Below are 108,774 nucleotides of genomic sequence, written 5' to 3' on the forward strand. Positions count from 1 at the left end.
CGGCTGTCAAGGAGCGACGGAGAGAAGAAGGATGCTACAGCAGCATCATGATCGCGTATGAAAAGATCAATTTGCCTTAGCAATTGCAGAGAATGGTAGAGTTCGGCTTGACAGGGATACACGTAGGTGTGCACACACACGCGCAAGATGCGAAGACTCCCTTTGCGCATGCGCTCCATTTGCCGCACAAAGATTCAAGAAACGGTTCCGCAACTTTGCCGGCTACGCTATGCAGGTGAGTCCGTTCGGGAATGAACAAGTGGTTGGGTTTCATGTCGCAAAGTCGTCGTCCTTTACCACCTTGCGATAAGTTTTTGGTCAGCAGTGTTTTCCTTCGCTTCTTTTACCCGAGTGAGCCCGAATACGTTGTACAAATTTTGTTATACTCTTACAATCAAGCATACTCGCCATTTTTTACAGTGCCAATTATATCAAGCCTGGTAATTACAGTACAGTATCTGGAGTACTGATTAGCACGGTACAACGAGTATTTTCTAATCATCAAATACCGACTGTTCGTTCGTTGAGTGTAATAGAACCGAGGAAGTAAATCTGTGTACTAGTTAAGTTTTCTGTGGGTTTATGTGTGTCGGTTTTTGTCTTTATTCTAATACGCGCGTCGCGTTGAAGTGATTTTCATATTCAAATGGTGAGTAATACATGTTTTAACACACAGGGTTCGTGTCACGTGTAACGTGTAACGAATAACTGATGCAAATTCTATTATCGAGGGCTACAATTATTTCTCCGCGGACGTTGCACTTTTGTGACAGTGTGAAACTCTACGCGTAGAGTCAAGTGTCTGATTTAAAAACGCAACTGCACATGACGGTATTCGGTATAACGATTTTAAGCCAGAAAAACAGGCTGTGAATACGTAAGTTGATATTTTTACCGAAACCAATTAAATCAAGTTGGTTAAAAATATTTTTGTCAGAATAAATTTGTTTTGTACTATTTTTCACGGACGTTGAGTTGATCGATAAATTTATTACCACCAGCTACTGCGTTTTCGAAATGTATAGAGAAAATATTATACAGTGCAGTGAATGACGGAATTGAAATTGCATGGCTTGTAGCAAAGAGATTGAAGAATCAGTGCCAATTCACACGGAAATTGCATCCGCTTTCAAATCCATTCAATGGTTCATTTCGAACGGCCAAACGGCTACAATTGGCAAAAGAGCCTACAGCGAAGTAATTATCAATCATGATATACTTTCACGCAATCATTTTTCACTACACGCGAATTGACCAATAGTTTCAAACATATCATCTCACGATGTACTATGAAATCGTACGTACCGTTTTACTTCTACCATAACTTGATTCTCTGTGAGAAATCGATTGCAATGTCGATTTTCGTCTGTTTTATTACTCGAATACAAATCAAAAGTCACTATTAGACCATCATTCGTCATCACAAGTCAGAAATCCACGAAATGCGGTATCTCTTTTCACTTTATCCTGTACCGAAGTGAAAGGCAGTCCATAAAGAAATATGTAATGTAAATTAGCGAGTGATCATCTGTATGTACTGCAGAGACATGCGGCCGCAGTTTTTTTTTTTTTTTGAACCTCCCAAATACGTTGAATTCTCACGTCATTGTTATCGCTTACTTGCACATTGAACACGAGTGACGTAAAATTTAATGAGGTTATTTTTCTAATCGAAGAGACTATAATTGTGGTTTATTTTTAGCGTTCAAGTCTCTGACGGTTTTACGAAATAAAGACACAAAAACAAAACTTTGGACAAAGAGCAAACTACGTAGGTATAGACCAATCAATATAGAAAATAATAGACACTTTCGTGGCTCAAAATCCCATCTGAAAACTAAGTGTGCCACAATATGAAGTACGGCTTATAGATTAAAACGTACGTGTTAGTAATTCTGAGTTGAGAGAAGGATTTTAATTTTTTTTTTTATTGATCTTTAAAAGCGAAAAATCCGTTTTATTCGCAGTTTTTCCGCTTCTACGATGAAGACTAATAAAGAAATCCTTTTACTCTAATCAGAAAAGTTGCAGAGAATTGTAATACCTTTCTCGTTTTAAATTGTACGGATGACCGAATGCATCAATGCATGCGTTTTTCTTTTTTGTTCAACGTTTCCGCTTGCTAGCTCATCTTGCTTTGGACTATTAAATGATAACTGTATCTCAATTTCTTGCATTATTCCATTCCTAATTAAGATCTTTGAATATCATCTCGTCCCCAGTCAATTGGCACAGCCATTCCCTTCCATAAGATAAACGTTACAGTATTGTTTCAGAGTTGGGATAATGGCATAAAATTTTTTAGACAAAATCAAATATAGTGAGAGTCAGACGTTGGATGGCTTCGCATGGAATTCCCCACGTGTAGTATAAGTGATAAAAAAAAAGAATGTATCAGAAAACCGCGAGCATACATCTACTTTTCATTTTTGAATAACAGAACTTGTAAAGTTCAAGGCTTCGTACACACAGTATATATACATTTATTGCTCTATGAATCGTTACGCGTAACAATTGCGGCACTCTGTACGTGTGGAAGCTGACAGCCTAGAGTAAAATCGAGAAAAGTAATACGATGGAGTTGTAGAATGTGCAGAAACAGAGAGGAAGATCGATATAAAGAGAGAAAGTGGAGAAGAAAGCTGATAAAGCAGCTCTTTCGATTTCGGATAAAAAGAGTAATGGAAAAATGAACCGACAACGCGACGAACACGAAACAATTACGGGCGAGACTTGCGCTGGTACGTTATATTGTTTTTTTTTTTTTATTAATTTTCTCGGAAAACGGTAATGCTTGTACATACAATCAGGGTGTTGGACATAGATCGAGTTAAGAAAGTCCTCTCTCTGTCTCTCTCTCTGTCTGTTGCGTAGAGAAAGAAATACGATGTCACTCCTTTATCGAACGAAAATAACGAAGCTTGAGAAAAGCTTTGAATGATTATAAGTTGTTTTCGAAGAAATTGTTTGCGACGCGAGGTGTGAGGCGTGCCATAGCGATACCATGCACGCGTAGTTGGAATGTAAATGTTATAACGCGCAACGTGTATGGCTCATCGCACGCTCATTGCCAATCGCGATGGTCGAGGTAGTACATGGGCTTTACCTCTTGTTAAAAAACGTTCGACAGAATTATTACGACGAGATCAGCATATTACACGCACCGAACTGTGTGTTGTCTCGCTTGGTACTCAATCATTAAAGCAATGATGAAAATCGCATCAGCTTTACAAAAATAGTCAGTGAAATGCAATAGTGCGGTGTTCTCACTCAAAAGGGCAAAAATTGTAAGATCTGGGTATATGGAACTAGCTGACAAACCAAATTTTCAATTAAAAGGAAAATGACTACGTGACTTGCTATTTTGGTGTGTTAAACTATCCACCTGATTGAGAAAAACATTCTGCTTCGTAATCACCGGACAGTTTTTTTTAAATATCTTTTTTATTGTGCAATTCACGTAGCGAATCTATCCGCGGCACAGATCTTTGATCTCCGATTAATCACCATGTTATTACGTACCGTAATACAATGGGCCTTGAAGCACTTTTTTAGCTTACAATACTAATGGCCTGGAGTCAGTGCTCCTCTCATTGGTATTTCTGCAGCATTTTAGATTAGAAAGAATTTACTATTTTACTAGTGATTATTGGAGTCGAGTCTCATCCTCAGGGGGAACAAGTTTAGTCGGTATGGATGTAAAACACACCGAACAATATTAGATGCAACGGTGAATTAGGACAGATAATACAATCGTCGGATTAAGGACGAAAAAATTGAGTGATTAATAATAACGTCCTGACCACAATCGTGGATTGATTGCGAGTCAGCCGGAGTAAATAATGCTTCGTATGTAACGAATCTTAATGAACCTTTGAATATCGGTCAAACTTATCTGACACATGTAAAATTTAATGCAAAGTCACGGAATCACGCAATTAGTATGAAAAAAAAGAAAACAAAAAAAAAACAAGACATACAAAAACTTCGTTACACTTTTCCTGGGTGCGATTCTATAATCAGGTTGCTTCGAGCGTGAAACGCGACTAGGAACTGGGTCTTTTGTACCCATTGATATGTCAAAAATAAAAAAAATAAAAAAAAAATCAAGACACGCCAAGGTTGAAAGACTATAGAGTATGTATGTACTTACAAAATGAACTAATGATTATGAATTTTTTTTCTTTTTCTCCCCGTAACAGAAAATGGTAAAGATAAACTTTTTGGAGTTGGCAAAGCGAAGATTGCCGATAACGGTGTGGCTCCCGGTTTACACATCTGGTGATGCCCTCAGTGACCTTGTGGCCGGCATCACAGTCGGTCTCACTCTGATTCCTCAGGTGAGAAAAACCAGCGTAATTTATTGAATGAGTTGCAATAATCCTCAATTGCCGTTAAGTCAATATCGTCGGAACGTCGCGTGACGTGAAACATGATCAACCATTCAAGTCACGTCTTTTCTCTTTCTTTTTTACCCGTCAAATTACCAAGTTGCGCTTTTTGAGACCAAGACTAACTTAATCTACTCCTAATCTACACTAATTTTTAAGTTTATCTAATTTATTCTATAGTCTTCTTTCTACGCACTCTTTACATTGCTGCCATGGCTACTACCTATCCCACTCATGTATTGTATACGCCTCCTGCAATTCTTATGGGGTCTTCATCCCAGAGCCTAATAAACACTATCTATCTATTACGCACATGCTCTGGATAAGAAAATATTTGTTGTCTGAAACAGGCAATCGCCTACGCGGCTCTGGCAGGTCTCGGACCGCAGTTTGGACTGTACAGCGCGTTTGCCGGAAGCTTGGTTTACATCGTTCTTGGTACGTGTAAAGAAGTAAACATCGGACCAACAGCTCTGATATCGTTGCTCACCTTCACATACGCAAAGTAAGCGATAAGCAAATTGATAATTTATACGTTTACCCTTCGATCCGTGCTCGCGTGACAGTAATGCCTCAGTTTCATATGTTTGTATACAAAGTTATGTGTTGAACATTGACGCATGTAAACCGACTGCTGATTACGAGCTCGTCATAACACCTACATAATATTATAAAATGAACATGACTAAACGATAAATAATTCATTTCTGGTATTCGAGTGTAAACGAGTTTCTTCTTCACAATCATACTTTGCAGCAAAATATTTTTCGGAACGATTTCCAAAAGAAATAAACCAGGCTACGGTCTACCAATCGGTGAAACAATCATCATACTTACAGAATCAATTCGTGTTTTGCTAGTTACTTCTTTCGATTTACAGAGGATACCCTGAACTCGCCGTTCTCCTCTGCTTTCTCTCGGGATGCGTGACCTTGCTTCTCGGCATTCTGCGGCTCGGCTTCCTGGTGGAGCTTGTCTCGGCGCCGGTAGTATCCGGTTTCACGTCGGCGGCCAGTCTGATAATCGCCTGCAGCCAGATCAAGGGTCTCCTGGGGGTGTCTGCCCACGGAGAGGGTTTTGTAGAGATTTGGAAGGGACTCTACGAGTCGATTCACACGGTGCGAATCCCCGATCTGATCCTTTCCTGCTGCTGCATCACCGTGCTGCTGGTACTCAAGGTGAGCACGCCTTGAAGTCAGTCGAACCCAAGACGCAAGAATCTGCGAACATACCTTTCAAACTTTCGTCTTGGTGAATCTATTCCAGCGAATCAAAGAATGCAAGTGTACCAATCAACACGTTACCAAGTGCCTTTGGTTCATTGGAACGGCGAGGAACGCTTTGGTTGTAGTTTCATGCGCTGTGGCTGGATACCTGTTCGAGATATACTCGGTTGTACCCTTCAAATTGACGGGCCACATACGGGCTGGTCTGCCCGCGGTTAGTCCACCACAGTTTTCCATGGTTTCCGGAAATCACACGGTCAGCTTCCTCGAGATGTGCCAAACCCTGAGGACCGGGATCATCGTAGTCCCGCTGGTGTCGGTGATCGGAAACGTGGCCATCGCTAAAGCCTTCTGTACGTTAGGTGTATTTGTGACATTACAGTGGCAAAAAATAAACCTCACTATTTTCACGGCTGATTGTAGTATCTTGATACCTCTGATCAACAGCTCATGGCAAGGTCTTGGATGCGACGCAAGAACTGTTTACTTTGGGGGTTTGCAACGTCGTCGGTTCTTTCTTCAGCTCGATACCGGTCACTGGATCCTTTTCACGAAGTGCTGTGAACAACGCTTCAGGCGTCAGGAGTCCGTTGGGTGGATTGTACTCAGGTGAGTCACGACTTCGCATTATCTTGCATCAACTTACGAACCTTATTAAAAACATTCTATATGGACCAGCTACGGCGCAATATACATTTTTAGGTACGACTTTTCGTAAATGAAATATCTTATCCCTTTTCCTTTGCAAGAACATCGGATCGAGAAGAAAATTCTAAAAACGTGCATTGACAACATGTTTTGTGATTTAAAACATCGATTTCAAGTTAAATTTGGACAGAACAAATGGTCACGTCATTTAGACGATGATAACTTTGTCAGACCCTTTCCACATCTGTTTACAAAAAAGCGTTGCTTTTTGTTCAAATCGTTTGTTACGTAAGAGAAGGACCCTTCTAAAATTCGGTAAATAATTATCCGATTACGATTGTATCGAATTTTCAAGGGTACTCGACTCCAATGTAATGTCGTAATCAGCATCAAGGGTCACCGGTGTACCGATAGCTGATTTAATTGCTTAACATCAGAGTGGTAATTAGATTATGAGGAAGTGTATATACGATACTTTCAGTCTCTGGATTCATCTCGCGTTGGTCATAATTGTTAATTGCGATTCAAAGTCGTTATTACGTTGCACGGTTACTTGAGTGTGAATTATTTCTTTGAAAAGTCACGCAAACCAAGGATTACATTCAATGACATACAACATAATAATTCCGTGTGATTTCGTACTTTCTGCGATCATATTTTTCAGGTGTTTTGGTTATTCTGGCGTTAAGTCTGCTGACACCGTACTTCTATTACATTCCGAAAGCGACGTTGAGTTCGGTGGTGATTTGCGCGGTGATATTCATGGTCGACATTAGTATAATACAACCGATCTGGAAATGCAGCAGTGAGTATGCCTACCCTCGAAAACTTTTATTTTCACAACAAACCCCGTTCTTGACGATTCTCTTTCGCCTACAGCATATTAAATTAGACGTTTCGTTAATCCTATCACAGGAAAGGACTTGATCCCGGCACTGGGCACGTTTCTCGCATGCTTATTCGTTGGTGTCGAGTTAGGAATTCTCATCGGAGTTGCGATCGATGTCGTTATTCTAATTTACTTCAACGCCAGACCGCACATCGCTGTGGAGCAGAAAAATGTGAGTGAACGATAAACGTAGCGATCAAGAGTCCTGATAATCAAAAATTAATAAAAATTTGACGCGTGCTTAATTGTGATCTAGCAGTCTGAGCCGGCTTATGTTACCATACAACCTAGTGGAGCTCTTTTCTTTCCGGCCATCGACCACTTGAGAGAAAAATTAACGAAGAACTTATCTCAGGATGACAATAGCATGAAACCCTCAAAACGACCTACTAACATTGTCCTAGACTGCAAACACGTAGACAGGATAGACTTCACGGCGGTTCAGGTATTCAATGATTTGTACTTCGAGAAAAATTGAACTACACTTCGGTGTAATGAGTATATGTATAATGGATGACGGATAGGCAAATATAAATTAATTTTTTTTTTTTTATAGGGATTAAATTCGGTCCTGTCAGACCTATCGAAACAGGGTTGTCACTTGATAATGCTGAATCCAAAACCGGAAGTTTTGGCCAGTATACAATCGATTTCAAAGAATCCGATTTTATGGGCAAATTCGGAAAGTGAGTTAATTTCGATCCTCAGGCAAGTCGAAAGCACAAATTCGCTTGGAAGTGAAACGAGATTGGAAATGAATCACATGACAAATTCAACGACAAAAGCGAGATCAACAGATATCGACACAGCTAGCACGAATTTGTGATAAGACTAGACACGAAATTTTACGAATGAGAGAATTGCAATTCAGTTTTATGAAATACAAAAAAAAAAATAATTTCCCCTGTGAATATGTGTACAGTGGACAGCTTACGTTCGAGTAACTGTATAATGTGATTATCAATATTTGTTTACGTGCCGTTCAAATCTTCCAAAGCAAGCATTTGTGTGAAAAATGTTTATATACTATACTTAAGAAAAAAATAAAACCCAGTGTGCTGAGTACAGAGAGTAATATTTGAACACTAATTATAAGACGCGATTTGCCAAGTTCCTGATACGTGTGAAATACGTAAATAATTTTTGTTTGTGTAAAGTTCTGCAAGCGTACTAAATGGTATACATATATCAGTAGATGTTTTATTACAAAAATGAACTTTTATAATGGTTATTTTAATCACTAGTGTTTTTTTCATACAACGTAATACTAATTTGTAAACGATAAGAATATTGGTGATAAATGTAAATAATGTAATAACAGGTGGTTAAATAAAATAAAAATAAGAGAGAAAAACAAAACATGATACTAACTGAGGCCTTTTTTTGTGAGGTACTTGCACTAACAACAAGATCAGTCAATATTTTGCCGGAAAAGGCTTGTTTTGTTAGAAATCAACGTAGTACTTTTGTGTGATACTATAAAATAGTAAATGTGTAAGACATGTTTCACAAAAACGGTCAAATAAGTATTAGGAACGATATCACTAGGTGGTTGAAAATCGGATTAGATTATTAATGTCTTGATAAAATGTTTAGAAACTACTGTGAGAAAGAATTGAAATTTAAAAAGAAAAGTATGAATAGATCAATCTAACTCTAAGAATGTAATGCTATGTTGTTGCAAGAAAAAAAAAAAACAATTAACTGGATTTACTTTACGATTAATACAAATATATATTTTCGATATATTTTTATCACGACTTAGTCAAATACTGAACAATTATAACTTTGGCGGTAGAATCATTGGGTAGGTAACAAGAATAAACAATTAAAAACGAATGATAAAAATATTAAAAAAAAACTTTATAGTCAGCAGTCGCTTGACCTAGACAATATTTTAAGGAAACAAAAAACAATGGCAACATTGGTGTAAAACTACACTGAATAGAAATAGCTATAGGAACTTGAAAATTGACAGTTTTGTACAGATTAGAATATCTTTTTTCGTTCATGTCAGGGCTTTTTTTTTCTCAACTAAATGCAATTTTGCGAACGTAACGTAGGTGCAACAAAAAAAAAAAAAAAATTTGTTTCTCCTCTTAAAAAGAACGTCTGTGCTTACGCTATTTCAAGTCTACTGTGACTCTCTCTTTGTGAATCTTCCACGACCCCTGCCTATGGCGTGCACGAAATGATTTGACAATGGTCTCTGAATTTCTTGCGAGTCTTGACATTGCATCATTTCAACAGTACGATAAGCATTAGTTGGTGACGCGACATTGCTTTGCTGCAAGTTTTGTATGTTATGACATGTATTGGCGTTCATATTAGGCGGCAACATGGAAGTCAAAGGTGTTGTGTTACCCGAGTTTATCATGTTAGATTGAAACTGAGGAAAATCAACGTCAGAAGAACCAGGACTTGCATCTTGCATTATCTGGATACTTGGGTCCAAATTTACTGGCAGGTGGTTAGGGTTCGTCATGTTAACCTTGTGGTGCCCGTTGATAACATTGTTGAAACCCGGAAGGTGGTATGATTCTGATATTGGGCTTTGTTCATCTTGGACACGATAATTATTTTTATAAATGGATGGAATCATACTTTCGATCAGATTTTGTATGCTTATCGATTCATCAGTCCAGCGTGATTCTAAATTTCCATTGAGTTTTAATCTTTCAAGTTCAATGTCAACGTCACTTATCTTACCCTGCGGTTCTTGACGGTGCAAAGATGCTCCTAAAATTGGATGAGGTATTGGTAGGCTTGTTGGGCGCTTTGCTGCTCCTTGATTTTGAAATCTGGTCGGCAATTTATGAGTTTGTTGCTTTGCACAGGGGCTAAAACTATGCGCTCGTGTATCATAATAATCAGGATTGTTTTGAGTATACTGACTCGGCAGATTTTCTGCACAATAATTTTCATTACGTGGTCTAATAGATTTTGGTTTTTGAACCTCTTCTCTATTATTTTCGCTCATATTTACTGCCAATGAGTTTATAATCAATTGATTGTTTTCTTCATCATTTTTTCTGATAGCTCTATGCTTCGCAAAGCCTGGTGGAAGTTTGTCGTTTTTAATCCAACGATGTGTACTTTTTTCAGATCGAATTTTTTCTTGGTAGGTTTGTGGGTCAAAAGGCGGTAATATTTTGTTATTCATGAACAGTGACTCATTGTCAATAGGCGTACTTGAAAACACATTTTTGTCATCTTGCACGTAATCGAATGGACCATAGGGAGAGTTTATCATGGGGCAAACATTTTGGTAAGGTAAATATTGCGTACCACTTGGATTCACTGAATGAGCACAATCTCCTTGCTGGCATTGCATTTCCTTTTCCACATTTGAATGATCAGGTAAAGGGTAAGCGTTGTAATTCGTTAATTGATGTATAAGACCATTCTCATGAAGTGCAAACTGATTGTACAGAGCTAACAAATCCTGGTTTTGCGTATCGTCGAAATTTATGTTCAGAGCGAGCGAGTTTTGACGGTCAAGATTACTTTCCACACCTGTTATGCATCGTGGGTGTGAATTTTGAGAAGGCACCGGACTCGGTGATTTTTGGTTTTCAATGACAAAAACTGAATCTGTGTATTGCAAATTTGTTGCAGGAATATTTGCCATGCAAGGATTTTCCCTCATCATAACCCATACCCCGTAATTAGCTTCGGAATCAAATTTATTCCCTTGAAGTGTTGACTCAGTCACATTGTCAGCTGAATAACAAATTTTGGACTCTAACTTCTGATCTTTACGTTCTTCTTGCAGATTTTGCATGTAGGTTGACTTTTTCCTTGGAACGTTTGATTCGGTTCCATTTTCCGACACTTCAGAAAAACTTGTCTGAGTACTCGATGATATGAATTGAACTCGGTGAATATTTTCCGGCTCTGTGCTTTTCGATACTTTATTGATAGCGTTAAAATTTCTGTCGCAAATTTTGTCAGTACCATTTACCTCTTTTAAGGCGTATATTTTACTTTCCGTTCTCTTGGACGTTTCTGCCCCTGACTTTGGAGGGGCTGAACAGTTGTTAATGGATTCCGTGGAACTACCAATAGCACACGAACTTTGATCCGAGAGTCGGTCTGCTGATGAATTATTGCTAGATGACTCTAGGATCGAATGATTCGATTCTTCAACAATGCTAGACTTTGTATCTTTCGCGAATAATGGTTTTTTAAGTGTTTGGTCAGATGTTCCTACACTTCTCACATCAATGATATTTTCTTCACCAGATTTGGATTTTCCAACGTTGTCAGTTTGCGTAACTTTTGCTGATGACGTATTATTCGGTACTGAATCTCGAGACCTTACGTTTCCCACGCCTAGGCTACATATATTTTGTATATACTGTTGTTCCTTCATTCTAGCACCTTTTCCCATAAAAAGTCGACGCTCAGAATACCTGTCAAGTCTTCCATATTTATCAATATTTGGTGGTTCACTGTCATTGATACGAAAAGTTGCGACCGATTTTTTTTGATGGTATTCAGATCTTTCACAGTCTTCGCCTGAATCGCTTGAGGCAATTTTTACATCAATCGATTCATTGAATGCAACTACTCTTGGAGATCGAATTTCTTTAATATCCTCGTTGGGCATACTGCTTCTTTTTTTGAAACAGAAGTCCAAATTCTCTGATCTGTTGGTGCAACTGTTTACTTTGCAATTTCGCAGTATACCGGACTTTGGACAAGTATTGTTGTTCTTATTTTTGTTATTATTGTTATTAAAACTTTTTCTTTGACACGATATGTTATTTATTGCCTTTTCAATCGGGGATGGCATATTTCTTTGCACGTTGTCCCTACATTTGAAAAGAAAAAATACCTGTGTACTTAGTTCATTGCCTCAGATATAAATATTGATTAGCTCTTTTATAAAACATGAGATAACATAATTGCTATTGTCAATTAATTTTTTTTTTTTTTGATAACTGAACTAAAATACATTGTTCATACCAAATGGTAACACATTTTACTAATTCAATTGTCTTTAATCTTACCAGCCGGCATCGTCGTCGTCGTGGTCTCCGTAAAGAGCGTCCCATCGATTTTCTTTTTTCGGTGACAATCTTTTAAATTGCTCTAATTGCGCGGTAGCGATACTTTCGGCCAGAGCTTGGCTCAGCATTTCTTCTTCTGTCAATGTGTCAATCCTTACAGAATGAACGTTTGCAAATAACTTGTTGGCAACATTAGTGTCTGATGACCAAACACTTTTGTCAACGAACACATCAGCAGCAGAGTTTGAAGGTATTTTCATAATCTCTGTTCGTTTCTTTTCGAGAAAATTTTGCTGAAGCTTTGATCCCTCCATCGATTGTTCTGTCTCCTCTTTCCTTTTCCTTTTTTTTTTTTCTTTTCGCGTCCCGCAAAAATAATCCTCATCTGTTTTTTTGAGAGATATTACCCTCTGGTCGTTAGCTAATCTTCGCGTATTCCTGTATGCATCACAATACTCGCAATGTAGTTAAACGAAAGATGTTAAGCTCGGATAATTATTGCATTAGAAAGTATAGTTAGTCAACATTTAAAAACGCCGTTCAACGAACAGTTTTAATATCAAACTTCACTCAAATCACGATTGTGGTAATCTGATTTTAGTTTTCTACACCCTAATATTATCATCCATTTGCATATTTCGCTTTTTAAGATCAGTTTGAATTTTTGAAGCATTTATATTCGACATTTCTATATGACGGAATTTTCATTATTCTTAATTACGAATTTTCTATTAAATAGTTTATACTAATAGTCATAAAAAAAAAGAAATTTCGAGGTCAAGTTTAATTACTCTGAAATTGAGATTGAGATTCAGAAAGAGCAACTGAATTTATATGACTTTAATTTTATTACACTATTATCCCTTCGACAGTCAACATTTTTCAACCTACAAATTGAAAGAAAAGTCTTCCTATCAACAATGTTGGAGAGATCTCTTAGTGTCGGGAGTTTATTTTTTTACTACAAGCATATCCTCAACCCTGTTAAAATACATTGGAGCATTTTGTGCATAAATTGATTCTTTCTGGATCCTCTTGTATAAATTTTTTACAATTATCAATTCTGATTTGACTTACTGATAAACGGAATGACGTATGTATGTATATTTATGAAAGAAAATTTGTAAAGAATTCGGTTATAAATAAGAAGGTATGATTTGACAGAATTGTACACATGAGGGATTTGGGGTGGTAAAAAATAGCACAAAATTATGACCCTTGTGATTTGCGTTTTGTAGTTGAAATTTGTGATATTGATGCTAGTAAAATTCATGTAAAAAATATACGAGTAAACGATGTAGTCACTGTAGCTAAATTATGTTCAAGTAGTAATTTACTCATTTCAGGAACCATACGTAAGCCTTCAATAGTTGAAAAGAAAACTGCTTCTCATGTTTATATTTAGTTGTGTTGAGGACACAAAATTCAAGCTCACTAAAATTGTAGCAGCTTGATTTTTTAACCCTTATTTTAAGCAAACTCAAAATAATTAATTTCAACTGCACCTTCTGAAATGTCATTTTGTAAAAATGTATAGTTAGATATGTAACATGATCAGACTGCATAATTTATAAATTCTCAAATTCTGCAAACCAAGCTATAAACTCACGAGACATATTTCGTAGAGATCGGATGGATATAATAGAAACGTTCACTCAAATATCATATCATCGATCATAAAAAATTGTACCGGGTGATACGAACAAAAAAATATATGTATAAAAATAGAGCATACTGTTTCTGCATTGAAGAAGTTTGCTTTAGCCAAGTCATTTTGTGGATTCTATTGACAATATTTGCTCTCACTGCTCTTTCCCAGGATGCATCAAGATTTACTGATGACTTATCTACAAGGATAAAAAAAAAAAAAAACACATTGTCAGGAATAAAATCAAAGACTAGAAGCCCTGCAGTCGAGCTACAAGTCACAAAAATAACCAAAAATTCTATTAATGATCTGCGAAGTAGAATCCATAAAACGTAAAAATTGTCAATTACTGAATGTAGATGAACACTGAATGCCGATTGATTACTTTTGTGATTACAGCCGGTAAATGACCTCTCACTGTTTGCTATACGTATCATATTAAGATATAAATTACAGTCCGTATAGGTTTTGCGTCGTAAGTAATCACTTTTTTTTTTGCACGAATAATAAAGACTGTAAATAGACGGAGATTCAGATACCCTGTGAGGTAAACTGTCACGAGCGACGCGAAGCGTGTCTTTGTTTACTACGTAACTATGTTGCAATTCGCAATGGCACGGTTAGTTCGGTTAATTGCTTTGAAATTGTGATTACGCGTAAACAATCTGACAAATACATACCTCTTTGCATGGTAACTAAGAGTTCAATGATAAAACTTGGTGACATAAACTGCCGAATGACTTCAGCGTGGAGAAACGTCGATTAAATGTGCAGCGGGGAGGAGCGACAAGAAATTATAGAATAAAGTAACGAAACACTCAACCTCGCTCCTTCAGCGTTTATGGCTTTGCACTAGAGAACGGTACATGCGACCCGGCGAATTCAAGGCACATAAATCTGAGCTTCGACGAATCACAATGGCGGGTACAATTAAACATCCAATCTGCTGAACGAGATTTGAATTGTACAGTTTGATTAAGTAAGTTACAAAAGTCAATTGAAACCACGCTCCGTTGGTAAAAACGTACTCCTAAGACACCGGAGCACGGGCTCGTGCTCTACTAATCATTTGGGCGTGCGTCAGATGGCGTAACAAGAAAAAGTGAACGTCGATCACAGATTATATTGTTGTAAGAAGCACAAAATCTAGTTTGAAACGCGACTAGAAATTAAGTATTGTTTTACGACGCTAGGGAAACTACGGATAGCATTTTTTAACCACTGTGAAACGTGTTGACGGTACTTAGGTGATATTCGAAGATCCAAGGCAATTCACTATGTATTATCAAACGTTCATTTAAACGTAAATTTGAGCCGTCAACCCTATCCCATCGTTGAGAAACATCTTAAACTATTGCAAAATCGTTTGAAGTAAATAACATTGTGATCTCTCGAATCCTACTTCAAGTTCCAAGAAGTAGGGAATTTGTTATATAAAAACGTGACTGATACCAACAACGAAATGGATTCTGCGACAGCTAATTTTCCTCCCTAGTCAGCTACGTTGGCAATAAATTACATTTGGATAATTTCAAAACTTCAAAACTTAGCTGTCGTAAAATCAATTTCTATATATGTATGTATGTATGTACGTACATGCATAACCTGTACCGCCGCAAGTGTAAATAGAAGACAGGCCAGTGTAACTAGAATGACCGCAGTGAAAAAGCCAATTACGTCAACTTTCAATTCAATATTTTATCATACCAAATCGAATCAATTTACTGAAACTTGGAGTGACACGCTTCCAGAATTTTATTATTAATCGCATACGACTTACTCATCATCGTTCCGTCGCACTCGTAGCCACATATGTACCGGGTTGAAGGTACAAATGAAGTCATCTCGATGCAGAAGTGACTTAGAAACAGCTGATACGTTTTTCACCAGTTCACTGTTTCGTAAACATCAACAATAAGACCGATCATCGTGTATATCCGAATGTTGTTTTTAAAACTTCACTCACATGGGCTTTACACGTATAATTTAGAGTAGGCTATAAACAGATTTTGTAAAAACATACTTGCAAAAAGAGTTGTAATTTAATTTTACACGTGCATGATAATCGACACCATAAATTCCGACTCCACAATCACTTCGAATTACCGAATTCGGACTACCGCAGACTAAACCCCGCCGGAGCGCGAAAAGAACACGTCGCGAGTCGAAAGTCTTCTGTTACGAGCGCGTTCGTCGCTCGCAGAATGGCCGATGCCTCGGCTACGTCCGGAGGAATTCGAGAATCGTCGCGCGCTCGTTTCACGCGCTTGACGCATTCGAGTTCAAACATGGTTCAAACATCCATCTTCTAACGTTCCACTGGAGCGAAAAATCGAACGGTTTTCAAACAGTGTGCAATCGCACGATACAGAGCTTCGAAAAACGGCAAAGAAGACCTGCATGATATCTCTCACTACACATCAGACGTATTTCTATTTTTCGTTTTATCCGATCAGGTACTTTGGTCTTATTTGTCCCCGTTGAATTTTGTCCGGACGATCGACCAAGCTTCGTATTATCGCCTTGCGTTAGGCAGCCCGCCGTACAGCAGCATGCTGTTCTTGCCTATGTGTAGGTGACCGAGATAGTGACGTCATAGGCGGTGGGGGTAGCGAGTCGGAAGTACAGCTAGCGTGGTTCAGCCGTGGTGGAGGCTGCCGCGGTGCTTAGTCGCTCTTCGACGGTGAAAAAAAAATGTGTGACGTTATAGTGAGAGCGAGCTAACATTAGCCGAAGACATACTAACTTAGGTAAGATTTTACGGGTGTACATAAGCGCGGAACGCGAAAGTGTGTTTCGATTATTTAAAACGCCGCATAACAATTGTAGCGAATAAGTGAAGAAATCAATATTTTATATACACGGTGTGCACATTTATTCGCGTTACAGAACGTGAACGCATTACACACATTCATAAAGCGCTTGTGGTCAAAACTATTCGTATGTTTGTGCGATTAACGTGCGACTCACACAAGCAATTCACATAAGAATATTCAGGTTCGAAAAGAAAGCGAGAAAGGCATCGCGAGTAACGTAATAAAATTTCAAATTCGGCGTATAATGTATGTCAGTATAAGAATCTTTATTGGTACCCATATTATACGCTGATAATTAATAATTTGATAATTTAACTTTATCGTGCGGTTTCAAATTATTGCAGGAAAATTGAACAATTGTTCAACTGTTGCAGCGCAACCTCCTTAATTTTTTTTTTTTAACCACAAATACGTGTTTATCTGATGTGTACGTTGAACATTTTCGGGTTCATTGATTACTCCGTGCAGTATCTATACGAAACACGCTCTGCAGAAGAAATAGACTAATTCAACCTTTACGTTCAAAACGTGCGCTACACGCAATTTCGTAATATAATATATTAAATATGTCGTTCAGATCATTCTGTGCCGCAATTTAATATCGTAAAAACAATTAAAGTCGAAGGTCGCGGTTTGACAAATGCGACTGTACGCGATTCGTTTTTATACCGAACAATTCCCTAGCGAGTTTACAATAATCTTCCTCTCGACTACACGTGTTGACAGTAATAAATAGCTGAACTTCCGTTTAATTCGTAGTTCAATTTCTTTCCTTGCACTTCGATCTTGATTCATCATACGAAACTGTGAAATACAACCCTAAGGACCTGTTTCGATAAGTCAATGTAATACAAGATCGTTTCAAGCTTGTTACATTCGTGCATGTCACAATCAACACAATGCACACGCACTTTTTTAAACTTCGGAATGAGCCCCCGTGTTTCAAATAATCGCAACCCAGTACGCAGCTTGATGTGTAAACAGGCTGAAATATGCGAGCTCATTGTATTAAATATGTATTTAAATTGAGAACAAATAATATACATGTTATACAGGTATAAAATACACGTGAATTATTATTCTCATCTGGAACAATATGAACGCACGTGCAGCTCGTTACGTCGCGTTGACCAGGCTAGTATTAATTGTTTCAATTAGACCGAGTCGATTTCACAATTCATAATTTCCAATGGACTTGGATAGATCCGCGTCCATGAATTCTTCTTGTTTTATGACGCGGAACGTATCGATTCGCGTTCTTAATTATCGCTACTTGCGAAATATGCTATTGAGGAAAAAAAATTCTTTTCACGGTCAAGTACTTATCACGTTTCATCTTTAATTGTTTAATTGAAAGTTGGACGCTTTTGACGGCATATTTTTAATTTAATCGGAATTTTATCATACAGTTTTATTATTAACAATAATAAACCTCTTACATAAATCTGAAATTCCATGTTTATATTATAATGTACGTATACTCAACAGTTGATTAAGTATAACGTCTATAATTCAATTCGTAATCGTAACGAATATGATTTAAATTTCACTAACGACAACAATAATAATAATAATATGCAATGAGACTGTCACATTTAATGCGATATGTAACCTCTACAATCGTCTGCGAATAATTATGACTCTTACGATGGTTAAACTTTTTCCGCAGTTCTCTGAGAAAAAAAAAATCGAATAACATTATACGTTAAAAATGCAGGTGAGATAATTTCACATATCTCAATATATTTTCTTCGCAATCGTTTTTAGCGGCAAAACTTTATCCGGGATGAAGTGACACGTAAACTATACATAATACAGATAACGGCTCAGTACTTTTTACACCCTAAGTATAAATTTGGCAACATGCCTGCTACGTGCATGCATAAAATACTTTATACGTTCTAATTTCCACCTACAACTTGGTGATCGGTGATTGCCGCCCGTCGGTATAACGAGGATGCAAAAAGCACGAAGGTTGTTTTCGCGATTATACCTCCCGGCTTCGACCAGCGCTGAGATCCGATTCGTCGGTTGATCTTACTTTCTGTCGATTACTGCACGGTCTTGAATATCGTGCAACGTGGTTACCTACGATTCACGGTGAAGCTGCAGGTATCCAATATAAGTACCGGTGCCAAATGACACCGTGGTTCAGTGCACGGAATGGAGCGGACAACTTACACAAGCGAAATAGATTCAAGAACTGTCAGCTTAGGTCGTAGAACAATTATTAGAGTGAGATCGCGTATCCCGCTTAAGCCAAGTGTGCATATAATATATACGTATGTATATGAATACACTTTTTCCCCTCTGCGAATTTTTAAAATTCGAATTAACATTTAAGCTAATTCTAAACTATACAACGCGTCGAGCTATATTTACACACCAACTTCTGCATACCTTTTGGGCGTTTAGTAACTCGATAGCTGACAATTTTCGTGACACATAATCATTTTACTGAGAATGAGCAGAAATTCCCTTGATCTATTATTTCTACAAATATATACAGGCTCGTGTAGTATGAGATTTAAATGTACCATCTGCTTTGCAGCGAAATATTAGCACAGAGAAAGTAAAGATCACAGCTGAACAAAGTGTTATACGTATAGAGGAAGTAAAATTTCAAATGAAAAATTGAAATAACTATTTTCTTAGATTATTAGAGAAATTTTATGAACTTGTAGAAATATAATCGCTGCGAATTGTGCGATGCAAATTTTTTTAAACTTTACTCAATCCTTGTGGAAATTATTGGATAAAAATTTTTTTGAAAAGTATTTCACCGTGCCACCGAAAGTTTTGCTTCATTTTCCTTGTGCAACAATTGGTTAAATCGAAATACTATCTATCTAAAGGTAAATGATTGAATGGCTGCGCTATTAGCGAATTGCGGTAAAAGTAAACGTAGAATAACTGTAGTGTATAATTGGAAACCAGTTTTGACCCCTCTGTTATCCATATCTTTTCATCTCGCCAGCTGGGAAATCGTCTATTTTCTGTAATTACCGCTAACTCGTGTTTTCGCGTCTTATTAGTTTCTGCCACTACACGCTGCCGGGTCTTCATTGATTAATTGTTTAACACGTCAGTTTAAATTGGCGATAAATGATTGCGCAAAGAGTTCAACTTCGGCTTTTATTATAGACACGTAGCATTGAATTACACACACATATGTACAGGGTATTCCACGACATCTCGATCAAGACTCTACTTCGGTGTCTCATATTGCCGTGATAATTTTTTCTATGAAAGTAAATGACGAAATACGCAATTGCAATTTTTATCAGAATTTTTGGACCCAGCTTGTCTGAATTATAATTTAAAAACTTGTAAAAATGAAACACTTTCTACAATATTGTAAAGTGTAACAAATTTTTGACACCTATAAAAAGATGGAGATTTCATAACTTGGAAACATAAATAAGAAAGATAAGCAATAAACGACAAAAAAAAAATAAAAAATAAAAATAGAAATGATCATTATTGGATTGAATTTTTGACGTAAGAATGAACACAAAAGCTCATTACAACATCTCTCTGAATAGACATTTTTCTGCCGATCTTATAACGAGCTTTTGTGTTCATTCGTATATAAAATATGCAATCCAATAATAATATTATTTTTGTTTTCACTTCGCTTATTTATTTTTTCAAGTTATGAAATCTTCATCTTCTGATAGGTGTCGAAAACTTTGTTATATTTTATAAGATTTTTCACAGTTTTTTCATATTTTAAAGAGTGGCGTTTTTTTTTTTATTCAACTTTTTAAACACACTTCAGATACGCTGGGTCGAAAAATTCGCAAAAAAATTCTGATGGCGTTTTTTGTCATGTATTTTGAATTTTGATCGAGATGTCGTGGAATGCCCCATTTATACTCGATTCGATCGGGCAGCCTCCGGCTCTCCGCATCTGGAGATCACATCCAATACCTATAATACCTATCCAATTAATACGGTTCGGCGCATTGCAGGGCTGTTGTGCCTGCACAGCGAAGAAAGAAATGATTGTCACTTCATTATTTGATTAGGATCAATCGTAGGCAATAAATACGTGTATCTGTCTATCCGTTGATCCGCGCCGCAATGCTTACCCCTAAACTTTCTATCCTTCAATTATGACACATGATCACCGCGTTGGGGTCAACGTCTGGATAATTCATAGAATAAAAAAAAAAAAAACCGGGTAACGTATTTAGGTATGCTGTACATAATCTTGCTGACAATCGATCAGCATTCCATTCCGGAAACTTAATATCAAAGAGTTCAGTTGGTATCTTACACAATACTAGCTGGGAACAAGCATGCAACCTATCGAATAGCAATTATTTCTGTGTCACAGTTTTTCGGAATTTATAAATGGAATGTAAATAAAGTTATAAAAATCGTCACGATAATGCGAGCGAAGTGTAGACGTTATCGGTGAAGTTATTAGCGGCAAAAAATTCATACACTTTTATTTTTCTCTCTGACTTTATACCAACGATATATCAACGTGAACAGTCGTCGTGTAAGTTAAAAACGAAAATCGGTTAAGAATAAACTAGAGAGGAAAAAGAAAAAGAAATCGTCAAGGTTTGTATAAATTAACATTGCACTTTATCGCATGGTTTTGGTTTTTACATGCGTATATCGAGCACTTTGATAATTGGTGATGTAATAGCGACGAGTCGATACGTTTCAAGGGCAAAATATTTCCGGCTATTAACGAGTGATAAAATTTTGATTTTATCGACGACGAGAGCTATACGTGTGACAAGGCGCGCCTGTGGTTTATTTTTATTATTTTTTTACCCGACCACAGATGAAAGTTAATTTAATACATAGATCGGTTAAACGATGTTGCTCACGGCGAATAATTATAATCGTCGTTCAACTTTGCGGTCGTTAACACACATTCGGAATTTCGCTTATTTGAATAATTTCGCGTCTTAGCGTGGGTACATAAAATTCACTCGTTAAGTATTTATCCTTCGGCAAAGTCTAGAATGGTGGTGTAAAAGTTACGAGTGAATGGATCGAACTTCTACGTCACGGTGCTCGTTTTACTCCTGTTCGTTTTACGATTTCAAATTCCGATCAATAATAATTGTACAGCACTTGCGGCGTCGCGGTCGTGAACAAACGTGATGTTTACTGTTGTACTGAAAATTTTTAAACACGATCTAGGTATGTACGGAGATACGTGTATTTAACAAGTGAAGAAACGTCGACCTTGATTCACGTGCGAATATATATACAACTTGTACGTTCTACCCTGTATAAGAAAAACTTGCGCCTTTCCGCACGAATTATTTATTATAGACTTGAACCGGGTTAACAATAGCTGCTAACTTACTGTTACATCATCGAAAACCTTGAATGTATCATGCACATCGTGTAATCAAATTCTCGATTATTACAATACAACTTACGACTAATATTTTTACTTTTAAATTGCTTCTACCGCGGTACAAGTTTTTGTTTGTACGCCTGTTTGTCATATTTTCAGCCTAAATTGATCATTTTTAATTGCATATCCAATTAGGTATCTATAACATGATATTACCGGTTGACACGGATTTTGAGTCTGCGTCCTAGATGTCAAATTTCAATTTCTTCCACGTGATTTAATCCATGAAAATCACGAAATCCGTAGATGTCAAAAAATCTGGACACCTTTCTTCCGGAGCTGGAACCAATTTTCATAAGGATTCTACCGGGTCCTTTTGGCCTGACATGATTTTCTTCAATTTATTTATCATTTTTTTAAATGTCTTTCTCGCAAGCAAACCAAATTAGCATCGAATGATGTGTACATATAATATATATATATATAAGTATTTAGAATTTGATAACGGTGTAGTGTATTTTCGTTTCTTTACCGATTATTTAACATTTAGAAATGATCCAATCACCACTGATTACCTTACACCTGATTGATTAGCCACAAATGCGATACACTTCCGTGTTCGAACTACAGATTAAGTGTATAGATAAATATGAGTGATAAAAATGATTCACGCTACTTGTGTATTACACGTATCCCGAGTTACGCGAGTATCGTAACCAATGCGCTTATAAATAATGATCCATAGCAATAATAGATCCAAATGAATTGATAGACCTTTAGGGTTCAACCCCTCACCGCTCCAAAAAGCACCAAACAAAAAATTTCCTACAATTTGAAATAATAGTCTTAATAACTAATTGATTGACTTATTGACGCAGGTGAAAGGCAAATATTAAAAATGGCGGTAAAACAAGAGGATCGATGGCGAAATCGCAAGGGTGCGGGATGCCTGATGAAAATGGCGAAGAAGAGGGCGCCGATATTGTCATGGCTGCCGAAATACAATTCGGAAAAATTGTTAAGCGACTGCATCGCCGGTGTGACGGTGGGCCTGACGGTTATACCGCAGGGTCTGGCCTACGCCACATTGGCGGGTCTCGAGCCTCAGGTAAAACGAGATCAGTATTTACAGTGCCCGGTTTCACTTATCGCCAACTGTTATCGAGTCGCGTCGAATGCCCGGTGTATGATTGCATTAATTCGACCCGATCGAACAGTTTGATATACCGAAAACGTTGTTTTCCCGCCAATCTAGCGCACCGATGAAAATTTATTATATTGGGTGTCGTTACTTTTAAACATCTTCAATTGTTCTCAGGTTGCAAAATAGTGATTTTTACTTTAAATGTCTGATTATACGTTAACGTTACTGACTTCAGCCTCATCAAAATCTATCCACTTTCTTCAGCTGTCTCATGCTCGTACATACTCATGTAGAAGACCTCCTTGAGGAACTCCGTTCAACGGTAATCATAATTAGAAATTTTTTTTGGAGTAGTACGGACTCTACTCCGCTTTCATAGGGGCGATGGTCTACGTCGTTTTCGGCTCCTGTAAGGACATCACCATCGGCCCGACCGCCCTGATGGCCCTCATGACCAACCAATACGTCAAAGGCAGGAGTGTCGATTTTGCGGTCCTTCTGGCCTTCCTATCCGGATGCTTGCAGCTCCTGATGGCCTGTCTGCGTCTCGGTGAGTCAGCAAACAGTCTCCGTAATTAGGACAGACGCGTTTTTTTTTTTTTTGGCTAGCCTATAGTACCGTATAACGTGGCCACCGATTCATCCATTCAAAGTGAGGATGTTGACGCAAATGGTACAAAACTATTTGATCAGCTACAGCAATTGTAACACTGGTTCTTGGACAGTTGAGTGTCGAACGAAAAAGTTTCGTTTGATATCATCTGTAAAGTATGTTTTTGATATTAATTCAATAATTGGTCGGTCTTATTGTTCTGGAAACGTTTACAAAACATTTTACCAGCGATGTACTCGGGCAAAGATGGTGCATTGAGCCCAACTGCACGACAGATTGGTTGACTTGTGCTTTCGACATCCTGAACAGGTGTCCTTGTCGACTTCATCTCGGTTCCGGTAACCGTGGGTTTCACTTCGGCAACATCGGTGATAATCGCAGCCTCGCAATTGCCGAGTCTCCTGGGACTGAAACTCCGTTCATCCGGATTTCTGGACACTTGTACGAAAGTCTTCTGGAACATCGGTCAGACGCGGCCCTGGGACGCCGGGATGAGTATATCCTGCATAGCGGTTCTCCTCCTCTTGAGGGTAAGACCGCGTTTCTCAATCACGTTCAGTTGAAGTTTGCGGTACTTGTTTCGTGACGTACGTACTACTTCCAGAAATTAAAAGACATAAGACTGACGAGTGGCGGCGAGAAGCCAACTAAACGGCAGGAGGTTCTCGCAAGGATAATGTGGCTCGTTTCGACGTCGCGAAACGCCATCGTGGTCATAGTGTGTTCGGTGATAGCGTACAAAATGGAAACCTCGGGTTCCGGTTCACCGTTCCGACTTACCGGTCCCGTTCGTTCCGGTCTGCCGGAATTTTCCCTGCCGCCGTTCTCGACCCAAGTTGGCAACCGGACCCTATCCTTCCTCGAAATGTGTTCGGAACTCGGTTCCGGGATCGTCCTCGTACCCATAATCGCCGTCCTTGGTAACGTTGCGATAGCCAAGGCTTTCGCAAGTGGCGACAACATCGACGCTACCCAGGAACTGTTCACCCTTGGACTCTGTAACGTCTTTGGGTCCTTCGCCAGCTCCATGCCGGTGACAGGGTCCTTCAGCAGATCAGCGGTGAATCACGCGAGCGGGGTGAAGACTCCGATGGGTGGAATTTATACCGGGGTCTTGATCCTGTCGGCGCTGAGTCTGCTCACGCCGTATTTTTACTTCATACCGAAAGGTGATTAGAGGACGAAGAATTGAAAGGTTGCAGGATTCGTTCGTTCGATGAATTGTTTCTAACACCGTTATAACTTCTTTCAGCTTCTTTAGCTGCGGTCATTATTTGCGCTGTGATATTCATGATTGAGTACGAAGTTGTGAAACCGATGTGGAAGTCCAGCAAGAAGGATCTCGTACCAACGTTCGTCACTTTCTTGGTATGCCTCGTTGTCGGAGTCGAGTACGGCATTCTTGTCGGCGTTGGAATCAATCTGATGTTCCTTCTCTATCCCTCGGCTCGGCCCACCATAATCGTCGAAAAGTGTGTCGTAAGTATACCTACAAGCGATTATTCATAGAGAAGAAAGTCTTACTCATTTATATAAGACGTCGCTCGGGCGTTGGCGGTTTGTTTGATTGTTCTAGAATTTTCAAATACATCGATTTGTGTATCATCGCTTTCGCTTTCTTTTTCAAATATTTTCGACATGGCTTTCTCGACGTTATGGTTTATCGATTTTTCTTCCCAACATTCTAAAAACCATAGAAAACAGTCTAGTTTTTAAATAAAAAAAACCGCGGGCAAAACAGTCCGGCATCCTTTTTCAAGCCTTGCGATAACTTTGCGCACTTAATTTTCAGACGGATTCTGGTGCGGAATATCTTCTGGTAACACCGGGTAACAGTTTGTACTTTCCCGCGGTCGACTTTATCAGACAATCGGTTGGTCGTGCCGCAAGACGAGAAGGTTGCAGTCAGTTGCCGGTTGTCATCGACTGTCGGTTCGTCCTCGGAGCCGATTTCACCGCAGCAAAGGTATAAAAAGCCCGTTAAAAAGTGACAAACTATAGGACTTGAAATGGGAAGTAAGAATTATTTTTCAATTACGAAGTAGCTTGGATAAAATTTGAACTATAAAATTACCTTCAATCGGAGAGTAATTCTTACTTCTCATTCCTATTCCCATTTTTTTTTTTTTTTTCATTATGTATTATTTTTTTTACCTCGCTGTGTGTGGGGTCAACAAATATGTTGTTCTCTCTAATTAATTATTGACTTTGCAATATGCAAATTACCTGCATTAGACCGTAGTGACAAAAAAACGGTAACGCAAACAGCAGACAGTATTACTAATGAAAACATGTGTCACCATCAGGGAATAGCTGCGTTGATAAATGAGCTCAACAACCGTAAACAAGGATTATATTTCTACAATCCAAGAGCTGATGTTGTTGCCGTTTTGAGAGGCGCCTGCGGCGAAGACTTTCAGCACGTTTCTACCCAGGAGGAACTTGCCTATCTCCTATACTCTAATCCAGGTAAGAAATCAGCGAGATTTTCATCTACCTCAAGATTCACAAATTGTGATTTTACTCGTGATTCAAACAACGGTTCGTCAATTGGGCTAGCAATCAAGCTTACTGATGTTCCAAAGATCGCGAAACTTAAGGTATATTATACGAATACCAAGAGACAGAAAACGCCGAGCAGGCTGTGAGACTTTCATTCGAATAGTCTAACGCGCATGCGTTAAAATACTAGAGCAATAGCGGTCGTTTTGTCAGGATGACCAACATTTTTGAGGTTAGATACATTGCGGCGACCTGCCGTCTGAACTTATAACGGTTGGTCAACCTGACAAAACAACTGTTTTTACTCTAGAATTTTAGCGCATGCGCGTTAGACTACGCGACTGTTAGCTACTCACTTTGTATAAAGTGAAATGCCCGATAAAAACAAGTTTCACATAATATAACTAAATGCGAGTCAAATGGAATAGTGAATTTTTGTTGCCAGATGGCGTCTTCTGATGCTTTGAATTTCGGTGCTTGACTCGAGACTCTACCGAGATTCCTTGACAAGCAAATTTCCGCATATAAATTTCTGGTTATTCATTATCTTGTAGACAAATCAAGACAGCTCTTGGAAGTAAAGAATGAAGAATCTCAACCACTGACAGGGCTAAATTCGGGACTTGTACGCAGGAGTCAATCGTCCCATGAACTGAACGAGGTGACTAGTACACTGCTCAACGCAAGCGTGGCTTGAGACATAACCAGAAACGGTTCTAATCCGTGTTTATTATTTGATTAAGAATGTTTGTCACTCTGGGAGAAAAAAAAAAGAAAAAAAAAACCACGTAGATGTTATGATTTCAGCGACAAATACAAAGTACAGTTTAAAACAAAACCTCGCTGTGTTTAATATCTCTTTAGTGTTTTTACCTAGTAATTTAGTAATTGTAATTGCATGGAATACGTGTAAGTGATTCTGATTTGTTTGACAAAACTTTTTGCATTTTCTTTCGTACAAGATGAGAGTCAAGACTGGAATAACACAAAACACAGATGTATCCAAAGGATATATATGTACGCCTTGAAACTGTAACATTTGAAGCTGATATTATTTCATCTATATCATACAATAATATCAATTTTAGTACCAGATGGCAAAATTTCCTCTCTGTGCGATATAGCGGATCGTGGATTTACTTGCGTCTTTGGCATGTAGGCATAGAAATAAAATGTGCAGGGGAAAGCGGGACAAGTTGACGATTTCACACATTCGATGGTTTTTTTTTCCCCTCTGAGACCCCAGCTGGAAATAGAAAAATTGAATTTCAGTAACTAAAGGATTGAGGGGTACCTAATTTCACAAATTTGCGCGATGTGCAAATTTATGCACGATGAGAAAAAAAACGAAGAAAGAAATGGCAGATTTACCTCGTCATCTTGCCCTGCAGTTCTACTCGAGCCTAGATCTTAACGTATAAAATTGTGACAGAATTCACCGATTAATGAATTCTCGAAGTGTTTTTGATATCGCAAATTTTTAACGAGTATTTTATCTTACGCGTTGTAAAACAAGGGTATTTACTTAAATTTGACATTTACCGTAGAATCTTAAGAGAAATTTTTCTTACCTGTATAAATGATATAACTTTCGCCGTATCTTATACCTACAAGTATTTTTACACTGTAAGTAATTATAACTAATGGATAAAAGTATAGCTGATTATAATAATAATACGTTCTTTTCAAGAATTAACAAATCGGATTAAATACTTGCGTGGACTTTGTTGAAAATTTTGTAGAAAACTATATAATCAGGCATCCCTAATTTTTTTTCTCTTTCAAATCGTGTCTCCTTTTGGATAGCCAATCGTTATGTAAGAAAACTTCAACCACATACTTACACATGTAGGTGAAAAGAATCACCCACGATTGTTATTGTATAACGGAATGATACATACCCTACATAAAACGAATTTTCTTGTTTCTTTTTACGCACTTTTCCTCGTTCCAGCTGTCTTTAAATAGGTACATACATACATCAGCCAAAAGAAAAAAAAGATCGTGTTTGATAGTAATAATAAAACCCTTCGGCGAGAGTCGCTGCGACATAATGTTTTATGTTGAAATTTGTTTTTTTTTATTTATACAAACAAATATGAATATTGTGTATATAATACACGGTATATGATATTAACTAAAAAGACTGCGCAGTGATTTGAATCAGAAAAAAACACTATCGTGACACCGTTTAAACCTAGTTGTGGTATAGTTTATATTTTACTTGAATATCGTAGAAGATACATTAAATTATACTAATAAATTAGAACTTAAAAGTAGACCGGAAATTGGCGCGGAACAATCTGTTCCATAAAACCGTTATCTGCAGCTCTATCTATCTAGAGTTGCTGAAACTGATTCACCGTATTTGTGATATAAAAAAAGAAGTCACGGCATTTTTTTCTTCTCTTCTTTCATCAACCCTTCGAAGCAGTCCGTTTTAATCCTACGATTGCATCGAACAGCCCAAAATCTGGACCGTAAGCAAAAAGATGTTTGATTTGTTTTCTTCTTTTTTCTTGCTTTTTTGTAATCCTGGCGCTGAGAGGTTCGATAATCGGATAGAAGTTTAACGAATTCGAAAGGTAAAAGTTCAAAAAAGAAAAAAGAGACGCAGTTTTTTCTTTTATACTTTTGAAACATTCTGGGATGTATCCCGCAATATTCTTTTGCAATCAAACAATCTCAATCAATCTCAAACATTTTTCAAAAACGAAGTAACGCTAAACTTCTGAATACTTTTCATTACCTCAAACTTGTATATTCGATGTGACAAGTTATTTTTTTCACGCTTTGAATTGAGAAAGATCTACTAATCACGAGGAATATAAATTCGCAGAAAATAAGACAACGGTGTTAAATTTTTATCGTTGCTCCTTTTATACGTAGAATTGAAAATAATCAGTGGGAATGAGTCAGTGGGTAAACAAAGCGAGATAATCGTTACCCTCTAGCGAAGAATAAAAAGATAAAACGTAAATAAAATAGAAATAAAAGGCGAAAACAGCTCACGCACTTCTGTTTGTAACGTATTCGAAGCACGCGGAAAGGTTGACATTTTTACAAGCTGTAAAAACGTGACTCAAGCATCGCGTCGAATGCTCGTACTCGTATAAGAATAACGTTTAGTATTCGTAACATGTTTTCCTGCAGATATATACTCGTCACAGTCGTGCTGTCGCATGATATCGGTACTGAACGAAAGTAAAACACAATACATAATGCATGCATTCATCAGTCGGTTGGGTTTGCAAGACAATCATTGTAATAAACATCCGGAGATAAGGAGAGTGGAGAAATAAAGGAATTTGTTTTTTAATTCCTTCTCTCCGGATTTCCCGCTTTTCTGTTTTGCTTCCGCAATGCTTTTTCACAGATTAATGTAAATCGATGTTTTTCGTTGTAACTAATCGATCGCAGCGTCTTCGTATTATTTAGTACTTCACGAATTACGGGATAAAACCGCAACTCATTTACGGTTCTATACGATCCGAGAAATATATAACGTGTAAGTTATACACCCATGTAATATTATTAAAATCAAAATATTGCACACACTTTATCGTTAGTCATAAGGTACGATTTTCTTATAGTAAATCTACAATATATTATACTATCCATACTGCGTTAATAAACTACAATTACGATCATGTTAAAATCTGGACAGGGGGAACCAAGGTAAAATTTGGAGAGGTTATTAATTTTTCTAACAAGAAAAACAAAAAAAAAAAAACAAATTTGCAATCGGAATTAGCGGAAGTTCAGAAACATGTATGTTTTTAAAAAATCGCGGATAAAAATCGACTCCGGCGAAACTGTCCCTTTTATAAATTTAATTTCTAACCGGTTCCCCAATATATGTTACCTAAAATTAAAGCTTATCTGAAAAGAGGTCAAGACCCGGTATCAATAGAGACCGGAAATGACGTCGGTGACCTTGCCGTGTTTGTTATTACCGGCGTTCGTTTGCAGAACGATTGAATTTCTGCAGGGGTTGACACCATCTCTAGCGGGTGTCAATTTGGCCTGGTGCAGGTTGTTCCCGGAATACTTTCCGGCGTTGAACCTATTCTTGGACAGGCCAAAGGCGTCGTAGGACCTCCCGGGAAGGTAGATACCCGACTCGTTCGAGCCCTTCGAGAACTTGCTGCCGACGCTCTTATCGACGGAGAAAGAATCGGGCCGACTCGAACCGGAAACGGACAAAACGGCGCGGTTGCAGGTCTGCGATCCGGACTTTCTCGAGTTGTTGAGCTCGGTCTGATAGCTCCACTGGAGGTTGTTACCAGCGGGGGTAGATTTGTCGGTGTACAGCTCGTCGCTGCGTAGGTGTTTGGATCCAAGCTTGCAAAAGCTCGCGTAAAACTCGTCGTTTCTTATCTGTTGTCGGTTGTCGCGAGTCGCGCTCTTGGCTCGTTTATCGGGCCTTAACCGGGCCCCGTTTTCGCCCCACTCTTTATCCTCGGTGAGAACGATATCGACCATGGAATCGAGGCCCTCGTCAATACGGTCAAGGGACTTGGTCAGCAGGCTGGAATTCTTCGGACAGGCCTGCGGTTCGCCCCTGCGCGCCATCTGCGTGACGACCGGTTCTAGGTCGAAATTCGTAACGTAAAAAAGTCCCGCGTCACTTCCGCCGCGCGAGGAAGAAGCCGGGGATTCCTTGGCGCCTAGAGACACCTGATGGAATGACTCGGAGCGACGCATCCCCGTGCCGCTATCCGCGCTCAGATTATCGACCGAGTTGAGACTCTCGAACTTCCTTATCCGGCCCTCAACCCCACTCTCCGACCGCTTCACCCGCTGTCCGCGACCCCTGGCGTCAAGGCAGTCCTGACTCGAGGTCCTGCGCAAGGTCTTCCTCCTTCCTTCCTGCGCGCTGCCCTGACTGTGGGCTCTATGGCTAACGAATCCGGCACGCCGCGCCATCCCTCCGTCGTAGTTGCGGATGGTCTTGTTGGACACAGTCTTGTCGGCGGGAAAAGGTGGAGCGGGCTCTTCGGCGGGATATTTAAGCCTTGAGGCACTGAGGAGCGAATCGCTGCCGTCACCGAGGGTCTCCTCTTCGATCTCCTCACCCGGTGAAACGTAGGGCTCTTCGTTACCGGCGAAGCCGCATCCGCGTCCGGCCAATATGGCGGAGATGCAGGGGGCGCTGCGCTTCGGGGGTTGCGGGTGGATGATGGCGGGCACAATAGCCTCCTCGATGTCGGGTCCCTTAACGAGAATTTTGAGGCTCCCACCCGCGGAGGATTTGCTCACAGTCGATCGGCCCGAGCTGAGTTTCCGCGTCGCCGTGGAGCCGGAGCAGCTTAAATCCTCCGAGTCGGCGGGTCTCCGCCCCCCGAAATACGTCACCGGGTTCGGCTCGCTTCGTTGGGTCTTAGGGCCCCCCGGATTGTTCGGCCTCGAGCTCACCGAGGAGCAGGACTCTGGCGGTCGACGCTGCCCGTGCTTCACTCCTCCGGTCTTGTCCTCGTACTCCTCCTCCGCGTCCTTCACGATGATCCGGAGCTCCTCGATCACGTCGTCGATCGTCGTCTCCTGGTCGTTGTCCGGCAGCCCCGAGGCCTTAGGCCCGCCGTCGAGATCCTCCCGCTTCAGGAGCTCCTCCGGAGTGCTCGAACGCTCCGAGGAACTTATCCCCTCGTCCTCGGCGTTGAGCGAGGCGTTGTTCTCACCCGGCTTCGAGGCCAACTTCGAGGCGTTGTATCCGTTCATGTTCGCCACCTGGAGAGTCTCGATCTGTCGCTGAAGCGACAGGATCTTCTTCCCCAACATCCGGCACGTTTCCTCCGCTCGCGATGCCCGCTTCTGCAAAGCCTCGACGTCCACGCAGTTCCGGGACCATCGATGCACCTCCTTACGTAACAATTCCGTCATCGACTCCTCGACGCTCGAGTCCAGATCCGTCAACCATTCTTGAAGCACCTTTGGCTCCAGACCGGCTTCGCAGGCCTCCGCCTGTATGGGTTGTCACGAATTTTATAATCATTTTTCGTTGGGTGACTGATATCAGTCATGCTTGGATGAAAAGTGTTCTACGACATTGATGGGCGCTGGTCAATGTTCCGAATGTTCAAAGTTCAGGCAGACAGCTGTTACACCGAGTAGACAAAATTCTGGATTGTTAAACACCGAATGGTCAGAATGGTCTGTCTGGACTTTGACTGTTTGGAACTTTGACCCGTACTGGACATTTGTTGGGATCGTCTCGAATATTGTTAGGATTGTCGTTGAAGCATTGAAAAAATCATTCCAATGACTCCAATTGAGTGTGTTTCGGAAGAAAATCAACGAAACCATAAATAGTGCATGCTGAACGACAATTCAGCCGGGGGAGTGGGGCTATTGATTTGAGGGAGTCGTAAATTTAACAGCTGGGAATCAAATTGCAGTAACTGAACGGACCTTGTATCACCGAATTAAGTATTTGTCTAAGTAACTGGGAATCAAACCATATAATTGAAATCATTGCAAGTAATCGAAATCTTAAAAATTCTTGCAAGTCAGGCATTGTGATCGTCAAATGGTTTCAATTCATTATCATTCTGTTCATTAACATATCTCAACATTTGCTTTCACCGATGTTCTGTTTATCTAGTGATTTTTATTCATTTCCATTTATTTCCCAGGGCTTTGAATGATTCCTACTGGTTTGCATTGTTTCATTGTGATTTTCTGTTATTCTATCCGATCCGGAAATTTCTGAAAATCACCCAAAACGAATCACTGAAGCTCAGGAGTAACCTTGGAAATCAACAAAACCCACATGTCAATGTAGAAATCAATATAAGTAATTCTAAACCAATGTCAATGATTTGAAATCATTCATTGAATTTCACAGTAGACGGTCTCCCGATTTCAGCAAAAATATAATGTCATTTTTCGCGAAGGATTCACTTTTTCGAGATAATGTGTAGTCGGAAATGGTGTAGAAAGAAGCATCCGAAATCGAAATATACCTGTAAAAAAAATCCCAGAAAAACGCACCAGCATCATAAAAATTGAGACTCTTGAAAGCGAATGATTGTAGAATTTATCCCGGTACATTTGAATGTTAGAATATTTTATGCAGCAGGTACCAAAATTATAACACAGTATACCATAAATTCTAAACATAGTTACAAGACATTTCGTTCTTCGATAAAGAATAGAAAAAAAAAAGATTCAAACAAACGTTGTGAAAAAAAAGTAAAAGAAAACTAACCGAAAAAACTCGACACGTAAATGAAAACAAGATAAACTGATTCGAAAATTAACATATCGTATAATACAGACTACCGGCACAAAGCGATTAAGGTGAAGTATAAGAAAAAAAAAAAAATAAAATAAAAAAGCAAATAAATGCAAAAACGATAAATCGCTTCTTCGACCTCGCGTCGTCGCTTACCTGAATATAAAGTTTCGTTTGCGCCCGAGGAGCGGACTTGATGAAGGCGTTCAAGAAGGATATTCCGGCGACGCGAAGAACAATGGCTGCGCTAGGAGCGAGCAGAGCTCCGGCCAAAAACCTGAACCTTCCGCCTTCTCCGTACCTCAATCTCAAAGTCGAAACGGCCTCGGAGACAGCGGCATGACCGCCAGGTGCTTGACAGACTCTCGTTAGTAGCTGTAAATTTAATGAATTTGCGGCATAAATGTTACGCCGAGTACACCGTACGCGTCTACGTACACGTATGTTATATTAGTCTAGCAAAATTCACCGTACATTCACCATGAGCATCCGTCATCGTGTCGCTTGTCGAGCCACGAGTAGAAATTTATTTACACGGAATGAAAGAAAAAAAAAAAAAAAAATAGCGATAAAAAGAGTGAATAATAAAAAGAAAATGAATTAACAAACTAACGAACTTCTCCGTGCAAAGATTTAACGATTAGTATCTTACCGCAGAAGCTCGCTTATGTTTGCTCGTGCGAAATATTGTACGCAAATATCGTAGATAAAAAAGCTTGAATTTAGCAAAAGGCAAACAGAACCTGCCAGGCAATATAAATACGGATCAAATTATACGGATTTCACGACTAATTAATTATACAGAATGTTGAGATTTATGGTTTAAATATTAAATATAAAAGTAGGGTTTTTGTTTATTGCACGGTTGGCCGGCCTGCACGGTCAAAGTTCGGGGTTTGGCGAACGCGCGAATTATATGAGACTGAAGTTAGTACCGATTGCGTAACGACACGTTGGAGGAAAAAAATCACTATTTTGTAATTTTGTAGTAACTTAGAAGTGGCTAAGTTTGGAAAATATTAATCACTTTTGCCCTATTATAATTTACTGTATTTCGGAGATTCCTAAAATTACTAAATAACGAGTATTTCCTAAACATGGCGTTAGCCACGCCGTAACATGTACAAGTTTGAGTCGTTGTAACAAAATTGTAGTAATCATTTAATATAAATACCAAAGACTCGCATTATCTAAAACACAGAATACGTGACAAAAGTTAGATACATCAAATGATGCATATTTTATAGAAGCGCCGAAATAATTTCTATAACCGATGCACCGTGAACTCTGAAATATTTATTGTTGAATCAGAATTTCCTTCAGACCATCGGAGTAGAAAGAAATAAAGAAAAAAACACGCTTGAAAAATGTGTTTGTTGAGGGGTAAAAAATGTCTCCTCGTCGGTGAAGAAATTAATTCAGCAATTTACCTGCAAGGCCAGAACTCTGGAACGATTTAGGCTGCTCGTGAGGCAAACGGCTAGAGCCAAAAGCCCCGGCTGAGCCTCGATAAGGAGTCTCGGAGCGTCGGCGCATCGTTCGCCACAAGCAGCGAGACACTCGACGCATCCCAATTCGTCCAGAGCTGCTCTTCGCGTACCGATTCTCGGACCAGTTTGACCGGAGGGTGGAGAATTCTGAGCGAGTTGGACACCCCTCAGGGTCTCCAGGAGCAGAGTTATCCCGTCTGCCGGTGCCGAGGCGAACTCCTGGACGAAACTGAAACGAGGAAAATCACGTTCCATTCAATTTTGAGTAATTCGAACGGTCCGGAACGGTCGCAACAGATTTCGTTACATCGATTTGTCTCTTTTCGTCAAGCGTACAGACGTAAGAAAAAGTTGTCGTATTTATCAAGTGCGAAGATTAAATATGCGGGGAGGGAGGTTAAAATTTGGAAGGATCAATATTTCGAATGACCGATATATTGAAAATTCAAACATGCGAAAATAAAATAACGAAAGCTGAATTTCGATATATCGGCCGATCGAAATATTGATCCTTCCAAGGTTTTTGGCCCCCACCCGGAATGTTTTGTTAATTCTGATAAATGTGAGCTCGCTTGACGACAGAAATTATTGTTCTGATACCGTTATTTTATTGAAAAATTTGACACTTCGGTAACCGTAACTAAAAATTTCTCTCAATGTGTATCTCTGCATTTTATAATTTTCTTCTTCGCACAACGACAGGGCTTCAAGATCCTAGTCGAGACGAGATCGAGGCCTGATAAGTATTGCTGAGGAATTTCTCTTCTCGAGCAAACGACGAAGCGGATGGTGATACGGTGCTTCGGAGGATGAATTAGAGTAGGTATAACGTGGACTGGATTACAGGTAGCGATAGTTACGACGACGGTCGGGTTTAAACACCGCGGCAATAAACCGAGATGCTGTGATTTTATTATCGCATATATTTTAAGCTCGCTTCAGCGCGCAGCCGAGTTAGACTCTTCGGAATCTCTCATTAGCCCTGAAAATAATTACCCGCGCTCGAGCAACGTTAATCAGAGCTATTATAGTTCCGCACACTGTCAGAAAAAAAAAGTCACCGAATCGACTAAACGAATGGTCACGGGCGGCGAAGTAAATATTTCTTTGTCTCGATTCAAGATCTGTTTGTTTTAAAAAAATATCTAGTTTTTTTATTCATTCATTTATTTTTTTTAACAAAACGTCATTTTCGTAATACATACGTGACGGGAAAAAATGAAAACCAGACACATTTCTTATCTATATAATATGTTTATTTGAAGAATAATTTCGTCGAAGACCAGTGTAATTCGATTAATTGGAAAAACGACTAAACTATTGATCGCGCAGCACCGGGTTCGTATTCGAAACTCGAGTCCAGCGTCTCTTTGGCAATGCAGCCAGGATACAAAAGTGTAACAAGTAAGCACGAATAGTCCTGGCGTGCATAAACATACACGTAACGTCGGTATGCCTGCGCTGCGCATGCGCAAGAGTTGCGGTAGGTAGGCAATATTTTATGCCGATCGTGAGTAAACGCGGAGGCTGCATAAGGCTGCATTGTTCCGTACGTACTACACGGTGTGCGGGTATTTATACGTATGTATATTGTTTGGAGAAAAATGTGTCAAGCGAATGCTGAATTAATTGGAACCCCGCAGGACAGCCTCTTGTTTCCAACTTCTTCTACCTCTCTGCACGCTCAAGTGAATGAATACAATACCTACAGATATGTACGCAATACCGAATATGTTATACATCGTGTGTACAACGTACGTAAAGGGCATTCCACTACGACCAACGGATTTTTTTCAGATATTTAAAAATGGCGGGTGGTATTTAGACTACAAAAAAAAAAAGGGTAAACGAAAAATCAGAACTCGGAAAGTGTTTGGAAACGAAATCTTGGGAAAAAAACATCGCGAATGTGTTTCGCGACTAGAGAAACAATTTTAAGAAATTAGAAATCAAATTGGAGATACGGTATGTACGTTGAGAATGCACGGGAATTGGTAAAACCGATCAAAGAAATATGAAAAATGATACGTAAAATATAAATAAACGTTCTTAAAATGGCAGCTTTTTTTTTTTTTTTTTCATGGTCCAAAAAAATCAATTCGGTAATTCGTGAAATGAGTTTAAAAATTCATACAGGGTAAAGATGAGAGATTAAAAGTATGCGCAAATCGTATTGGAAGATTTTCCGGGGTCGTAACGCGATAGGAAAAATCTTTGATGAAATTGAATAATGTAACGATCAACGTTTTACCGACAATGAGTTGGCGTGGAACGCCCCATATGTATACATGATGTGTATATATATATATATACACAAGGGCCGAATTATGGCCGAAAACCGAATCTCTCAGCATGTCCGCTTCTCCTGACAGCTCACCTTGATTTATAGATTCTTTTCCTGCGGCGCAGCTGCCGTGTTCGCCAAACGTTCGCAACTCTTCTTTCATCTCGCAACAAAATGTAAGTATAATTGCGCAACCTACTCCGGGATATTCGCGTCTTGCAATTCAAGTGCCTCGATCTTGGATTTCTCATCGCGAAAAGTTTGGCTTTCAAATCGAGTTGAGAGAGATAGAAAATAATAATAGAATTTTTTTTTTTTATTTAAGTAGATAAAAATTAACAATTCTCTCATTTACGAATATTTGTAGGCGGAAAATTCATACCTTTTAGATATTCAACTATCATTTCAGTTATATTCTTAGGGTAATAAAGTTAGTAAAAGGAATATCCACTTTTGTTCAACCACGATCTTATTCTTAAACAGTTCGAAAGGGTGTCGGTGGATTTTATCACCACTCTCCCGTACTGTAATCTTCACTTGAATATAATTTTCAATATTTACAATCGTCTGTAGGATTAATTAATTTTAATTAATTAATTAATCAATTAATTTCAGAAGGCAAAGAAAGAAAAAAACAGAAATAGAAAAAACTTTACGCAGTGCGAATTCAATGATTTCCGCAGTTGTCCCGTCGTTGCCCGATTTTTGAAAAGCTGACAAATCCCCTTCGAAAAATAATTTGCCAACATCGATCGAACGTGCATAGGTATTTAAATAACTGCGAGGAAATGTTCAAATTTATACCAGCTCCGATGTTCGAGTGTAAATCACCACAGAGGCGTTTGTCCGTAACAGTACTTCAGCGGGCTGAGATTTCGCAATGGCACAGACAGATCATTGTGTACCGAATCCTTCCCTAGTTCGCGCGTAATCTATTTCTAAAATCTGAACTCGAGGAGACGATAATACAGGTATGTAATCTTGAATTTACGCGTTTCAGCGAGTACATTTGTAGTAAAGACATGCAACGCGTGCAAACTGCAACCGGTATGCTATGCAAGGTCTTGAATTAGGTACGCGAGGTATAAGATTCCCGTATCGAAAGGCTAATGATCTTGAGATTTCTTCGATCTTGCCTCCTGCGTAGTACGTATAGCGCATTCAGCGTGTACGATGATGCAGGCAAAAGGATGTGCCGCTAGAGATTGGTCAGCTGTTGGCTCTCGCAAGCTCACGTCACTCCTCAATTTCCGCATTAAAGTTGCAGAGTAAAACCGGTGTGTAAAAGGATGTAAAGAGAAGAAAAAAAAAAGAGAGAAAAAAAAAAACGTTGCTACTTTTACGTCGTCCGAAGCGGTACTTTCAAAGCTCTGTATAAAAAGCAAATATACATATGTGTGTGTATGTGAAACGTATAAATAAATTTTTTTCTACCCGTACCTGTAATTCCCAATTAATCATTTCGTGCACAGAAGTTTTAATTTCAAGTTTTGATTCAGTCGTAATTATGCAGATAATACCAGGAACATGACGAGTTGCAAACTGCAACTTATTGCCTGCAAGATGATCGAATCTCACATTCGGAATGATCGCGGCGGCCATTTTGCCAACGAACTGATTCAATTGCTGATACCGTTACTCGATCTTATTCCATTCGAGATTTCACCCAGGTTTGCGGATAAAAGATGAAACAACGGGTATATAAACGACGCTTTCCTGCAGTACTTACATCTGCAGGAGTTGATCAGTCTGAGCTTTGGATCAAACTTAATCGGTAAAAAATAGGGGCGCGGTTAAGCGATATGGCGGCGATAACTGGACTGTCGGAAAATTGTCATGTATTTGATCAATTACGCGAATACGAAAGTAGAGAAAACTCAGTGCAAGCTGTGAAGCTTTAGTTATTTCGCAGGGAATCGATTTATCGAAAAAAATACGATAAAACAAGTCTTTTAAAATTAAATATGGCTCATTCGGAGTAACGCATTATTTTCCCACCAGATGTCACAGCGACATATTTTCGTTCCCAAAACTCGGTCCAACCTTTTATAGTAATTGTCGCATATCTGCGGATATTACGTAAGATTGAAATGCATTAATTGTAAATTATATGTTGGAAAAAAGTGGCATATCGACCAATGAAAGAAAAAAAAAAAGTGAATTTCTACATAATTTCAACTTTAACCTTGAATAACTTTTGAAAGAGTTTGGTTGTCAAAAAATGATAAGAAACATTTTTCGTAGGTCATTAAATTCCCCACGAAAATATGTATCGGAAATTTATGTAGATTGGCTCGTTACTGATCTACAAAATTCGGAAGTAACCGATATTATTTCCTCATGTTAATCGAATAGAAAATGTAAAATTGCGTTCAGGAACCACTAAATATTAATATTAAGAACCCGAATACAGGAGGCGTCTTATTTCCTCTTCCTACGACCATTGAACATGTGACATTAACAAAAAAAGGTAATTTTTTTTTTCAACCAGTCCAGTCTATATGTATACACGGTATAATAAATGCCGCAGAGCTCCGTCAGGTCTGGAGGATGCAGGCTTGCGGTACTCGCAAGAAATTGGAATGCATTCTCCGACCGAGAGCCGGTATGTGCAAGAGTTGACGAAAAACGTCGGTGTCTCTCCACGAATGGATGTATAAATGAAAATTTAAAACCCCACGAGTCATACGAAGTGAAGCATTTTAGTTATGGGCTTGGGAAAAGTGAGCGTGTTATATTCCTGTTGTTATTATACTCGGCTCATACCATATTAATGACTGCACCGTATATATATATGTATATATACCTATGTATTATGCAGCGGAGAGCTCTATGCACTATTCATAAATATACACGCCTGCATGAATATGAATCGCCCCCTCACGAATTATCAAACAGTTCTTCAATCGTCGGACTCACTCACTCTCTCTCTCTCTCTTTCTCGTCTTTTGAGTCGAGCATTCAGAGATCGGAGATAAGAAAAGAAAGGGGGATAGAGGGACAGGGGGCGGGGAAAGGTTCGGCCTGACGAAAATGACTAGGGTCTCTGGAATGTCGAGCGATAATTCGTCCTTTGCTACGGAACACCGAATGAATGAAACATGAAAAGTTGTCTACGTACGTAGGTATACGTATATATTTACAGTGAAAGTCTCAATTTCTAACAAACGAAGAAGATTTATAGCTTGGATAATTATTTTTCAATAGGTCGGATTTATTGATTGATGAATAAATTCTGTCACGATTTTATATTGATTATTTTCGCGTTGAAAGGATTAAAAATAACGACGAATACCTTTGAGTTAGAGAATAATATCGAAAGATATTTAACTTCTGCGATTTGTTTGAAAATCATAATTGGATATTTACCGTATATGTTCGTCGAGCAAAAAATTTTTCGCCGCTGGAATCGAGGCATCGGCATTCAAATTATTTTTTTTTTTCATCACATCCGTATTTTTAATGCCCGCATTTTTTCACGTTATCTTCGCGAAGCTTGCGAATGTAACGACATTCAAATAAAAATACTTATAAATTGCTTGTTGGATTAAAGAGTGCCTATAAAAATGAAGGGAAAACCAAAAGCAACGAAAATATCGCAGTTTTAACGATTTAAAATGCAGCGTTACACAGCTACGTACATATTATACACTGCAAGTTCATACGTTGCAAATATTTATGCTGATTGCAAAATGTGTTTCCAGTTATACGACGTGCAATGTGATGAAATGAAGCGCGATGCTTAAGATAACGTGACACGGAATCAGGTATACATACGTGCATGTGCTCTCCACCCTGGTTAATTACATGGTAACCTAATTAACCGGCGATAATTAATAACTATATGTATACGCGATACCTGTATTAATACGTAATATATACGATCTCATGACGTACGTATAACGTCTGTTGCGTGCCTAGTGTAATAAAAAAAAAATGTCGAACTTGAATTTTGAAAAATCGTAGAAAATTATTTGATTCAATCAAGTGGTCGTTGAAATTTATTCAAATCTCGCGGAAGGATCGCGTTTGAAAACATTTGAGAGCGAAGAAAATTTTACATAAATTCTGAAGGATGTTCGCAAACCTTTGCAAAGTAACGCGTTGAAAAAAAAAAACAAAAAAAAAAATAACAAAAGATACATGTAAACATTAACGTCGACTGAAATCGTACAAAGAATTGGTATCAAGTTTCATAGATTCGTTAAAAAATGTTTAAACATCGTTTTAAAGGTGACGTGCGAAATTTTTTCACCGAGATACATCAGGTAGGGGATACAATCTAAGTGTTTTGCGTATCTTTCTACAAACCTATCCATAAAATAGATAAACACGATGACCCGAATGTGAATCGATGTAAAACGACTGATCATCGATTTACGGACGAATTCTTTGGTGGCGCGATGCGCAGTTATAGATGAAATAACGTATTTCTAGTCGGTTGCATAAATTCGACGCATCATTGTCCACGATGATATTATGGTACACCTACCTATAATATTTACAACGCATACGTATGCATAAATATAGGCGAAACGTATTTGTGTACGTACGTAACGGTTGCCGAGAGTTTATAACTCGCTCGCTTGCATTGTGAGCCACGGTTCAGTTATTCGGATACACCTCTTATATTTATACGAGTATATTACAGGCATCTGGACGCGGGCATGCGTTTTACCCCTTTATATCTACGACAAAATCTGCACAATTTCTGCTCGTTAACTGCAAACATTATATTTATAATACCTGGAATTTATACGGATCGTGATACCGCGGTATGATACCATACGTCGGCTTTATCGTGTAACGTTATATAGGATAGAAATATATATGGGGAGTTCCGTGCGAATCGGACCCTCGCCGTTCCTGATTTTGTTTAAAATTATTTCAGTAATTGTCCCAGCTCTGAAACAGTACCCTGAATTTTTTCAGACTTTTTTATTAAACTGCTCAATTGTTTATAGATATTTAAAGTAATTTTCGAAAAGGATCTTACTTAAAATTCTCAAAAATTTCTAAGAAATAGAAGTTTTCAGAATTTTTTGGGAATTTTCAAACCGTTTAAACAATGTTTCAGTCTGTCAAAAAAATGGGCCCATCATAGGGCCCGGTCTTGAAATGATTAGAGTGGAAAATACAGTTCTTGAAAGTTTTAAAAAAGATCATTTTCAAATTCTAAAAAAAATCCGACAAAATTCAAGACACTGTTTCAGAATCGAGACGATTGCAGAAAAAATGTTGAACAAAGTCAAAAATGGCGAGGGTCAGACGTTGGTCGGTTCGCATGGAATTCCTCATACATACATATACATATATGATATTCTTACGTGGTGTAAGCGATAAACGAGCGATTACAAACAACGTGCCATATGGCCTTTCGACTTATCAAAATTTCCCGTACACATTTAGCTCATTCGTCGGAAAGTTGAAGCAGGAAATGAAAAATAGGATGTTTGAAAAAACTAAGAAAACGAGAAAGAAACATTAATGGATAGATCGATGGATTAAATTACGCCACGTGTGCTATGTTACAATTTATAATGCCCTCTCTGAAGAATTCGTGCAAAAATAACTGATTCGTAGCCAACGTTCGCGATAATTTAATGTTGGGATGACTGAAAAAAAAAAAAAAATAATAAAAAAATAAAAGAAAGAGAACGGCAAAAAATTAATTACAGTCAAGTATGTGTCAATGCATGAATATGAATACGTAAATTTACGGATTTTACATTATATATTTATTGTTCGCGTAGCGGTGTGTCAATCATATTTACGTACACGTCTATATGTATGGATTGTATGAGGTATGCGTGTGAAAAGATGTGAATAAATTATACGTCAGCTTTTGACACTCGATCGGAATACTTTCAACGACGAGTGGCTGTTCAGAAAAATGACGTATACGAGTTTCGTTGTGATTATTAATATTATACAGTTTCTCGATCCTAGATCTTGAACAGCGCAAAATAAATAAACAAACAACTCGATGAAAATGTGCCAACCGGGTTGATTTAGGTGTAATTTATAATAGCCGGTATAAACGAGCTGACAGAATAAGAATATTATACGCGGTATAGATTCGGAGAGAGAAATCGAACGAAGGTATGAAAGTATATTAACCAGTTTTGCCTAATTGTTGAAAAAAATATATATATTTATACATGTATGCACGTTTCGGTGTTACAAAAAGAAAATAAGAAAAAAAAAAACAATTTTTTTCTTCAAACGCGCTATAAAATTTCGCTTGAGTATCTGAAATAGAATATCACAGCCAAATATGAGGTCTTAATATCGATATTCAGACGTGCCTATTTTATTTTTTCCATATTCTTGTAGGAAATTTTACGCTTTGTAAAAAAGTACCGAGAGATATAATTTTCCCAACTCTAACCGATTAAGAGATATTCGTGTATCGATAAACATTCGAGTCAGCTTAAATATCTCTTAATCGATTGGAGTTAGGAAAATTGGATTTTATTCACGTTTCTAGTCGGTTCAATATTTTTGGCCCACCTTGTACGTATATATATTTATACACGCGTGTGAAAAATAAAAACGAAGATGCGATGCTCCGGCGTCTAATTAGAGATGCGTTCGTTAGACAAAATATAAACGAGGTGTCGATATAACGAAATGTAGACGTGAATTGTGAGGCGAAGAGATATTAATCCCACAGCATCATTACGAATACATACATTTACACACGGAAGGACATTAAGGCATAGACATAATGGGTGAATTATGCATTCGTATAATACGCGTTATACAGTTATTTTCTACCTGTTAAATTTCACATTATTATACTTTAAATATATACGCCTGTATCACACGATAATAAAAATTCCGGTATATATGCCTATAACACACATACCTACATATGTACCGTGTTCCATACGAGAATCTTACGTGCATATAACGACGAGACCGAATCTTCAAATTTTTCCAACAACATACGTGAAATTTGAATAACTTGGAAATAAAAGTTTTTCAAACAATTATTTTCCTGTTTACAACGATGACATTTGCTTCGGTATCGCGTGAAATATCGTCACGTTCTTCGAAACACCGACAAAAATTTTTTTAAACAACTTCGTAGCGGCGACAAAAATTGTTACATTAATTTTTGAACATCGGATCACGTCACTTGTATGAGCAGTTGACAATGAACGGATAAATATGTAATTAAAAAAAGGTTTTATCTTTAAATACACTTTAATTACAGAAATAACATTGTTTAAAAAGCCAAGTACATAATACTCGATCAGATTCTCGGTTTAAAAATTATCCGACGAACGAAGTAACGGTTGGAGAGGTAAAAAAGAAAAAAAAAAAGAAAAGAAAAGAGAAAAAATATACATCTGAACAAACTGCGATCGCTTTTTAGAGCTAGTTTTAACGACGACGTGAAAATGTTGGAAGTTTGTCGGTCGTACATGGAATGCCCCGTACAAACACGAAGCGTGTAAATAAAATACGTTACAAAGAAGAAAAAGAAAAAAAAAATAGACAAAAAAGAAGACCCGCAGGAGGAGGAATAGCTAAACAGCTGATCACATAAATCCCGTCCGATGGGTGCTGCCGATAATCGACGGAAGCCCATATGGACCGTCAATTTATAAGCGTAAGGTTTGAAGAGTAAAAAAAAAAAAAAAAAAACGTAAAAGTTGGTTGGAATTTATCATCCTCTGGCTCATTAATAAAACATCTAATAATAAGCAATACATTATTGCACGCTCTTCTGTAACGACGTAATGCTTGTACGGTATAATTAATGGGAAAAACCATAAAAAGGAAAGAAAAAAAAAAAAAAATGCAATGTCGAATGAATTAGTGACGAGGATCGCTAAGTAAGAATTTAATTACAATATCATATGTGAAATTTAATAGCCTGACATCTTAATCAGTTGAAAGTTGTGTGGAAAACTTGTAAAACTTAACGTATAATCTTGTTGCAGGAAAATTATTGACCAATAACAAATGTGTGGATTTAAAAAGTTGATCTTTCTGTACGAATTATGAAAGCTGATACAAGTGATACAGAATTATTTGAATTTCGATAAGATTATACGATTTTGGAAAATTCTCTACAGTTTCTAGTTGTGACTTTTGATTATGATTAATAAGGTTGTATTAAACGTGACTAAAACGTTACGAAACAAACTATCGCTAACACTAATATAGTCACAGTATCTAATTATGACAGGACGAAGGACAAAAATTTTGAAACATGCCCGATTACGTTGACTTGATTTTTTTGACAGGGAAATTTTTACGCTTCACTTGAGGGCTGAACCTTTTTTGTAAAATCGTATAATACTTGTACAAGGCATCATTCAAAATCTACCTCCTTTCACTTTGTGCGAGAAGTGATCACTCAGTATAAAATTGCAAATACAGAGAATTAGGAAGTTTTTGAAAAATGAATATAAAATGATATCTAACCCAATATAATATTCCTCAAACTTTATAAACATCATTTAGACATTAATCGAATGCTTAGAATATTTCTCGCGAAGAATAATAATAGCGTAGGTTAATAAAATTGGACGAATTCAAGTTTTCGAAAGAATTTCATCATTGCCATTTAATACGATGTTCTGTAAGAGATAAAACGTTCTTGAATTTGTAAAATAAAGCCCGTCGTCACGCACGTCGTTATTCTTATTCGCTTAGCCTAAGCTAGCCTTTAGTATTATACCTATTCCTATATATATATATACATTATGCATAAATAATTGTATACCGAGTACTCGGGCGGTGGAATCTCGGTGGCATAGAACACTGGAGGGTTTCTTGTGCCGGCGATCGTTAGGAAGAATTTTTTCTCATAAACCAGCAGCCGCTGAGAGGTGTGGCTGACAATGAGTCTACTGTCCGGCATTAATGTAACGGCTAGATCAGTTTTACGAGTTCAAAAAGCGCGCTCGAGACAATCGGCGGCTATCGCGTAACGCTCGATGCGTAATATATTGTATTATACAATAAAAATTTTCTGCACGTATTACTATCGCGGTAGATCTCCTTTTCTGTAAAAATCATCGCGGATAACTCGTCTTGTTGGATGAAATTACAGTCGAAATTGAAAATATGGCGAGAGATCCGTTCGAAAGGTGTTACCAAAATCGATCGGGCAGAATTCGATCGAAACGTCACGTCGACGTTGACGTTGAAACGAATTTTAAACTCACGAACATCGGCTGTGAATAAACGACGATTGATAATTTCAGACAAATGACGTGGCTGCGATTAACCCGAGTGTCAGACTTAGATCAATGGTTCGTCGTTGGTGTAAAAAGCGCCTGTTTAATTCGCCCCGAAATCGTTTGCGGAGAGATTTATATGCCGTGCGTGTGAAATAATTACCGCGAGTATAACGAATAACAGAGCGTAAAAAAGTGTCACTGTACAATCATATCCTAGCATGTTTGCCGTTTAATTAAATCGCCGTCGCGGCACAAAAGTTGTAGGTATTTTATATATATATATATACTCGAAGGTAAACGGTCTTTGTGCACGGAATCGTGCTTGCGAAGCGATAAATTCGAGTGAAAAAAGCTTCTCCTCCATTTAAACGAACATGCGTTCACGTTTCACGAACGAATGTTAGATCCTCAATTTTACGCCTTTGTAAAAATGTATAACTCGAGTCTCAAACAATTTTTAACGATCAGCCGATGCTCGTATTCAAATGTTGTCAATTGATGATCAATCGCTCGATCCGAACCGAGTGTCGAAAAAGTTGTAAAATTTATCGGAAAAAAATAAGGACGAACGAGTCGAGGTTGCATTTAAGTCTGTTTCATTAGTCAAAGTCCATGGTTATTTGATATTTGAATAAAATCCACCGTTAGGTACCTTTAATGTCAAAAAACATACAGGTATATATTCGAAAAGACCTTACCTCGGAAAGGCGAGCCTAAGATCAGTCCTAAGTTTGTTCAGTAGTTCGCTGACGGAAGTAAACTGGCGCAGAGTCATCTCTCCGCAACCGGAAGCGTATCCGGAACTGGAACTGGTCGTGGATGGTAAAGTTCCATTCTGAGTTTCCGGTGCGGGTGATGGAATCGGACGTCTTCCCCATCTCCGAAGGGCGACGGCGTAATCCTCGGCGTTGTAAGTCGGAGGCCTGAGGCGTTCTTGTTGCTGTGGCGAAGAAAACGAAATAAATAAATGTAAGAATGAGAAGGAAGGAAAAAATAAAAAAAAATAGAAAAAACAACGAGCGTATATCACGTACGTATACGCGTGCGTACAAATCCGGGAAAAAAAAATAGGAATACGCAATAAGTCGAAATTAAACTCGTAGCTGCGATAAGATCGTCGGGTTTTTATTTATTTATTTTATTTCTCTTCTCTCCCTTCTATCCGCAATCCGAATTCTCATTCCACAGTATCGGCACGCTATGCGTGCGGTGATCGAGTACAATGTTATAATAACATTGTTCTCGCCTCTATCGTGTCGACGGAATTAAAACTATTCCTATAACCCTTCCTTTTTTGGCTTCTCGAGACGTCGCCGTCCGAACGCGCGGCGATCCGATCGATCTATCTGTCCGTCCATCGATCGATCGATCCAAGTTTCGGAGGTTCAATGGACTGATTTTGACCGTTCGACCGCCGCTGCTGGATGTCGGAGTTGGGCAATACGGACAGCATATATCGGCTATGATTTGGAACGGGTTGAGATACGTGGCGTAATTGCCTCCTCGGGAATCTTACACGGCCAGAGCCAGAGCTAGCAATTATAATACCATTAAAATAGCCGCGAAGATCGGCGCGCTGCGCCAATCAAGAAATCGTCTCTGGAGATGTAAGAAAAAAAAAAAAAAAAAAAATCCATCAATTTTAATCGAAATGAAAAACGGATGAAAATAGAAAGGAACAAAATATCATCGTACGACGAGTTCAAAAATCGATAAAGTCGAGATCGAATTCCATTGCAGACGTACAAATACGTTTGTTAATGTATAATTATACGCTAAGACCGGACGCATCAAAATTCGTTCGCATATGTTAAACGGTTCACGGTTCTTTTTCTTTATTTCTTTTGCTTCCTATTTTTGTCAAGTTCACCCCGAAGCCGTATGCCGGGAAATTTTACTCACGCGCCGCGGAATCTATACGCCTATGTCGTTATTTATATAAGCGCAGCCTGGATACGGACGGTAATTAGTACGTGTATTATACATACACGGTTTGAACTTCCGCCAAACGCGATATCTCACGATCGCACATTACTATGTCGGTTAAAAACATTTACGAGCGGTTCTCTGTATTGCTGTGAAAAAATCAGAGGCGAAAGAGGCGGGGTTGAAGTTATTAATTTGAGATGTTCCGAAAGCGCCTGATTCCGATTTATTTCGTGGCGAAACTTGAAGCAACGAAATCAAACTTTGAACAAGCAACAAAGTTCAAACAAAGTTAGAAAAGAAACGACAAATAGCAAGATTCCAAAAATTCAAGTTAGGATAAAGCAAAGTTTAGAAAATTAAAGTTCCGATAGAGTAAACTTCCGAAAATTAAAATACACTCGCGGAGCGTAGTTTACTCGAAGAGTGGGTGTGAAAAATCAGAAATACCGAAAATCGGAATGATCAGAATTTCGAGCCTAAAAATATCGCAAATCGAAAACAAAGAAAGATCGAATTCGTGAAATTTCAGCATGCCAGAAATTCACGGAACTGAAAATCTTCGATCGTTCGGAATTTCGAAGGTTTCAGATTTTTTCATTTTTTCATTTTCGCACTTTCGATACTTTGAGTTCTCGGCATTACGTCCTTTCGGAATTTTGTCTTTTCCAAACTTTGAGCATCGGGTTTTTTCGATGTCTCGTCAAAGTTTGATTTCTTTACTTCAAGTTTCGCCACCAAAAAATTCGGAATTTGTCGCTTCCGGCAGTCTTCAAGTTCGAAATTTTAACCTCAGTCAAAAAATTAGAAAAAAAAAAAGAAAAACAAATAGATAAACTAAATTTTCTAACGTTGCAGGATGAAAAGTGCGGAGAAGTATGTAAGGTACTGTAATCTTAGCACAAGAGTTGCGATGCGTTAATGGTGGATGATGCAATGTATTATTGCCCAAAGCTTTGCCAAGCTAATACATCCCGATTATCAGTTCAATTCCCACGCTCGATGCTTCAATTTACAAGTAGAAGATAAAAAAAAAAAAAGAACAACACACACAATAAATAATTCAGGCTTGGCAATAAATGCAGTGCAATTAAATTAATATTTCGAGCGATTTTACTGCTGCTTTTAGTCATAGTCTGAAACTTGCCTGGCGAAAAAAAGGATGAAAGATAATTAAGAAAAAAAAAAAATAAATAATACTCCACTATAAGTTTTTATTCATATATTAAACATAAACGTCTTTAGAAGAGATTTTATTTTGAACCTATATTTCTCTGACGATTCTTTAATACCAACTATATACAGTCAGTATAATATATACGTATATTAATAATTCTGAAACAAGTTGATTGTTCCAAAAACGCGAGTTGATTTTTCAACGTCGTGTTACAATATATGTCTATAAAGATAAAGAAAAAAAAAAACAAACTATTTTACGTAGAATCTCCTCTATATAAATGTACAATACGTGTATGCACAGACGTACAACGTGTCGTATATTCGAATACGAGCTCTTACGACTTACGTCGTTTAAAGTTATCGTACCGCAGGATGCCCACAATTAGCATATCTTTGTACCCACTTCGAGTCGACAATCTCAAGGATTTCAAGCGTTGCCCACCGGCGTTACAGGATATTAGCGGTATCTGCACAGGCAGAAACCCAGGATTGGTCAACGTCCGAGTCGTGAGATCGGCAACAAGGTGTTTCAAATTAAAAAAATCGTCGTGTGGGCCGAAAGCGGACGCGTTTCAAACTCTCTTTTAAATAACTATTCATAAACGCACACACGCGCTTGTAACAATGTTACAACAAGTCAGTCAGTCATTGTCATGCGTTCTTTACGCGTAACTTTATACATTTATACATTACGATTTTACACGTAAGGACCTTGTGTGTTTTTTTTTTGCAATTTTTTTTTTTATTTTTTTTTTTTTTCTAACCACCATATCGCTTTTATTTTCAAACCACTCTTTATTTCTTGCAATTACTCATACGTATATCCGTCACCGCCTACATTATTGTACGCATTCGTTTATCCGCTGTACAACCCACGCATCTCGGGTTTTTTGTTCAGAGCATCAAAGACAAAGAACTTTGTTATATAATACGCCAGAGTTTAGGCTGCTTTAAATTAAGGCCGTGATATCTTTTTTTTTTTTTTTTACATCGGACAAGGTCTATGCGATAATTTTTGTTTGACTAGCGCGAATCCAGGTATTGGCAAAATCGACGCGACGAACCGAAACCGATCTTGCTACACGATTATTATTATCATGGGAAAGCGAATAGAAGTATAAGTATAAATGTTTTTTTTTCTCATCTTCTCATTTCTTTCTTTTACAGAATCTATGTTCATTTCAAGTTTCAATTCTGTAACTTGACGTTAATAGACTCGAGACTCTACGCGATGATTTCATGGCTAATTAATACGTCGTTATTATTATTTTAGGATTTATATTTATTCCTCCTGCATACATTTACACGAGCTTTTGCACATCGCGTGCGAATACAACGATAAAGGTATGGTTTATTGTCGATTCAATTAAACAGGTGTTTAATAAAAAGATTAATTCTCGTTTTCGCTGCGATTGAAACTTTTTATCGTCGGATTGAGAAAAAAATTTTTACAACCAGCCGTCTTTGCGTATTTCGCGATATGGATAACATTTTTATCGCGTGACAACGGTTTTAAACAACTGCCAACAATCCGTATGTTTTTGACATACGGAAAGTATAACGTACGACGATATTATCACGCAGAAACGTGCGGTTGGAGCCAATTACAAGAAAATTTTGAATCTGTGAAATCTGGTCAATATTTGTACGTATACTCGCAGTGTGAGCGAATTTAATCTGCGAACTTGAGGCTTTTGCGGATGAATGAAGAAAAACGAAGGGAGAAAAATAAATAAATAAACGAATAAACGGCGCAGAGATCTAGTTTTCTAAACCGCAACTCGTCGCAGTTTTTCACGACATTATGGTAGGTATACCTGTTATTATCAGGCAGCCGTGTGCAAAATGCATGAATTACACACCTCGAATATGACCCTTCCGCGTTTCGCACTAGACGATACGCACTGTAACAGGGTACGGTTGCGATTCCGTAACCGCAAATTAGAAAATATCCTGCGCCTTGACCACTGAATATAATCAAATCCGGTTTTCACTCTTTATTTTTAAAGAAAGATCGTGTAAATTACGTACAAGTACGAGGTGTGCGGAAAGTCGTGGAAAAATGACGAGATGCGTGACAAAGAAACGGTTGAATTATAGAAACCAAGAATGTGTGAAACGATAAAAGGGCGAAGTGGAAGTCGGAGTTTCTTTTTCTTCCTTCACTCTTGCCGTCGTTTCTTCCAACACTCTTTGTTCCCTCTCTTCTTTTCTCGGTTTTATCTTCTGCGTAATAATATACGAACGGTTAGAAAAGACACGTCGCGCGTCCAAGTTGTAAAACGTCGTGTCTACAAGCTTCTCATTCCTAAATTTTTATTATTCATTCTTATTGTTTCCCTTCTGCTCGGTGCCATACACACCGCAGTCCTACATATTTCTTTCGAACGTCGTTAAGTTTCACACGGTGTGATTTTTCTTCTATCTTTTTCTCCCTTTGTTACACACTCGTTAAAATTTCTAGCATCCATTGTCTCGACGCTGCCTGCGGCAAGCGGTTGCTTGAAACTTCTTATTTAAGCCTAAGGGCCGGGTGAAATGCAAGTATTCTGTGTTATTTACTCCGTAATGAATATGTTGTCGTTACAGGAAAAAATTTGTATGCCCGAATTGAATTTTTTTTCTTCAAACAAAATTTCGAGTTTCTGCATTCAAGGCAAAAGTTCCCGGAATACCTAAATACGATACCGTATCGAAAATGTATGTTCGAATAAATTATGGTTTCAATCCTGTCCTTTTCCACGAATCCAAAGGACATTTTTCAAACCAAATTAAAGTATAAGAGTGAGCCGTTTTCATCTTCACGCCTTTCCTTTTATGCCTTTTATCACGTCTGCAGACACGAAGAGGTATGCGTTTATCGAATTTCATCCGGGTTTTTATTAATAAATAAAAGGTCCATGTACCTTGTCGGGATGTGACGCCCATGGCTTGACGGCTAGCAGTTCCTCCTCTGCATTCGGAGCCATTTCCGACTCGCTGAAACAGGACCAAGAACAAAGAAATCAGTTTAATTCATCTGGTGTCGTTTAAAAGTATAGAATCTTACACGCGTGGTGTAGCTGCAATTCGTGAAATATATACACGCAGATGCAATAAGTGTAAACGTATTTTATTCATTTGCACGCGTGTAAAAAATCTATTGTCGAAGGAAAAAAATATACGGCCGGCCTTTAATATAGAAATTTTTCTATAACAATAGCCATGCGACACCGACAGATAGGCAGCATTTTTCAGTATATATGAAGCTACATTTTGTATTGCTACAAATTATAAATTTGGCGTAGATTACCTATCCGTTGGGAAAAAAACTACGTAAAAATTACAATTTTGCAGACAGCTAAACTGAAACTTCATTGTCCAAAGAAGCTACATCTTGAATTGGTACATACGAAAAAATTTACTCCCGGTTGTCTATCCGCTGGTTAAAAAACAACAAAAAAAAAAAAAAAATTACAATATTCCAGAAAGCTACGCGAAAATTACATCCTCACAAAAAGCTACATCTCACATCGCTACCTATTCGAAGTTTGTCCTCAGTCGCCTATCTGCTGGCCATAAACTAAGATTCCGCAGAAAGCTACAGAGAAACTACAATTTCGCAAAGAGCTACGCGAAAACTACATTTTCGCAAAAAAGCCACATCTTGCATTTCTACGTATTCGAAGTACGGCTTCGGTTGCCCATCCCCCGGATGGCAAACTACACGGAAACTACACTCCTCCAACAATTCACACGGAAACTAATCTTCCACAGAAAGCTACATTCTGCGTTGCTGTACAGAATTTGAAACGTGTAGCTTAGGCGGCTTATCTTCAACCGTTAAACGCCAAGTTTCACGGAATCCTCGCCGTTGTGTGTCTGAACTTTGTTCATTTCAGTGCATTTTCAGTGATGATTACGTGACATCGCCGCCCTGAATTTCAACCTTTCCTAACATCCATTTTTCTCTCCCCCCCCCAATTTTCTCGTCGTCTAATCGCCGTCGCGTACAAGGACCGCACTCGCGCAGACGTCCAGGCGTGTAACAACGCACTCGCAAGTAGCTTCGGCGCTCCGCGCACCAACCTTATAATACACGGCGCATGCACGGGCCTCGAGGACATGGAAGCCGTTGACCCGGGCGGGTATTATACGCATTCGTTCGGTCGCACGCAGGTAACACGCAGTGCAGGCATTCGAACTGACGTCGTCGTCCCTCCAGGACCGCCATTTTTCAAGACACGCTCTGCCTCTTCGGGTCTTCGAGAGGCTCGCGTGAACGCGCGATAGGTTTTCCTTCGCGTTCACCGCTTGGCTCAATTCTTTCGTCCGTGAACCTTTACGTACGTAATAAAATTTACACCTCGTGCGACGGGTGTTTGATGTTCGGTATTCTGGACTTGAACGATCAATTTTTTCCATCAATTTAAGGGCCCGGATTCTTGCGACCGGATATATTGAACGTGTCATTTTCGAATGCTTTGTTTTCGCGCGAAAGAGAGAGAAAGATATATGCAGTTTGCGTTGTCACGAGTCCTGTAAGAACTGGAGAAAAAACGAATGAGAATCCTCTGGTTGTTTTATAGAAATTCATCCGAACAATACGCATATTGTCAAAGCCGGCTTCTTCGAGTTTCCTATGAAATTCTAACGGCTTTGTTTTAAACACTTGGCAAAATTAGCTTCGAATGATTTCAGCACGGATAATTTTTCGGAAGAATAATAAATCTACAAGTAGCGAAATAATAATTAATTTATGTACAATATCAGATTATAAGTAACGAAGATGAATTGGCCCGGATCCGTTTAAGCATTTCTTTAAAATCCCTGCGAACGTGTGTATCTAGAACCGAAAAAAAATATTCGTAAAAATTTGTCGATTAGATATTAATTATCCTTCTCAATTCTTCCGAATCATAAGATTCTAAAGTACAGGTCTAAAAGTGTTCAGCATGAAACTGTTTACTCATAAACATACACACATAAGAAGCATACCGAAATCCTGAGGCTCGCAGCCGAATCCCCAACAAATTTGCTATAAATTTTTATCCCCCAAGGAATTTCGGTCGGAACAAAGAATCACCGGCAGTAACATATATTTTCTCTGAAAAGGCTGCGAGATTTTTTTTTAAATAAATATCATCAGTCAAGGATCCGACATCGTCGGTGCGTACATGCGTGTAATAAATCCCTGATTAAGGATGTCGTAAATAATTGCTCGTGAACTGTTTGGATACAGAGGCGCGTGTATACCTGTAACGTACAAACGCGTCGCGACGTTGGCGAAGCGTAGGCGCCGTGACGGCCAAGGTAAAAGAGCAGCATTGCTGCAGCGCACGTTGCTCTTAAGAATCGCCCGAGGTGATCTTGCGAAAGGCACGGCACGGCGACGGCGATGCGATTGCCCCGAGTCAAACATCAAAGTCCACGTATTTCAAACGCGAAAAAGGGCTCAACAGCCTCGTTCCATGCACGGTTTTGAAGGAAAGGATTCCGAGAAATTTTCATTTGATGCGGAAATAAAGAAATGACACGGATTCTACGAAATGGTAATAGTAAATTCGTAGAATACGTGCCATTTCTTTATTTCGCATTAAATGAATTTTTTTTTCTTTTTTTTTTCATTTTGTTTAGAATTGTGTATAGAACGAGATTGTCAACCCTTCGAGTCGCACGTTACTGTGCCGAGTCAACTTCTGTAACAAGATAAGTATTACATGGTTTTTCGAATCATTGATTACGAATCTGAAATCAAATTTAAAAAAATTCAAGTTGACGGATCCAATATGGAGGGTTTATTGAGGTCGCTGATTGGATTCGCTGTACTGAATTTTCAGAATCTGGTTTCAGATTCGTAATCAGCGACCCCAAAAACCCAAGAGCAGTGTTTGTTCGCCAGATTCGATCGAATTTGAAATTTTCGTCCGCAATATTGGATCGGCCATTTTGAATTACTGATATCCAATTTCAGATTCGTAATCAGCGACCCGAAAAACTTGTAATATATGTAAAACATTTATACATGTGGAGGGGTAACTTTTTCGGAAATGAATGAATCCTTCAATTTTTACGATTTTTTTTCAATCAATTTGTTTCTAACAATAGCAATTTACATCGTATCGCAATAATTACTCTCGAATATTGAAAACCTATAGGTATACTATCAGAAACGGCAAAAAAATCGCAAACAAATGTGTTGAAAAGTTCTTTAAATTACTTTCCAATTTATTAGAGAATGCACACGTTCCGAAACTGTGAATAATTGTAATGTAAAAGAAAGTGGAAGAGATCGTAAGATTTCATAGAAGTTTATTTTGAAAAATGTTTCTGGCGGAGAACCTTTGATACTTGCAGAATTCGAATATTTGGAAAAGCTTGTAGATTAGTTTTGAATTTCAAAGTTCAAGAAAACTCTTTAAGAAAAAAAAAAAACTTGTACATTTTTGAATAGGCTTAAAATTTTCAACTGATGTAAAAAGTTAATAAAGTTTAGAGATTTTGCAGATCTAACTTTGCATATATATTTTAAGTCTAATACTGTGAATAACATTACAACACGTTACATACACACAGACACGTATTTGTACCGCGACGAATTAATTATTGTACGGGTAAAAAAAAAAAAAAGGCAAAAACAAGAAAATTCAAAGTACAGCAGCTCGGTTGTACGGTTAAGTATGATATATATACCTGTGTTCCGACGCTTTTTCAATGATGATTTAACGTTTCAATTCAACTTCTTACCCTACCAAAGACCATTCAAGAGACACGCGTTGATATAACGGCATCAATAAAAACGTGACGATTTTTTTGTTCATTTTTTGCCCACCAATTTTATCGTTTATGAACTTTTCGTAGCAGTTCATATAATAATAAAATGACAATCACATTATTACTAATAATTTAGAAACAAGCCGAGTAAATTAACACGCTCGCCGAAAAAGTTGTTTCTCAGAAAATAAAACGTATTGAAGATAGAAAAGAATCTAAATTTTGGAAAATCTCACAAATATTGATATATATGGTATATTCCTTTGTGCACATAATTCTTTTCGTTCGAACGTACGAGTTTTTCGATATTCGTTCGATTTCGAAGTTAATTAACGTTGAAAATATCGAAGTGGAAAAAAGTGTGTCGATCAACCGTCAACCGTGTATTTAAATGAGAAAACAATAATCAACAGATCGAAAAATCTCAGGAGATTCTTCATAAAAACTGGCACAATTTCTAGTGCCAGTATAGGATTATACGGATGAAAAATTGCTCAACGTTCTTTTTATCTGTAAAATTGTGGAAGACATACTTTAAAGAAATATTGCTGGCGACTGATCAATTAAAGAAGGAGAGTTAAAAAATTTCGGGTATGCGATTTTTTTTCAAGCAAATTTTTTTTCAGAAACTATACATATATATATATATATATATATATATATATACTAGCAGCCCATCCCGGCTTCGCACGGGCATATAATAATATTAAGTAATAATATAAATGTTATTTTTCTAGAAACTCACTGTAAACATTGTGTATTTTCTTTTATTATATTATTATATGCCCGTGCGAAGCCGGGATGGGTTGCTAGTTATGCTGTTAAAATGTAGCTTATATGACACGTTAGTAGATTTACCATAGCAGCGCCATCTATTGATTACTTACTCAACCCAGTCGAAAGGTATCGACATCTGTTAGAATCATTCGGAGTTAACAGATAATTGTGACTGTCGAATAATAACAGACAAATAATTAGCAATAAATTAAAATTGCGACTATAATTTGAGATTTAAACTATCCTATCTCTCAAGTTGGATCGAACTGCACATGGTGTGCGTATTTTATTATAATCGGTTAAGTGGTTTAGGAGTCCATTGAGGACAAACATCGTGACACGAGATTTACATATATTATATATATATATTATATAAGATAAGATAAGATATATATATATATATATATATATGTATATAAAATATATAGTTTCTAATAATAAATAATTTCTAATAAAATATACCCGTGTGGCTGGGTTAATCATTTTTAAACCGAAAAATGTGTTCGAAACAAATCACACTTACAACCTTTTCTAATTCTTCTCTTAAATTGCTGCAGAACCGTGAGACGTGACAAATTGGCAACGCTCGTGTCACGCGACTATTTCTAATTGCGCGACGGTCGAGGGTTTGAGAAAATTTCCCTATATATTTACCTCTCGGTGCATTCTAAATTGTCTCATACCCACGTTGAATTCTGTCGAACCGTAATAATTACAACAAAGTGTTGTACCGACAACTGAAGTACAATTGGCAATGAAAAAATAAATGAAAAAAATAAAACAAATCGCGATTACACTCTTTCTCTGGAATCCGTGCGCAAACCGAGCGTGATAATTGAAATAATTGTACGTACAGACATACACAAAAACGTCCATCTGGAAATGATTGGACGTGATTCTCTGAACTAGAAAACGTGAAAATCTAGCGAAAACGCAACTTTTCATTTCCGGAATGATTCCAATAACTTCCTTTTTTCTCTGTAAACAGAGGAACGGGAAATTAAAAAAATTTCCGCAGTTGCATACATTATTATAAATTTTTATCCTTTCCACGATTTATATGTATAATTAACGCATACCCGCGAACGTCACACACAAATTAGCCCAGATACCAAGGTACGAGATATCTTCAGCTGCGCGTCGTTTAATATCGGGAATAAATTACACCTTCGCCTCGATTCACCTACTTGTCGTTATTCATTTTTCAAACTAGAAACGTAGGCGCTGCAAGTACCGTATGGGTGCAAGGAAGAGATAAAAAAGTAAACGGCACGGATGCACACAGACAGGTAGAATACATATACATTCGCATTCGTAAATGATGGACTGCACCGCGATTTGTTATTTAGAATATCGTTCAGCCATGCGTGCAGAATCCTGCGCGTAATGTTAGCAAAGAAAAATCCGCACACGGGCCAAGCCGGAAATTGCCTCGTCGCTCCGTAACGGCAAACATCAAGGAATTCAAATTATCTACCCTCCTCCTGACGTTGTCCCACATTTATCGGATCATCCTCGTTTTGCGAGGAAATTGTAACGAGTGGATCGACGCGTTCAAGCGAAACCAGACCGCCGTTTTAAACTGTCGCACGGATCTACCGTAAGATAAATAAATAAACGATAAAAATGCACCTGCATTGAGAATGTTTATACACAAGTCATTTCCCCCCCCCCCCCCCCCCCCACTAATATTTTAAGTTTCATCAATTTTTTCTCTCTACCCTTTCTTTTTGCAAAAGTATAAAATACGTAAAATAACTTCTCGTTATAGTCGTGAATTATTCTCAAATTTCGTGGCATTCCTTGACATTTAACAACCGGTACAATCATTCATAAAAAATGAATGATATATTCAAAATCTCATGTAATATGTAGTTGAAGAATTGGAACGTGGATAGTAAATTTGGCGTAGATGTTTTTAAAAATTTGCTCCGAAGACGTGACGAAAGATCGTTCTACGAGGCAAGTTCGAAAATAATTATTTTGCTCCTATAATATTAAATATTTGTCATTATTATCGAATGATTATTTATTGCCAAACTACCGTATCCGATTTCTCTAATATAACGATGATTCTTTCATTGATAACGTATTCATTCAAGTAGGATATTCGAAAAGAGAAAGGAAAGAAAAAGTACAACACAATTTACCTTGAATAGAGAAATTTCTAAAGCGCAGGTCAGGAGCCAAAAATTATGTGCAAAAACAAGAAAAGGAATTAAAAAAAAAGCCACAATAAATTTCGTTGTATCTACAGTTCCAGATTTTATTTACATCCTCAATTGACGTATAAAAAAATATCATCCACATTTTACGTAGGACGAAATCAAAGCGACGATCGATAAAATATTACCGCAAATTCGGCCGCTCAGTTTTCTGCCCAAAAAATTTCCTTTCGATATTTCGTAGCACTGTTTCGTAAAAATTGCGTATTCCTCTGATATCTCTATTGAAAGGGAGACGGAGTGTAAAAAAAAAAAAAAAAAATTTGTTGGCGTTACAGCGTAAAATATTTGAAACAATGAAGAATCCATGAGTGTTAAATTTGCATTTTTAATACATGCAACAGAGCGAAAGAAAAATAGGGTGTGGATAATAAATCTTCCTTCATGGGCGTGGCGGTCATTTCTTCTTTTTTTTTTTTTTTCTTTTCGTTGCGCAAATATTTCCGCGGTGTGAATATTCTCACATTTGCGAAACCGCGACACACACACACACACACCCCAGTGCCTTTTCTTCAACTACATTACACGTTGTACGAAGACAATAGCCGGTGTTGTTCGCCGGGTGAAATATATCGAGGCAAATGAAGCCAGAGATCGGTATAAATAATCACGAGGCGAACTGACGTTTACCGCAAGAGTAAAACCGTCGATTATCAGCTTAAACACCTACTTTGTCGGATCCGTATTGCGGCTGGGGGTTTCACTGCAATTTCCGGGCAAATCTGCGGCAGGCTTGCCTGACTTTAATACGCGTCTGCATAGGCACTTTAAGCGCATGACCGAGCGAGCGCACGCGAGTCAGGAAACCGGTATTTAAGAAACCGGAAATTAATGTGCCGCGGTTTGACGCGCGTGTATCTCGATACATGCTCGCACTCGCATGCACGCGTGTTCGGAGAACAACGGTAACGCAGCCACGCGTGCGACTTACAAACGCTTTGTACGTTACGGGACAAGATGTTGAAAATACGGATCCGCGCAATTTAAGAGCAGGCAATTCCCTTCGGTTTCATTTCGTTCCAACTGATTTTGCTTGCACGGTTTCCTCGGCTTTGATTTTGAACGATAACGAACCCGTCGGTTTTACCCGATTTCTTCGATCTCGTTTGATTTCTTATGTTTTCACGCGGGTTCGTTAGACTTGGTTTTGAGACAAGCGCTGCGATAGTTCAACTCGAAATATTGAGTCGATTGGATTCGGCAAGGTTAGGCTACGCTTCTTTTTCACTTCAAATGATTTATCTCTACGCTTGATTTGGTTCGCCTCGGTTTAAGTTTGATTTCATTTGATATGACTTAATTTGATGCAACTTGATTTGACTGGATTTCGTTGCGTTCCGTTTTTTTTTTTTTTTAATTTGAAGTATGATCTCTATGCTGGATTTGGTTCGATCCAGTTTAGGTTTGATTTGATTCGACATGACTTGGTTCGATTCGGTTTAGATTTGATTCGATTTTATGCAACTTGATTTGACTTGATTTGGTTGGGATCAGTTTTTTTCAATGGAATTTTAATAGCTTGATTTGGTTCGATTCAGTTTAGGTTCGATCTGACATGACTTGACATATTTCCGTTTAATTTGATTTGATCGCGTTTCGTTTCTTTCGTTTTATTTCGAATCTTCTGATTTTTTTCTCCGATTTGATTCGAATAAATTCAGTTTAATTTGACTTCTTCCGACTTGGATTTCTTTTGAATTCGTCCAATTTATCAATTTGTCGAATTCAGTTTGCCCCAAAAGCAAAAGCAAACGGTAAGAAAGTATAAGCTGCCTGCAGTTCAATTCCACACGTGTCCTCACATTCGATAATATAATATTGTGCAGAATTGACAGACCGAAGAATTGAAAATTCCCAGAACATCCGAAAACCGTGTGAAATTGAATTATTTCAAACTATACTAGCAAATTGCAAAGTAAGAACCTAGTGAGATAATTATTCCAATTCACACTCCAAATTTCGGTTTCCGATCGTATTTTGCGTCCGATATTATTTTTGCTGAAAAACTTGGGACGTCGGAATCGTGGGAATAATCGTGAGTTAAAAAATCTGCAACGACGAAGTACAATGCAATCCTGAATTACCGCAGTCGCATACTCGGCGGGATGCCGATGCGTTCCCTTCTTGGCGTCGTCGTATAAAATCAAGAATTCAAGCGACGTCCAGCGTCGATCAGCGTCATTAGCATACGAAATGCGTTACATCTGTTTCCACCCACTTAAATGCAAACCCTCGTATTCGCGGTGGTCCGTGTAAATTTATCGTCCTTTAGACTTTTACTTTCATTCAAGCAGGTGGGTATATATAATTTACAACGATATATTGTGTAAGAGAATCTCGTTGCGACCCGCGACCGAGAATCGTGTAGGTTCCATTATAATAAATTATTATGTATATGAAAAAAAAAAAAAAAACAAATATGCACACAGATAATATGATCGATAAATATCTTACAATGTTTATCGCAAATCTCTAATGTTTCTTCCTTTTTTTTTTATCCATCATTTGAAACGAACAGGTTTTCGTACAGATATATTTACCTGATATAATCGTTTCGATAATATTCATTGACCAGATCCATTCGATGCTTACAAGCTATAATTGCGCAATAACAATTACTTATACTCAGATTACAGTAATCCATGACTTTTATCGTAGACATCTGTTGAATCTGTTGAAAAAAAAATTTCCACACAAATGTAAAAAAATTTGACAGAAATTTTAAGCGATTATTAACAGCTGAATTCTTAAAAAAAAAAAATAAATAAACTCACCGTAAACGCGAAAGAAATTTACAACTTTCGCACTGTTTTCTTTACATTTATATCAATCTGTCGACGCGTTACGTGCAATAATTACCGTGGTAAAATTTTAATTTTTCTATTATACAAACTGTGTAACGATACGCAATTAGTTGATAGAAGAAAATCACGACGCAAAACGTAAGATCCGCTTCCAAACCATATATTGCGTCTGTTATAATTTCAGAACAGAAGATCGGAGTAAATGAAAAATTTCAAATTCGGTCAAGTACCTATGAATAATTCCAGCGTTGATAGAAAAAGAAAAAGAAAAAAAAAAAAGAAGAAATATTCACTGATACCGCGGCTAGAACGAACAGAAGAAAACCGTAACCTAAGCGTGATAATATATACATTGTACATTGATTATGTGTGCGAGTGTGCGTATAATTAAATCGCATTATACCTGTATGTTTAGTCGATAAATCATTTCGTGTCGTAAATCGAGTGGTAATTTTTTTTCTTTTTTTTAATCCATTTTCTTTTTTACTTCCACTCAATTTGCTACCTCGATTTTTTTTTCCACCGGCCGTTTATAGCTAAGCAAAACTTTCCGACTCGTTGCGGATGAACGACTCCCTCGCTTCTACGCACGCTTATAAGATACCCTGCATCGGATCTGTAGCCTCGTATGAATACACTCGCTCTCGCAAAGAAAGAAAGAAATTTCTACACACGCGCATCTATGCCGTAGATAATCGCGAGCTATCAAATTTACACCGGTTGCAAGTTACGGCGTGCTGCTGATGCGGCTTCTTCACGCGATGACGTATATTAATAACCATTCGACAATTCATATTACCTTTTAAACGTTTTCTTAGAGAGCATAATATCATGTATCTCGTTTTCCGTGCATTCGCCACCGGCTTGTGTAAAATATATCTATTATATTATTGTTCAATCGTATAATGTTATAGGTATATGCCACTGAGAAAAATCTCATTTATTACGGTAACTAGAAAAATTCGGTGAAACAGGTATCGTTAAAAAACTGTTTGAATGTTTTTGGAATTACGAAAAACGAGGCACGCGTTACCATTTTGCACTATCGTCGATCCTTTTTTGGTTGTTGAAACGCTGAATCAGTTTATGAGGTTTACTCTACTTTTTTAGTTAAACAAGGCTTTAACGTCAATTTATTGTTGCACAATACAGCAACAGTGATCGTAATGAGAAAGAATAGTAACGGACACTAGACTTTCCGGCAACAGCTGGAAAACTAATTTTTACTTTCTACCTAGAACTATATTTTTCGATTGTGGTAAAAAATGAAAATAGTCAAGGACTGAGCGGTAATTGAAACTAAAAATTCCTCTCAGTGCGATGTACGTAATGACGTCTCAAAAACAAGATCGAAACCGGTATATAGCATGTATCCTTATAAGCACGCTGTAATTAGTCTAGTATTTTTAGTCTTTCTCTTCCACACATTCGTTATTTCCTTCTTTTTTTTTTTTTCCTTCGCGGAAGAAAAATCGACTCGCATTTATTACGAGTGTAATTGCTCTGCATTTTTCGTTACGTGTAATATCATTAATATCATGGATGTATGAGATTTTTTGTTGTTGTTTATAATCCACAGCAAATAATGAATCTAGAATTGGAAAATTAGACGATATTTAAATTATTATATATAATTATGTATGAAAAAAAAATGTGGTAAATGAATTTTTTTGAAACCTATAATACCGGGCGAGCTACTTTCTTCAATGAGATATGATCGATTTGTCGTGTTCTCTCGTATGCGAGAATTCTCACTTAAATTGCAGCCATTCAATAAAAATTTTCGCCATCACTGCTTTCTCGCAATTATTGTAGCAACAAGAATTTCAGTTTTTTTCAACATCTCTCGGAGAGATTCTCTAAGTCAAGTTTTAGAAAAATATTCCACAAAAGTTTCGAGAAAACGTTTAGAAGTGAATGCAATATGTTGAAAATTTCCCTCGAGTATGATAAAATACTCGGTTTGTAAAATTATTGAAAATTCTACCCTCTCAGAGTTTCGATTCAAAATTTGCACAATATACAAAGATTGATGAGAATTTTTTTTTTTTTCTCACAACCTGTCAATTTATAAATCATTCATTCGCTCATTCATAAAATGACTTTTCCTGTCTGAAACAATTGTGAAACAATTTTTCTTTCCCCTCTTGCTTTATAGCTACACATTCTTGAATGCTGTTTTTGTATAAACTCGAATCGCTGTTCGTTGCGTGAAGACGATCGCGTGCGAGTTAAAAATTTAAATATAGATGGATTTAATAATTACACTTGGACACATGGTCATTACGTACTAGACACGCACGTTAACTGACCTAGGATTGCAATTTCGTGCAATATGCACGACGGTATAATTCAAGAGGAAGAAACGAGAGAATCTGAGGATCTCAAAAAGAGCCACTGCGTTCGATACGTGGAATGGAACGAAATGGAATGCCGTCTATCTAAGGATGCACCAGACCTACAGTCAGGTTGAAAATGAATTAAAAAAACAGAAACAATACTGACCGTATTTACCAAATAGAAAAACTCCCCCTGGAAAGTGGAAAAGAAACTTTTAAGAGACTAAATTTCGACTTGTTATTTCGTGCATTGTTTTATTGCCTCTTCACCGAAAATCGAATATACTTCGTCCGATTGCAACGAAAAATATCCTAACAATAATTTATCAATTAATATATCCTACGAATCGTCCGGAGGAAATATTCTCCTTCATCTCATCGGTTGGTGAAAAATATTCAAAATTTCGAATCGTTGAATTTTACAAACAATGAAATTGAAATGCATCATCACAATGGAACATCTATCTCAGATGATTTTGTGATTTACGAATAATCGAGATATTGTTCATCGAAATAGGACAAGCGATATTGATTTTTGTACGAAAAATTGCTAGAATAATGCGATTCGTATGTTTACAGTTGAAATTCAGGGTTTTCAAATATTTTCTCAACCACGATGACATTTTTAGATAAAAGTACCATTCTCTCGATCCCATGTCTCATCGCATTTTTGACCCGACTGTACGCCTCAAGTAGGTACAATATCCTTAACACACGAGTACATATACGGCCATCATCCGCAGCTTCGGCATGAAACGAACGAGCGCTTAGTTCATGGAAAGTGAACGTGTTCGTTTAAATGGAGAAGAAGCTTTTTTCACTGGAATTTATCGCTTCGCAAGCACGATTCCGTGCACAAAGACCGTTTACCTTCGAGTATATATATATATATAAAATACCTACAACTTTTGTGCCGCGACGGCGATTTAATTAAACGGCAAACATGCTAGGATATGATTGTACAGTGACACTTTTTTACGCTCTGTTATTCGTTATACTCGCGGTAATTATTTCACACGCACGGCATATAAATCTCTCCGCAAACGATTTCGGGGCGAATTAAACAGGCGCTTTTTACACCAACGACGAACCATTGATCTAAGTCTGACACTCGGGTTAATCGCAGCCACGTCATTTGTCTGAAATTATCAATCGTCGTTTATTCACAGCCGATGTTCGTGAGTTTAAAATTCGTTTCAACGTCAACGTCGACGTGACGTTTCGATCGAATTCTGCCCGATCGATTTTGGTAACACCTTTCGAACGGATCTCTCGCCATATTTTCAATTTCGACTGTAATTTCATCCAACAAGACGAGTTATCCGCGATGATTTTTGACAGGAAGAAAATCTGGATCACGTTAAAACATTCATATTTATTCTTTTGTAAACTCCATTTCAACAAGAATTTATATTTATTCTAAAGCTGTACCACGGGGAACAAGGGTAATAAATTTTATAAGCCTGCGGTATTCTTGAATATGAATATTTCAATCTTTCGACAAACGTGAAAATAATTTTTACAACTTTGCGGAATGTGTTAATTGATAAAACACCATTTTATTTTTCTAGAAAGCATGGAACTCGTTCCGAGTGCTTGTTCGGAGAAGTGATCAGTCGCTGTTTCGGAATATCGAACTCCTTTTCATATGCAAAACACGTCGTGCGTCGAGATGTTCCGTTTTTTATTTCTTTTTTTTTTTTTTTTCTTCTTCTACGCTCATTTTTTCGAGAACGAGAACGGTGTGATCAAAATATCAAAGTGAAACCATAAGCTAACTCTCTGTAAATCCACGTTTCTTCTTCCACCGCGGTGGAGTAAAAATTTCTCAGTAAAACAAGCAAGAAATAAAAATAAATTAATCCAACCACAGATGATAAGTAGCTTGTAATGAATAATAAATAACCGAAAAAAGGGTGTTAATTTTCTCCGAAAAATGACTGTTCAATTATACAGTACTTGGAGTAATTTAAAATGTTTTAGGAAAATTTAGGCAACCTGTTTCAAAATAATAAAACTTCAAAATTACTCTAGCTTCAAATTCGACGGGGGAAAAAAAAAGTCTTTCTCATTTGACTTAGAATCAAAACAAGCGATCAGCTTGTCCCTAATATCGGAGTGAACGAACATATTCTGCATTTCTTTTTACTTGAATATCGGCGAGAAATCCTCATGAAACGAAACGAAACGAAGTCCTTGCTTGTAAAACATCGTCATAACTCTCTTCTCGCGAAATCGGTATCAGATACGAATAATTCGTTGCAAACATTAAGTGCACGAACTTTTTGTATCGTATTGTCTTGTAGCCTGATAAATTCTTGAACCTATTGATTTTAGCCACGTTGCCTGTAAGCTATATTTTACCTTTCTTTCCATATTTTCTATTTTATTTGTACTCCTTCTCCTATCATTTTCTGTACACGTAAATTTATTCACTTATTAACACTGTAAACGTATTCTATTCTATTCTATTTTTCAAAACACGAACACGTGTCTCACAATTAATTTTTCTTTTCCGGTAACAGCTGTAAAACTAATTTTCATTTTCTACCTGGAACTATACATATTTTGTCGATTGTGGTAAAAAATGAAAATAGTCAAGGACCGAGCGGTAATTGGAACTAAAAATTTCTCTCAGTTTTCACCGAGGTATCGCAACGTTACAATATCAACTACGCATTGTGCCGATGATGAAACGGACGCCGTTACGAATCTTTGGTTACACAAAACGGGTCCTTGACGCTGGTTTACACGCACTATCGTCTCGAAAGAGGATAACTGTATATTTTTTCACGCAGGTACTACATAAATACATACATACGTACATACAAAACGGGACGTAAAAACGCTCGGCACTTACAGAAATTACATAGATATACAACACGCGCGTTTCATAGGCACAAACGCACCAGTTTAACCGCGTATATCACACATGTATATTATAATAATACGTATGTTTCGTTATATACATGGTGTCCGAAAACAAAGTGGGCAAACTGATAGAGGCGGTCGTAAGGCTGAGTAAATTGTGAGGTAAGAATGACCAAAACTAATCAATTATTTTTCATCGCAGTCAGTTTTTGTTTTTCTGCTCTCATTAACGACGCAATGCGACATCAATTTATGTGTCCGACTGAAGTATAAATTATTGACATTGTTTTACTTACCAAGCACCTATTTGATTATAATTAGCGAAAGATAAGTGAATATTTTCTCCTGATATTGACAAAATATTTTGCACGAAACTGTAAATCATCGGCAAAAATTCAACACGTCAAGAGGTAAGTATTTTCGTTTGAAATTCGTATAAATTTGAAAGCTTTATATTTCGCATCGGTAGTCGAGCACGCTTGCAAACAAGACGAATGAAATGAAATTTAAAAATTTCAACCGAAAGCATTTCCAACGTCAAATCGTATCCCAAAAACCAGTCGTTACATAACCATTTTTTTTTTTTTAACCACTCGTATCTCGCGAACGCGACTTTGTAGACCACATTTTCTTCGGGTTAATTTACTCGGCTCGACCCCCTCTATTACCCCTATCAGTCTGGAGTCACTTAGCTCCGGGACACCCTGTATAACACAATAATTCACTCACACTCGAGGTAGAAAAGCCGCAGACTCATTCCGCCGATGATTACAGACTTCGGTATACGTAGAAATCGTTCGTTCGTAATATAAGCCGGCTGTCGTCGCCGTTTCTTCGCACTTTTTTTCGTCGACGACTGGCCGGTGCAAAGACGATCGCAATTATATTTTTTCAATCATTTTTCTTATTCCGTTTTTCCTAACATTTATCGTTACACGTTTACACCGGTACAACATACGTTATTGTCGAATCCTTTGATTCAGGGTGCCGATTTTTTTGCGATTTTAGAAACGATCGTAATTTTCACGATGTATTCGTGATCGATTCAGATCCTATGATGATAATGATGTAAATTATTCCGATCGATTTGTGCAAAACAAGAATATACGTATGTATGTATATTTTTGGACGATTTCACGGCGCAAACGAAACTTCTCAAGGAAAATGACAACAGTTTTTATTTCTTACAAAATGACGTAGAGAAATTCCTTAGCGAGGTTCCGTTTTTAACGTGAATTTATGAATAAAACTTTCTAATTTTATTCGAATTACGTTTAATTGGGATTTCAAACGCTTTTAAAGCAATTAATCAGTCTTAATTTTAAACCAGTAATGTCATTCAATCGCCTTCATGCAAATTCGAATTTTAATATCGAACGCGGCCTCTTCATCGGAACGGTTTAGTTCAAGTACCGTTAGTTTCGCACATTTTAGCAAATCGAGACACTAGATTTTCCTCAAAGTATGCAGTATATTTGTAGGTACTAAAGGATTTATTTCGGTTTTAGGAATCTTCCAAGCCTAAATTCTACGGGTTTAATTTTCCTGGTAGTATAATAATTGTGACGCACATAATATATGCTTATATATGAATGTACATAATGGGGCATTCCATCCCAATGCAACCTAAGTCTAACGCTTTGATTTTATTTATTTATAAGCAGAATACGTGTAGAGCGCACAAAAAAAATTAGCATTGATTTGATATTTACCGTTCCTCAAAATACAAAGTACCAATTTCCAAATAAATAACTCTAATCGAACGGTTTTCAATCATCCTCGTGAATTCTTTGTTAAAAAAAGAAAATCGTGCGACTCAGATGTGTTTAAACTTTCACATTTAATATTTCACATTTTTTTTTCTCTCACTTTTCGATTACTTCTTTTGCCTGTAGCTTCTAAATCGAAAGCACAAAAGCTAGAAAAACCGAATTAAATATGAATTTGTAAGCTTTAAATTTATATCAAATTCGATTTTACGAACTTTTGAATTACTTGTTTCTCCTGAAGCTTCTAACCTGAGACTTGCCCTTAAGATTTTCATTTTTCAACCAATAATTCACGAGAAGAATTTACAATCAATCGATTGGGACTATTCGTTTGAAAATTAAGTTTTCATATTTTTGGGAGGAGTAAAAATGAAAGCCGTGATCCAAAAAATCTAAAACCCGGTGAAAAATAGCCGATGATGAGGGCCACGTGTTCGTTGCTTTGGTTTGGAACGCCTCATATATACCTAACGAAATGATTCCTGTAGAAAATGAGAACTCCATAGCGATTGGTAATTCGCAGAATACGTTGTATATATATATATATATATATGTATGTATATTTGCGACAAGAAACTTGTCAACAACTTTGACGCTGGGCTACGTCTTGCCGTTTGATTGGTCGATCAAACATAAATCGATTTATAGTCCCAGTATATTAAACCCGAAATGAAATTTCGACCAAACCATCATTCGAAAAGTAGATTTAAATACGTCTATCGTGGCGTGTAGGTATAATTTATACCTACGTACCTGCTCACGCGCCTCGATATTCGTTTCGCTAATTTTATGTCTTTATTGAAGGAAAGAGAATAACAAAAAAAAAAAATAATAAGTAAATAAAAATCGAAGAAAGAGAGAGACGAGAATAACACGGTCCACGACCATACAGCTACTAGGCAAATTTGCCAAAATATTCCGTCGCGTTCCCGTTTTTTCTTTCCGCGTTTCCATACGCACGCAAAATATTATACAGATATACATATGTATACATACATAGGTGTGAAAGAAGAAAGAGAAAAAAATTCAAATAATTTAAAATGAAAAAAATCTCCGACTAATCGAAGCCAACGGTAATTTAGGTGTATCCTAAACATGCAAATTTCGAAAAGGTATCGAGCATGCCCGAACGCGGTAGATCGCGAGTGTTATTCAGACACGCCTTGAGTCGTCTCACACCTAGGTGCGAATTCAAAAAGAATTAATAAACAGTCAGCAATACCGTTCAGGTACTGTAAAACGCAGCAATGCAGGACACGGTCGTGCATACCTCGATGTAATATCGCTGCGTTATCTCCGCTTGGCAAATTACTATCATACTTAAGCGTAGCAGCTGCTCTATACGGCAAAGCTAAACTGCGTCTAAACGGTTCTCGAGCTTGCCGCAAAAGAGATCGAACCCGCTTTAATCTTTCGCCGCTAATGTAACCGTACACCGCATGGTTCCGTGACGTATCCTTTGCGGGTATAAAATCTTTCGTATCACCCTGTACGCAACATTGTTCCAAATTCCCACCACCGACGCGATTACACGGAGAGAAAAAATTCTTCGAGTCGAGTGACGTTTGCTCGATTCAACTAAACGCGGCCGATTACTCGTTTAATTCGACAAAATACTTTTTTCTTAATTTAATATAGAATTAAATCAAGCCTTTGAACGATCAATTTATTCCACACAACACGCCCTGAGTTTCTTGAGATAATGTGAATTTTGTGCATCAAGAAAATGTGTGATTCAAATGACAAAACAATTTCATTGAACGCACCTCGATCGTTATACATGTTATAAAAATATGAAATTCTCGTATCAAAAAATTCATGTTTCGTCGATTCAAGAGTTAAACGGTTATATTTGTTGTTACAAAAATCTTTTGCAGCGACTGAACATTCGAAGGTATTCAAGGGTACAAAACGTATTCTTCGAACGATATCATTTCACTCGGAAGCATGTAGGATTTAATCGACATTTAATTTAAATCTATTTTGTTGTTTAAAGAGTTCCTTCACCACGTGTAGGTACTACCATCAACTTTTCGAAGTAACGATGTACATTCGTGAAAACTGAAAAATTGATGAGAAAATAGAGGAGTGGATTGTGTAATTATAATGATCTGATTGCGGAGCGAATTCCAATTGAAAAACATAGAATAAAAAATGCAAACAAATTGTTTATTGGCGGAGCGGTGACTCGTGAAGACGTTGAATGGACTGGTTAAAAATAAGATTTCCGAAGAAAATTGGCACGGAGAATTATTTCCCATTTGTAGAAAGTTGGGAAATTTCATCTAATTCGTGAAAGAGCGTAAATACATGAGGCGATATGCACACGCGGTTATAACCTTGCTTTAAGGTAGCCTGCAGTTATGAGGTATGTTGCACACCTATACAAGGACTTGGCTTAAGTGCGTGGAAAAATTAAAGACACGGTTATAACAACATCTACCACCAGCGTATAACGAGTATAAACAAATCGCGTTTCAGAAAGCGTGCAGTACCTACACAGTTAATTATCGTTATGAGAGGCGCAGCAACAACGTGTTGGTTACACAGATATTCTAATAACTGACCATGAACCAGTTCAACGACAAAACGACGCTGCTTTTACGGCTTGACGGAAAAACATCGCAATTTTAGAAGAAAGTCTCTAATGTGACCGGACAACATTGCTGGTAACATATAAATCCGTTTCCATTATCATCCGCTGCTGCTTTCTTTCAACGCATTTTGAAACCGATCCTCTGATTTAAAGATCCTCTGATTCAAGTATTGGCTAACGCTAAAACAGAGGTACACCATTCGGAGAAACGTTATCAAATTTTTACGAAGCGCGTGCTCAAAGGCAAAACGAGGCGTTAATAATTTATGAATAGCCAAATAATAATATCTTAGCAAATGTAATGTTTATTACATGCATTTAAGAAGAAATACAATATATAATGTATTTAATACCCAATGAATAACGAATTCACGTTTTACTTAACACGTTGACGTGTATTGATAATTAATATATAATAAAGTAGGAACAAATTTATCAGGATGTGGTTACAAATGGCGTTTCTGCCATTATCAGGTAACGAATCGATTCGCCGATAAACTTTTGAAAAAGCGTTGGCCGACGTTAAAAAACATTAGCGTGCGAAACAATCAACCGTTACCAATCGTTATCACTAGAGATGGGATAGAAAAATTTGCAAAAAATACGTTACAACTTTAATACTCGAATTAATTTTTGTTTCTCTTTTCGAACTCGTTTCGTCAACGGCGTTGAAGCCGAGGCTCATTGTCAGACCTTGTTCCATGAAGAAAAAGAACACATCGCTCCGATCCGTAAGAATCGAATGTGGGAAACGAAGGATCTTGATATTTATAATACCAACAGGACGTCGCAATTATCCAAGACCCGCGGCATTGTTTCGCTTGCGCAAGAATCCGACGTTTGACGAGTTGTTTTTTCGCTCACGTTACGCCATCGTAGAACGTACAAGACATTCCGGGTACCTTTGGACAGCGTTATTAATCTTGCCAAATTTTCGCCCACGCGAGTTGCATAAAATGATCGTCGAGAATTCTTTTACAATACATTTTTTACTCCGATGATGAATTATACAGCGGATTCGAACGAAGGTCTGCTGTATTCGAGCGTCCTCGATGACGATTCAACGCTCTCTCAATTCTCAGGATCGTTTTAACGGTGTGGTACGAAAAATCGGCAGGGTTGAAAATTAAAGTCCCGTCAAACTGAAGGGCTGGTTTTTTCTTACTCTGAGAGAAATTTTTAGTTCCGGTTACAGCTCAGTTCTTAATTATTTTCATTTTTTACCACAATCGACAAAATATAGTTCCAGGTAGAAAATGAAAATTACTTTTGTATCTGTTACCGGAAAGTCTGGTATCCGTTGCTATTCTTTCTCATTACGATCGCTGTTGCTAGATTTTCTTGCAACTGTTGCGAAAATTTAACGCTCGTGCAACGATAAATCGACGTTAAAGCCTTGTTTGACTAAAAAAAATGGGTGCGTGTACTTATGTACGCGCGTGAGAAGTTATACTTCTTTGGCATCATTAAAAAATACACAACATGTCAAAATCTTCTGTCACACAATGATAAAGAAAAGAAGTATGTAATAAAAAACAATAAAACAAATAACGGATGTCTTGCATTATATTTAAATAATCTATTAAATTTTTGTCACGAACTTTTTATTAAATGTTCTATTAAATTTATTTCTTTATTTTGTAAATATTAAAAAACCAATAATAAATATTCAACATTGACAATTTAATAATATTTAGTATTAATTATATTAAATAATGATATTTTAATTTATATCAATAAATAATACATACGGATAACTAACCTCAATTATATTGGAGCACTTGAAAAAGTATTTTAGCACAATTTTTTCACTAATATTCACAAATTTTTCGAGACTTAATGAATTCGGTTGAGTGGGCAACTTCATCCTGTTAATTTTGTGTTACAGTGATGCGCGCGCATCTTGAAATTTCACTCTCATCAGTTTTTCATAACGCGCCTAAAGAAGTATAACTTCAAAAAGTATAGTAAACCTCATAAACCGATTTTGCGTTGCAATAGCCAAAAAAGGATCGACGTACCTCGTTTTTCGAAATTCCAACAATATTCAAACAGTTTTTTTCAACGATACCTGTTTTACTCATTTTTTCCAGTTACTGGAAGAAACGAAACTTTTTCTCATTGTACCCTGTACTACATTCAAACAAGAGTGATCGCCGCGTATATCGAATCGGTTACTCACCCGCGTGTAATTCGGATCCACGAAGTGTATAAGTACCGTTTTCGACGTACAAAAGCGACTCGGCTTATCTCGATCTTTTCCGATGCCGGTTGATTGTGATTGAAATAATTACACGTCCATCTAGCCTAACGGTATACCCTGCACATCCATGCGCCGCCATTTCTGATCAACAATTTCATCCCGTTCTTCCTCTACGGCAACCCGAGGGCTTCGAGCGATTATGGGACAGTCACTCCTTCCTTGTTTCAATCGCATACGTAATATACGTGTGGAATTCCATGCGGATCCGCCAATCGTATGAGCCTCACGATTTCTGCTTTTGTTTAAAACAATTTCCGCTATTCTCCCAGATCTGAAACAGTACCCTGAATTTTACCCTGATTTTTAGCCCGGTTCTATTGCAGAGATTTTGGTGTAGTTTTTTTTTTTTTTTCTGCACATTCCACTTTTTTTCATCAACCTCATAATGAAACTGGTCTAGAAATGTTACGACCGAAGAATACAAGTTTTGAGAATTTTTTAGGAATTTTTCAGATCGTTTAAACAATAATTTAGTTGATAAAAAAAATTGAAAGTGGTAAAAAACATTTTTTAAAAAATCCGTCCATCATGGATCCGGTCTTGAAATATTTGGCAAACTACAGTTTTAGACAATATGAATTTAAAAAAAGGTTCAAAATCCGTCTCAATAATAAACCAGTCGAATGAAATTTTTTTGTTTTTTCTTCAAATCAGAGTACTGTTTCAGAGCTGGTAAAAAACGGGGAAAAATTTTTGAACAAAATCAAAACGCGGTGAGGATCACACGTTGGTTGTTTTCGCATGGAATCACCGATGTATAATAAAACCCGCACGCAGCGAATTAATCCGGAAAAGGAATAGAATTCCGCACGATTCCATCGATCAGTGAAGAAGACCGACATTATTGTTAAGAAAATGGCTGCTTTAGACGGTTTATTGCAGTGAATTTGCTCCCGGTATTATAAATTGCCGGGTACAAAAGCACGCGGGAAAACCGGTGACTGGCATCCTCTTTTTTCTTCAGGTTATATACATTAACGCGTAAATCTTCCGAGGCCAATAATCCCGGCGGCTGGTTTATAACGCGAGCTGGTAGGTTTTACACGCATACATATATATATATATATGTGTGTATATATACATATATATATATATAGAGTGAGAGAGAGAGAGAGGGTAACCTACAGGTTTCCGACTCCTTTCCGCAGCTCATCATTCTCGGAATAGAAATATCCTTTTGAAAATATACACTCTGTACATAATTACATTGTTCATGGAAATATTTAATTACAACACAAGAAAGAGGAATTCATGAGATCAATTTAAGTGTATCAAAACTTTCGACAGGTATAATTATATACTTCTTTTTTTTTTTACTTGTATTTCAATTATTGTTAAAAAACCTAAAATCAGATCGGGCAAATTTTTACACAGTTTTTCATTTTCACGAAGAACAAAGAATATTCATGAAATTTCGGCAGAGTTTAAATCGCATTCGCTAATTACATTGCAGTTGATAATTATCTTAAGCCTTAATCAAAGGCTCACGGTTTTCGTATAGTATTATACGAAGCCTAATCCGACTAGCGGATCATTAGACTTAGAATACTTGTATCACAACGCATAATTTATTTTACACTTGTATTTATCACGTGTAAATAAGAATTTTTTCCTCATTTTCTCACAGTCGAAAAATCCATCGTGCGGAATGTATTATAAACGATGATCGGAGCTTTTTTTTACCTCCTTACAGAGGATGAATTAAAAAAAAAAAAATAACAGTGGCAGTATAATAATATAATAATACATCCTATCTAATGTACGAAGGTTTGATGTACGCACTCAACAAGCTTATAAATACACGCATTCTCTACACACAAACGTCCGGAATGCGTCAAATCGCGTGCCGACAAACGTCGATTTTCTCACACTCCGGCTCATAACGAGGAAGACAAGTACAATATGAAAATTGGATACAATAAGAGACGTATGTTATATACCAAAGGTATTTAACTATTTATTGTATGGTATTTTCTCAGTCTCGTTTGTCTTGCATATATCGCCAGTTGTAACCGTGTATTACAATTAGAGGGATAATTTACTTGATTGTTGCAAATTGTTAAGGCACAATTGTTATCCGATTCCCGGAATCACACGCGACTTCTCAAGGAGACGACGTTATCGTACAGGTACAATATTTCAACGATCGTTGTTGCTTTCATTGAATTTCACAAATTATCATTCAATAATATTGATAATAATTTTATGCCTCGAGATGAAGAAAAAAAAAAAAAAAAAAAGAAAGGAAAAAAATAACGTATTACCGTTACTCAACTTTCATATCGAATTAATATCACGATACGTACGACGTACAAAAATTGGACCACCGATGCACGCGATTTCGGAATTTAAAAAAAGTTTGAACAATGTTCTTTCCTTTTCTTTTTTCATCAATTTCTTGATAATTTCTTATATCTAGCATAGAATAGAGACCCGTCAAACGATATTCAAATCAATCTCAATTTTTCATGAAACGATTTTTCTTTTTTTTTTTTCGATACATCAGATTTTTTCCGAACTTACAGTCTGAAATGAACCTTGTATAAAGAATAAGAATATTAAAAATTTAAAACGTCGAAACGAGACGAGTCGTCGATACTCTACTTAGATCAAAGTTTTCGTCCCTGGATCCTTGTCGTAATTCAGTTGAGCGTGGACTCGATAATGTATGGAAAACAGGTAAGCGTGTCGAGATGAAAAAAATTATTACCTGTTATTTTTGCTGGTCACGCCCGGCTTAAACTGGCCCATCCATGCCACAAATCACATGCACGTAAATGTGAAAAACAAAATTGCAAAACAAAAAAATAAAAAACAAAAAGAAACGGTCCTCACCGCGAACGTTTATTCTCAATCCTCACGCAGGTACGTATACAACGTACGAAGGGAAACGTTCGATGAACGGGGATAATAATTCAACGCGCGGGTATATAAAGCACAAAACGGCGCGCGAAGAAAAAAAATTAAAAAAAAAAAATTAAAAAAAAAAAAAGAACCACACACAAGCATCTACCGCATCTGCTTTCTTCGATCAGATGATGAGAAAAAAAAAAATAAAAATTTGCGAAAACGAACACGAGAGCGGCGACATCGTCGTCGATCGACGCGTGACCCAAACTCCCGAATCTCGGGCTGCTATTCGCGAGCGAATCGCGCTAATCGTTGATCGAAACGGTGATTCGGCTCGTCCTCAGCCGCGGCACAAGAGACGCGCCTGTTCTCGTGACAGACGCCGTTTCACTGATAGAACGTGGGGCTTGAGCATGGGGATTGGGGCGGCACCTGCAACCGCATCGTCGTTCTATCCCCGTCTCGAGTCGAGTCGAGTCGAGAAGCCTGGATGGAGGAGGGGGAATGCCAGGGTTCGCCTCTATCCGTATCAGCTCGATCATCCCACGTATCAAGTTCACCTGCGAGCCTCGATCTCTTCCAATTAGGCATCTTGCGGCTCTGCGAGGTTCGGACCGGGGATTTTTTAAAGTCGACGATGAACGGGTCGTTTGAACGCCGGCTAAACCCAAAGTTTTGGCATCTCTGTTTTTTTATTTATTTATTTATTTTTTTTTATTTTGGAAATCGGATAACGAGCCGTTCTAATTTGCGCGCCTAATTTGAAAAATTGAACGGTCTTTTGGAAATAAAAAAATAAAAAAAAAAAAAAAACTCGCCCTTTTATAAGAACCGCCTTTTCACTGTGATTCGGAAAGGGAAACGTCGTGGAATTTCGAAGAAAATTCCATAAGAAAAGGGCTGAAAAAATGTGATACCCGAGTTAATCTACTTCGTTCAAGATTGTAGAGTAAGTGAACAAAACGATAATTTTGAAATTTTTGCGCTGAGAAAACAATATTCGTTTATACCGTGCTAATGTTTCACGCTACGAAATAATTGAAATTTGGTTTGACTTGAAAAAAATCAATTTCTTCCCCGTGAGAAAGTTTGTCATTTTCAACTTCTACAAAGGAGTAAATAATTTTTGTGCAATTAGGTACCGTATCCAATCGAGTTTCGAATCTGTACATAACAACGTCATTCGTTTTAAATTCATTGAGAAGAGTTTATTTATTGTTAAAAAACGCGTATACGGATATGACGGAATAAATGTTATGTTGTTATTGTGAAATTTTAGTTAAACCAAATAATGATCGATACAGAAATTTCTTAGTAGTTAAGAAATCATATCCGGTTCACCTAAAATTTCATAATAATAACAAAACATTCATTTTGCCATATCCAAATATACGTTTGTTAAAATTACAGAAAGTCTTTTCTCAGTGTTACGGTACTTTGTATCGATAAATTTACAAACATTAGTTTCGACATCTACCAGGAATGTATTACGTACAGAAATTGAACGAGACTTTACGGAGACAATTTAATGAATCGTTGTCAGGATAAATAATTCTATCACTGACACACCGTCAAATTTTCGTCTAAACCATAGTGAAAAATCCATTATGAGGCTGAAATTGATGACACAGGGAATACAGGCGGACCGCGATGTTTCCAAACGGTAAATTATAATTTTAGCGTCGCTGCAGCCAAACTTTCGAATAACAAACGAGTCTTGTGCCGAATTGACAAATCATCATCGCGACTTGAATTCCGGGTTCGGAAGTGATTCGCGATCAAGCTGGAATAGTTTTTCAGATCTGATATAATTACGAGGTGATCTTCAAATAACTGTGATCAACTTTCTATCTCGAACCGAGAGTCGTTTGGAGATGAAAGTATAATATTATTGTATATTCGTCGTGAAAAATACAAGCTAACCATTCGAGCCTGACTAGGAGTAAAAAATTCTTCAATTTGCAGGACATGTGTTATGTAATGAATGAAAATTTATTAATACAGTACCGAATACATTTGTCGTTAGAATTTTAGTTATTCAATATTTAGCTACGCTTTGATGCAGTAGAGTAGAATTTTTTATTTTTTTTTTATTCTCTTATCGAATCTCCCAATTTTTAATTATACCTTTTCAAATCACGCGTCATAATTATTAAGCAAGTGGTAACGATAAATAAAAACGATGTCGATATACTCAAGGCTACCTGTATATTAGCTACAGTTTACCGGATGAATATTCAAACGAACCCATCCATCTTAAGTGCTGCTATTTCAAGTGAATATTGTACAGCCAATTCATCATCGAAGATGGCACTTTTATTAAAATAAGCATCGTTGAAAAAGATGAAGCATCTCGCTATTAACAGGTGATTTTTTATCCTCGGTTGAAAAGTACCAATGGAGAAAAAGAGAGATAGAGAGAGAGAGAGGGAAAAAAAGGGAAACAAAAATGAAGATATACTTATTGTGAGACAAGCCGGGCTGTAAAAAATTTGACAAATATTTGCCATCCGCACGCAATATTATTAATTTACGTACAACCCGTAAAGAATTTCAATCGCGTATTTTCAAATATTCCGATTTACCGGGAGTATCGTAAACCGAAAATTGACTATAATAAATTCCTGCCGTATATTATTTCCTTATTTTATTATCTTATAGCCGACGCAAACGCGTTTTTTATAACCCATAAGTAATACTAACGCTAGAAGCACGTAATACTTCAACAATTACACCGAACTGTAACGCGTTATAAAATTTACGCTGTGCTTATACAATGTATTACGATGCGGCTGAAAATATTTATTACGTTAAAAAATAATATCCTCCGCTTGTTGATTTTTCGTGTTTTTTGTTTCTTTTTTTTCTATTAATTTATTTTCTCCTCGACGGGTAAACAATGTTATTTCTGTTTAATATTAAATTTCGAACTAATCGCAAGAATTCGTTGACAAGTTGTAGTCGTATTTCATATTTCTGTGCAGAAGAAGAAAGAAAAAAAAAAAACCGAGTACGCATTTTACACGGCAAACAAACTGTCATAACTGCGATGAACGATTTTGTATCCGCGTGACGAAGAAGTTTAAAACTGATTGTCTCGCGTTGCATTGCAAAAGAATGCAGCGGCGTTTTTTTATCATGACTAGTTGCACGTACGTCGGATATATGCACGTGTACTTTTTAATATATTCGGCTGATTCAAATTCATACAGCTTGCAGTAACCTGAGTCGTAACAAGCCGCAAGCCGGCAGGTGCAAGTGACTGTCTTCACATCGTGTATCTTAATTAAGGGGAGAAACATGATACAAGAATGTATTGTCGATATATCTTATACAAAATAATATTATTCTAATATAAATGTACATAATATACGTATACACAAAAGACGTTAGTTAAATTCGAATTTATTTTTGATTCCCGTTCAAACATTCGGTACCGTGGAAGTTGAAACATGTAAAATGAATGTGAACGTTGATTATTTTAATATGTTTATTCAAAACAAACAGAAGTTAATGCGTTTTCATAACGTATACGTTTTCAAACGACCGAAGCATGAAAGAAAAAAGACAATCATGTAGCTTATACAGTTAGATTCTCACTCAAGAACAAGGAATCGAGACTGTCGAACGCGTTTTCACGCGACAAATTATATCATATATATTCAATGAGAAAGTTCCGATAGAAAATTAGTCTTGGATGTGCAAAAAAAAAAAAAAAAAAAAAAAAAAAGAGAGAATAAAGATTAAGAAACGAATATGAGACCGAATGAAATACAAAATTAACAAGTTAATCTACACCGTACACGTGTGGTTTGTAAAAAAAAAAAAAAAGTAATCAAACGAAAGTGATGGTATGCAGCTATTTGCCACTGTGATTATAATTATTCTTATTTATTTTTGACTTACTTTATTTTTATCGAACGACGAATGTAATAATATTGTACCATTGTATAATGCGAATGGTAAAATCGTTGATCGCTGTCTTTCTTATCGAAAGAACGAACCCCGCGACGCTTAAGTGTGCGCGCGTGTGTGAAAGAAAGTAGAAAAAGAAAAACTAAAAATTCAAATAAAATTCGCCTTTGGCAAAGAATTAATTACTTCGCGCGATAAGCAAATCTTTGTTACGCTATACGCGTATGCATAACGCGACGTAAGTTGTATCGTGACATCGTAATAACAATAAGTGGATAGCTCACGCACGAATTTCAATAGTGATTACATAATATTATTCGATAATCATTCGACCGTTCGTGATGTTTTACGTGTGACAGCTGCTGCAGGAACAATCGTATTAGGTTACACGTTCGTTCGTCAGAAAAAAAATCCTTCAATTCGAGCATATTATTAAAGTCGAAGTATCAGAACCCCTGCAACTGTTGCAAGATAAATATATTGTGCATCGATAAATTTCTACTGAACGGAAACACGCGAACTGTATAAACGGTGCAAAAAAAAAATGTTCGGCATTCGGCTAAATTAAAGTTCTGCGTTATACGAATGATTACTTTTTAAAGTGAGCAAAGATTCTCTGTAGATTCTAATATTATACATTACAAGCAAGAAGATACTGAAACTTCTTCGCACGACAAACGGATAACGAGCGTAAGTGAATACGAGAAGCAGAAACGGCAGGGTCGATAAAACAGAACGATTATCATTCGGGATCTATTTTACCGAACGAAGGTAACGCCCTGCCTTACCAACGCTAGATAGGGCAGATTTTTCTTAGTTACCTGTCGAACGAGAAACTGTCCTGCCGGTAACAGCAGTCGGCGCAGCCGCTGCATCTCGAATTTAAATCGGTTTCGCGATCGGTGTCTTCGTATCGCTCCTCCTTGCCGGCACTTCGGTGTTCGACGACGATGCTCCAGGTTCGATGAATCAGGTAGAACAGGTAGAGCGGCCTCCGAGGTCGAGACGGTTGCGATTTGGCATTTCCCATGATGAAAAATTGCACTCACTTGTTAATTCATTCGCACACCGTTTATCCGACGATCGGAGATTGTTAAACGAAAAATTAGAAATACTCCCGAAAAAATAGGTTTACTAATTGTTCACCGATTATCTCTCGTTATTATTGAAACTGACCTTACTCACAACTCGGCTCGTTGCAGCGTTCCCGTTTTCTCCGATGCACAGCTTTTACAATTTGTTACATCTCATCGCGGTATGACCGACAGGTCACTCGCGACCCGCGACTTTCTGGACCACAATTTCCGCATACTGGTAAGTCGAAGCAACGGGTATACCTGACACGGCTATGCGAACGCCGGGTCGAAGAGATTAAATAGAATTTAATAACCCGTCTATACATGCGGGTATAACTGTTAACGAACTTAATTTTTGGACCACGATTTATATCGTCGACAAGTAAATCACTTCGCGTCCACGGACCAACTACAACAGTTTTTGATTGAGAATTTGAAAAGATCAACGTTTGCGCCGCAGATTTTGCAAGTTAACGAATTAGACGAATTAATACGGTTCCACTTACCATATCGTGAGTACCTATTTATACATATATGCATATATGTGTAATTTATACGTCAATAACGATATATTTTTAGCCGCGCTATATAAACGATCCGCGAATAGAAATCGGTAAAGTTTAAACGATCACGGCACAATACGGTTTGCGCAATATCCTGACGCAACGACAAGAGTTTATAATGAGATTAAAAATCGATTCCGAACCTGCTTGCAGACGATTATTATTGGAAATCGGAAATTTGCACGTCGAACACACGCGTCGCATTGTTCACTTGATTTTCGTTCAAATTTACCGGCTACACTTTTCTAATCCACGTAATATTTTCCAACGTTCTTATCGCAGATGCGCAGTTTTATCCATGCGATTGATAAATATTTGAACGCTGCATAATACATATATTACAACACATCGTCAACGAGTGTGAAACTCCAAGATATATGCGTATCGTTTATATTACAAAGAAGAAATCTGACTGGAATACAGACATGGTTGAAAAATTAATTAAAACTACGTTATTCAACTGTAACTGTATTGGTCAATTGCAACACTTCGCACTTCGTTCGCATAAAAGTCAACGATAAAATTAAGAATACAGAATTTCCGAACGCAAACCGTTATTTATATAATCGTCCGATCGAGCGGAAACAATATATTGAAAAAACTGCACCACTAGCATTGATATTATTATTTCAACTATTATTATCGTCCATTTTATTATTCATCCGTGACGGGTCGCCCTCGTTATTAGGTGTACACTTCGTAGAAAAATTAATCCGCCAGTGCGGAAAAATTGCGCGAACAGCGATCCGTAGTATTTAAAAATTGCGGAATAGAGAGATAGACGGAAACGTGTTTAACCGGCGATCCGACTCTGCTGGATTGATTCTATTTTTACTGTTACTTTATTCGAGCGAACCTTTTAACAGGAGCTGCTGGAGGCTCTCGGAATCAGGTTTTCTGGCGTCAATTTGTTAAATTTGTCGCTCGAATGCCCGCGCGCGATTCGCTGGCCCGATTGGATCCATGATCCATGCACGCATGGAGGCTAAAAGCAACAGCTGTGATTTCGATTCGAAATCGTTACACCGCCGCTGCTGGCCGGCTGCAGCTTAGCCGAGGATTCGAAACGAACTGCTAGTGAATGCTACCGCAGCTTTAGGAGGGTATTGGGTCTGCCTTTTCAAGTACAACTTGACGTCGGAGTTGCACCGCTCACCTGAGTAGGTACAGCGAGCACCATTATTACGGCACGCCGCTGATTCCTTCGTCCTGATCACCGGACTCTGGGTCAACTCGCGACCTGCCGCAACCCGGCCTTTTGCCTCGGAGGTCAAGCCGAAGGCGCAAATCGGCCAATTCGCCGGAGGAAGGATCCGGAGGAGCGTTGCTGGAGGATCGATCCGTCTGTTCGTCGTATTTCCGGAAACTGGTACCAAGTGCCAAACGAGGACTTTGGAACCGAGAGTTAACGAGGAGGGGAGGACGTACCGATCAAAAAATCCAAGGACGAATCAAACGACAGGGTTTCATCAGTTTCAACGCGTTTTCATTACAATACTTTTTTAAAAAGACCGAACGAATCTACGGTTTCGGTTTTGGTCTCGGTAAAAAATTAATTTTGTACCTACACTGCGTTCCGTAAATTAAGTGATTTAGTAACAAATTGAAGTGTTTCGTTTAATCGAATCGAATAATCAGTTACAAAGCTAGGAAACACTAGATTTCACGGTATAATGGAAATTTAATTAAATTTCAACTTACAACTGCGCAAGTTTTGGTTTAAAATCGTATTTCAGTCGGACGCTAACTTTTTATCAAATTCTCGATGTATCGATTTATACTCGTGTTATTCAAATTTTCAACAAATAATTTTCGTCGCATATATTTAAGGGGTGTTATTTTATTTACCTTCACATGATATAACGCTGCGCTCTTTGCGATATAATATGTATTATGTTTTTTCTCAGATATTTTCTGATTATGTCAGGTTAGTCATAATGTTTAAATTTGTATTACACTCGTTATTTTTTATACATACGATTGATCACCCGATGTACGTTTTGAAAATTCTCTACACGATGAAGATTGAGAAGCGTTTCAATTTTGATTACAGAATCTGAAAATGACGAGTGTTTTCAAAATTGCAATTTATTTCCTTCACACGTACGCGAATTTTAAGCTTTGATATTTCGCAAAATTTTTTTTCATTCATTCGAAATACCAGCGATTAAAGAAAAACAGTCTGAATCGTACATTCGGTATTTCGAATACGAATTTGACGCTAACGCGCAACATTTTTCACTTCCCTGGAAAAAGCAATTTGTCCAGCCCTGAATGGCACCGCAGAGTATAAATTTTCCGCATCGTTATAACGTCGGATGCCAATGAATGGGTTGTTTGGTATATCACAAGCGTACCTAATACTCGTCAGCGGCATCTCCATAATGTGCAAGAGTTGTACGTACCTTTTGTACATATACCACTGTCGACTCGGTGACGCAATAATAGGTGCGCCAATTTTACATTATAGGTACAATGTGTGTACATTATGAACCGGTGTGTATTTTGTTGAAGATTTTATCGCAGCGCACTTCGAGATATAATCACAGAACTAATCGGGTAAAAGTTCAGTTTAATGTACAGTAATTTCTAATAATTTCATGCTTTCTACAAGGAACGAGAGAAGAAAGAAAAATTATGAAAGAGATTATTTGTACATGGGAAATTCCATGCGAACCCGACCAACGTTTGATCCTCACCATTTCTGATTTTGTTTCAATTTTTTTCTGCAATTGTCCCAACTCTGCAAGGGTAACTTCAATTTTTTCATATTTTTATTCTACTGCTCAATTATTTATAAGCGTTTAAGGTTATTTTGAAGAAGAAGGTTTTTTAAAATCCTCAACAAATTCTTTGAAACTATATTATATATTCCAAACATTTTAAAATCGGGCCCATGTTGGGCCCATTTTTTTAGCTCTTTCATTTTCGTCGTTCGACTGAAACATTGTTTAAACGGTCTAAAAATTCCCGCGAAATTCTCAGACTTCTGTTTTTAACTTAAAAGATTTCTAGATCGGTTTCATTATGGGGCGATAAATGTCAATTTTTTTGATAAATTAAACTTTTTATCAACAACTTCATAATGAAACCGATCTCGAAATATTCCAAGTGAAGAATAGAAGTTTTGAGAATTTTTTGGGAATTTTCAGACTGTTTAAACAACGTTTCAATTGATCAAAAAATTTGAGAGTGCATCATGGGTCCGGTCTTGTAATGTATGGAATAGAAAATATCGTTTTCGAAAATTTTAAAAAAGGTTCGTTTGAAAATCACTTTCAATATTTATAAATAATTAATTAGTTGAATAATAAATCTAAAAACATTCCGTGTGCTGTTTCAGAGTTGGAAGAATTACAGCAAAAATTTTGAACAAAGTCAAAACCGGTGAAGGTGAGACGTTGTTTGGCTTCGCATGGAATTCCCCATATAGATATAAATATATACCGCGTGAATTTCTTACGACTGCATGGTCCGTCGTCTGCTAAAACTTAACGCGCACGCGCTGCAATCCGAGAGCGACTATTCACCAGGGCGACCAACCGTCAGAAATTTAGACGACAATTCATCGTGTTGTATGCAACCTCTAAATTTTTGAGGTTACATTTATGACGGTTGGTTGCCCTGGCGAATAGCTGCTCTCGGATTGTAGCGCGTGCGCGTTAAATTTTAGCAGACATCGGATCATGCGGTCGTCAGGAAATCACTCTTTATATTTATACAGATATATTCGGCAAGGAAAGAGAGACGCGCTTCGGTTACTTTTGAATATATTGTATATAATTTTTCCCATCGAGTTCACCGATCGTGGTCAGAACTGGGATAATAAATAATACGCACGTTTATGTAAAAATATTTTTGTATTATGGTTTCACTTTCTCTCATTTATGCATTCTAAGATCCATACAACCATGAAAGCGTGTCTTATATCTTTTACAACAGTTTAGTCACCGTTTTACGGGACACTGAGAATAAGTGTCTTGATAAGATTTGCCTTGCGTAACTTACGCGCCGATTGCAACCGCGGTAACGACAAATCATGCAATCAGAGACACGATACCGAAAATCGTTATAAACAAAAAAAAAAAAAAAAATTAAAAATAATCCGTCGTATCCAAAATAATTTTTTTCGAACGAACTTGCACAAATTTCGATAAAAAATCAACACAGTGTCTATGAAAATATTAGCTTTAATTAAAACAGTCAATGTGTGTCTGAATTACTATATGTATTGCTATTATATAAATTTCGTTAATTTGTCTGTTTTATTATCGTCAACTCCTTGCTTTCGGAAAGTGAAAAAAAGTTTAAGCAGATAAAAAGAAGAAATCTGCATATAATTTATACTCGTTCAACGTAGCGGTACATTTATATTATAATTAGGTAGAATAGTTATCAGGTAATGATCGAGCAATGGCAATGAAACGTTGATTTGTAGTACGAGGTAAAAAGGAAAAAAAAAATAAATAAAACATCATTTGCATAAGCTCCAGTCCGAGTGTCTTTAATTCTCTGAATGTGACTGACGTTGATGTCCGATTAACGATGTGGGAATTAAATGTACAATATGTAACATAACATGTCCTCGTGTACTGCAATGCGGAGAATGAGAACGGCGCCACCCTTGCGAGATGAGGTTGAAGGAAATGTTCTTCGTGCAAGTAATATGCACATCTATACCTATATAGTTACATAATACGGGTACAGGTATACCTACATTTCACTCATACACATCTGTGAATAACGTAACGGTAATACCGTGCGAAAGAAGTTACAAGGAGAGCGTATTTGCGGATTAAATTTCATCGTTTATTATGATATATACGCACGTACGTATAGATGATATATCTGTATGCACGTATGTATATGTATGTAATGTACGTACATTAGTCTGTATAAAAAAATTGACAATTTTTTCGATTAAAATTCAAATTGAAAATGTTGTTCCAAGTGACGATAAAAAAAAAAAAAAAAAAAAAATGATGCCGTCCAAGTTTCAGCTCTCAACATTACTATTTAGAGGTGCATCGTCGCGATTTTTTATTTCTCATTCGTATAACGTGGGAAAGAATTTGTTTGAAACTTCGAAACTTTGTAACTCGTCAACGCATTGATATACCGATAAGACCACAACGTGTTTTTGTAGAAAATTGATGGCTCTACGAAGAAAGGTCTACTTATCATTTTATGATAAATCTACTTTTTTAAAAGTTAGTCGAGGTCGAAATGTAACGAAGGACTTTAAACAACATTTTCGAAGCGTAAATTTATCATAAAACGATAATAGACCTTTCTCCGTAAACCTCTCAGTTCCCTAAAAAAAACTACGTTCCGGTTTTATCGGTACACTAATTCGTGAACGAGTTACGAAATCACAAAGTTTAAAACAAACTTTCTCTCACGTTAGTTAAACGGTGAAATAAAAAATCGCAACGACGCACCTGGAAGTATCAACACAAGGAGCTGAAACTTGGACAGCATCTGTTTCATCCATCATTTGGAACAATAATTTCGACTTGAAATTATAAGAAAAATTAAAAAAAAAAAAAAGAAAAAGAACGCTCGATCGTTTTTTCATAAAGTCTAACGCGCTGCACGTTTACCGCAGTGGTTGGCCGAAGTTGCATCGCGATGCAACGCGAGGAGAGGATCGCAGCCTGGCAGCCTCGCGAGTCGACCGCATGTGTACTGACACGCGTTTTTTGACCGCTCGTTTCTTACCCGCGTTGTACAATATGTGTTACACCTCTATGTATTATTACACGTAACAGCGTGCACCAGCACGCGAACGCATGCTGGTGTTTCATTGCGCTCGTACTGTTATACCTATCCTCTGCGGTTGTTAAAAGTATGTACGTACCTATACTTGCCGCAAGAGACGGGCTGACCGAGATGGTGTTAGATGTCGGCTAGGCCAGGCTAGGCCATGCTAGGCCATGCTAGGCCAGCTCTATCCGGTCGGCCACAGCGCCTGGAAGAAGCTTTTATATTCGAATTGCGCTCGCGTTACGGAAAGCACTTGGAGAATTCCCGCTTCTTGGACAAAACTGTAATACTTGGTGAACTTTTTACCCTCTTTTGTTTCACAGCGTTGCATTCGATGTTACGCCAAGTCTGGACCGAATGGACGCACATTTCGACGCCCCTAATAAAATTCACTCAACTTCGGAAATGTTGATTATAAAAGACTCAAGTTTGGCGTGACGATTGTCTTGTACGCTTATATTATACAAGAGTTAAACGTTTTATCGTCGGGGTCCGAAAAGTTACTTGGATTATGATCGTGACGCCAGTTATTATACTTGAGTGATTTTTATCAAGGGACATCGATTTGAAATTCATATTTTTCGGTACCATTGGTGTCTATTTCTCGTCGTTTGAAGCGGGGTTTTATTCTAATTTGAATCTAGGAATTCGTAGCTTTGCAGTAGCTTTGGTCGACATCTTGAACTTATTGGGGATTTTTTATTTTGTTTTCTAGTAAATAACTCACTCATTTTCAACTATTTACCATAAATGGTCGTAACTAAACTTGTGGAGAATTTAATCCTCTACAAATTTAATCCTGACAATTTATTGTCTACGATCGATATTTTCCGACATAGAACCATAAATTCAAGATGTCGGTCGAAGCTACTGCGGAATCTGGTCGAAATTCTGGATTTAGACTACGAACGATTGGAAAAAGAAAATAGTGGTATTGAGAAATTGCAACATGCGACTGGGCTGTGTGTAAATCACCTGATATAATGAAACGAATATCGAAATTTAAATTCAATCAAAACTGATATTGGTATATGCACGATGTGTACACAACGAGAATATTCTGGGAAGAATCGAGAACTCGAATATTTCAAATGTTACGCAAGTGCAGCCTTGTTAGTTTAATATTTAAACTGAGTTAATAAGAGAAGCAAAGCTGCCGATACCGCGTGAGGAATTAAATTTGCACATCACGCGGATATTCTTGTTTATAGAAATAATCTACGAGTACGTTTAATTATAAGCTATTTTCGGTAGTCATTAGAAACGGTCAAAAATCTTTGTTCCTTGTCAAATTCTAAATTTCCTTGTAATTTCCAATATTGGAAAATAACTGTACCTAAAACGAAATTTCTGAGAATGCTTGTAAGAGTTTACAAGAGTAGATTTGGTAAATAGTAATTCTAACGGGTTTGGAATGAAAAAACAACTACTCGTATAAAAAAGTATTTTATATACTGTAGTCAAGATTGTATATTTACTGAGCAGTTTCGTGCTAATTATTCCATTCTTTCACCGATAAAAATAGCCCCAACTAACTAACGGCACTCTAATTTTAAAAATAATTGTAACTAGCTGAAAATTATAGTTTTACAGTAAATTGTTATTTTTCCACTCTGTGGAATCCTACCGAATATTTATGGATTTCTGTACTCAACAATTGGTCGAACCAAAAAATTCATGTCAAGATGTACATTATGGAAAAAAACGATCGAATATGCTAATTCCAAGTAAATAAAGCATATTAAATAAAATGGTACAATTTTTTCTTGGGACTAAACAATTAAATGCGGTATATTATTGAGCAAATTGTAGATCCAGATTTCTTTTTGTATAATATTCTGGGTACGTGATTTAATGTTATATTCGATCGATTTTCAACAAAGTTTGTCCAAATTGGTTGAGAACAGCAGAAAAGAAAAAATATTGACGAAGCAAACGCGGGTTCTCTGAGCTTGTGAAAAAATGTGCAAAGTAATAAAACAAGCTGCGTTTAGCTGCAGCTCACAATCAGCATGACGGAGTGCAGTAATGCACGCAGGGTAGGCCGTGTTACTTCCTTGCATATTAGGCACCAAGAAGCGTGTCCGCGTGCAGCGTGCGAGACTTGAAAACCGAGTTTATCGGCCTCTGTTCCTAGGACTGTAAGAACGACTAATCCTGCACGTTTCCATGTGACTTACGCTTATTCGTCTCTGCAGTAGTATGAATAATGATGTCCCAGCTAGACGGCGATTTTTAAATTTCATCGGGATCTCGGGGCGAGGTTGTAGTTCCGAATTTGAGATTTATTATTTGATGAGAATTATTTGGTGACAAAACTTGAAGTAATGATGTCAAATTTTTACGAAAGAACCAAGTTTTTAATGTTCCGAAATGAAAATTCGGAAAATTAAAATATACTCACACAGAGTAGTTTACTCAACGACTGGGTGTAAAAAGTCAGAAACCCCGACAACCAGAGTGACTAGGATTCGAAAATATCGCAAATATCGAAAATCCAAAACAAAGAAAGATCAAAGTGGTGAAATTTCACCTAGCCAAAAATTCACGGAGCTGAAAATCTTCGGTCAGTCAGGATTTCGATGTATCAGATTTTTTAATTTGGGAAGCTTCAGCGTCGGATTTCGGTCCGTTTGAAACTTGGATGTTTCGTCAAAATTTCATTTCACTACGTCAAGTTTCGCCACAAAAAAGTTAGGAACTCGACGCTTTCGAATCTATTCAAATTCGGAATTTCAACCGGTCCGGAATCCCGATTATTTCTGATATTGATCGCAAATGTATACGAACGTGTGGGATATAATCTTTGATAAAAATCTCGAATCGTGTATTTTATACACGCTCTGTGGTAGAATTACACACCAGTAACCCTGCGTGCTTGAGTGTATACGAAATTTGAGAAAGTGACTGTAATAATATTCGCGGAAAGTTTTACGACCTGTAAAATTATTACGTCCGCCGGCATCGTTGAGGGAATATAGATACTGTATATATACACTATATACCTATACATATATGCAATGTACACGGATATACCCGTGTTACTCATGTTTTACATTACTGTTTTACAACAAGTTACATGTATTTAAACAACTCCCGATCACGCACAACTTTTGATAAAAATTACAGGCAATTATAATTACATAATTAACTGCGTATTAAAATTGTTATTTTTCTCTTTTTCTTTTCATTACATTTATATTCATGGTGTCGATAAACACGAACATAATGTTTGAAATACAGAACTGTCAGAATATATCGATAACATTTTTTTTCTCTTCGTTCTCTGCAAATGCGGTAAACTGAGTTAAACAGTAGTTGAGCAGAAACTTGTAGTCCTTTAAATTTTATAACCCGGTAGAAGTCAGTCACCTCTCACACTTGAATATATATATGATATACGTCGAGTCAAAGTAAAAGCAGTGGTCGTAAGAAATCAGATTAAGTACCGTTAAAATCGTGAAATTCTTGCAATTAACTGCAGTAGTTACCGAATATTGCGAGTCGAAGAGTCTGTGATTAAACATCTTGAAATTATATGCAAGGATCATATAATGATTGAGAATTTCAATTGCATCTTTTCGTCAAGGAAAAAAAATAAATATACTGATATACGTTAACACGCGTTTTGCCGTCATTTCGAATCAAATATCACGATATCGATCACAGGTCAAAACGAAATTTCCAAACAATGTAAGTAACGTTGACTGAAAAAATATGCTGACGACCTAGTTGCAAAAAAGAACGTCACGGAATTATAGTTCGAAAATACATATCAATTCCGTGCTATAAGTGGCAATGTATAATTTCATAAATCTTGCAGTATAGACAAGTGCAACAGTGGAAATACACGTTATTGCGGAATATTTAAATATTTAAATAATATAGCAGTTAATTGCTGAAACCTTTTAAGAATTTCTCATTTTGATTAAGGAAAAAATAAAGTCGAAAAATTCTCACATAGTGAATATATTCCCGATCAGTGACATGTATTTTCAAATGCTAAATTTTTATAACGGTTTTACTCGAAGAAATCATTGTTATTCCATTACCCTTGTGTGGATAATTTACGAATTTCAAGAAACTTCTTTCCGTTTTACGCGATCAGAACTGTTCGATTTCGAATCGAGTTTTTTTTTCACGAATACATAACCGGCATAATAACTGTCTAATGGTGTATTTGACAGTGGTATAAATGGGAATTCAATAAAAGGAATATCCCGAAAGCCAATTTCAAATAGGAAAGTTATTCTGCGTGGTGCACAGTTGCGTTAACATTATGATCGAAGCCTTGGGATCAATTTTGAAACGTTCTCGATAACGGAGAAAACAGCTTTTTAAATGAATTTTAAACGTTGAGGCACCGAATGAATTTTTTTCTATCGCGCTCAACGGTTTATCGAGAATAACGTAATTTATGGTTGTTAGAATGACTGGAATAAAAATTTGCCATTCGCCAAATACCAAGAATTTACAGTCTTTCGAATGAAACACTCTCCTTAATTTGTCACGAATCTAGCAATCCGCATGTGTTTATAATGTAATAATTCAATTTCGTAACGTAAGTTTAATAAAATTATTATCTCGACCCCAATTCAAATACAAAGATGAACATTCAAGGATTTTGTAAGAAAAAATCTATTATTCAAGAACAACCATACAAATTTAAACAAAATGAGCTATAACACCACAGCTACTCCACGGGGAAGACATTTTTAGTATAAACGAGCTCTTCCGCTTCCGAAAGGTCGCAAATCAACATCTGAAACACTTTTTATACTGCATTGTCATAGTTTAAATTACCATCGCGATTCCGGACGCACTTTGTCAGCCTTACCGATGACGAGTTCCGAGTATCAGTGTTTTCCGCTTCGCAAGTGATTTTACCGATCAGTTAAATACTGTTTTCTCCTTCGTGGCGTTTACAAAAAATGCCGTTTAATCGGCTGGATTTAATGCAGATGGTACTTGTTGTTACTTGTCGTCCGGCGAATATCTGATCACCCTAAATGAGGTTTCGTTTTACCGGATTGCTCGTAAGCGGCTCCGTCGGTAAAGAAGATAGACCACGCTTACCCGCCGAGTACTGATCACAAAAATTTACCCAGAGACAACCGTCTTCTCAAGGTCATTCGTCAACGCCACTGCTTTGGTGATACACATGCATTTACTATCCAGGCAGCGGGAAACTTGGTTCTAAAAACGAATTTCGTAACAGAGGGCGCTAAAAAATGGGAGACGTGAAAAACACGAGCGTGGGCTCCTCTACGACTGATCGCTGCGGCTGTTCGCTGGCAGCTGTTGACTTCAGCGGTCGTTGAATCGTCCGTATGTTGCATCGAGGAAATAGAAAAATATAATAAACCAGATCGACGTACGTACATGCAGATTCGCACGCGTATTACGGATGCGGAAATCGCGAAAATCGCGCTAGATCGAGAAACGAGCGGAATAACCGAGGTCGGCGAATGCTGGTAAGCAAGGAGCGGCGAGTATCGGCGCATAACAAAAGTGTTGTCGGCGAGACGATGGCGTCGACGGAGCAAGTTGGTCTAAACAAGACGTGGGAGCTGTCGCTCTACGAATTACACCGAACGCCGCAGGACGCGATAACCGATAACACGGAGATAGCGGTGAGCCCGCGAAGTTTGCACAGCGAATTGATGTGTCCGATATGCCTTGACATGCTGAAAAAAACAATGACAACCAAAGAGTGTCTGCATCGTTTTTGCTCCGACTGTATCATCACAGCGCTTAGGAGCGGCAACAAGGTAAGATTATCTCACTGTACACACGGCATCGATGTGATCGGTTTGCTCTCCGCTCTGGTTGTCGTTACGTTTGTTTTGGTTTTTTTTTGCAGGAATGTCCGACGTGCCGGAAGAAGCTGGTGTCCAAGCGGTCGCTTCGCCCCGATCCCAACTTCGATCTTCTCATTTCCAAGATTTATCCGAGTCGTGACGAGTACGAGGCCCATCAAGAGCGCGTCCTGGCAAAGCTAAACAAGTCTCATTCTCAAGCGGCACTGGTTAATTCCATCACTGAAGGGATCAAGCTGCAGAGTCAGAACAGGCCACAGAGATCTAGAAAGAATGCCAACGAGCCGGAGAATCCCAACGGTACAACGCTGAATAACACCGGGGCAAATACTAGCGGAAGAACAACACCCGTCACTCCGATGAATCCTGCAAATCAAAGCGACTCGTCGCAGGGACCCATTGGAAATATCAATAACAGTAATGGCCTGGGAAATGTTATTTCTAATCCGAATCAACAAAATTCTAACAACACCGTATCTCAACCAGCTAGTAGTCCTGCCGTTTCAGGTATTAAAATGACCGATGGGCGTACTCCTGTTTCTTAATTTTTTCACTTGGAAATCGAGACCTTTCTCTACGGTGTTTGGTGGTTTTTCTTTTTTATATTTTTCACAGTAAACCCACGAATTCGAGTTACCGTACTGAAATAAAAAATTTTGGGACGAGTCGAGAGTTTCGAGCAAATTGTTCATACTGATTTGTAGAAAATCTCTCTACTCTTGATATAAAATAATTCATCGACAAATCTTTGTCGCGTGCTAAAATCAATTTATTCATGGATCTGAATTTTGATTGTTTCATTTTATGTTGAACGGCAATTTTAATTTATTAATTAAATTTTTCTATTATCCACCATCAGTTGCTGCATGAAAGAAAAAGAAGTGTATAAAGAATAGTTTTCCCCTTCATTAATGCATCTCAATTTATTTTCCATCTCTCAAACTGTGCGAAACGAACTTTATTGGGTATTACTTATCATTTTGAATTTATTGAAATCTGACAGGGACAACGTCGAGAAATTCAACAACGCCATCTCCAAACCCATCAAATCAAATTCCAAAGCCAGCAAAACGTCAAAAAAGTTTGCAGAATTCGGAAAACGATTCGGCGGGATCTAGTATAGAGGCTGAAACAGGTGGCGGTGATTCTATGGTGGATACCGAAGGCGAAGGACCAAGTGAACCGTTGATGCTGAACGAGATTGAACTAGTTTTCAAACCGCATCCAACAGAAATGGCAGGCGATAACTCACTGGTCAAGGCGTTGAAAGAAAACAGTGTTCGATATATAAAAACAACGGCGAATGCGACAGGTGAGAAAATTAACGTATCGTCAAGTTTGAAATGAAAATTCATAAAACTTCTCACAAGACAAATCTTTTTCATTTACTAATTCCTTACTTTCATTTATTTATTTTCAGTCGACCATCTGAGCAAATACCTCGCCATGCGTCTGACGCTCGATCTGGACACAGAGCTGTCGGAGTCCCACAGGCATTTAAACTTTTGCATCTACATCGCCCCGTCCCCAGGACAGCTCGTGGTTTTGAGCGGTTCTCAAACGTTGCGTCAAGTAAACGACAAATTTTGGCGAGTAAACAGGCCCCTAGAGATGTATTATTCTTGGAAGAAAACCTAGGGAAGGCCCAAGAAGTCTCAGTCAGACGAAAGCTAGTATACAATCGATATAAACTTGAATCTGGGAGAAGGAACTTTCGAAAATAGCTATAACCATGTTACAACGTTTTTACGTGAAAGAGAGAAAGAGCGGTTTGGTATTTTTTATGAAAACAACCGTAACAGAAAATTATTTGATAAAATACCCTACAGTGACAACAGCAAACAAAATGATTAATTTTCACTCCTGCGAGCAATTCAGACAGTAGCGAGAGACTTATTGTTGCAAATTACTCTGGCTCATGCCACTAGAGACCACCTGTAAGTTGTGGACGTCACGTCACGTCAATAATGTCCGAGACAGCGTCTCACAAACACGTCACCTCGGTAACAGAGACCCTAATGCAGTTCAGTTTCAGAATTCCATCGAAGTCACCGCAGTTCGAATCAAAGAATTAAGACAATCAGTTAGCCCGACTGTTGCTGAAAAAGTTATACGGATTTTTTTTCATATTTAATATGTTCTATGGTCCAGGTACCATGATCGTACTTCCGAGTGTACTATCGCAATTCGAACTGAGTTCAAACCTTTGCAAGTAACTGTCAAATAGCATATTTGAACTTGTCCGTATGAGAGCAAGCTCTCATTAATTTATTATCGGCGAGTTTGACGTTACTACTTGCGAGACGTACACTCAGAAGTGCGTCCATTGGCGACCATCGCTCTCGAGAGTTTTACCTTCACGTAAACAGGCACTTTCACTTCATTTTTCCACTCTCTTCCGATTGGGAGAGATTGGTAAAATTTTTCTCAACAGTATCGGATTTCTTATTTTTCCAGCGATCTGAAATTTTATGATATCAACTCGCGTGAGAATGGAATTCCGTCGTTTACGTTTGTTGTAATCGGAACAAGTTGTCGGAATTTAAACATGTACATAGAACGAAAAAAGAAAGAAATACATACTTTACAAGACCATCGCGATACCGTGTTAAAATGTGTTTCATAGTTTTGGAAAGGACACGCAAGATACACGGACGTTAATTTTTTACTCCGTTTGAAACTGTTAGTGTATTATTCGAACGTGTATATTAATGTTATGTTGAATTTAATATCAGATGTTTTTCAAACGGTATGCCTAAACCGATTTTTTATAAATACAATTAATATGGAATACCTAACACGATATACGTAATAAGTGAATAGATACGAATTACCCATTAGTCGGCTGACTCGATTAGGGGTAGAGGACCGTTTGTGATAAAATTGTGTATGTAGTAATTGATCAATATTATACAATTATACGATAAGCCATCAACGCTTTCGTCAATCCGAATTGTAATATAATATATTTTATATGTTATCTGACGATGAAATGAACCAGTGTAAATAATATGTACATAATTGTTGAGCACTTTATTAACATGGCCCCAATCATCAATCAATCATCCAGCTATAAATTTAATCGTACATGCTACTCTTCTATTTTTAGAACTGTGAAATTATGAGAAACTTCTACGAATACTGGAGAAAAATATCGGTTATTCGAAAATAAAATTTCTACGAATTTCAAAATTTATTTGACATGAATTTCTGCATTATATTTTTTACAATGCAGACGTGTTTCCAAAGTTCTATGTGAAAAGCAAACGTTTGCGAGAATGAGAAAAAAAAATATACGAATACAAGTGTACATTTCCTTGAAAAATTCACTGCGGAGTTTGAAAGACGAATATACGGTTAAAATACATTTTAAAAAAGAAACGGAAGAAGAAAAAAAAAAAAAAAAATGTACCAGGAAAGCGCTTGTATAAATAAATACATTTTTATAACATGCAATAAAGAAATAATTGAATTTCGAATCGCTAGTAAATCTGCAAAACAGCTACGTGTTTACACTCCATGCTAAATTCAGATGAACAGATAAGCGAAAAAAGCGCTACGGTGTATAACAACTCGTAAAATCGTGTTCAAGACATATTCGTTATACGATAAAATTGCAAGAGCGTGGAAACCGTGAGAGTATAAATCAACGAAATAGGAAGAAACAGGGTCGAAATCTCAATTTTCTTTGAAATCCTTTTTTCTAGATATCGTTTCGCAACTTATCGAGGATCAGCAGCTGAGAGGAATTAAATCTTCGCCTCGCGGTGCGATATGGGGTAAACGAACAGTTAACGTATGGCGGTTTAATTAACGTTCGTGCAGCTCGTTCTGAAATTAATTAGATTACCTATACGGTCTCGGTCTGAACGCATCCCTGAACAGCTGAAACCCATTATCTTCATCCTGGACGGTAAATTGTGCAGCAGTTTTCCCTTCACGTTGCAGCTCCAGATTTGCTGCGTTTTATTGCCCGCACGAAGAACGTGGAATAAATTTTCCCGCAGCTAGATCAATCCTTGTTAAATCAGGGTCAGATTAGACGGACTACAGGCGAAATGAATATAAAATTCAGGCGGAGCAGCGACTCGCGCAACATCACGAGAGATGATAAATTATAAAACCATATCGTTCGTGGAAATCTCCTTATTATTCTCTTCGTACCGATTGTGCGAAAAATTACCGGCGATTTTTTCTTGTACGATTTAAAAAGTCAGCACTTTGAGAAAATGCAATTACATGCAACGTGATGAATTTTAAATCACATTTAAAACTTGACGTATAATTAATAGTTCAATTAGTGAAACATTTTAAAATCAGCCTAAAACCTTTGAAATGTTGCGATTTCTTTTTTTTTTTTTTCTTTTATTCTTGATTTTCAACTCCGTAAAAACGATGTAAATTGTATACGAAATTCGATGTTTCATATCCTATAAGATATTATCTAATTCTAAAATAACATATAAGAAAAATAAAACTGATTTTAACAGCGTAAAAATAAGGCAAAAATTCGTCGTAAAATATTTTCGAACTTCTTATGAAATCATTTAAAATCATTTATCACCGATGTTTGAGGGGGGGAATCTGAGGTGTAGATATTACCTGAAAATTGATTGTTTATATTTGATTGACGTACTTTTCAACGATGTATCGAAGTCAATTACTCAGACCTTTGAAAAACGTCAGCATGTACAAAAAAAGATCCCGACCGATGGATGATTGGGAGTAAATTCCATTTACGTAACGCGAAAAGAAAAACCGGTCCTGTAATATCGTAGATACATAGTACGTCTAGTAAAGTGTCCGTCAAACGTTTGACGAAAGGCGGGGATAACCAGCTATTTGTTTTCCATCGAATCTATGTTCGTATACGTATAATGGACGCGTGTATAAGCCGCGTTCGGATGTGATAAATTGAGGAACGGTAAAATAAATGAATTGACGCTGTGTTAGGCCCGAGGTAATGTCCTAACTGTATAAATATCGGTAGCAAATATCAGAAACGTCCGCGTGTGAGATGAGATAAAAGTGATCGAGAGTCGGTGGCGAAGTGATCGAACTGTTTTTCCTGCCTTTATATAATGCGAGAAAAAAATTAATTGCCCGATTCGAGGATCGATCAGAGGCGTGAAAAGCTGCACGCGTCGAAATTCGTTCCTCACTTCGAATTCTTCACTTTCGGAATTAAAATTTACAGGGACAAATAAAAAAAAAAAAACAAACCGGCAAGATGAAAAAAATAAAACGTCAATATATATATATATATATGTATGCTGTATTGAATAACTTGAGATTATTTGAAAAAACGCGTAACCACGCCCAGCGATAAAAGAAAAAAACAAAAACAACTTCGCGTACAGGAATTCCAGGCGAAGATGAAAAACAGGGTTGTAATATAAAAAAAAAAAAAGGACGAGAAAAAAAATGGTAATCTCGATTATCAAAGCTTCGCCGCAATTGCGAATCCGCGTCTCACGTTTCTGCTCTTATTTTCGAAATTACGAACGACCTTAACTTCGACCTTCTCATCGCTCGTCTCCCAGTCTTCGTCGTCTTCAAGCTCGTCGCTGATCTCATCTGCATCAGTTTCCGTTTCGCTGAAGGAGGAATTCAGCGAGGAACTGCAGCGAGATGCTGTGAGCTCCGATTTTCCCCCGCAGCTTGCGAGTTGGCTTTCGGTTCTCGACGAACGCGAGCTTTTTCTCGAAAGTTGGAATTTGTACCCGAATTCCTCCTCTTTTTCGTCTTGATCCGTATAGCAAAAATCAGAGTCACCGGTGGCGTGATTTTTCTCCGATAAATTGGTCTCGGCGTTTTTAAGCTTGTATTTAAGCTCGCGGAATTGCTGTCGCGATATTTGCCTGCAATTTTCAAGCTCTTAAGTGTGATAAATACTAGGGTGGTTCTTATTTCAAACTGTTTCGAGATTTTACAAATAATTGAATAAAAATTTTTTCAAAAGCACAGGTCTTTGTTTCAACCCTAAACCCTCTCGCAAGCTCTGTGAAGTTTTCCATTGAAAATGTACACGTTTTGACTCAAATTTCAGAATATACATATATTTTATCGCGAGACTAACGATTTTCAAAAAATTTATTAGCGTAAGAAATCGATCAGCGTTTATCCTTATATTCAATAAAAATATCAGCACCGTCGATGCAACATTTTATAGGCCAATTGTTCACTGAACGGATATCAAAGAGTCAAATTCTAATTTACAGCTGACATAAAATGCTCTACTAGACGATGCTGATATTTTTATTTAATATTAGAAGCAATGCTCACTTATTTTTCACAGCAACGGTTTTCTTTCGCAAAAAATTGGTTTGGCTTCGAAATTTATCTTGAAACTATAATGTAAAAACGTGTATTTTAAACGACAAGCTTCACAGCATTTGAGCAAAGATTTAGGATCTGTGCTTTAGAGGAGACTTTTATTTATTCATTTGAAACCAATAAGGGAGAATGCCAAGTAATAGTACATTACGTAACAAGGGAATAATCGACGTTTAAACGAGGGAAAAAATTTCTACTCTTTTTCCACTTACGAGGGAAGAAAGTTGGGAGGGAATAATACGCCACTTTACTCTCGCTTTTTGGGCGAAAAGAAGTGAACATTACGCTTGAACCGGGAATAAAAATTGGTAAACGTCGAAAATAAAAACCACCTTGACAAATACAGCATAAAAAATTCATCACGCAACATATTACGTCGAGATTTAATTAATGAAATGACGTAATATTTTCACTCACGGCATTTTGTTCGGGTCTTTGTACCAGAGGGGATAATAATCGCTGCAGGGTTTATCGGACGGAGCGCAATTGTCCGGGGGTGGTAATTTAAGATCGAATCCCGGGGACTCGACAGTCTTCTCCAGAAGCGACGATACTTGTCGTCCGTAATCCAGCGTCCCGGCGGAATGTTCGAGCCTTAAAATTGCAACGAGCCTTAAGCCGCACGACGACTTATTAGGAAGTTTCATCACGTATTAAGAAACTTCTCGGCGAGGGACTTGCAGAGTTCACATCTCAAAGTCAGATTACACCGCGGATGGAAGCTGCGGATGGATCGTGGGAAATCCCTGCGCTACAAGATCTCCTTTACAGCAACGAGCTGCCTTGCCTTGAATTCGCATCGAGAACACGAGTCGTTCGCCAATTTGCGAATTGCGGTAATCCGTATAATTCCCGATGTTTAGAATTGATTGAAAGTCGCGAAGACGGAGGACGAAAATCGGCTTAAAGCGAATCAACGCTCATTGAAATTTCCGAGTATTGAGCTGGAAATCTTATTTTCCAATTAGAGGAAAGAAAATTCTCTTTCTGTAATTTGGCTCCTCGTCGACGTTGCTTCTATTTGGGAATCTCGACTTTCTATACAACCGAAAATGTATCAACTTTTCAAATATATAAGCATGTAGGTATGCGTACAGCAATTGAAGATATATAATTCGTTGATTATTAGAATGCAAGATCTCAGATCAGAGGAATTTCAGGATTAATATATATCCGACCAAACGTTACGTTGATACAGCGAAAAAGTTCAGTTGATTTTATAGTACGCGGAAAACAAAATGGTTAAGTAGGTCTAAAAACAAATTTGACACCACAATCCCACAGATTATTATGCTGCGATTGCGAAATCAAATATAAACGGTGAAATCATTTCGTAAGGATTGAAAGACGAATGTTTAACTGTTGTGACTTGAAAAAATTGTCGTTTGATTTTAATTTATGCTACACGAATCAAGTGCCGCGTCACGTAACGACAAAGAAATATGCCAATTGGAATCGACAGGCTGATCAAATGATATCGGACCACGAATGATTTAGTTCTGCTGATAATACTAGACAGATCCCTGGATCCCTTCCCATTAATTGATCGTCTTATCTTCCCTTGCGAGAAAGGATTTTCAACGCGTCGCAGAGAGTATTTTGCTGGTTCGACAAAGAATGTTGCAGCTTTACGATGTAACATGTTATTTGATAGCGGTAATCAAGTGATTTCCTAAATTCGACTGATCTTCATCCACCGAATAGATTTAGCGAACAGTACGAAGCGATTCAGTTGAATCTACCAGAGTGTATTCAGTATTTTGATAATACCACGAAGAAAGTCTTGTTTCGTTAAACTTGCCAAATCAAACTCGAGATTTCGTATTTATAAGTACATATTTTATTAAATTAAATTTTCTCGCGATTTTGAAACAATTATTTCATCAATTTTGGTACTTGCAGCAAAATACTGTACGCCCACGAGAAAATTTTCTACAAAATGCGTCTAGAGAATGGTTTAGATAAAAAAAAAAGTTTTCTCTCAATTATGCCGAATGTTTGAATAATTCTTAGAGAATTGGGTAAAAAGACTATTCAGAGTTTACTTTAACGGTTAAGAATTACGACGGACAATGTAGCGAGCATGATTATAAGAAGGTCTTCGTGCCGAGTTAATCGTTGGCCGCGAGGTATTTCCACCGTGACGTCTTAATTAGCCCTGTGCGCTAATTAGTCGAGAACGGTTAATAGGTTGTGGATTCGATAGAGAGAGGAATGAGAGAATGGGAAAAATGAGGAGAGAATAAGAGGAGGAGGTCGGGAGTAAAGAAGTGAAGTGATCGCCCCATCCTCGCCCCCTTTTGCACACTTAAGGACTGCGTTAAAGCGGAGACGAGTTCGTATCTCCGACGACTTCCGTGAAGGAATCACTGCACCCGAAGCCCCGAGGCATTTAAGTAGATACGGGGAATTCCATGCGAATCCGACCGACGTCTAACTATTTTTTTGGCACATACAAATTTTTTTTTCATAAACTGCATATCGAAACCAGCATAGAAATTTTCAGAATTTTTCGGCAATCTTTGGATCATCCAAACATTGTTTTAGTCGATAAAAAAAATTGAAAGTGCTCAGAAACATAAACAAAAAAAAAAATATCGGTCCATTATGGGCCCGGTTTTGGAAATTTTTGTGAAAGAAAATACGGTTTCTGAGCATTTTAAAAAAGGTCCTTTTCAAAATCACTCTCAATATTTATAAACGATCGATCGGTTGAATAAAAAATCTGACAAAAATCGAGGAACCGTTTCAGATTTAGGAAAATGTCGACGATCGGACGTTGGTTGGTTTCGCATGGAATCCCCCATACGTACTTGTACCTATGTACGGAGGTAGACTCACTTGTGAACCATCTGTCTGGTGAATTCCATTTTTGGCAGGTTCCTCGACGACTTTGTCAGACTCGAAGACCTTTCCTCGTCGAGCGGTGCTCCGGCCTCTTCGAGGTTCTGATAAAAACTTGCAAAATGCACGGCAACGTTACCCGGTACTTCGACTCGCCTCGAATGAGGTAATCGCGTCACCGGTTCTTCCGGTTCGCTAAACCGTTTTCCCCGGTTCGTCGATGATCCTGACTTCGCCGTCGAGGGCCTTAATCGAAATCAACAATTTTAACAGTCGGGAGAAATTATTATTATACTCTTGTATAATCGACACCGATGGGAAATTATGCGATGACGGTGAAACGATCGTTGCAACGATGTTTAGATATTGTTGAAATTTGTGGAAAATTAACCAACCATTTATACAGTATTTTTCTTCGTTAGTAATTGCTATGATAATATAATCTGTCTGTTTGGTTGGATGTATTTTCTAAACACGGTAACATCGAAGAGGAGCATCGGGAAAAGCTGTTTTGAAAAAAATTGTCACTTACAGCCATTTTTAATTCTTTTATTTTGTTGATTGTGTCAAAAGGAGTTAACCGACGATGTAATATTTTCTGATCACAGATGATAGAAAGTGAGGAATCTGATTTTCACATTGTCCCCGGAATTATGATATTTTTCGGTTTTATTAAAATTTGAAAAGTTGAAGAGGTAATTGACCAAAAATCGATAATTTTTATTAATTCGAAAACGAGATAGTCTTACACCGAGTATTCGTAAATTTATTGTTTTCCAAGCCACGAAGATCTCTAAAATACAAAATCGGGATATGCTTAATTTCAAATCACTTGTACGGAATGATGAAAAATCTATTACAGATTTGTCTCGATTAGAAAAGAATATTTTCTACAAATTCACTAAAACCTTTCTTTCCATCATGTTACTGTGGTTAAATGTTTGATTTTATAATATTTCATGCAGATGTTAATCACGATTAACAAATAACAATATTGAAATGAGAATCGATTAGATAAAAGTCTGTTTCATTTACATACTAATTTTCTAACAATTTTCAAACGATTCGAAACGAAGCATCGAAATCTAAGTTTTCCGTTTGAAATTTTGCCATTTCCTATTTTTACATTATTAAATAGATGAATAGATAGATAAATGATAATTACTCAACGTGTCACTGTACCGTAATTAAGTTGAAAAGAAAATCAAATGTCAATTTTTGGCAACCAACCCGATCCTTCAGGATTGTACAAGTAAAAATTGCACGATAGGGAGTAATTATTTCGCTGTAACATGCCTAGACGAAGAAGCCTTGATTTTTTGAAAAGTCGAGGAAGTCAGGGGAACGTGAATGTTGTCCGACTTGATGGACTTCCTGCTCTGCTTGTATTCAAGATTCCCCGTATTCTTAGACTTCTTGTTTCGTTTCGATTCCTGCATGTTTTTCCACTTATTTTCCATCCGTTTCGAAAACTTTTTATACTGCACGAGCTGCTTTGTAATACTTGTAAAATTTGACCTTTTTTTCTTCACTCAAGACTTTGATTCATTATTTATTTATTTATTTATTTATTTATTTTTTTTTTCGTTCTTATTGCAATTTTTTTTAAAGGTTATTTCACAGCTCGCGTTTGCTCCGCTTTGTTTCTGTCTTCACCTCGCTTTTCCTCTGTTCTTTCATCAATTTATCTCGAATCATAACACGAGACACGTGAATATTACGTAAACTAATTCAAAAACTTTGTAAATCTACAAGAAAATTCGCCACAACTGTCGAATAACGAATCGAGGAAACTATCGATGTGAAAAAGGTGAAGTTAAAAAATAAAATAAATATAAAAATGAATAAATAAGGCGAAACAAAAAATGTCAGGCAATTTGCAGGGAAAATATAAGCATGCTCATGAATTCTTCCCTCCAGGTTAATAATTATCGTCGAGTATTTTTTTTTTTCTCGGAAAAACCTAGCATTTTATGCTCGTAGTTTCTCATCGAAAATATTTTATTCCAAACACGGGAAAATACTCGGCGCTGATCAAAGAGGATTGTACGTGCAGGCTGCTTTCCGTAGACATATGTATACACATATATATGTTATATACATAACATCTAGTCTATACAATATAGTGGGAATCGATTCGCGTGCCTGGTGAAATAATTTCGATACGGTGGGTATGTAAACCAGAACCGGGAGCGAATCCAATTCGCAAATAGCTTTACGCCTCGTCATGTACGACGATCAGCGTGCGGATGATAGGCGAAATATGAAGTAATATCAATTTTTAATAAACCTTTCTCGGTACGCTTGACGTATCCGTTATATTTCCTATCTTTCAATTTACAGACGTTATTATACGTATACAGATATAAAATATCATTAGTTTATTGGATTCTGAAAAAAGTCTCGGGGAAAAATCATCCGCGGTACGACGTTTCGATTTTAAATCGTCTAGAAAAATTTTGACGAAGTTGAATGGAAACAATCAACTGGTAGGAAAAAATTCGGAGATATCGCAATACTGAGAAACAATTTTCGAAATCTTTGTAACCGATGGAATCTAATAAATTGCTCGACAGTTTAATACACAAAAAAAAAATTACCGGGTAGCCGAATTTTCACCTACGCGTATAATATACCTATATATATATTATATATTTCATGCCATTTTTTCAATTATCAACGTGTTATATTTATTACACGAAACAACTATCGATATAAATGAAAATTCACTCAAATGTAAAGATTAGGAAGGTAAAAGTGTGATTCTTTTGTAGACTCGAAACACACACGCGCATAAAAAGAAAAAACAAAAGCCCGTTTTATGATACTTCGAAACGAATTGTATTATGAAAAATAATGAGATAATAATAAATATTTCGCGTTATGGAAATGGCAAAACTTTCCAGCCAAGCGAATTATTATCGTAGGACTTTTTCCTTGGCGATTGCATTGATTTTCACGTATAGAAATAAGCTTTATACGTACCGACGAACGTTGAGCGAGGTTCTTCAAAGAGTTTATACGGTGCATTCGCACGAATGACCCCATGTACCGCTGAGCGCACGTGCAAGTCTGTATACGGAGTCACGTGCGGAGTTACGCCGACTCCTGAAAAGTTGAAAGAAAAATCGTGTGAGAAAGAGAAAAGAGAAGGAAAATATATTATGCACGTTCTTGCAGTTAGGATAAGAGCTGGAAATTCGTACAACTGTACGTGTGTTACAAGATTAACGCGACGTGAGAAGTTAAGAATCACTGAAAATATTGTTGAAATGAATTGTGAAATAATTTTAGATTTTGGAAAAATAAATGTGTGATTTTGGTTGTGAATTTTTAACACTCGATCAAGCGACCAGAAGCCGAAGCGTCTTTGAATATATTTCGCAATCATCGTTTGGTAGTCTAAATATCCATATAACCATCAAAATTTCGTATGATATTCGAAAAATGTTGAAAACATTTTACAATTTAATAATCCGAACACCATTTTTCGAAACATGAACCAAGAAATATATAATAATAATAATAATAAACTGAAAATATGTAATAAAACTTGATCTCTTCGAAGTTATCACTTTATTCTCACATTAATGTGTGCAAAGCTTTTTTTAAATTCTCGGTAATCAATTTAGGCAATGTTTTTCCCTCTTTATCTTTTCACTATAAGTCATTTATTTTATTCAGGGTACGAAAATATACATCCTCAAAATGATTGGTTTTTTTTTTTTTTTTTCTTTTAAACCGAAAGAAATAAAAAAATTTTAAATCAAAACATTATTATACACAGAGGTGTGCTCGTTATTTGTTCCTCTCTTTTCTTCGAAAAAGAAACAAGTAAAAAGAGAAAAAGAAAAAAACCCCACAAACCGAACTTGATTAAAAAATGAAGTACTGTTACGTTACACGGCGGTTTAATTAATCCGCAGAAACTGGAACAGCGAAGGTATAGTGATAATATGCTGTATACGTGTATATCGGTACAAAGTACAAATTATATCTCGAAATTATTTCAGATTATTACAGTATTTAGAGACAATTACCGTTAAAAGTTACAAGAGAACAGTGCGGATTGATCGAAGACGACGGTTTTCGCACGGCTGTAAAAACCGTACAAGCACACACGCGCATCAATTCAAGTGAAAGAAACAAATCTTCGAGGGATGAAAACGTTAGTAATTTTATTTTTATTTTTTCTCTTTGTGGGGAAAAACAGGTGCGTACACGATAGTACGAATTATTTTCCTCTCACCTAACGTAAGTCACGTTTTATTTGAAACAGAATTTTTGCTAGAAACACGGAGAGAATAAAAGAGCAGTCTTTAAGGGGGGGGTACACCATGCAAGCAAAAAAAAATACTGCAACTTTGCGATTTTTTTTTGAAAAAACGGATTTATTTATGAACATGCGGTCTTGAATACATTAATATATAAGTCTTTGAGAACTTTAAAAAATTTTTTTATTGTCGAAAAATTTCAAAATGGCGTCGTGACAGTTGGATCCCCAAAGCCGCTCGGAAAAATGGGGTGCGAGATTTGGTGGAGTCGTGGATAGTCCTAGAACACACAAATTACAAAAAATTAGTTGTATATTATGTTTTCTTGTCCACTACGTACCACTTTTTTGATATCTAGTCTCAAAAATTTTTTATGATTGTTTAAGTGACGATTTTTTTTTTTTCAATTTTTCGACCACGTTTTTGCGACTTCAAACGGTCAAAAAAAATTTTTCAGACTAGATATCAAAAAAGTGGTACGTAGTGGACAAGAAAACATAATATACAACTAATTTTTTGTAATTTGTGTGTTCTAGGACTATCCACGACTCCACCAAATCTCGCACCCCATTTTTCCGAGCGGCTTTGGGGATCCAACTGTCACGACGCCATTTTGAAATTTTTCGACAATAAAAAAATTTTTTAAAGTTCTCAAAGACTTATATATTAATGTATTCAAGACCGCATGTTCATAAATAAATCCGTTTTTTCAAAAAAAAATCGCAAAGTTGCAGTATTTTTTTTTGCTTGCATGGTGTACCCCCCCCTTAAGGGGGTATTCTAGTGTAGAGGCATGAATTTGAGGTGTTTTTTGAAGTGCTATAAACAAAAAACAAAAAATATTTTTACCATCCATTTTTTTATCAGGCGTTTATTATTATTTCACGATTATAAAAAAAAAAAAAAACAAGTCAAAAAATACAAAATTGAAAGTGCTATGAGTTGTTGAAGTGGGGGCTACAAAAAAAATGGCGCGCCAATGTTGTCACGATTGCAAGCATTTTCAAAATCAGAAAAAAAAAAAAAAAAAAGATTATTAATCTACATAAATGCAGCTATCGTACTCACTAAAAAAAAGTCGAAAAAAAATTTTTTTTTGCCAAATTACGGCTGTCCGAAAAAATAATACGTTTTTTTTTACTTTTTTGGACGTTTCTGAATTTTTTAAAAATAGTAAAAATTATTATTTCGTTATAATAATAGTTCGTGCGATAGAGACATGTATTGAGAAGATTCTCACCAAATTTCAAGTAAATCGGTTCAATAGAACTTGAGAAATCATGTCAACCGTTTTGAAAAATGTAGTTTTGAGAAAAACGCGTTTAAAGTTTCGAGTAAAATTCGTTCCAGCCGAGCCAGTATTGAAGACGTGTCACTAAAATGGCTATATC

At 37.4% G+C, this 108,774-nt stretch overlaps 5 protein-coding genes and 1 long non-coding RNA gene across 15 annotated transcripts; 4 read left to right on the plus strand and 2 right to left on the minus strand.

The window, feature by feature from the left end:
- Positions 1-214: 214 nt before the first annotated feature.
- Positions 215-8,471, plus strand: LOC124297144 (sodium-independent sulfate anion transporter-like). 4 transcript variants are annotated; one of them, XM_046747834.1, is made up of 10 exons: positions 215-235; positions 4,203-4,340; positions 4,742-4,896; positions 5,272-5,569; positions 5,658-5,970; positions 6,065-6,226; positions 6,930-7,070; positions 7,181-7,326; positions 7,411-7,599; positions 7,711-8,471. In XM_046747834.1, the coding sequence occupies exons 1-10, from the start codon at positions 230-232 to the stop codon at positions 7,978-7,980; spliced, it is 1,818 nt and encodes a 605-aa protein (XP_046603790.1). In that variant the 5' UTR covers positions 215-229; the 3' UTR covers positions 7,981-8,471. The 4 variants fall into 4 exon arrangements, with proteins under 4 accessions (XP_046603790.1, XP_046603791.1, XP_046603792.1 ...); XM_046747835.1 differs by having other exon boundaries at positions 7,414-7,599; XM_046747836.1 differs by lacking the exon at positions 215-235 and adding an exon at positions 249-649 and having other exon boundaries at positions 7,711-8,470.
- Positions 8,472-8,819: 348 nt separating this feature from the next.
- On the minus strand, positions 8,820-14,700 carry LOC124297143 (uncharacterized). 4 transcript variants are annotated; one of them, XM_046747833.1, is made up of 5 exons: positions 14,498-14,700; positions 13,905-14,016; positions 12,170-12,607; positions 9,864-11,971; positions 8,820-9,716 (listed from the first exon to the last, which is right to left on the minus strand). In XM_046747833.1, the coding sequence occupies exons 1-5, from the start codon at positions 14,541-14,543 to the stop codon at positions 9,289-9,291; spliced, it is 3,132 nt and encodes a 1,043-aa protein (XP_046603789.1). In that variant the 5' UTR covers positions 14,544-14,700; the 3' UTR covers positions 8,820-9,288. The 4 variants fall into 4 exon arrangements, with proteins under 4 accessions (XP_046603789.1, XP_046603786.1, XP_046603788.1 ...); XM_046747830.1 differs by having other exon boundaries at positions 8,820-11,971; XM_046747832.1 differs by lacking the exon at positions 14,498-14,700 and adding an exon at positions 14,272-14,340 and having other exon boundaries at positions 8,820-11,971.
- A 1,738-nt stretch (positions 14,701-16,438) lies between these two features.
- Positions 16,439-28,140, plus strand: LOC124296979 (sodium-independent sulfate anion transporter-like). 2 transcript variants are annotated; one of them, XM_046747490.1, is made up of 9 exons: positions 16,439-16,567; positions 22,844-23,073; positions 23,464-23,659; positions 24,032-24,252; positions 24,327-24,891; positions 24,975-25,201; positions 25,515-25,688; positions 26,029-26,191; positions 26,779-28,140. In XM_046747490.1, exons 2-9 carry the CDS (start codon positions 22,864-22,866, stop codon positions 26,919-26,921), a joined length of 1,899 nt encoding a protein of 632 aa, XP_046603446.1. In that variant the 5' UTR covers positions 16,439-16,567; positions 22,844-22,863; the 3' UTR covers positions 26,922-28,140. The 2 variants fall into 2 exon arrangements, with proteins under 2 accessions (XP_046603446.1, XP_046603447.1); XM_046747491.1 differs by lacking the exon at positions 16,439-16,567 and adding an exon at positions 18,525-18,915.
- Positions 28,141-28,350: 210 nt separating this feature from the next.
- On the minus strand, positions 28,351-83,408 carry LOC124296978 (uncharacterized). 2 transcript variants are annotated; one of them, XM_046747488.1, is made up of 6 exons: positions 81,527-83,408; positions 52,450-52,522; positions 47,137-47,378; positions 34,892-35,180; positions 33,618-33,836; positions 28,351-32,188 (listed from the first exon to the last, which is right to left on the minus strand). In XM_046747488.1, exons 1-6 carry the CDS (start codon positions 81,733-81,735, stop codon positions 30,131-30,133), a joined length of 3,090 nt encoding a protein of 1,029 aa, XP_046603444.1. In that variant the 5' UTR covers positions 81,736-83,408; the 3' UTR covers positions 28,351-30,130. The 2 variants fall into 2 exon arrangements, with proteins under 2 accessions (XP_046603444.1, XP_046603445.1); XM_046747489.1 differs by lacking the exon at positions 81,527-83,408 and adding an exon at positions 76,651-77,179.
- Positions 36,515-38,612, plus strand: LOC124296981 (uncharacterized). The gene is made up of 3 exons (XR_006906493.1): positions 36,515-36,666; positions 37,341-37,411; positions 38,043-38,612. It is a non-coding gene; the product is annotated as an uncharacterized LOC124296981 (long non-coding RNA).
- Positions 83,409-93,312: 9,904 nt separating the features above from the next.
- LOC124296980 (E3 ubiquitin-protein ligase RING1-like) lies at positions 93,313-97,241 on the plus strand. Of its 2 annotated transcripts, none has more exons than XM_046747493.1 (4): positions 93,313-93,881; positions 93,974-94,436; positions 94,933-95,241; positions 95,350-97,241. In XM_046747493.1, the coding sequence occupies exons 1-4, from the start codon at positions 93,579-93,581 to the stop codon at positions 95,565-95,567; spliced, it is 1,293 nt and encodes a 430-aa protein (XP_046603449.1). In that variant the 5' UTR covers positions 93,313-93,578; the 3' UTR covers positions 95,568-97,241. The 2 variants fall into 2 exon arrangements, with proteins under 2 accessions (XP_046603449.1, XP_046603450.1); XM_046747494.1 differs by having other exon boundaries at positions 93,316-93,881; positions 93,974-94,346.
- The last annotated feature ends 11,533 nt before the right edge of the window (positions 97,242-108,774 follow it).

The sequence above is a fragment of the Neodiprion virginianus genome, chromosome 2 (assembly GCF_021901495.1).
Source record: "Neodiprion virginianus isolate iyNeoVirg1 chromosome 2, iyNeoVirg1.1, whole genome shotgun sequence".
Taxonomy (NCBI): Eukaryota; Metazoa; Arthropoda; class Insecta; order Hymenoptera; family Diprionidae; genus Neodiprion; species Neodiprion virginianus.

Bases quoted from the DNA above. Each gene is read 5' to 3' on its own strand.
- LOC124297144 (XM_046747834.1), top strand. The intron at 4,341-4,741 runs GTGAGAAAAACC...TGTCTGAAACAG, and splicing joins GTCTCACTCTGATTCCTCAG to GCAATCGCCTACGCGGCTCT. The intron at 4,897-5,271 runs GTAAGCGATAAG...TTCGATTTACAG, and splicing joins CTCACCTTCACATACGCAAA to AGGATACCCTGAACTCGCCG.
- LOC124297143 (XM_046747830.1), bottom strand. From the start codon at position 14,543: ATGTCACCAAGTTTTATCATTGAACTCTTAGTTACCATGCAAAGAG. The intron at 12,608-13,904 runs GTATGCTCTATT...TGATGCATACAG, and splicing joins ACTTCTTCAATGCAGAAACA to GAATACGCGAAGATTAGCTA. The intron at 11,972-12,169 runs GTAAGATTAAAG...TTTCAAATGTAG, and splicing joins GACGACGACGATGCCGGCTG to GGACAACGTGCAAAGAAATA.
- LOC124296979 (XM_046747490.1), top strand. From the start codon at position 22,864: ATGGCGGTAAAACAAGAGGATCGATGGCGAAATCGCAAGGGTGCGGGA. The intron at 24,253-24,326 runs GTAAGACCGCGT...TACTACTTCCAG, and splicing joins CGGTTCTCCTCCTCTTGAGG to AAATTAAAAGACATAAGACT. The intron at 24,892-24,974 runs GTGATTAGAGGA...AACTTCTTTCAG, and splicing joins TTTTTACTTCATACCGAAAG to CTTCTTTAGCTGCGGTCATT.
- LOC124296978 (XM_046747488.1), bottom strand. From the start codon at position 81,735: ATGGGAAATGCCAAATCGCAACCGTCTCGACCTCGGAGGCCGCTCTAC. The intron at 52,523-81,526 runs GTAACTAAGAAA...GTCCTGTTTCAG, and splicing joins GACAGTTTCTCGTTCGACAG to CGAGTCGGAAATGGCTCCGA. The intron at 33,837-34,891 runs GTAAATTGCTGA...TTAAATTTACAG, and splicing joins CCAGAGTTCTGGCCTTGCAG to CTACTAACGAGAGTCTGTCA.
- LOC124296980 (XM_046747493.1), top strand. From the start codon at position 93,579: ATGCTGGTAAGCAAGGAGCGGCGAGTATCGGCGCATAACAAAAGTGTT. The intron at 94,437-94,932 runs GTATTAAAATGA...GAAATCTGACAG, and splicing joins TAGTAGTCCTGCCGTTTCAG to GGACAACGTCGAGAAATTCA. The intron at 95,242-95,349 runs GTGAGAAAATTA...ATTTATTTTCAG, and splicing joins AACAACGGCGAATGCGACAG to TCGACCATCTGAGCAAATAC.